This window comes from Ovis canadensis, chromosome 24 (assembly GCF_042477335.2).
Source record: "Ovis canadensis isolate MfBH-ARS-UI-01 breed Bighorn chromosome 24, ARS-UI_OviCan_v2, whole genome shotgun sequence".
Lineage (NCBI taxonomy): Eukaryota > Metazoa > Chordata > Mammalia > Artiodactyla > Bovidae > Ovis > Ovis canadensis.
Window position 1 is genome coordinate 23,102,891 of NC_091268.1, and position 143,858 is coordinate 23,246,748.

Consider the following 143,858-nt stretch of genomic DNA (forward strand, 5'->3'; position numbering starts at 1 on the left):
TGGATGATCCAAGACGCAAATAGAGCGAAATGATTTCTTCTGGGTCACTGATGACTCAATGTCTGGGAATAGAAACAGACTCCAAAACCTTTGCTCTAATTAGTCAAGGTAATTATTAGGCACGATAATTAGGCCCGAGCGTCACCAGCCAGGCTGTTTCGTGACCTCTTGAATGTAAAGCCTGCACTAATTCTGCTGTAACAAGAGGATCTGTTGTCGTTTGCCACCCCCAATCTAGTTTTGCTTTTTTCTGGGTGATCAAAATGTTTCTCTCAAAATACAATCTTCTCAATAATAGATGCTTTGACTCACTCACTGTCACATTCTGGGATCGTCCCTCTAATTATTTCCCTCTGATCCAGTTTTAGTTCTCTGGGTTTCTTTTTATTTTTGGTGTTGGGGTTTGAATTTTTTTCCTATGAAATTTTCAATCCTTTTAATTTATTTATGGCTGTGCTGGATCTTCGTTGCTGAGGGCTTTCTCTAGTTGTGGGGTAAGAGCTCATTTCGGTGGCTTCTTTTGTGGCAGAGCACGGGCTCTAGAGTGAGTACTCAGTAATTGTGGCTCTCGGGCTTAGTTGCCCCAAGACAAATGGAATCTTCCCAGACTAGGGATCGAACCTGTCTCCCCTTCAATGGGAAGGCAGATTCTTAACTGCTGGACCACCACAGAAGCCCTAAAAAATTTTTTTTTAATTAGAATATAGTTTATTTGTCATGTTTCAGGTGTACAGCAAAGTGATTCAATTAAACACACATATATTTTTCAGATTATTCTTCATTATAAGTTCTTACAAGATATTGAATATAGTGCTGTTTTGGGGGGGTTATTTTTAGAGGTCAATTCTGATCTCCTTACAAACTCTTCTCCTGGCTCATTTATTGATTGAATCAGTATTTATGGCGCCTACTACTAGGAGCTTCCCAGGTGGCGCTAATGGTAAAGGAACGGCCTGCCAATGTAGGAGACAAGAGACACAGGTTCCATCCCTGGCTGGGGAAGATCCCCTGGAGGAGGGCATAGCAACTCACTCCAGTATTCTAGCCTGGAGAATCCCATGGACAGAGGAGTCTGGCAGGCTACAGTTCATGGGGTCACAAAGAGTCGGACACGACTGAAACGACTTAGCATTACCAGGGGCAGGGCTCTGTGACCACACCTGGGACGATTGGGAAAGGAAACACAGTTCCCACCCCAAAAGAAAAGCCTTCATATTTTTGTCAGTGTGAGGAGGGATCACAGCATTTAACTTATTACTTTATCTTCCTGTTGACCTGTTCTCATAGCCAACATTTCCTGAGGTCTTATTCTCTGTGAAGTACAGCCTTGGCATTGCTCCATTAATCCTCAAAACAGACTTCTGAGGAAAGTACTATTAGTAGTACTATTTTCTATCATCCCATTTTACAGATACGGAAACTGAGGCACAGGGCTTCAGTAACTGGTCCCATATCACAGGGCTCCTGGGTAAATGATGGTTGCCAGATCTGAACCCAGAGAGTTGATATCAGAACCTGTGCTCTTAACCCACCACCAGACTCAGTGTACTAGAATCTTCCATTGTCCAGCAAAACTTTCAAGTTCTCTGACATTGCATGTTCTGCATAGTCACGCAATAAACATTTGCCAGTGACTCTTTGTTGGCAAGGTCCGACAGAGGTGATGAGCAGGGTGTCGAGATGAACTGGGGCAAATTCTTGCCCTAGAAGCAGGGTAGTCTGGGGGAAGGATCAGGATTTTGGAGCAAGATCCTGGACTCAAATCCTGGCTTGGTCAGTAATTAAGGCTGCCAGATTTAGCAAATAAAAATATAGGTCTCCCAGTTAAATTTCACATAAACAGTGAATAATTTTTTTAGTGTCACTATGTTACATGCCAGGTTTCGTTATATTTTATTTGGCAACCTTAGGGTGATTGCTGTGTGACCATGGGTACGTGACTCATCCTCTCTGATCTCAGATTGCCTGTGTTCAAAATGAAAATACTGATCCCCATTTCACACAGTGGCTTGGAGGAGTAAAAGCACGTTTATATAAAGTACACAGAATGCTTCAGCTTCTCATAACTGGTCCATTTTCACAGAGAGCCCACTCCAAACTGCTCCATGCAGTAGCTGGGGTCAAAGGACTTTTAAAATTGGCTCAAACCAAGGCCTATTAAAGACCCTTTGAGGTTCCCATGGTGCCTAGACTAAAGCTCACAGGCATCTGGATGTTTCTAAAGTCCTTCAGGCTGTATATAGTGTTCAGAGCAAAGACCCTTCTCAGGAACCCAGCCTAGAGACTAACCCCATCCATACTGTTTTTCTTGAAACCCATCTTCTCTTCCCAAAGTCTAGTGCCCAGGACAGTAAGATCTCGATGTGAAGGAGGAGGGGAAATGCATGGGGTTTAGGGTATGAGATGTTGCAGTAATCCAGTGCGATCCCGCCAGATATATTTTGAATCCAAATGCCTCTCTCCAGCCTCTTCCCTCCTCTCCATAATGACTCCCCTAGTCCAAGCACCACCACCTCTTCCCTACATAATCTAGATAAACTTCTTTAAAATTTTTAACTTAATTAAAAAGAATTTTTTTTGGCCGTGCCACACAGCATATGGGATCTTAGTTCCCAGACCAGGGATCGAACCCATGCCCTCTGCAGTGGCAGCTGCTGCTGCTGCTGCTAAGTCACTTCAGTCGTGTCCGACTCTGTGCGACCCCACCAGGCTCCCCTGTCCCTGGGATTCTCCAGGCAAGAACACTGGAGTGGGTTGCCATTGCCTTCTCCAATGCATGAAAGTGAAAAGTGAAAGTGAAGTCGCTCAGTCGTGGCCCACTGTTAGCGACCCCATGGACTACAGCCCACCAGGCTCCTCCGTCCATGGGATTTTCCAGGGAAGAGTACTGGAGTGGGTTGCCATTGCCTTCTCCATGCGGTGGAAGCACCCAGTCTTAACTGCTGGACTGCCAGGGAAGTCTTTCCTCTTTTTCATTTTTAATTAATTGATTTATTTTTTGTCTTAAAAATTCTTACATTTTATTTTGGATACAGTTGGTTGACACTGCTGTGTTAGATTCAAGTGTTTCAATAAACTTCTTACTGGTCTCCCTACTTCCATACTAAAAAGTCACAAGAGCAAAATTTGTACTACAAATTTTTTTTTTAATAGGCACAAGTAGAGGGGAAAAAATGAACGCAATTTCAACGACAATCAGCTCATCAGCTCATGACCAATCCAGTTTCATCCACTCCCCAGGCCTCTGGGATTTTTAATTTCTCCTCCCCAGGATTTTTTTTTTTTTAAATTTCAGCCTCGAGGAAAGGAAAATGTGACTTTTCATTAGTTTCCCTGCAAATGTATTGCTTATTATGGCAGCAGCTTTATTCCAAAATTTCTTCAGGGATTTGCTTTTGAATCCAAAGTTTTGATACTCAACACCAAAGTTTAGAGATCTTTTTCAAAAAAAGTCTCTCTCCTGCAAATCTTGCAAATCAAAATACTTGGCTTTCAAGATTATTGTCTCCACCATGAATTTCAAAAGCCTGCTTAGGAGCTCATAAAAGCCAAGAATTTGGCTCTTTGGAGCTTTCTTTTTAAAAAAATTGGTTTGGGTCAAGCTTCTTCTCTAAGGAATGTATCCGGAATGATTCAGGACTCAGCCTCAATACTTGGTTTTGTGGAGAGTCACAGGATTGCTTTTAAAAAGGGAACAAACATAGCATTGCTGTCTGTGCAGAAAATGTTACCCAGGGCTATTTTTATTGTCGTTAAAATAATGATTTCAGTGAATTTAAATGATTTCTCAGAATACTCACAGATGTGAGGCCCATTACCCTGTTTTTCCAAATAGTTAAGCTCTTCAAGTACTCTGTCTCCTACTAAAAACTTTCACAAGACCCTAACTTCCAAGCTTGGGGTGGTCCTTTTCTTTTTAATACATCAATATCCTGGGTGTTTCTACGAGACAAGCTTGCTTCTCAGGACTTGCTTCTCAAGACCCTAACTTCCAAGCTTGGGGTGGTCCTTTTCTTTTTAATACGTCAATATCCTGGGTGTTTCTACAAGACAAGCTTGCTTCTCAGGACTGCATCAATGCCCCCTCGAAAACCGGTGTCTGGATATCATATAGCACCCCTTGTCTTTTGAAAATTCTGCTCAGCTTTGTGTCATCTGATTTCCTTGTCATAAGCATTGGCATTAATGTTGAAGTTAGTCATATGTTTACACACACACACACAAAGTCATCAGAGTTTTCTTTTTAGGCAAATCTACTGAAGTCTCCCAATATTTTTCAAGCCAAAAATCGCCCAGAATCAGATCTTACCCCGAAAGGATAATTCAGGCCTGGACATGATACAGACAAACCAAAGGGGAAGGAAGGAGGGTTAGTGGTGAAAACCACTTACTGAGAATAGAATCGCGGGTGTTTATCCTGAGCTCAGCCAACAGCTTCCCTGGTGACCTGATGTGCCAATGCTAGGTTCAGTTACCAAGTGGGCAGTTTTCCTAAAGACAAACTCAGAATGCACTGAGTCCTTAAAGCCAGAGGCAAGAACACTTGTGTCTTCTTGCTGCTGCTACCGCTGCTAAGTCACTTCAGTCTTGTTCGACTCTGTGCGACCCCAGAGACAGCAGCCCACCAGGCTCCCCCATTCCTGGGACTCTCCAGTCAAGAACACTGGAGAGGGTTGCCATTTCTTTCTCCAATGCATGAAAGTGAAAAGTGAAAGTGAAGTCGCTCGGTTGTGTCTGACTCTTCAAGACCCCATGGACTGTAGCCCACCAGGCTCCTCCATCCATAGGATTTTCCAGGCAAGAGTACTGGAGTGGGGTGCCATTGCCTTCTCTTGTGTTTTCTTCAAGTGGCTCAAATTATCAAATTGGGTATGCCTTGATCGTTATGTTCTTAATAAATTTTTTTAAACGTTTTATTTTGTATTGGAGTATAGCCAGCTAACGATGTTGTGTAGTTTCAGGTGAACAGTGAAGGGATTCAGCCATATATGCATACATGTATCCATTCTCCCTTCTCATCCAGGCTGCCACATAACACTGAGCAGAGTCTCTCCTGCTATACAGCAGGTCTTTGTTGGTTACGCATTTTAAAAACAGCAGTGTGTACATGTCCCTTCCCAAACTCCCCGACTTTTAATTTTGCAACTCTTAGATTTACAGGAAAGTTGCAAAGACAGTACAGATTCCCCATCTGCCCCTCCACGTCCCCCCATGGTTCTCCTGCATTATAAACATCTCACAATGTCCCCATATGTATGTTACAATGAACAAACCAACAGTGACACATTTTTCACTAGCCGCTATACTGTGTTCAGATTTCCTTAGTTTTTACCAAATGCACTTTTCCTGGCCCAGAATCCCACCCAGGACACCAGATGATCACATGGACTCACCGTGACTCCCTAGACACCTCTTGGTTGTGACAGTGTCTCGGACTTTTTTTTTTTTTTTTCCAATTGAGTTGCAATTCACGTACTACCGTATCCGTTCTTTCAAAGGGTACACTTCAGTTTTAACATTCAAAAATTGGGCAGTCATCCCTACTAATTGCTGAATGTTTTCTTCACCTCTAGAAGAAACCACACACTCAGGGGACTTCCCTGATGACCCAGTGGTTAAGGCTCCACATTTCCAGCACAGAGGGTGCAGGTTGGATCCCTGGTCACAGAACTAAGACCCTAAAAGCTGCACTGCATGGCCAAAAAAAAAAAAGTAATGAGCAAATGAGGCTGTATTTGTGAAAAAAAAATTGTAAAGAGAAAAAGGTACTATATTTAAAAAAGAAACTACACACCCACGTAGCACTCACTCCCCACAACCACAACCCCCAGCTCCCAGCAACTGCTGATCTACTTTCCGTCTTTATGGTTTTGCCTATTCCGGAAATTTTGTATAAATGGAATCATAGAACAGGTGGCCTTTTGTGTCTAACTTCTTTCACTGAGCGCAGTGTCTCCAAGGTTTATCCATGTTGTAGCAGGCATCAGCCCTTGGTTCCTTTTTCATGACTGAATATTATTCCACTGAGTGGACATAGCTCATTTTGTTTATCCATTTATCAGTGATGGACATACTCATCTATGGCTACTATGACTTCCCTTAATTATTTTAAGGAGTACTGCTTAGGTATTTTGTAGAATGTCCATGTGTTTCTCATGAGGACGCTACAGTTATGAGGAGGAAAATCATGAAGGAAAAGTACCTTCTCAAGGCCCACATTAAAGATATATTCTACCAGTAGGATTTTTTACTCATTAAAAAAATTTTTTTTTAAATTTTTTGGTTGCCCAGCTCAGCACCTGGGGTGGTAGTTTCCTGACCAAGGATCAAACCCATGTCCCCTGCAGTGGCATCTCAGAGGCTTAACCACTAGACTGCCAGGGAAGTCCCTGTGATTTTTCACTCTTGATGTGAACTTGCTCACCTGGTGATGGTGCCTGTCAGGTTTCCACACTGTTAAGTGCTCTAATTTTAATTGACTGTTGCATTGATTTCCTCTTCACTCTGGCTGTGTGGTTGTAATTCTAACATTAACTTTTGCTGCATAGATCTATTCAGAGAAAGGCTAGCTTTAATTTATTTGATTTAAATTCATGCTTTAAAGACAGACGCTTTATTTTTCAGATTGAAGACACTGAATTACATTAAAACATTACACTGGAAAAATATAGATCACATTGAAGTGATTTGCAGCGATTTTCAAGCAAATATTTAATATCTAGTGTTGCAGGGGATGTAGAGAAGTAGACATTTCATAGGCTGTCCAGAGTAAGAGCAGAAATTGGGAAGAAATTTGGCATTTTATACACGAAGAATTAAAATGTGCCTCCTGAATACATCAGTTCTATGTTTAGAAATTTACATGAAGAAAGTAAACATGTATGCAAAGATTTGACCAGCATAAACAGAAAAAAAAAAAAAAAAGCTCAACTCAACTCAGTATGGTATTATTTGGAGGAACCAAAAATTGAAAACGACCTAAGTGCCCCAAATAGGAAAGTGAAAGTTGCTCTCTGCAACCGCTGGATAGTCCAGGGGATTCCCCAGGCCAGAACACTGGAGTGGGTAGCCCTTCCCTTCTCCAGGAGATCTTTCCAACCCAGGGATCAAACCCAGGTCTCTTGCATTGCAGGTGGATTCTTTACCAGCTGAGCCACCAGGGAAGCCCAAGAACATTGGAGTGGGTAGCCTATCCCTTCTCCAGGAGATCTTCCTGACCCAGGAATCGAACCAGGGTCTCCTGAATTGCAGGCAGATTCTGGAAATTAGCTTTAAAACCAATGATGTAATGCCACAACCCAACACCAAGCAAACACCAGTGGTTAAAACTCTAAGCTTCCACTGCAAGGGACACAAGTTCAATCCTTGGTCAGGAAACTAAGATCTCACACACCAAATAGTGTGGCTAAAATAAATTAATACATACGCACTTAAAATTTTTGAAAAGGGTGTAACAGTGTGAGAAGTTAATCACAATTTATGTTGAGTGGATGAAAATAGGAAAATTCTAATTTTGTAAAACCAATGTATATATGTTTATGCATACAAAAAATGATGGAAGGATATATATGAAGATGTTACGTTCGAGTTGTGGGCCAAGAGTATGATTTCTTTCCATTTATTTGTATTTTTATATCTCCCTACAATGAATATCTTTTATTTTTTGATAAGAAAATTTAGTTTAATTTTAAAAGTTATTTTTTATTTACTCCATTAAATGATGTAATTTCTGTGTATTTAGTCATTAAAGCATGGCTTCCTTCATAGCTCAGTGGTAAAGAATCTGCCTGCAATGCAGAAGTCACAGAAGACGTGAGTTCAGTCCCTGGGGCGGGAAGATCGCCTGGAGAAGGAAATAGCGACCTGCTCCAGTATTCTTGTGTGAGAAATCCTATGGACAGAAGGAACCTGGCAGGCTAGAATCTATAGGGTCGCAGAGAGTCAGACAAAACTGAGCAATTAAGCACGGGCAGAGAGAGCCATTCAAGTGAACTTTAGAAAGACATCTGATACATAATCGTATCATCACACCACCAGTCCCAGGCTACTGCTTCTTTTCTGTATCAGCCAGGGTCGCTGCACCAGACCGGTGACCTCTCAAGTTGGATAATTTGAGGAGAGAGCAGCACAGGGGATCATGTACTCTGGGGCCAAGGACAGCTAAGCTCTCTCTCCTGTGCTGGAAAAGGCGAGCAGAGGGAGTGGTTACCAGCAGTCAGACTGGGTAGCCCTAGGGAGAAAGCGTGGGTCCCGGCAGGACTGCAATCCCAGGCTGCTGCAACCCCGCAGGTAAGGAAATGGGAGACTAAGTGCCGGAGCTCGTGTCCCGCCCTCTGCTCTCTTTCTTGGGCTCCCGTTGGCTAAACTGTTGCAGATGCGCGGCACCCATCAATGTGTGCACACGCGCTCAACTCGTCAAACTTCCAGGGGCTAGGAGCTGAGAGAAGCGGCAGAGTGGACCAGGAGGGGTGGCCAGAGGACAGCCACATGAGCTTGGATGAGTTGTTTAACCTCTGCAGAATGAAAATATCTGGTCTTCTTCCCTGCTTCCAAGCACAAAGCTTCTAAAACCCTTGGAATTTCCTGAATGAAGGGGCGGAGGGGGCGGTCTTCTGCTATTCACAAGAAAATGTTAGTTGCTCAGTCGCGTCCAACTCTTTGTGACCCTATGCACTGTATAGCCCTTCAGGCTCCTCTGTCCATGGGACTTTTCCAGGCAAGGATACTGGAGTGGGTTGTCATCCCCTCCTCCAGGGGATCTTCTCCACCCAGGGATTGAACATGCCTCTCCTGTATTGCAGGCGGATTCTTTACCGTCTGAGCCAGGGAATTCACAAGAAGCCCCTTTCAGTCACACTTGAGTTTATGCTGATGAGCAGTATAAAGCGTTGCTTTAGTGTCGGGCCCCCTGGACAGCCTTGGTATAGGGCTGGTCACCAGATGATCATGTGACAGGAGGGTTAGCACTCAGCTTCAACCACTGACCTCTAAAAAGGGGTGGGGGGAGGGGACTGAAGACTTCAGCTCTATCAAAAGTTTTGAATGGTTTCCCTCCCTCTTTCCCTCCCTCCGCTGAAAGAAACCAGCTGCCAGGATGCAAGCCACCCCACGGGGTTGGGTGGGGGGAGTTAATTAACTTAATTATCACCCAAACTGCTTCCTTTCCCAAAGGGAATTACAATGGGATACTCTTGGTAATTCCTCCCTTCATATCTCTCCCCACCCTCCCCCACATTCCCAGCAACCTTTGATCTGTTTTCTATGACTATAGATTAGCTTGCATTTTTTTTTTTATAACTTTATGTCAAGGAAATGAATCATAAAACACGTACTCTTTGTGTCTGGTTTCTTTCACTCAACACAATTATTCTGAGATTCATCTGCGCCATATTGTGCAACAATAGTCCACCCTTATCGCAGGGGACCACTGGGTCCATGGTATGAATGTATCCCAGTCCGTGTATCTTTCACCTGTTGATGGACATTCAGGTTGCCTCCAGTTTTTGTCTGTTACACATAGACCTGGTATGAACTTGCGTGTATAAATGTGCATGCAGACTTTCTTTTCTGATAAATATCTGGGAGTACAGTGGCTGAGTCTTAATCCTAAGCGTATGCTGAGTTTTAGAGGAAACTCTTGAATTGTTTTTTAAAGGGATTGCACCGGTTTACATCCCCGTGCATGCCAAGTCGCTTCAGTCGTGTCAGACTCTGCGACCCCACGGACTGTAGCCCTCCCGGCTCCTCTGTTCATGGGATTTCCCGAGCAAGAATGCTGGACTGGGTCGCATGCCCTCCTCGGTTTACAGCCCCGTGAGCACTCTAACAGGATGGTTAACAACCAGCGCACATGAATACACTCAATGCCAAAGGTCCCTATCATTGTGATAACGCAGCCACCAGCCCCCTTTACAAATGCCCCCTGGGATGGGGCAGTACTGTCACCATTGAGACCCATTGGACGAGAGGCTCTTTGGTTCCAGGGGAAGGCAAGGATCTGCCACCATTTAGGAGCCGGGAAAGGAAAGTTGTGAACCCCCATACTTCTGAGCTGCACTCATGGTAGCTGAGGTCCAAGATGATAACAAGAGAGAGAGGTAATTGCCAGCAACACATCTTGGCTTGGCCTCACCTTCTGTGGTTCTTCAGTATCTGAAAAGACAAGAGATGCTCTTTGTTTAAACAACTAAGGTTGACACGCAGTGGAGAAGCCCAAGCGGTGGTTAGAGCCTAAAGTCAGCTGACCCACTTGTTTCCTGTTCATAATTTTTGTCTTTGGCCCTGGAGCCTCTCAGAGCCTCCCTGGAGTAAAAATAAATGGTGTTTGGTAATCCTGAGCTGAAAGGTGGTATTTAAGTCAAAAGCACACCAGAACTCAGCTAATTTGTACTAATCGCCTACACCAGCCACGAATCAGCCAGAGGGGAAAAACATCAGATGATGCAACCACAAACACGTATTGCTCCCATCTCAAACACTATTCTCATTTCTGAAACCTTCACCTCCAGCCCCCTACCACACTGGAGAGGGCCTCAGAATCCCCTGAAGGCTCTTTAAGGCATAGATTGGCCTGTTCCCACCCCTTGCAGGTCTGATTTCTTATGTCTGAAGTGGTGCCTGAGAGTTTTCATTTCTGACAAGTTCTCAGGTAGTGCTGCTGCTGCTGCAGGGCTCACGCTCCCGACTGAAACCCTTTTTTGGGGTCAATGGGAAGTCCAGCCATGGCAGTGATTTTCAACCAAAGTGATTTCCGTGTCCCGTCCCTCCCCCCGCCCCACGCCAGGAGACCAAAATCCAGAGAGATTCTTGGTTGTCATAACTAACTGGGGTGGGGATGGCATTGCTTGACATCCAGGGGTAGAAGCCAGGGAAGCTCAATATCCTATAATACATTGCACAGCCCTAAATTCTTAGAAATCAATTACAAATAATGATTTGAGCCCCAATGTTAATAGTGCCAAGGCTGAGAAACCCTGAACTGCATAGGAGAATGCTCAAATAAATTAGAAAAAACACACAAGGGATAAATATTATGCGGCCATTAAGAATCCTTCTACTAAGCCCCCGTGCGCTGCAACTACGGAATGTACTTGTGTGCTTGGTTGCTCAATCGTGTCCGACTCTGCAGCCCCATGGACTCCTCTGGACAGATTCTCCAGGTAAGAATACTGGAGTGAGTTGCCATGCCCTCATCCAGGGGAACTTACCAACCCAGCCATTGAACTTACTTAGAGCTGCTAAAAAAAAGTCATCTGAGGGCACCCCCAGCAGTCCAGTGGTTAAGACTCCACGCTTCCACTTCAAGGGGCGTGGGTCCACTCCCTAGGCAGGGAACTAAGATCCCACATGCCACGTGGTGGCTACACAGGCGCACCCTCCCCCTAAATAATTTAACATGAGACACTCAAAAGAATTGAGACATTCAGTAGAATTGAAATCATATGTTCACACAAAAACTTGTACGCAAATATTCATAGCAGCAGCCTTATTCATAATAACCAAAAAGTGGAAACAATCCAAATGTCCGCCAATGGATGAAGGGGTAAATAAAATGTGGGCTCTCCAGACAATGGAATATTATTCAGCCATAAAAGCTTGAAGGAGTGATACATTATATAACATGGATGAATCTTGGAAACATTGTGTGCTAAGTCGATTGTGTGACTCTTTGTGACCCCATGCACTGCAGCCTGCCAGGCTCCTCTGCCCAAGGGATTCTCCAGGCAAGAATACTGGAGTGAGTTGCCATGCCCTCCTCCAGGGCATCTTTCCGACCCAGGGATCAAACCCTAGTCTCTCGTGTCTCTTGCATTGGCAGGCGGGTTCTTTACCATGAGCGCAACCTGGGGAACCACTGGAAACATTAAGGTAAAGAAAGAAACCAGACACAAAAGGTCACATATTGTACGATGATCCTTTTTCTGTGAGATGTCCAGAATAGGCAAATCCAGAGACAGAAAGTAGATTGGTGGTGGTCGGGGGCTGGCGGGGGGTGTGTGTGGGGAGGGAGTGGATTGGAAGTGAGTGCTCATGAGCATTGTGTTTCTTATAAGGGTCATGAAAATGTTCTGGAATCAGATGGTGGTGATGGTTGTACAATATAGTGAATGTAGAACCACTGAACTGTACACTTTAAAATGGTAGATTTAATGGTCCATGAATTAGATCTCAATAAAAAATTAATTTTCAGAAGGTGCCTTTTGTCCTAGCCTGCCTATAGGCTGGAAATGTATGGGCTGGCCGAGGTCTGCAAAACAAGGCTTGTAGGGTTTCATCTTGGTGACCTGGAGTTGGGGTGGGAGGCAGGTGGTTCCTGGAAAAGACCAGAAGTTTCTATACAGGATACACCCTTGGAGTGGCAGACCCCACTGGCACCTGCCTCTATCTCCTTGACTTACACTTTGCCCATCATCTCTCTGCTAGGACACGTGATTCTCTGGTGAGCCCTTGTTCTTGTGGAAGTGGGCTTGACCCAGTGGATGATATGACTGCTACCCAATCAACCTCAACCAATGTCAGGGACTCCAGCTTCCTCACTCCCGGAGGTCCCCAAGGGACTCACAGCAGTAACCGATTCATTCAGTTCAGTTCAGTCACTCAGTCGTGTCCGACTCTTTGCAACCCCATGAATCGTAGCACGCCAGGCCTCCCTGTCCATCACCAACTCCTGGAGTTCACTCAAACTCATGTCCATCGAGTCGGTAATGCCATCCAGCCATCTCATCCTCTGTTGTCCCCTTTCCCTCCTGCCCCCAATCCCTCCAAGCATCAGAGTCTTTTCCAATGAGTCAACTCTTCGCATGAGGTGGCCAAGTACTGGTGTTTCAGCTTTAGCATCATTCCTTCCAAAGAACACCCAGGGCTGATCTCCTTCAGAATGGACTGGTTGGATCTCCTTGCAGTCCAAGGGATTCTCAAAGGTCTTCTCCAACACTACAGTTCAAAAGCATCAATTCTTCGGCGCTCAGCTTTCTTCACAGTCCAATTCTCACATCCATACATGACCACAGGAAAAACCATGGCCTTGACTAGACGTACCTTTGTTGGCAAAGTAATGTCTCTGCTTTTCAATATGCTATCTAGGTTGGTCTAACTTTTCTTCCAAGGAGTAAGTGTCTTTGAATTTCATAGCTGCAATCACCATCTGCAGTGATTTTGGAGCCCCCAGAAATAAAGTCTGACACTGTTTCCACTGTTTTGCCATCTATTTCCCATGAAGTGATGGGACCAGATGCCATGATCTTCATTTTCTGGATGTTGAACTTTAAGCCAACTTTCTCACTCTCCACTTTCACTTTCATCAAGAGGCTTTTTAGTTCCTCTTCACTTTCCGCCATAAGGGCGGTGTCATCTGTATATTTGAGGTTATTGATATTTCTCCCGGCAACCTTGATTCCAGCTTGTGCTTCTTCCAGCCCAGCGTTTCTCATGATGTACTCTGCACAGGAGTTAAATAAGCAGGGTGACAATATACAGCCTTGACTTACTCCTTTTCCTATTTGGAACCAGTCTGTTGTTCCATGTCCAGTTCTAACTGTTGCTTCCTGACCTGCATATAGGTTTCTCCAGAGGCAGGTCAGGTGGTCTGGTATTCCCATCTCTTTCAGAATTTTCCAGTTTATTGTGATCCACACAGTCAAAGGCTTTGGCATAGTCAATAAAGCAGAAATAGATGTTTTTCTGGAAGTCTCTTGCTTTTTTCATGATCCAGCAGATGTTGGCAATTTGATCTCTGGTTCCTCTGCCTTTTCTAAAACCAGCTTGAACATCTGGAAGTTCACGGTTTGTGTATTGCTGAAGCCTGGCTTGGAGAATTTTGAGCATTACTTTACTGATGAACTATGGACTGAGGTTCGTGACATTGTACAGGAGACAGGGATCAAGACCATCCCCATGGAAAAGAAATGCAAAAAAGCAAAATGGCTGTCTGGGGAGGCCTTACAAATAGCTGTGAAAAGAAGAGAAGTGAAAAGCAAAGAAGAAAAGGAAAGATATAAGCATCTGAATGCAGAGTTACAAAGAATAGCAAGAAGAGATAAGAAAGCCTTCCTCAGTGATCAATGCAAAGAAATAGAGGAAAACAACAGAATGGGAAAGACTAGAGATCTCTTCAAGAAAATTAGAGATACCAAGGGAACATTTCATGCAAAGATGGGCTCGATAAAGGACAGAAATGATATGGACCTAACAGAAGCAGAAGATATTAAGAAGAGGTGGCAAGAATACACAGAAGAACTGTACAAAAAAGATCTTCACAACCCAGATAATCACAATGGTGTGATCACTCACCTAGAGCCAGACATCCTAGAATGTGAAGTCAAGTGGGCCTTAGGAAGCATCACTACAAACAAAGCTAGTGGAGATGATGGAATTCCAGTTGAGCTATTTCAAATCCTGAAAGATGATGTTGTGAAAGTGCTGCACTCAATATGCCAGCGAATTTGTAAAACTCAGCAGTGGCCACAGGACTGGAAAAGGTCAGTTTTCATTCCAATCCCAAAGAAAGGCAATGCCAAAGAATGCTCAAACTACTGCACAATTGCACTCATCTCACATGCTAGTAAAGTAATGCTCAAAATTCTCCAAGCCAGGCTTCAGCAATATGCAAACCGTGAACCCATTCATTAATGCACCCCAAGTTGGCTCCTCTGTATCTCTGCTTTCCTTTCCCATTCTGGGTTCACCTCCCAGATCAACAGCTTGCTCTCTCAGCCTCATGACAGTTTCTGCTTCTGGGAGAGCTCAACGAAGTAATTCTCTTCTATTTGAAAAAATATTTTTCTAGAAGACAATATTTTCCTCACTAGAAAAGATAAATAAGCATTTTAAAATTAACGTTTAATAAGCAAAGCATATTTTAAAATCTGGTGAGACCCACATTGGCAAAGGGACCTAAGCCTTTGTTTCTGTTTTTAGAGAACAGTGTCACAGTTTTCAGGACAACCAAGGAATCATTCAGCAGGGTACTGCCTGCAAAGTTGTGGCTAGTTGGGAAGGCCACAGGCTGAAAATTCGTTTAATTGCCTGTGACGCTCCCATCGGATAGCAGTCAGAATGAGGGATCACATTCTTAACCTATTTACTATCTCATAACTGGCAGCAACTTGCAGCTACACATCCAGGCTGAAAAGTGAAGTTGCTCAGTTGTGTCCAACTCTTTGCGACCCCATGGACTGGAGCCCACCAGGCTCCTCCATCCATGGGATTTTCTAGGCAAGAGTACTGGAGTGGGTTGCCATTTCCTTCTCCAGGGGATCTCCCCAACCCAGAGATCGAACCTGGGTCTCCCGAATTTTGGGCAGATGATTTACCATCTGAGCCACCAGGGAATCTAGACTGAGGATTAGCCACGTTAGGGGAAGCACGCTGATTGAAACCGCCTACCCTGACCAGGCACCATACTAACCGTTTTCCTGAGTTGTTTTACAACAGGAGGTCCTGGTAAGGAACAGGGAACTAATAAGCCACCACCAACCGGAAGAGTTCAGGAAAGGTCAAAAGGAGACATCACATGTGCGACCACCTCCCAGAATCCTCCTCTCTGGCATCCATCTTGGCTGAACAAGGCATGCACCACCAGGAAGGACTCTGAGTCAGAATAATTCGCTAAAGACAACCCAGAAGCTAATCCCATCACCATAAAACCCGAGACTGTGAGCCACATGGCAGAGGAGTCCTCCTGGGTTCCCTGACCCTCCTGCTCTCCACCCAGGGAGCCCCATTCCCAGTAAAGTCTCTTGCTTTGTCAGCACATGTGTCTCCTCGGACAATTCATTTCTGAGTGTTCGACAAGAGCCTGGGTTCAGGCCCTGGAAGAGGTCCCCCTTCCTGCAACAGCCATAGAAGGAACATGCTCCTGTAATGGGGAAAAGTGGCATAAACAGTGGCTAAAAGGAAAGCAAAGCAAAAACATCCTCAAATATCATTTATTTAGCACTGTGCAAATTGCCATGAGCTTCAATACTGTAATGAATTATGGATTCTGTTTAGCTGTTAGCACAGAGATCCTGATTACAGTTGCTTATACCAACTACAGTGTTTTGTTTTTTGTTTGTTTTTTTTTTTTACTTAGATAAAAAGTCTAGTGATAGCTAGCCCAGGGACATCCAAAAATTAATCAGTGACTTCCTCCTTTCTGCTCTACCATCCTTGGCATATAGCTTCCTTCCTTAAGATTACCTCATGGTCAAAGATGGCTGCTGCTACTCTTGCAATCTTGTTTGTATTCCAGATAGAAGGAAGGAGGAAGTGGCAAGAGGGCAAGCTAAGTCAGTTCCCTCTAAATAGCTTTCCTGGAAGCCCTACCCAATGACTTCCTCTTATTTCATCAGCCTCTTAGTTGCAAGGGATGCTGGGAAATGTAGTTCTTAAGATGGGCACCTTGAGTTCCCAAAGGTGCCAACCTTTCTTTTCCTCAAGGCCAAGTGGGCACCTTCTGTTTCCCACTGGTATGATCATTTGGCTGCCATCTTTTTTCCCTCCATTGGCCTGGAGGACATGATAGTCCTTGCTAAATTCACCCAAAAAGGCTTCAGTGATGGCCAATAAAGCCTGTTCTTCTTGAACACAATATGTCTCTGATTAAAAAAGCTCTCCTGCAAAATGAACTGGCCTTCAACATTCTCGTGCCTCAAAAGAAGCTATTTGAGCCATTATCTCAATAAAATGTGTGCTCATATCTAAGGGAAAAAAAAAGGGCACCTCGCCCACTTGAATAAAATTTAGGCTCTGTTAGCAAAGAATAACTGTGAAATGGTAATTGGGCAGAGAGCTAGCAGACTGTGTTATGTATGCATTATCCCATTCTATATTCAGTTTTGAGAGATCCTTAGTAAAACCCATCAGTTCGCCCATGGGGTCTGACAATGGTCCTAAACTTTATTCTATATTAAAAGACACAAAATAATTGCCTTTATTTAAATGGCTTGCTGATTTGTATGCTGTTAAATGTTAAATAAAAGATACTTTATTTTATCTTGCTATTAGTATTCCCTTTTTGTGCTTAGAATATTATTTGACTTTTCTTATGTTTTTTTGACTCATGTCCTCGAGTCTAACTGTGACCTTTCTGGCAGTAATTAATCCATGAGACCACTTTTGCTGCTCACTGTGATGAATGCAGGCATTATATAGTGTAAGAAGCTATTAGTATCATATTCTCTTGACACTTCTGATTGTTCGGTAGTCAAAACACGTGAGGAAAAAGATGGATTGCTGCTGCAGTTTTAGTTTAACCATGTTAACAATCTTGGAATGTAGAAAGCCTTATGCAAAACACAGACGCTTTATTCTATTTTTAATATTTTTGGCCATGCAGTGAGGCTTTGGGATCTTAGTTTCCCAACCAGGGATTGAACCCAAGTCCTTAGCAGTGAAAGTACAGAGTTCTAACCACTGGACTGCCAGGGAATTCCCAAAACTCAGAAGATTTAAAAGATTTGCCTATTTAAAAATATTTGCAACACATGAAAAGTAGAAAAGCATAGACAAAATTAAAAAAAGCCACTAACAAACTGGGAAATTGGGCTAATCAAAGTACAACTACAAAGGGACACCCTTTTTTCACTTATTTGATAGAGTAAAACATTTTTTATAATGCTATAGATAGTACTATCTATAATCCTATAGATAGTACTATATAAACACAGCACACATATACTATGGAAGGCAGTGCCAACTACTCTACTTTTCCAAAGGGCATTTTTGAAGTTTCTTATAAAGTTTTTAATTCATATACCTTTGACCCCAAAATGATATTTCTGAAGATTTATATTTACATAGACATATGCATACACACATGGAAGGATGTTTCCTGCAGCATTGTTTACAATAGCTGAAGACCGTCACAATCTCCAATATTAGGAAACCTGTTAAAAATTGTAATGACAAAACCAGTGAACACAGAAAAATACACTGCTTTCACCAAGCGATTTTATTTTAGAAAATTTATACGAAGAAAGTCATTGAATGTGTGCTGAGTAAATGTTAGTTTGAAAACACCAAAAAGTATATGTCCTTTGCAGAGAACTGTTACATGTATTACCATGTGATGCTATGGGAATGTCAATAAGAGGAATGCGGTGGCTGTATTGAGAGAAGTCCAAGATACAAAATGGGAAACAAAAGACAGGTTTCACAAGTTGCAAAATATAACTTTTATATCAAAAAGTTTCTATACACATACTTCAAAATCTGGGTGTTAAAAATGAAAGTATACATTAATCCATATTTTCTTGAGCCATCCAGTTCTAAATATTACTTTTTTTTTGTCCTTGCCATGTGCTTTGGGTGGATCTTAGTTCCCCACGGAGGGATGGAATCCAGGGCCCTGGCAGTGAAAGGACCAAGTCTTAACTACTGAACCACCAGGGAATTTCTTGTAGGTATTAGTTCATTAAATGTATGTGAAGTTACCAGATCTTAGTTGAAAGATGTCACATTCTTTGTGGCTCACACAGTCTCCTAATACCAAGGATTGAGGCTAATCCAGGAGCATTCTTCCAGGCCCCTTGAGTGCTAGTTTTTGTTGAGTAATTTCGTGTGTTGGGATCATGGACTCAGTACTTTCTCCACTTATTATCCTTTAATCCTGAGACTTTCTTACCTAACCGTTTTTTCTTAACCCTACGACTTTCTGAGATCGTCGCCATTTATCACGCTCGGAGACACTTAATTTTCCCAAGGATACTCAGCTAGGAAGTGCCTGTACAATTATTTAGAAAGCCAAATGAGATGGCGCCATCTCACCATCATCAGACAAAGTGATTCAAGTTAAATTACATCATTCCCGGTTCCTGGAGCCCTTTCCACCTCTGCGCCTCTGAAGCTATGGGTCCCCGCCCCGCCCCCCCCCCCCAGGGGCCCCTCCTTTCCAAGCCTTGCCTGTGCTACATAGCTTAGCTAAAAATGCTCCACCCACCCCCCGCGCCCCCCCGCACCCCCTCGTCCCCCGCTACCCCCCCCCCGCCCCCGCCCCAACCCCAGGAAGCCCTCCATGATTCTCATCATTGGCAAACAGCATTTGGCACATGCTGTTTTTCACAGTGGTCGCTTCTGAGCCTCGCCCTACAGCTTTTGCAGATTGACTAGGAGCACCCACCAAGTTGTGTGAGCATGCTCAGTTGGGTCTGACTCTTCAACTCCATGGAACATGTAGCCTGCCAGACTCCTCTGTCCATGCGATTATCCAGGCAAGAATACTGGAAAAGTTAGTCACACAGTCTTGTCCAACTCTTTGGGATTCCATGGACTGGATAGCCCGCCAGGCTCCTCTGTCCAAGGAATTCTCCAGGCAAGAGTACTGGAGTGAGCTGCCATTTCCTTCACCAGTGTACTTCCCGACCCAGGGATTGAACCCTGCATTGCAGGCAGATTCTTGCCCAACCGAGCTACTCTTAAGTACAAGAATACTGGAATGGATTGCCATTTCCTGCTCCAGGGGATCTTCCCTACCCAGGGATCTTACCAAGTCTCCTGCATCCGCAGGCAGATTCTTTACCCCTGAGCCACCTGGGAAGCTTGTACGCCACCAGGTGTTGATGCATAATTATGTTGCTTAGGTTTTTAAAAAGACAGTTTAGACTGAAAAGAATCATTTGCCAGTATTCTGGTCTCCAGAGTTAAGAGAGATACACCTAAGATCTTGGTAGGTCCCAGAAAAATCTCAATTATCACAGAAAACACTACAATGCGTTCAGATGATAAAGACAATGATAACTTGCTGTAGATATAACGGAAAATTCTTCCTATTGCATTAAAAAAATTTAACACTATAGAATCAATAAATTGTTTTTGTAGTGCTTGTACAAAACAGACCCTAGGCTGTGTGCCTCTAATACTGAACGGACAAAGTGCCCTAGCTGCAGCTCCCTCCCCTTCTAGTTGACCTAAAGAAACCTGGGATTCCTCTATAATCCTTACTTTTGCAGGGCAGGTCTTTTCCGCCCTGACCTCCACCCCTCCCTCTTTCTGAACTCTACTTATCTTTTAAGATTCAATCAGGAACAAGACTGCCAAGATCCCTGCCCTCTAAGAACTTTCTTTTCAGTGAAAAGAGACACATACATAAGTCATTTCAGATACTGATTCAGGCTATGAAAAAACAAAACCAGGCAACAGGAGAGTGAAGGGGATGGTACTTTAACGAGGCCGGTCTATCGAGGGCTCTCTGCTTCCAAAGGCCATTTGAGAGAAGCCTTGAGAAATGACGAGGAAGGAGATTCCAGAAAGACAGAGAACTGAGAGGGCAAAAGCAGTTTCCGAGGAAACCGAAAGGTCAATGTGGCTGGGCGGCTCAAGCCAAGCGAAGAGCGCGGAGATGAACACAGAGGAGGCGGGGCCGGATCCTGCAGGGATTTGTAGCCCACAGTGAGGTCAGATTTTATTCCCAAGGTGATGGCTTTACAGCCAAATTTGCTTTGTAGAAGGGTGCTCTGGCAGCTCGCAGGACTTCTCCAAGCCCCAGTGGCTCATGCTCCCGCGCCGCCAGCGTGTGACGGCTACCTTTGCCTCTGTGCCGTCATCGCCCCTTGATAGCGTTGCTTCTCCCCTAAATCCTGAGTCCCCCGGGTATGCCCCCCACCCCCGGCCCGGTGACAGCAGCGCGCAGGTGGCGCGCGCAGCCTGGCTCGGCGGAGGGTGCCTAGGGCGATGGCACACGGCTGAACCAGAAGCCTGCGCATAACTTTCCCCCTGGAAGCGGGGCCTCCCACTCGGCGCGGCTACACGGATTCCGGCCGGGGGCGGCGGGGGAACTGGCGCGTGACGCAGGCGGCCGCATGTGGCCTAGGAGTGTGCCGCTCGGGACAGGTGCGGGGCCGCCACCTCGGCACCCAGGCTCCCGCCCCGGGTTCTTCTCGGCTTCCTGGCCGCTGCGGTCTGGTCTTGGGACAGTGTCCCCGGGGGTGGCATGGGGGCTGGCGCCTTCGTGGAGAGGGGCGCACTTTGGTTGGGGGCGGCCCGGAGGGTCCCCCAGGCGCTACGCAGAGCGAGCAGCAGGCCTCCGGGGCGCCCGGCAGGCTGGTGGGAGGGCCCGCGGGCCTCGCGACTCGGGAAGTTTTTTTTTTTCCTTAAGGACGCTGAGGCTCAGCTTGTCTATCTAAGAAATGGGTGTTTGAAATAAACAGCTGGCAAAGCACTTGCAAATCTGGCCTCGAGCTGGGCGTCTAATTCACCTTCATTTCTCTCCTCCGTCTGGAAGCCCAAAGGGCTGGAGTAGCGGGCCACCACCCCACCACACCCCTCCGTCCCCGCCGCGCGATCGCTAGAATTGACTTTGCATCCCCTGGGGCCTGGAAGCGCCGGAAAAGCCCCCGCGGGGTGCGGTCGTGGAGCCGGGTCACGTGACTCATGTCCGCTGGCTCCTGGCAGCGAGCCTGTGCGCATGCGCACTTATCCCCCCTTTTTTTTTTTTGGTAGGCTCGGACGCCACCACTCTTAGCTCCTCCTCCTCCATCCTTCCTGACATTCACTCCCTTCCCCCCGCCCTTTGGTTACGTCAGGCGGACAGGCCGACTAGCCAATCACGGCGCTGAAATCATAGGCTGGCACGCGGAACCGGTCGGATCGGACCAATGGAGGCCCTTGGAGCGGGCGCGCCCCAACCGGGGGGGGGAGCCGGGGCCAAGTGGGCGGTGCTTCCCCCAGTCAGCATGTGGGCGGGGGAGGGCGGAGACCAGAAGCCGCAGAGGCGTCGACAGCCGCGGCGACGACGACGTTCCTCAGTCTTCGGGGTGGGCTCGGCGGCGCAAGCCGGGCTGCGCGCAGGGCTAGGCGGTTTGCGGCGGCAGCGGCCCTAGGGAGGCCGCGGCGCCATGGCGGGGCGGTAGACGGGCTCGGGCCGGCGAGGCAAGGGGAATCGGCGTTGATCAGGCCCGCGGCGACCTTCGGCAGGGCCCGGGGGTGGGGAGGCCCGGGGAGGGGGTCGTCCCGGGCAGCGCGGGGCCGCGGGGCGGGGCTCGTAGGCCGTCGGGGTGCAGGAGGCCTGGGCCGCCGCGAGGAGCCGTCGCCGCCGCCGGTAGCTGGGCCACGCCGCCGGGCCGCTCGACGACGACGCTCCCGCGGGGGTCCCGCCTGAGGAGGACGCGGCCGCGGCGGCGGCGAGGCCGCGGGAGGCCGCGGAGGATGGAGGAGCGGAAGGAGGAGGGCGAGGCCGAGATCCAGGAGCACGGGCCCGAGCACTGGTTCTCCAAGTGGGAGCGGCAGTGCCTGGCCGAGGCCGAGCAGGACGAGCAGCTGCCCCCGGAGTTGCAGGAGGAGGCGGCGGCCGCCGCGCAGCCCGAACACAAGCAACAGAAGCTGTGGCACCTCTTCCAGAACTCGGCCACCGCCGTGGCCCAGCTCTACAAAGGTGAGGGCCGCCGCCGCCGCCATCTTGCGCCCCCGCGGGGCTGGCCGGCCGTCGGCGGGGGGACAGCCCCGGGGTCGGGGGCTTGGGCCGCCGTGCCGCGTCCCCGCCGCCCCCTCCCCGCAAGATGGCGCCGCGGGAGGCGGGCCCTCGGGAGGGGCTCGGGGTGGGGGGGCGGCCGGGGCCCGGCTCGGGGCGGGGTTGGGGGGCGCCTGGTTTGGGGGCCGCACCCCCGGCGGGGCTCAGGTTAGGGGGTCCCCTGCCCGCTTCTGAGGCCGGGTCGCCGGCGCCTCCCCGGGGCCGGGGAGGGCGAGGGAGGAGCCCCCGGTCACAAAATGGCGAAGGGAGGAGGCCCCGGGGCCCTATTGTGCCGCAGCCGGCCTCGGGGCGGGGACTGCGAGGGGCCGCCTCCCTCCGCCGCGCCTCGGCCCTTGGCTGTGCCCCCCTCGCCCTCCGCCCCGAGCTCCGGCGGCTCCCCGGGCCGCCCCGCCGCCGACCCCCTCTTCTCGTCGGGCCCACCACCCCGCGCGGGATCACGAAACTTGAACAAAATGGCGAAACCTAATATGGCCGTTGCCGAATGATCGACGCCCAAGTTTCATCGCTTGTTCTCTTTCTCTCTGTGTCTTTGTGTGTTTCTCTGTGTCTCTCTCTCTTTTTTTGTCTTCCCTATTCCTTTCGTCGTTTTTCAGACCGGGTGTGTCAGCAGCCAGGACTTTCTCTGTGGGTTCCCTTCCAAAACGCAGCCACCGCCGTCACGAATCTCTACAAAGGTAAAGAGAACCTGCAGCCTTGCCGCTGGCGGGGGCGGGAGGAGGGCAGCCTGCGTCCGGGTTTCGGTCGGGTGTTCTGAGTGCAAGGGCCGCCTCGATCTCGATCGCCGGAGTGTTTCCTGCCCCGGAATCCAGCCACTTAAGTCTCAGTAGCTTGCAACTGGAGGGTTCCGCTGCTGTGATGTCATCTCCAGATAACGGGAGTCTCATCTGGGGTCGTTTGGCCCCCTCGCCCGCATTTGGCTGTGTCTGGGGTACTCTAGGGGGCTTCCCCGATGGCTCAGTGGTTAGATGTAGGAGACGTAGGAGACTCGGCTTCAGTCCCTGGGTCAGGAAGATCTGGAGAAGGAAATGGCAAGCCACTCCAGTATTCTTGCCTGGAAAATCCTCATGCACAGAAGACCCTGGCAGGAGCCATAGAGCCGCAGAGAGTCGGACACGACTGAACACGCCTGCAAGGAGCACGCTAATGTCATCATTGATAGGCTTGCTGCGCGTGAGACCGCCTACCAGTCCCTACCCCAGGTCCCAGATGGTAGTAGTGCCCAAGTTGAGAGGCCCAGCACTCCAGCCGGCCAGACGTGCTCTTTGGGCATCTGGGGAAGAATTTGTCTCAAGGACAGAAGTGGGAGGGACACTTGTTTTTGGAAAAGGATCTCGTGGAAGGCAGTTTCCTGCAGGCCCTGCATTTAGGTGCATTGGAAACTAGCCAGTTGGAATAATCTGTGCTCACCTGAACATGCTGTTATTTCCTAGCAACTGCATCAGATATTTGCTTTCAGAGCTAGTTTCTATTTGACATCTCATTGTAGGTAGGAAATCTGATCGGTTTGAGTTGATTGGTGTTTTTTGGTAGTGCCTTTATGCAGTTAATCCCACCCCCGCCACCATATGTGCCTGAATATTCTTGCCCATTGCACTCTCAGTAACAGTGGGTTTAGATTTTTGTGTATTACTCGATTTTTGAAGATTTGGAAATTTGGGTTTGATTTTTGGCAAGGTTTCTGTGGAAAAAGGAATTGAATTTGAGTGTTAATCTTAGTAAAAATGTAATTAAATGCTTTTAAACGGCTAGAAATTGCTGATACTTGCAATAGAGCTTTGTGCATTTCAGAATTATCAAAATAGGTTGAAACAGGCTGTGGAGCAGACTTGATTCAGATTTTCATTCTTGTGTAAGAATGAGCAAATTAAAATAGTACTCTTTAGAGCAAATTAAAATAGTACTCTTTAGGGGAAAACGTCCTTTATTTTGGATTTCCTGGGTTGATCTTGCAGTTTTTTGGGATGATAATTTGAGAATGTAAGATTAAACTGGTGAATGGAATGTTAATTTCAGGGAATAATGAACTAATAGTGCAGGCTTACTGAAAAAAGGGAAATGATTAAATGGTGTCCCAGTGGTCAGCTTTGATTTTATGTAGCTGATTTGCTTAAAATTTGACTTTTAGCATCCATTACTACTTGAGGGTTTTGAACGTTGTCTGGAATTGCTCTAGGTTTCACCCAAACAGGAAATTTTGAAATAATTGTTGGAGCTCATTTTTTGGAAAATTCCAGTTTCTGGAAGTATAATTTACATACAGTAAAGATCATTCTTTTGAGATGTATAAGTTGAATTTGACAACTACTTTGTTAGTAAATAGGATATATCTATCCCCTCACCCTTGCCCCTGGCAAGTACTGATTTGATTGTTGTATGTATGGTTTTTGCGTTTCTTTAATTTAGCAAATAGAACTGTGTAGTGTGGAGTCTTCTGTGACTGGCTTCTTCCACTTTCCATGTTTCTGAGATGCTCCATTTAGTTCACATTGTTGATAATAACAAACAGTTCAGTAACCCCCCCTCCCCCCCACCTTCCTGACGGGCTTCTGTTGTGTGGAGGTGTCACAGTGTATCCACTCAGTTTTAGCAGTTATTTTTTAGTTTAAGTCCTTTTTATGTGCCAGGCTCTTTGACTAGGGAGGACATACACAGATAATGAATGTTCTACGATTTTGGTGCTGTTGGTGTGCTTCTGGAATGTATCTCCTTAGGACTATAGCTGGCAGTTTTCTTTAGTGTTAATTTTTCATGTTAAAAAAATGGATTCAGAAGCTGAACTCTGAAATAATCCCTAATTTACTTGATTTGAAAATGCTTCTTAACGGTGTTTTTCTTTGTTCAGAAAACTTGAAGAAAGACATTGAATTCCTTTTTAAACAAACATGAAATTCTTGCATTAATTGCATATGCTAGATTGTCAGTCCAGCCTTAGTTTTATTTTTTATCCTATTTCTGTAAAATGAAATACATCCCCTTTTACTATCCTCTTTTTACCTGAGGAGTGGTTAATTGTGGTTTGTGGAATTTGGTTGTGTAGCAGTATTTTTCTTTGTTTAGTTGATTCAAGGAAAGTGTGGATGAGCTCTGCAGGTCCTCACATTCTTCCTCCTTTTCAGGGTGTGGTCTTCAGAGAACAAGAATGCAGCTGTATTAATAATTGAGCACTTTAAATAGAATCAATAAAATTAGCAAGGTAGTGTCACAGTATATGCAGCTGTAAGTAGTGGTATATTTAGTCACAGTTCTGATTCAGTATCTAAATGTAATTTCCAGGAGGGGGGTGGGTGGGGAGATGGTTTTGAGGGATCCCTGTAAATGGACAGTGCTCTTGTACTTTGTATGATTAAGCACTTATCTTACAAGCTAAAAATGGCTCATTTTGCCTCACCCAGCCTGGAGAGAGGTTGGCACTTTTACTAGCTTCTTGATAACAGCTACAGTGAGTGCTTAGGAAAGTCAGAGTGAGGTAAAAGTCTAGCAGAGGGCCCCTTTTGATTGCCTGTGGGGTTTTGAAACATGGAACGTTCAGTTGGTTTGGTTACATGTGGCTGGAGACTTGGAGGAGAGTGAGTTGGGGCATCTCAGTGTGGATGGAACTCAGCGAAATGGAGTGCATGGTTTCCTCCCACTTCACATACTAAGTTGGGTCAGACATGGGCATCCTTGGAAGGATGAAAAGGGAAGAACGTTCTGATGACTGGTGGTGGTTTCTACTTTGACTTGGTAAATTTAAAGGAAGTGCTGTTTGTTAAATATTCAGTGGGGTTGTGTCCCTGGCTTAGTACATTTTTTTGATCCCTACAACTAAAAGAGAGTTAAGGTTTTTAATTTAGTCCAGCTTGATGCTTATCTGAGAACTGCTTGGTCAAGCCTGTCTGCCTCTTAAATCCACCTCCCGTTTCCTTGGCTGACTGGTTTCGATCTCTCTCCTGACTCATTAGTTCGAAATTGCTTCTACTGTCAGAGGCTTATGGTAGTGGCCATTTCCTGGAGGACAGAGCTGTCCTGTGGAGCCTCCTGGTCATCGGACATGGGCACTGTGCTCCGCTGGCTCTGCAGCAGTCACCTGCGAGCCAGTGCTTGCCTGCACCGCTTCTCACCCTTCTCTCTGTCTTATTGCTCTCAGCTTTGTCATGTCTTTCCTGATTTTTGTCTTATGTTAAGCTGTCTGCATTTTAAAACTGTGTCTGAAACTTGAGTTGCATACTGACTTCTACCTTATATGTTGATCTTATGATATAGTTTATATTAAAGAGGTTTGTGGTTTTCTCCTTGCACAGCTTTTGTCCTCAAGGTGTGAATCTAGCAGCGCTTGCAGAAGGCCAGGGCATCATTATCATGGAGTCTTCCCCATGATGCCTCCAGTTCAGAGTTGAGATTGTTCTTTCTACTTAGTTATATGACCCTGGAGACAGATAATGTAACAAAAACTATTTGACTATAATGTGCGTTCATTTTCTCAACTGGAAATAGGTTTAAGTACCCACAACTTAGCAACCAAGCTCTTAGTGTGGCATGTAGTGAGTCTTCAAGTGAGGACTGTGTTGGCGGTCACAGACTACGAGTTGGTCCTGTTTTTCAGATAATGTTTCTGGCTGTGGACTGTGCTTAACATGAAGGGAAGAAATTTCCTTCTGTTGGAATAACTTGTGGCGTGTCTTCATCTTTCCTTAAGAGGGCTAAATGTAAATAGAATTGACAGGGGAGAAAAACGGTAGGATGCCCTTTAATGTCCTTAGTTTTGAGACATCTTGATGCCAGATCCTCTGTGGTATGTTGTTCTCACTTCAGTGTGGCCCTCTTGGGTTTGTATGTGAACTAAAGTGAACAGCACGTACTAAAAATTTGTGGATGAGGGGTGTTTAAATAACTGGTCAGAGAAAGTATAATCTACCTGCAGGCAGATACTGAAGTTTGAGCTTATGTTTTGACCTTGGAGTTGGTTTGTAACTCTCCTGCTACAGAAAACCATTGAGTTTTGAGACTGTTGGGGCTTCCCTGTTGGCTCAGTTGCTAGAGTGCCTGCAATGCGGGAGACCTGGGTTTGATCCCTGGGTCAGGAAGATCCCCTAAAGAAGGAAATGGCAACCCACTCCAGTATTCTGGCCTGGAGGAGCCTGCCAGACTACAGTCCATGGGATTGCAAAGAATCTGACCAAACTGAGTGACTTCACTTTTACTTTGAGAGTGTTCAAAACATCTTAGTATGGATTAAGATTACCCAGAGTCTCACTAGGCAGCAGCCTCAGTCATTACCATTATTGTTTATCTGTGAAGAGTTACAGAAGAAAAATCGGTTTCTTATGTGTATCTTCTCTGTAAAAGGTTTTGGCTGCAGAGACCAGAAGATAAAAGTCAGGCTGGACATGGATTGGCTGCTCTCTAGCTTGAAGCCTGAGGGTGGGATTGACTGAACCCAGTGGCTCAGCCCTCCCTCCTCTGCAGCGCTTTTCCTCCCATGTGTGGATCTACCCCTCTGGGCTTTATCATTAGTCTAGTTTCAGTATATTAGCCCCTGGAGAAGGAAACGGTAACCCACTCCAGTATTCTGGCCTGAAAAATGACATGGGTTTGGGGTTGTACAGATTTGAGACTAAACCAAACTTTCATCATTTGAGCAAATGTGGAGGAAGGTTTCCCCAGAGCTAGCCAGAGACTTGGAATACCTTTAGGAGAGGGAGGACACAGACTGGATGGCAGGCAGGGGGCCGCTTGCATCCTCCCTGAGTCCTGCCATTCATGCTAGGTGAGGATTTAAGTCAGTGCATAAGTTACCTAGAAGTTGTTTATTTTGGATACTATGTTACAGAATGTATAGAAACTACTTCCTTAAAACAATTGAAAAACTTTTTTTGACAGGACTCAAATTATTTCTAATGAAACATTGTATATATATATATATATATATATATATATTTTTTTTTTTTTTTCCTAGAGCAGAGTAGTTGGTTAGTGCAGATTTAATTCTAAGTTCAAATGTTCTAAGTTGTTAGTATTCCTTGGAAATGCACTTTGGTCTATCTGGTTTTCTGGTTTGTAGGTCCCCTAAAGATATGGAAGATGGCTTCTCTGTTGTTGAGGAAGAAATCTATTGTAGAAAGAGCTTTCGCTGTCTAACTTTGGGCAAGGCCCTTTGAGCCTCAGTTCCAATTCCTTGTTTATGAAATTGGGATATCTGCTTTGGTTAACTCATACATGAAATCTGGTTATGTCTGTTTCATGTAACAAAGTTTTGCATTTGGTCTTCGTCTCAGAAATCACGGATCCTTTGCCTGCTATCCCTTGCCAGTGGTGGAAAAATGAGACTAATAAAAATTCTTTGAGTTCAGTGTCAGCTACTTGCGTTGTTGTTCAGTTGGTAAGTTGTGTCCGACTCTTTCCGACCCCATGGACGGTAGCATGCCAGGCTTCCCTCTCTTCCATTATTACTTTAGCTATTACTTCGGCTACTTAATATAAAAACTTTTTTTTTCAATACGAAGCAAAGATGTCTACTGTTTCTTGTATGAATCAGTTTGTTTTGACTAAGGAAATGAATGTGTTGTGATTAGAGGTTAGATTGACATTTTGATGCCCTTGGGCTTTTCCTAACCTTCACGCTTATGGCTGTTTGCTGCAGTGGCTTTGGCATCAGTAAAATAGTGTTGGACACAAGACTCTGTCCCACAGCTTTCTGTGCTCTGCCCTTCTAGAACTTGGTGGTCTAGTTGACACAGTTCAGATGCATTCAAAGCAGTCTTTGGCCGAGAGCTTTCTGGAGGCCATCTTTGAGTATTTATTATCCTACTAGATCCTAAAGTAACCTGTGATTAAAAATCTAGTCTAGTTATTCCTAAGATTCTCCAATGAGCATTTTATCTCTTCCGCTTAGTTCAGAATGTGATAGGAAGGTTTCATTTTCAACCAAATAACTCTTCAGAATTCTTCAACATTTGTTCAGTTGCTAAGTCCTGTCTGACTGTTCCATCCCATGGACTGCAAGAATCCAGGCTCCTCTCTCCTCCCACTATTCTTGGACTCTGTGCAGATTCATGTCCATTGAGTCAGTGATGCCATCCAACCCTCTCATCTCTGCTGTCCTCTTCTCACCTTTTGCCTTCACTGTTTCCCAGCATCAGGGTCTTTTCCAATGAGTTGGCTCTTTGCATTAGGTGACCAAAGTATTGTAGCTTCAACATCAGTCCTTCCAACGAATATTCAGGGTTGATTTCCTTTAGTATTGACTGGTTTGATCTCCTTGCAGTCCACGGGACTCTCAAGTGTCTTCTCCAGCACCACAGTTCGAATTCTTAACGCTCAGCCTTCTTTATGGTGTTAAAGAACTGTAAAGAACTACAGTGTCAGCATGATATTCTTGGTTTAAGGAAATGATGGAGATTGGGTTAATTTATGTGGTAGTGTTTGGCTTTGGCTTTCAGGATATTTTGTAATGGTATAAGAGCAAATTTATGCCCATGACAGTGCAAAAGCATGTACCTGAAGACATGAATGTTCAGTCTGCTTTTCTGCTCTTGTACCTCTTCGTCTGTTAAGAGTCTGCTTACAATGTGCTTAGTGTGTTCTTGGTTGGTTCTGATGTTGAGACTTGTGCAGAACTTTTGAAGATGAAACGATTGGTCAGTATTTTAAGAGGGTCACAGCTTGTTACATAACTGCTTTTAAAACTATGAATATTGAGTTTTTCAGCTTTGTTCAGCTCTGTGATTAAAGCATCAGCCCTTTGCAGATCTGACTTTCGGGATTTCCTCATGTGTTCAAATCAAAACAAATCACAGCTCTTTATTCCCAGGATTGTCAGGTTTTTGTTTTCTTTTTCTGAAGCCACCTCCCGTGGTTCCTTCTTTTGGCTCTTGAGTTCTGTATCAGGTTCAGCCTTGCTGTCTGTTTTGTCAGGTGTACATTTCCATGCCTGGTTCATCTTACTTTGTACTGCCCGTGCTTGCTTCAGACTTGTTTCTTGTACCCCTTTCATGCTTTCAACTTTTTCCCTATGTACTTCCAGTTCTGGGCTTACCCCCATTTGGTTCTCGAAAAATTAAAATTTCTCAGGTCATTCTTTGTGGAAACAGAAACTTCTCTGTTAAGAGCTTGATTACAACGATGCTCTCAGGTCGGGCAGGTTTGTAGAAACCTGCTTTCTTGTAGAAGCATCACACTGGACAGCTACCCTCATTTTTGTGGTCGCATGGGGGTGGGGTTAGTTTACTCCATAACTTAATTTCTCTTAAAAGTCACTTAGGGTCTACACCCTGCAGCCTTACAAGGTCATCTTAGAGATTATCCACCCTTTATCTAAGGTTGGCTTAATCTAAGTCTTTAAGAGATGGGAAGGCACTTATCCTCTTAAATGCTATTCACTTTTTAAATGGGGTTCATGCTTTGTTTTGTTGATGATAAAATGAGAAATCAGAATGCATTGATTCACACTGTAACTTGGGCATACTAGTAGTGAGACACTGGAGAAATCATTCAGGAGTAGCATTTATATCTGTAAAATTAGAAAGCTGTGATGGAATCTATTCTAGAGTACTCGCATGACCAACTTGTTCCGTTTTTCTTCTTAGCATCAAGAACTGATCATCTGCTAAAGAATAGGCCTTATTATAAAGTTCTGTTTGTGCTACCCTGTTGCTTTTTTAAAAAAATATTTGGCTGTGCAGGGTCTTAGTTGTGGCATGTGGGATCTATCTAGTTCTCCAACCAGGGATTGAACTCCAGGCCCCTTGCATTGGGAACCCAGAGGATTTAACCCCCTGGACCACCAGGGAAGTCCCCATGTTTTTTAATAATGCAAATTCAAGTAGCTTGGGAGCCTCTGTGATGTTTGGATTGTTACCTTTCTTGGGACACAGCTCTTTCTTTAGTCACTGGTTTGCTTATCCTTTCAGCATCTACTTTAGATGTAGCAGATAGAATTAAAATCAAAGCCAGGAAAAGTAATAGAGAAATGATTCTGTGTGTTAAATGAGAATTCGTACTTGGGGAAAGGAACCATCTTCTCTAATGTCGTTAAAGATGTATTAATGATTTTCCTGCTAAGATAACAGCTCAACTAAAAATTGCAGTAACTTAAATTCCCAGGTATTTTTCTTTCAACTGTAAAGCCGCTAAAGGGCAGGCATCATGGTTTTCCTCTGAAAATTTGGGTTCAGTGTGTACAGGGGGCAGTATCTACTGGGAGGTGAGGAGACCAGTCATAGGTTTTAGGACAGGGTCTTTTGGGAATGGTTAGAAGTTACAGAAAACTGTTGGGAACTGGAAGCAGAATGAAAACATTCCTAGGGAAATGAGTGTGGCTTTTTGTTTCCGCAGTGCTATTTGGTTTTGGTGACTAGTCAGTCAGTATTAGTTTTCCCTTAAATTTTTAAAATATTTGCTACAGTGTGTGTGTCTGTGTCTGTGTATGTGTGTTCAGTCATGTCCGGCTCTTTGTGACCCTTGTCTGTCACGTGGGATTTCCTCTGGCCAGAATGCTGGAGCGGGTTACCATTTCCTCCTCTAGGGGATCTTTTAACTCGGGGATTGAACCCATGTCTTCTGCATCTCCTGCATTGGCAGGTGGATTCTTGACCACTGCACCACCTGGAAGCCCTGCTCCTGCTTTTAGTGTCCAGTTCTTGATGCTGAACCTGTCAGTAGGAGTACCTGTCTGAAGCGACACGGTACTTGCAAGGAGAGCACAACCTGAGTGACTTGTGGCACTGTTCAGTCATCTGTTGAAGGATGTGAATGCTCCTGGGTAGAATTCCTGAGAGTTCGTTTTTCTGAGATGACAACATAGCTTAGTGGTTAAGGCCCACAGACTCTGGACCAAAAATTGTAGCTCTTGAATCCTGTGATGGTCACCCAGGGCCTGTTGCCTCAGTTGCACTGAGGGGACGGTAGTGCAAGGTATTCATGTACCTTTTTTCTCAGGTGAAGCTGGGCAAAGTAATAATAAACGTTTAGTGATTTACCCATTGTTAGCATTGTTAAATACTGGAGAAGGCAATGGCACCCCACTTCAGTACTCTTGCCTGGAAAATCCATGGACGGAGGAGCCTGGTGGGCTGCAGTCCATGGGGTCGCTAACAGTTGGACATGACTGAGTGACTTCACTTTCACTTTTTACTTTCATGCATTGGAGAAGGAAATGGCAACCCACTCCAGTGTTCTTGCCTGGAGAATCCCAGGGACGGGGGAGCCTGGTGGGCTGCCGTCCCTGGGGTTGCACAGACTGAAGCGACTTAGTAGCAGCAGCAGCAGCAGCAGCATTGTTAAATAAGCTAGGTTGCTTAGGTAGTTAGCTTTTTAAGAAACATTATTAAAATGCTAATAATTTGGCTAATAATTAGTCCTTTTTATCTGATTTTTTTTTTAAAAGAACAAGACAGAAGTTCCAGGATTGTGTGATGTGTTGACTGAATTTAGGCAGTTGTGATTAGATGTCATGTATAACATTATAAACATGAATGAAGTTCAGTGGAGCCCCCTACTTAATGATACTCATTTTGGTGAATTTGTAAAATGGTTTTCTGTAGGAGGGAAGGCGCCTTGGCTCTACTGATGATCATGTATCTTTTTCTTCTTTTTTTCTAACAGAAAGCGTGGATACTCATCAGAGAAGTTTTGATATTGGAATTCAGATTGGCTATCAGCGACGCAATAAGGATGTGTTGGCTTGGGTTAAAAAGCGCAGAAGAACTATTCGTAGAGAAGATTTGATCAGCTTCCTGTGTGGAAAGGTTCCTCCACCACGAAATTCTAGAGCTCCCCCAAGACTGACTGTAGTGTCCCCTAACCGAGCTACTTCAACGGAAACTAGCTCATCTGTAGAGACTGATTTGCAACCCTTCCGGGAAGCCATAGCTCTGCATGGTAAAGCCGTTTAAACATATTTCTTTGGAAAAATGGTTAAGAGTGTGTCTGTGGACCCAATTTCACATTTAGGTTTAGATCCAGATATACTGTTTTTTGTCTATAATAGAACCTACTTGCTCTAGAAATGTTTTAAATAGAATGTAAGCTAAGAACTTACATGGGCAGTTTTTGAATGTTAGCCAGCCTATCCTAAAAACTGTTTTTGGAAGTTAGTTTGAGCTGATTGGTGTTATAATAACTGCATCTTTTGCAACATTGATTAGAATTTATTGCTTTACACTTCTGTTGTACATACTCTCTCACTCTTCTGAGTCAAAGAGGAAGTTCTTGTGCCGTAAGAATTCTGTCGCCTATATAATTGCCTGGAGAGCCTAGTCAATGACAGGCAAGTAAGGCAGGTAACTGTCTGGGGAGTTCCCTTGGGAACTCCCTTTGTTAGCTTAGGTTATTGAGTGTGCCTGCAGAGGGTGAGTGTTGATGGGCCTGAGAAGGAGAGGACAGATGTGAGAATAGTTAGGTTAGCTTTCCTTATGTCTTGTCCGGAGGGCCTTGCTTGATAGTCAGGCCTGTCAGAGGCCAATTCCATCTCCATCTCCCCAGCGGCCAGACCTGCTGTCAGAGGGCCTTCTTGGCTGATGGGTTTAAGTCCTACTGGAGAAGCCTGGGGAATGTAGTCAGTAAGTCTGTTGTTGATTGTTCTCTAATGCAGGCTTCCAGATAGAAGTGGGAGAGGTATTCTATAGGTCATTCAATACTGCTGTAAAAATACAACCACAGAATAGCAAGACTTGGTGTTGAAGCCAAGATGAAAACATGGATTGTGCAAGTGACTACGCAGATAGCAGTCATTAGTGAGTTAGGTCATGAGCCTTGTTAAAAGTTAACATTTCTGGACCGCAGTGGAGGTCATCTAAAATAAAGGAACCTGGTAATAAGAAGTGGGATATATACAAAGAGCTTCTGTATCATCGAAGCTTTAATGCTTGCAGAGATTCTTTTTCTCTTTGGCAAGCATTGCTTCTTTATACCTGAAACCCCATTCAGAACATGGATTTGGGAAAAGTGTTGTTATTTTTCCCTGTCCTGATTGTGAGTTTATGATTAGTTAAAAACACAAAAACATTTTATTGCAAGAAAGTTCATGATGTATGGATGAAGTACTTAAGACTGCTTGCTGTTCCTAACATAGTGGAATTTTTGAAACTCAGGCAAAATAGAGATTGATCTGTTCTATTGAATTAAAAGTTTCACATCTTTTACCACTAAGTTTGGAAAAAATTACTAGGCATGTACAGTTTGTCAGATTAATTGTAGTGCATGTTAGTATTTGATGTAGTTGTGTTTCCTTAAACATTTTGATTTTCTTTGTCATCCAGTGGATATACGATTCATTCCATTTCTCTTTTAAGAGTGTCTTTTTTCCTGTATTATACGCTTAGAGAAAACAATTTTGAGAAACATACATAAATGCCACCCTTGCTATAAAACCTTTAGTGCAGTTGTGCACATTGTAAGGAGGACAAGCCAGGAGCCCACCCCCCACAACTACTATATTCTCCAGCTCCCATTCTGTTTTCTTAAATTGAGTTCGTTCAACTTTTGTGATTTATTATTTTACTGAACTTTGGGAGTTTTAGTGTTGGTGTAATTTTAGGAAGGTACTATTTAAAATTTTGATTTGTGTTTGAATGTGAGGGTTTTAAAAAGTTTAATTTTAAAGCTATCTAAAAAAATAACCTTCCACTTTGATAGATTTTTGAAGTAGTGCCAATACAGAATATATTGGATTCCTAGGGTTCATGCACTGAATTCACATAGTTAAAACGTATATTGGATTCCTAGGGTTCATGCACTGAATTCACATAGTTAAAACGTATATTGGATTCCTAGGGTTCATGCACTGAATTCACATAGTAAAAACGTGAAGTTGCAGTGCAGTAATAGAGGAACTTGTAAAGAGTATACAGAAATAAGTTATGGAGTTTTGTGCTCTTTTGGTTTTAAAGAACATCCATGAATTGAGAATGCTAGTCTGAATTGAGTATTTTGAGTAATTTAAATGATTTCTAATAATAGGACATTATTAACTAAATTGTAAATTAGATTAATGGCTAACTTTGTAACCTGGTGTCCTGATGATCTGATTTATTGAATAGTTTCTAAATTGAAGTCTAAACTATTCAGATATTTTGAAATATATTTGGAAATATCCTAATTAGGGTGCATGCTTGTCAGAATTTGGCTTTGCATATAATTTACATTGCCAGATCTACCAAATGTGAGGTCAGATTGAAGTTCTTGGGGTTCTTTGGAGGGAGAGGCTACATTTATGAAGTTTTGGGGTCCTGGGGGAAGTAGGAAAAGAATTTGAGTCCAACTTTAAGTTTCTAATCAAAGCAAACATTGTAGGAGGTCATGTTTGTTTATTCTTCTCTACAGATGACCTCATGTCCTCACAAAAGAGGACAGTTACTCTTGTATTTTTTTTTTAATCAGCTTCTAAATTCTCATTTCCACCAATGCTCCCATATATGCTTAAAATTATTTGAATAAAAATGGCCAAGACATAATTGTTGAGTATTTCATGTTAGACAGTGAGGGTCTAATGATAAGGTCCTTTGATAAATACCCCTCATGACCTTAGACTTAAATATGCAATTGCAACTAAAAGTATTGGGTCAGCCATAGGTTCTTTAAATGAACCTTTAAATGAACCCAATACATCAGTTAATAGTTACCAAACAATTTCAATCAAAACTGTCAGCTAATGGTTACTGAAATTTAAGGAATATAATCTAGTGCTTTATTTTGGCGCTTGTTTGCAGCATATGTTGTTCATTTTCTGTGTACATGATATGTCCTCATCTGGATGCTAAACTCATGGAAATCAGAGAAATGCGTATGTGTTTGCTGTGTTGATGACTCCTTTTCTTAATCATGCTTGTCTTAAAGAATATTATCTAAAATTTATTGGGAACTGGATTCATAGCTGGCATCTTGTTTTTATGTAAACAGATTGCAGATAGACCAAAGATCATCTGGATCATTTTGTGGTTCCCTGCCTGTCTTCTGATTAGCCTTCTCTTAGCCATCCTTTCTCTTCTAGAAATTTTCCTTTTCTGGTCTTCTCAGTAGGCTTCTTTGACCTCTGACCTTTCAGTGACTTAGGGGAATAGGTTACATTCCCCTGGATTTAGCTGTTAGCTACCTCCTGCAATCCCTTTAAGGGATTTTTAGTCTTAATTTCTAAAATTTGTCCTTACAGTTTAGATCCTCTCTCCAGACTGCTTAAACATGTATACCCTGTTGTGCCCTGGCCTACATCTCCACCAGGGTATCCCCAACTACAGCAAAAACATGTTTTTTCCCTCATTTCTGCACTCAGCAGATGTGTATGTGGCAGATACTGTGTAGTCTCTAGGGAATATATGATTGAATAGGGTGCTTCCTTTTCTGTTGAGGCCAGTGCACACTTGGATAATTGATTTTAATCTCATATGTAAGGGTGTTCTGGGGTCAGAAAAGAAAGTTCCACAGTGTGCCATAGCGATAAGTTCAGAGAAGGCTTTTCTGGAGGAGGGGAGCCCTGGGCTCTTGGAATCATCTCCTGCCTGTTCTTGCTTCCCAGTCCAAGTTGACCCATTCTCCAGTCCGTCTTCCTGGGACCACTGGAGTGATCTCTGATCTTGTTGCTTCACTGAAAAATAACGTTCATTTCCCTGTGGTCTGTAGGATGAAGTTAGAACTCAGCATGACATTGTAAGGCCCTTGTCAGTTGATCTGACCTTGGGTCAGGTTTCTTAGCCGTATTGTATCATCATCTGAATACCTTCATGGTTTTTTCTAAGCTATCTCTTCTGCCTGTTGATCCCTTCAGACTGATGGAACGTCTCCTCCGGGATGAAGCTTGCCTTCAGTCTCCCTGTTCTCTGGTCTTCCCTGAGCGGGGCATCTGTTCTCCTTGTCCGTAGAGTGGGGGTGTGGTGGGGCAGGGCTGTGTCTCAGAGCTGCTGGCTGTGACAGAACCTGGGATAGATATGTCCTGAGCCTGACACAGGGTTCAGAGGTCTGTTAAGTCAACAGAGCAGAGAACTTTTACAGAGAGTTGAGGCTCACAGATTTCCTGGGTGACTGCAGTATGAGGGTGAGGAGAATGGAGAACAGAGCAGGTGTATCTTAGGACTCTAGGACTCTTGCACAGTCAGCTCTTCACCCTGAACAGCTGAGGCTTGGAGTGGGGCCTGAGGGTGATGAGGCACCATTAAAGCAGTCCTTTCAGTGTTAGGTCATGTCAGCATCCTGCTGGGGGAGGGCTGTCCACATTTACCCAGGGTTATTGCTATCTTATTGAAGAAGAAAGGCTTATTTGACTAAAATTGACCAGGTCAGTAAACGTTTGAATAGATATTCCAGATCTATCTGGCTCCCAAATTCAGTTACCTCTATTTGTACATTTAGGGTTCCTTATACCTTGCCGTCCCCCGCCCCCCAGCAGGTCTCTAAGCTTATTTTTCTTCCCTAAACACATTAGAACATGCTTAAGTTTGGTATTTCTTCCTTGGGGTTTTCCCCATAAGTGAATCTGGGTACATAGGCTTGAAGATGAATGGCTTGTGACCTCTATTTCTGGTTTGTTTCAGCAGGAAGAGTATTCAGGCTTTGTACCTAGGCTGCGTTCCCAGTATGACCTTGGGCAGGGTGACCAACCTCTCCAGGGCAGTCACCTCTGAAAAGGTGACGTGTTTTGTTTGTAAGGCGATACATAGAGTGAGAAGCCAAGCGCAGCACCTAGCCTTTACACAGGTAAAGTGTTCTTTGCCTTGAGAGGAGAGGACTTCCGGTTAGTTCCAAGTCCTGTGAGCGCCCTGATACTCCAAAAACAGGCCTGGAGCTTAGGTGACCTTTGAGGGTCCTTTGCCTCTCCTTTTAGTAAGGGGGGCCTTTTAAATGTGCAGTTACTCAAAAGGAAGGGACAATTTAAAATTTAGTGTTAACTACCTATTTATATTATTACTTACTAAGATCTTGAGCTTGTTTCATGTTGGTATAAGCTGGGGAGGTTGGTGGTGGAAAGATTCTGAGCTGACTTGACTTGTGCTGGGTCTAGAAAGCCTTAGATTGAAGTATAGTCTCCTCAGAGGAGTTCTGTTGGTCATCATGGGGATTAGATGAGAAAGATCCAGAGTTAGAATGGGGCCCAGGTGTGGAAGAGACCTGGATGGGAGAGGATGCTGCAAGTCAGACCTCACTCATTTGCTAACTCCTTGCTAAACCTTGCTCTTGCTCAGATCATCTTAGAGGTGGTCTTTGTACGTTTTGAGCTCTGGTTCAGACTGTTCCATAGAAATCTGAGACACTTGGGTTTAGTTCCAAAAATCATTTTGATAACATTCTTAACTGCAGTACAGGGAACTAATCCCATTGGGCCTGGTTTGACTTTGTAAAGTTATTCAGTTCACACAGGGTGTGCTGTTAAAAGAGTGGGTAACTGGTGGGGGAACCATTGCTGTCACTGGCATTTGGCTTTAAGATGCCTCCTTGCTCAAGTTCAAGTTACTTCCATGTTGTTTAAACATCAGTGGACTACTATGTTTGTAAGTACTGAAAGGGTCTTAGGCAAGTGCAGGCAATCTGGCCTTTGATATGATACTGGAGAATTCCCTCCCTTGCCAAAAGGGAAAGTGTTTTTAAATTTGACGTTTTTTGTTTCGTTCTGAGATAATGTGTTGTTCGTTTAAGAAGAAGACATAGTATTTAGTGTGGGTTGAAGTCAAGCAGTTTTGGTTTGGAAACCCTTGTGCGTGTGTGCATGTGTCTTTGAGTGTGTTTGGCTGGCTAACTGTGGTATGCAATTAAAATCCTTTTGTGAAAGGTGTGGTCATTTAAAAATGTATATTGTCATTCTGTAGTCTTTCCTATTGCCCAGCATTTACTGAGCACAGTAAATAGCCAGGCATTCTGATTTTCAGAGGCTAGTGATAGGAGCAGATGATACAAAGATGAATCACATAATCTCTCAAGGAGTTTCTAGCCTAATAGAATTGTATTATTAGTCAATTTGAGGCATGTAATCCCAATCAGATTGAGGCACAGATCCGTCATTTTAGGAGTTAATAGCCTCCATATCTGGTTTCTCTCTTATGTCTAACAAAGTCTTTCTGGCATATGTGGTGATCCTTAGTCTCTTAGATCATTAAGGTGCTTGACAAGATTCTTGGATCTGGAGAGACTGAGTGTAGGGCCTTAGAAGAAAAAGGCATTCATTTGAAATCGTATTCAGGGATATAAGGTTAGGTAGACATCTTTACCTAGAAAAAAAATGTAAGGCAGATTCCTAATTTGTCATAAAATGGTTCCCTGCTTCCTCTGGTGTTTTGGAAAGCTGTGATTTTAGGCAGTATGGACCAGTAGGATTTTCTTTCTCCTTTGAGCACAGGTTCTGTTGCTTTTGTTATTTTTGTCACAACATTTGGCCTGTGTCTTCCTGGTAACCTTGAGATCTGTACATTTAAGAAGAAATTTGAGTATTGATGCTTGGTTCCTGTCTCTTTTTCTATCACTTTTTATTTCTTCCATTGATAAAGTTAAGTACATAGAAACAAATGTTGATAGTCACACAAATACTTAGGTTAAGTTCTTTTAAATTGATGGTACAATATGAAAGAAGCTTCTTGGCCGTTTCAGTTGCAGAGAATAGACTAGAACTGGCTTGTGGGGGGATTTATATCCAGTCTTTCAGAATCCCTTTTCCACATCTTGCCCTCACTCCTAGCACAATGTGTGGAACACAGTAGGTTCTTAATAAATGCTTGTTGAATGTTACATTCTGCATCTTCCTGAAATAACAGAGAACTGTCAGTAGTTATTTCACAGTAAGTGTTTGCAAAACTTATTTGGGAATTAAGATGTAAGAGATTAATGCACCAAAAGCAAATCTCATCTCTTAATTGCTTTAAATTGATTATTTAAAATAATCTTTAATTGAAACTCTTCTGAAGGCTGGAATTTTTAAATTATAGCCTTTGTTCAGACCAGCCTCTGAGAAGAAAAACAATCAAGGCAATTAAGATAGCATTAAATTTTTGATGAAAAGTTGGCATTTTCTGTTTATTAACATTTAGATATTAGCTACTGAAGTTTCTTGGAGATAGGGCTTAACTAAAGCTGCCAGCATTAATGATACAAAACTTGCAGTAAAATTTTCTTGGACACTTTTTTCATTGAGGTGAAAAAGGAGTCCATGTAGCCAGGCCTTAAAGCCAGTTTACTCACCTAGTACTTCCTTAATAATCCGTTGGTAGTTGTGAAACAGTTTTAATATTTAATTTTTTTCACTAGTTTTCTGATTTAATAATACTGATTTCTTGGAAGATTTGAAAATTTCCAAAAAGTGAAAAATTCAGTATCTTGCTGTCCCACTTTACAGAGATAACTGCAGTTAAATGTTTGGTGCATTTTCTTCCAGTCTTTTTTTTTTCAATGTATAAATATTAAAATTATTTCATAGCTGAGATCATACTGCATATATGGTACTGTATCTTGCTTTTTTCATTTTAACGTCGTGAGCATTTTTCCCATGGCATTAAAACTGTCTGAAAAATTGAAAGCATTTTGGGCTGTCAGCATAACTGAAAATGTTTTCTTGGTGTGACACATGTATCTTTGTAATTGGTTTGATTTAGTGTGCTTTACTTCAATAAAAGTTCAGAATTACAATTCACAGATTGGGGTGGGGAGTGGTATCTACTTCAAATTACCTAAGTCTTCCTAGTAGAATGCACTTTTCCCTGCTTGAACTTCTCCCCCCTGTGCACTTAAAACACGACATTCACTCACATTGCTTGCCTGAAACCTCAGAATACAACTGTGTGCAAAGGGAGTTGTTGCCATTTGAATAGTGCAAGTTATTTCAAATGCAAGAATGCCAGCTTCTTAGGGCTTCCAGTCAGGATGTTAATCAGTTGGTCCAAGTCGCGGGGATTTCACATCCCCCTTCTGCCCGAGATGAGAGAGCCCGAGGGTCCTGGAGCTGCGCTGAGTGGATCCGCAGTAAACAGTGAACGGTCGGCCTTGTCTCCTCCAGGGCGAGGCGTGCAGGTGCTGCAGGAGGCTGGGCGGCCAGCGGAAAGGGTAGAGGCCGCCTCGAGGCCACTTCCAGGGCTGCGGGTCGGAGGAAGGGAAGCTGGCTGGGTTCTGCGTTTGCTTTTTGTGCCTCTGTGTGACCTAACTATGTGCTGGTAAACTGGAATTACATGTAATTAATTCTGAAAACAGGATTTTCTTATGATCCTGAGCATGACCTTGGTATGAAAATTATAGTTATGTGCTTTTAACAATTTACCATGTAACCTAGATTCCTATAACCTGGACTGTAACTTTTGTTTTTGCTCCCGTGGGAGCTTTCAGAGTATGATTAAATCCTCCTAATTGTTTTTTTTTTTTTACCCCCACTCCTGCACTAATCATTTAAAAGGAATGCAGACACTTTTTAAAACGATTAAGTTTACCTTGTATTAAGCAATGGGGACTTTTCTGTCTAATGATACTGCTTGTTCTACTGCTTTTTGTCAATTGATATTCCCACAGCCCTTTCGAAAAAGTGTGTTTTGGTAGAAATTAAGTCGTATGCCCTTGGGCCATACAACTTAGTTTTTAGTTCTGAAGCATGTTTAGATTCTCTGTACTTGTATAGGCCTGTGATTGTTTATGTGGCTTAGCTAAGGTTTCCTAAAGCATCTCCTAGTAGCTGTCACTGGTTTATAAAATAAAATTTGGGTTGTTTAAAATACATATATTTTTGGTTGTTAATCTTAATTTTTTTGTTTGACCCTTGTGATGAAAAGTCTTCTTTTGGGGAAGATTAGTTAAGTTAAACCTTGAAAAGAAGTTTCACTGCTGAGAGTAGAAAATACAGTAGGTAATGTTGCACATTGTGACTTCTGCTTTAGCTGTCAAACTAAGCCCAGGGTCATACACCCAACAGAAAAAAGATTGTGGTTTTCTGGAAGTTACTGGGGGAATTTTCAAAAGGACCGAATTGATGTTTTAAAATCTCTCTTCTTTCTTCATGGAGGATAGCAGTTGAAGCATTTGTTTGAGGTGACTCTTCACTTCTGATGGAGCGTTTTATGAGCCTTGAATGTTAAACATACAGCCACGTGGCTCCTACATTAACAGGAAGGTCATTGGACCGGAGTTTGTTCTTTCTGGGGTCTCAAATGCTCAGGGGATCCCGAGTTTAATTACTGAAATAGCCCAGTTTATTGCCGAGGGCCTATATTTTGCAGCATAATTACCTTAGAACCTCCTGCGTTATGAAACAGGTATGAAAAGGTGGTCTCAAGTATGTGGACACTTTCAGTAATATGTTACAGGATGCGAGATTAGGAAAAAGGCACAGCTGTCCCCCTCAAGGGGTTTAGTCTTGATGGAGAACTTAAAGACAAAAGACCAAACCCAGCAAGCTGGGAATAATTGAGTGTTATCTTCATGACAAAGACATATAAGAGAGCCACGTGGGTGTGTTTCCTGACATTGGAGAGGTGAATAAACATCAACAGCTTTGGATTTCAGAGTGAGGGGTAAAGCCTTGAAGCATTCTGTTACGTGCCAGACACTGTTACGCTCACGAGAGACAGATGAACAGGTACTGTCTGGGGAGAGAGGAGCAGTGGTGCTGTGCTATGTGACATCAGCCCAGGGTGCTCCTTTCCTGTTTTACTTTTCTTTAATAAAGTTGTGTGAGCTAGGGAAGAAGCAGTGTGGGTTTTTTCCCCAAAGGTGTTAGGTTTGGAGGACCAACAGGCAGCTAGAAATTCGGATGGGCCCTTGAGCTCAGGAAAAAGGTCTGTTCCTGTGGCACTGATGTGGGAAATGACTCCTGTAGGTAAGCTTCAGGGGCCAAGGCGTGTAGCTGGCTGACGTCAGCCAGACGGACAGAAGAGAAGGCCACTGAGGAAGGAGTGGGCAGGCTGAGAACAGGAAAGAGTTTCAGAGAGATAGGAGAACCGGGCAAGTTGCCCAGGATGGGAGACGGAGGTGGGAGGGACTTGGGCTTCACGCAGTGGGGAGCAGATGTCGGAAGGCAGGTGCAGACCAGGCCGTTTTTAGGAAACGCAGATGAGTTGATGCTGGGAGTGAAGGATTGAGTGTTAGGATGGGATTGAAGAGAGCAGAAGGGAGAGGAGCCACAGAGACACTACGAGGTAGGCTGGAACCCTAAGTTCCTGAGGCTACTTCCGTGCTGAAAGAATTGAGATTTGAGGAGGTGGATAGAGTTAGGAATTTAGATTGTGCTTGCGTCTTGGGTCCCGGCTTTTGCTTGCTAGCTGTGTGACCTCGAGTGGCTTACTTATTAACCTTTTAACCTTGGTTTTTCATCTGCAAAAGCGAGAGGATACGGATCTCAGGGTTATTCCAAGGATGAAACAAAAAAGTGCCTGACCCAGGAAATACTCCAATATTAGTGCATTTGTTTATTTTTAATGGGCACTGGCCTTGGAAAGGCTTAGAGCCAATGAGAGATGAGGTCAGATTTCCCCTGGCCACTAGCGGAAGGGTGAGAAGGTGCTGCTGCTGCCAGAGGTCTGGTTGGTTCCTGCAGGATGGAGTTAAGAGCAGCTTAGAAAGGGAGGTATGGGCTTCATAGAGTACCTGGGAGGCGGTTGGGGCCTACCAAAGATGGGTGGATGTTCACGGGCTATTTGTAGAGTGACAACGGTGTCAAAGGGAATTTAAACGCTTTGGTATGGTAAGTGGAAAAAGGATTCTCTGTTCCCTAATGATCAAATTTAAAGTACATTTACAGAGTAAATTAGAATGGGTCCCTAGGAAATCAACCTTTAAGCTGACTTGTTGAGATAGGAGTCCTGTTCTTTGCGAATGTTGATTATACTAGATCGTATCAGTTCAGTCAAGCAAAGAAGAAATCCATTATGAGACTCAGCCCAAGGGGAAGTTCATGAGAAGGAAAATCCAGTGAAGTCAGGTTATTGAATTCAAGGCTGTGGCATGTCTCCTGGCCCCTCTCATGCCTTTCACAGGTGTATCCCGAGCATTTAGAAGCAGAACATCCATTTGCCTCCTTTAACTGTTCAGGGGTCTAAGGAATGAGTGTCCAACCATGTGTGCTGAAATGCTTTGGATTTAGTAACTCTTAACCTTGAATGCAAGGCAGCAGGAATTTTTATACCACCCTTGCTCTCCCCGCTTCTCTGAAGGATTAGAGATGATGTTGTTAGGCTGTCCCGAGTACAGTCCAGACCTTGGGGTGAGCATGTAGGTTGATTTGTCCAGGGCAGAACCACTTTGTATCCGATGTCCAAGGATCATTCTTAATAGTTAGGGACTGCTTTTAAGGCTCAATAGTGTATTGTTTTAGATGCTAAATTATAAAGTGACTTTATAGAGATGTCAGAGTTGAGTCCAGTCAGGGCTGGAAATGCCTGCAGGCTTCCCCTGTGCGCGTGAGCACAGCACAGGGATCTGTTGGCACAGAGAGAGGACAAGGAAGACATTCTGTTTAAAGCCAGCACCTCTTCCCTCAGCTCTTGTTACAGATTGTGCTTACCTCGTAGAGTAGATGGCAGGATTTCCTGATGGATTTGTACACCTAGGAGGGTACCTGCCATGTATCATAAGCTTCCAGTAATTGGTAGTTATTTGGATTGTAAAATATTGATTAGTATTACCCATGAACATCGCCTGTGTCAGAGCCAGATGATTCATTCCTTCAGGAGAAAAACCGCTCCCCCGGTGAACCCCTTTGTGAGGAAAATAGGCAGACCTCCTTTTTCGCGATGACGACGTTGAAAGTAAAAGTGGGTTGCTTTCGAGAGGGTGGAATAATCGAGCAACTCTTAAAACCTTTTTTCTTCTTCCTAGGTCTTAGTGGTGCAATGGCTAGTATAAGCGTGCGCTCGAGTACCCCAGGCTCTCCTACACATGTAAGCAGTGGATCGAATGCTAGTCGAAGGAGAAATGGACTCCATGATGTCGATTTGAACACTTTCATATCAGAAGAAATGGCACTCCACTTGGACAATGGTGGAACTAGAAAGCGTACCTCAGCCCAGTGTGGCGATGTCATTACAGACTCACCAACCCATAAACGCAACAGAATGATCTAAACTGCAAACATTTTTCACACCCACCATGCTGCTTGAAAGCCACTTGATCCTCAACATATTACTATTATTGCAAAGGAAACATATGAGGCCATCTTCCATTGTTCACTGTTTAAGACAAGTGAATCCTATAGTGGTTGCCATAAAAAGAAAGTTCTAGGTATTTATAGTAGATGCCTCTTGTAACTATGGCTTTCTTAAAACTATAATCCTAGCAGAGGACATCAGATACCGTGTAGTAGGATCCTCATAGGCAAACATATATCCGTTTCAAGGCTAAAAGTGACCTTAACTGTATTTATTCTCAAAGGGAAAGGAAATATCAGATGTTTATTTGGTTATAGAATGGTTTTTTTGGGGTGGGGGGGAGGGTCCATTTCCTGCTGTGTTGAGTATTTTGCTCCAACAGTATTGCCAGGTTTCTAAAATTGTCTAAAACACAAGATCTGGCTTCCTCGTCAGATCTCCAGGCTTCCATTTCTGCAGCAGCACTGTACCACGCACCTGATTTCTCTCTAGTAACAGCGTGCAACTTTGAATTATTATTGAACTGTGCCCTATTTTTTAGTTTTTGAAGCAGTCTATAATTCTGGTGATTGTGTGATGTAAAGAGGTGCTATGACGGTCATGCAATTAATACTCAATACTGAATCAATACACAGAAGTTTATTGGATTCACTTTGTGTGTGTTAGTGCTCTAAAAGTAGCAATATTAAATTGCCCCCCCCCATCAACCCTGTAGGCTTAAAATAATTCATCTTTAAGACAAGTACTACTTCCCAAGCAGGGTACTATCCTTATGGTAAATGTAAACACGATGACTGCATTGATGGAGACCTGAAGTAGAGAGGTCACAAATTCTTGAGAACGGGCTTCCTTTTTGGTTCAGTGTTAGTGAGAGGGAGATGGGTGGTGGGGGAGGCTAGGCATTGCAGTCTTTCACATTCTGTTTTATGGTTTTCATGAATGTTCTGCTTTGTGCAGTTTCCATTGGAATGGGTGAAAGAGAAAGGTCTTTTGTCTGCTAAAAATTAATGTGATCCCAATTTAAATAGCAAAACCCAACTCCACATCCCTCTCCTAGAAAGTGCAGTTTGGAATCTCATTCTGGGAAAAGATGGAATCGCATGGAAGTCCTCTAGATGTTAGGTTAGACCTAAATAAAAGTTCTCATAGATTCCTCTTTTGAGTAAATATAAGACCTCTTGTAGCTACAATGTTTTAGAGCATGTTTCATCTTCATTTTTAATATCTTGAACTGAATGGTAGTCTTTTTAGATGAAGAACTGATGTCAGCCTGCCAGGTACTGTAATTTATTCTACCATATCATTATATATATATCTCTCTCTCAAGTAGGACAGTGAAAACGTTTCCTTGCAAACTTATAGTTCAGTATCAGTTACTTCCTGTTTTTTATCCTTTAAAGACTATTGCAAATCAGTATAAGGGTTTTTCCAGTAATTACTCACAGCACTTTGTTAACGTTTGCAGTTTTCTCTGGCCATTTAATAATCTTTGAAGAAATTTTGCTAAGTTCACCATAATATTCATTGACAGGTGGGATGTGAATGGAAACGTGTGAGCTGGAGTTCTGTATTCACTATAGATACAGCCCTTATTTAAAGAAAGTCAATTCCATGCTAAACCTAGGAATGAAAGTGAGGCATTTCTAAATTTTTGCAAAAGTGGATTTTTTTTTTAATATGATAGGAAGAATTATAACAGTTTATCATTATACCAGAAATGGGCACGCTTATGTATTCTCAATACTTGACACTTCCTTTTGGAATATACCAAGAAATGCATTTGGAGTTATCTTTGTTTTTCTATCTTTGTAAATTTAGGTTCTGGAATTGGGTTTGACAGTGTGAAGCGTTGCTCACAAGAGGTCAGAACTCCTTCCTAAAGGTTTTTGAGGCTGAGGAACACATATTTAATCTCCTCTTTATGCCTTGGGTGTAGTTCCTCTCTCCAAGTTAGTGACAAAAATTTTTTTTGGTGGTTTTTGTTTTAGTTGGTGCTCTGAATCTCAGTACCCTTTACTCTGGATTGTCAAATTTTGATAAAACATGTGCCATTTTCTTTGGTAAGAGAAAGCAGGTCTTCACGTCTGCCAGAACACAATTTATATATTGGCTCCATTAAACTTTTGAAAAACTTTAACATTGTTATTCTTTTCCATTGCATTCAATTCTAAATGCGTTTTGTCACCAGACTGGTTAACTCCTTCCCCATCTCCACCCCATTGCCGGAGACCCAGGAGGTTGAAAGGGAGGTAATTTCTCTTAGGAAAATTTAGTTCTGACTGCTAGGTTTTTTGCAGCCTTTCTTTGTGCCATTTCAGATGCAAAACAAATCATGGAAGATTGCATATTTGTGTGATACTTTTTTAATAACGTTGAATTTTTTTCTTTTTTTCTTTTTTCCTCCAGTCTCTTTGAGAACAGTGTAGGCAGAATTTTAAAACTTAAACAGTTTATGTTGGGGGAACAGAACCTCTTTTCATCTTAAGCTAGATTCTCGAATTCTTTTAGACGTCACAGCTCATGAGTTCTGCTCCTGTCACGTTAACTTGGCGTGAGTGGGTTGGGTTCCCCTCCTTCTGCAGTCTTCCGAGCATGGCTGAGCATTAAAAACTTACATTGAATGTTTAGTATTTTATAGAGCAAAGTGAATGGAAAGCATTTGGCTGAACCTAAAGACCTGCAGTCAAATTCTTCAGTGTGGTTTACCCAACCGGAGTAGTGGTACACACCTTAAATCATTCAATGAATAAATTTTAAAAAAACAAAAAACCCTGGGGCTTGTCTGCAGTTTTGTTTTTGGTCATCACATGTAACTTTGACATAAAATGGAAGTTCAGGCTTATAAAATAACTAGCTGAGATATTTTTCCCTGGGCTCTCGGAACTCATTAAACTTGGGTCACTTTGGCTTTTGGCCTTAAAGATTGCCATGCAACGTTGAAAGCTGGGCTAAGTTCCTGATCTCGTTGAGTATTAAGGGGATCACCAAGACCCAGCTGAGAGGACGAGCCAGCCTCAGTGCGGTGAAGGTGTAAGGCACCGTTACTACTGGAATGTTCTGAGAGGTGTAGTGACTTAGCAGATGAATCTCATTGCACTTTATTTCGTATAGCCTGCCGCTTCATCCACTAGATTATATGGATGTATTTCAAAGTGAAAAGAAACTTAAGATTTCATATGTTTAGTTAAATTTAGGAGGTTATCCTGAGCAGATGTTTCTGTGGCCCCTGCACCCTCCTCAGAAGCCGCTACAACTTTGATCAGCTCAGGTGGCCTTACACTGCTTTTGTCTAGCTTCCAGACCCTGCCCTGGAGTTTTGGTGAGGTATGTGATGTTTTAGTGGGGTCTCTCTGTGTGTTGTAATAATGCATTTGACAGGGTTTTACTTCCTGTGACGGGACCTGCATGTTCTCTGTGGAGTCCAGCACACACCAGCCCATGATGCAAGAGGGTTTTGAGAGTCAAAACACAAATTTTGTGGCTCTCAGTAAAACGGGCTTTTTGCCGATTTAGTCCAAATTTCTGATGGTCTCTCATTTTATTTGTATTCAGTTAATGCTTAATTTTTAAAAAAAAAGCTGCAAAAATCCAGCCATACAGTAGCATATAGTGTATGCAGATCTTACTGCATAAGATTAGATATATGTGGTAATATTTTATGAATAAACAATTCCTTGCGCATTGGGACTTTACGGGGATCCCATGTTTTATCATGGTTAACAGTGAACCGTCTGTAGTTATTTTTTTTTTTTAGGTTCCTCTGGGATAAATTTCTGCAGGTAAAATTGCTGGTTGAAAGGAATTCATACTTAAAATGTTGATAGGTCCTACCGAAGTAGGAACGGTTAATAACTTCCATCAACGTGGTTGTAAGTGTGCCTTTTCCATCTTAGCTGCTGGATATTTGTACTACTTGCAGATGGAAATGATCTCACAATTTTCATTTGCCTTTTGCCCCCTTGTATGAAGGAAGAGCCTTTGCTTGAAACCACGTGGATTTGAAAGCCAACTTCGCCACTTACTAGGTGTGGGAGCCTGGGTAAGTTCACCCTGGGCTCTGTTTCATCGTTTGTGACATGGGATGAAAAAAAAAAAAACGATGCGAAACTTAGTGACTTGAATTCTGTGGATACCATTTACATCTACACTTAAAATTTGCTTCTTATCAGTGGAGTCCTTAACTCTGGATTGTGGCTTTTTTTTTTTTTTAATGTGCATTTTTATAAAGAAAATTAAAATGACAGACAACCTAAAGGCCCTTTCAACTTATCTTCTCTTTCATGCTTCAAAGTTAAAAACAACTGTTTTGGAGAGTAACCTGCCACATGATTTTCTGTAGGTTTCTGTGTCCCTTCATGTGTGTGGCGGTATAGCAGTAAGTATTGAGCCATGCACAAGTCATACACTTGGGGGATGTGAGAGGCTGGAACTTGGAAGCTCCAGGCTTGAAGATGGGTCTCACTATCCTGGGCTAGTCTAAAACCAGAGGCATAGGTACCCAGAACAGGGTGAAGCCTGCGGTCTGTAAAGTAATAGTTTTAGGGCAAAAGCTAATCCACATGTTTGTGAAGGTCTTACTTTCCAGACTGAAGTAGAATGCTTGCTGGGATGCCACAGTCCAGCAAGTCCAAGTGACCGACCTTTATGAGTTCTTAATGCTCGGGTTGGAGCCAGGCCTTCAGAGCCCGGGGGGGCGTGAGGTCTGTGCGTTCAGGTGCAGGCCCTGGTGCCAGTGCCGCTGAGAGTCCTGCTGCCGGTGTGGAGGGTGCGCTCAGCTGCTGTGGGAAACGAGCCCTGGGCTTTGTTCTCTGGGAGCTGCAAGGAGGGCTCAGCAGGTGTGCAGCCTGACTGGGAAGAGGGGTTTGGAGGCGCTGGGGCCGCTTGCCACCATTGCTTTGTCTGGGCTGCTCTCATCCCCTTTTGGGGCCTGGTGAACTTAGGATCCAGATATCCTCCGTAAGTCCACCAAGGTAGGTGCCTCCATGTCTTTGGCATTTGAGGAAAGAGTCTCGGACCATTGGTATTTATTTAGGGGTGGCAGTGGTGCTGGGCTATTTCTGGGGTGGGGTGGGGGAACAATTTCCAAGCCACGGAGGAGGTTGAAGGCTTTTCTCATCCGTCTCTCCTTTGGTGAGCCTCACGGCCACAAAAGCAGTGTTGGTTTCCAGGTGTATCTATAGACATTTGTAACAACCATGAAGTTCTGAGGGGCTATTGGGGCCGCTTCTCAAGTGTTTCTCAAGCATTTTGGACCGTGATCAGTGGTAAGAAATAACCTTTCCCATGAAGACCTAGCGTGGACACACACACCGGTATCTCCCTGAACAGGATGCTGTATGTGAACTACCACGATTTCACAGCCAGTTTGAAAACCCGGGCTGTCTGGATGTCAGTGCCTGACACAAAGTGTAGAACTTGGACATGTTCTTGAACGAATGAGTAAATAAAAGGTGACTTGAAGTTTTCCAGGTTTTCATGAAAAGTCCCTGTTTTTCATGATGGGCCTTCACAGTCTGACGGAAACCAGTGTGTGGTGGTTAAGAGGATGGCTTGGTCACGGAGTTGAGCCCTGCCTCAGGTGCAGGGTGAAGTGAAGAGGCCTGGACCACAGCTGGCACGTGGGAAGCAGCCCAAGTGCTGTTCAGTGTGAGTCCACGTGACTGGATAAAAACCCCCTTGCAGCGTGGGAGAAGGATCTCTTCCTGGCTTCTGCAGTGGCTCAGCTCCTCTCCCTGCCTCTCCCTCCAGTCCTGGGGTTCTCACCCAGCCTGCACATTTGTTATTTATTTTTTTAATTTTCACTTTATTTTGCTTTACAATGCTGTATTGGTTTTGCCATACATTGACATGAATCCGCCACTGGTGTACATGAGTTCCCAATGCTGAACCCCCCTCCCACCTCCCACCCCATATCATTGAAGCAACATGTTAGGGCGTACCCCATACAGACCAGATGGGACTCTTTGCGGTGGGACCCAGGCACGGCATCTTTGTAGCTCCTCTTGAGAAGCACCTCCGGTGCGTTCTGAGGAGAATGCAGAGGGGTGGTGCGTAGGCCCTTTCCAGATTGTTAATTGAGCCAGTGGCCCCGGGCTTCTCAGCCCTGAGGCTGAGGTCAGCTGGTGCTGTCAGAGGACCCTGCCCCTCCCCTTGGCTGCTTGCCTAGCCACCTTCGGTCCCTTGAGTTTTCAGGAAGTCTGGACGTGACCAGTGCCTTCCTCTGGGGCAGGCTGTTTCACTGGGCTTGGCAGGAGGAAATTTGTACCCACAAGGTCCCAGGGCCCTGTGAATCAGAGCTCACCAGAAGCCGTGCCCCGGGAGACAGCCCTCCTGGCAGGGCTGTGTCACTTTGGGAGAGGTTTAAAAATACAGATTCCTGGACTCCCCACCCATATACATTGATTCCAAAGGTGTGGGGGAGAGGACAGAGTTTCTACCTTAAAAAGGTAAAAAAAAAAAATCCTGAGCCCTACTATCTATTACTCCTGCTTATTTTTAAATTTTTTCATTGATAATACATGCATGTGGGAAAATGGTACAGAAAGGCTCAGGTGACAAGCCCTCGTGAGCTGTCTCCTCTTGGATGTCCTGTGTGGAGCTGAGCCCCGGGGTTCTGTGGCTTGCAAATGTGAGGGAAGATGGGCTGATGGACACGGCAGGAACCGAAGGACCTTGATCCTGGGGCACAGCGACCATTGGGATCACTCAGCTTGAAATCCTGTTAGAAGGAGCAGAAGGTAAGGCTGGGGTGGTACATTTGTTATTCAGTTGCTAAGTAGTGTATGCCTCTGTGACCCTGTCCTTGACTATATCCTGGAGTTTGTCCAGAACTCACGTTCATTGAGTCGGTGATGCCACCCAACCAACTCATCCTCTGTCACCCCTTCTCCTGCCTTCAGTCTTTGCCAGCATCAGAGTCTTTTCCAATGAGTCAACTCTTTGAATCAGGTGGCCAAAGGATTGGAGCTTCAGCATCACTCCTTCCAGTAAATATTCAGGGTTGATTTCCTCGAGAACTGAACTGGTTTGATCTTGATAAATGTATTCCTGAAAAACTATGCAAAAAGGGTTACTTAACACTCTTAACTGCACCATTTTCAGATAACATAAGGGAACTCTTCCCTTGCCAGCCTGTTCAGATGTGTACCTTGTATTGTATTGTTGAGAGGGTGAGAATACCTGCGGGCTCGTGGGGCAGGTCTGTCAGCTCCATTTTCTTGAAGAGAGTGAGGCTTGGGTGTCTGACTTTGTGACTGCGCTGCTGTGCTCAGAGGGTGTGGAGCCCAGTGGGGACAGTCAGCCACCCAGCGGGCAAGCGTTGGCCACCCTGCTTTGCTCTCCCCGTCTGTAAAGAAGGGTGTTCGTGAGGATGAGAGAGGTGATGTCTCTCGGAAGGGTACTCGCCTCCGGGTGAGCACCGAGTTCTTCATCCTGGCCCTGGGGCTACAGGAAAGACTGGATCCGTTTCTCCAGAGAGGAGGTGGCCGTCCTGAGGGTGTTAAGTGGTGAAGGGGGGCCACTGAGGCCCCCCCAGGCTGCAGGAGGGCTCTCTGGGGGAGCAGGTGGTCTCCGGTCAGCGGCGAGCGGCACCAGGACCAGGGGCCCGCCCGGAAGGGGAAGGGCCGGCTGTACCTGGGGCTCGTGCCCTCGGCTTCAGCCCACGAGGAGCAGAGCGCAGCTGGTGAGTCCAGCGGGGCCACCGGAGACACCCCTCATCGTGGGACCCAGACGTCAGAAGATGAAGCTGCTCAATGAAACCCTGTTTAAGTCGGCTTGCCTGGCGCCTGCCAGTAACCCCACACCAGAGCCTCTCTTCCAGATGTCCTGGCTCTGGTAGGTGGCCAGCGGGGGTCGGGGCGCTTGGAGGCCGTGGGAGTTACTTCCAGGCCGTGTGTGTGTGTGTGTGTGTGTGTGTGTGTGAGGCTGGTCCTAACAGCCTGGGGACCTGTCCACCGCCTGCCCGGCCCCCGCCCCCACCGTGCTTGGTTTTCGGCAGTTGCTGATGCTGAGGGGTTCACCCCCTGTTTGAGAAAGCTCTCCCGTTATTCTTTTTGGGGTTTGTCTTCCATGTCCTCTCATGGACCTCCCCCTTCCCCAGTCATGCTCTCTGCTCCTTGTTTCTCATCCTATTGTGATTTTATTTACGGCTTTACTTTTGCATGGGAAATTCCTGCGTTTCCTGGAGGCCACTTGTGTTCACGCTCCTTGGGCCTGTCACTGAGTGGACATCGGGTAAACACATCCTGATGGGCTGAAGGGATGCCCATTTTACAGATGAGAAGACAGACACCGAAAGGTTAAGGGGGTGCCCAAACCAGGATCTGAACAGGTATCTGTCTACCTCTGCCTTGTCTAGAAGATACTATGCTTGTGAGCATTCCCTGTCGAGCTAGAGCTTGGGTTCAAATTCGAGAGAATTGGGAGCTTGGATAGGTTTTTTGACTTGAGCCTCAGTTTCCTCATGCAAAGTAGGGGTGACACTGGTTAACTGCCTCCTGGGGTTGGGGGCCTGGTCGGGGATTGAAAGATGCCAGTGTGACCTGAATGACCTGGTCAGCTGGCTGAACTTGGATTGGGTTTGAGAACTGCCCTCAGGCGCGCAGCATTCGCTGATGCGAGCAGATGCTGAAACCGTGTTTCTGCGCAGGCAAAGCCAGGCACCCGCACGGGATGGGGGTGGGGTGGGGTGGGACCTCCGTTGCCTTGAGTATCCCGCTAAGGCTGGGCGCCCCTCATTCTCCTGTGGGGACTCACTTCCTGTCTGGGCCTGGTGTGGGGAAGACTTGAGAAACAGTCTAGACTCAGCTCCATGGAAACGGCTGGGCCCGCCCACCAGAGCCTTAAAGGGACAGTCCTCCTAGGGCAGGGCTTGTCCAGGTGATTCCCTGCGCTGAGTGGGTGCTTGATGAATGGGCCCAGGAACCCTGGCGTCAGGGTTTGAGTCCACAGAGTCTGTCGCCAGATGGCACAGTCCTTTTCTATTCCCCTAAGGACCTCTCTATGCCCTCCCACCCTGCACCACTTCCCAGTGCCCAACCCCATTGCTGGACCATTCTAGACCTCACCCCCTAAATAATTCTGTTGAATTTGCTGCTTGGTCTAGGCCTTCGTTGTCAAACTGGGTAACAGGAGCCTAGACATACTGCGAAAATTCCATGAAGCCGTTTGTTGGGGGTGGTCCATTCAGATCAGATCCGTGAGTGATGTTGCCATCCCCAGGGTGAAGGTGAATTGTAGAGGGCACAGCTGGTTAAGAAAGCTTAAGTTCAACACACACTGTTGGCCCAACTGAGCACCTTTTGTGGGTGGGGCTGGCTTTGGCCTCCCTTGAGTCAGGGCCTCTGGGAGAACGGTTGGATGTCTTTCCAGGCTCCTTCAGGAACTGCCGTCTAGCCTTCCGGGCCTCACCTCTCAGTTGTGTCTGACTCTTTGCAACCCCATGGACTGTACAGTCCATGGAATTCTCCAGGCCAGAATAGTGGAGTGGGTAGCATTTCCCTTCTCCAGGGGATCTTTCCAACCCAGGGATTGAACCCAGGTTTCCCACATTGCAGGCAGATTCTCTACCTGCTGAACCACAAGGGAAGCCCAAGAATACTGGAGTGGGTAGCCTATCTCTTCACCAGCAGATCTTCCCAACCCAGAAATCAAACCGGGGTCTTCTGCATTGCAGGCGGCTTCTTTACCAACTGAGCTATCAGGGAAGCCTGTGCCTCACGTTGCCTACCTCTAAAATGGGCCCTCTCACTGGCCCAGGATTTGAGGTCCTGGCTTGGGATACTCAGGAATCTATGAACCATAACTTGCAGTTAGTTATTCTCAGGGTTTAGTTCCTGTTCCTGGACACCCCGACACCCCCCAATTCCCTCCCATTCCCAGGCTGCACCAGGGTACTGAAGGTGCCTCGGGTCTGCCCTCCAGGGCTTTGCCTCTGAAGTCCTTCCAGACTCCAGTTGTGGCTGTAATACTTCCATTAGCCTTTGGCAGGAGACACCCGTGGCTGTGGGCAGAGCAGGCTTGGGCTTCTCGGCGTGGAGGAGGATGCGCCAAAACAAACAGGAAATCCGCCAATCGTGCAGGAATTTGTGCTATGCCCTCAGGGAGATGGACGGCCAGTGGTGCTGATAACCCTCTCAGTTCAGTTCAATTCAGTAGCTTAGTTGTGTCCGACTCTTTGTGATCCCATGGACTGCAGCATGCCAGGCTTCCCTGTCCATCACCAACTCCCGTAGCTTGCTCAAACTCATGTCCATGAGTCGGTGATGCCATCTTGGGTACTTTACATGCACATATTCCACTGTAAGTTTATTGTGACCCCCGAGGCATGCCTGTGTGCCTGTTGATCGGTGGAGAAGCTGCTGCTCAGAGCGGTTGAGTGCCTTGTCTGAGGATCCCCAGCTGGGACTCAAACTTGGAATTTCATCTCTCTCAAATCCAGACTCTCTTGCTGTGTGACTTTACTGGATCAAATCCTCCTTTTGCTGAAACTTGTGATCCAGTCGGGAGTGTGTCATTTGGTATCATTTTAAGTGTTTAATTTTGCTTTTTATTCACTCCAGTTAAATGATGATGTTTCATGGTCTCAGCATAAAGAGAGAGAATAGCTTCTTTCCCCCTCAATCATGCCTTTTCTTTAGCATAAATGGAATTCTTTATTAGAATGGCTGGCACACTATTTAAAGAAACAGAACAACACAGCAGGACTAAAAAAAGAAAAAAAATGCTGATGTGCAATCTCTGGACACAGGCTGCCTGAATTCAAATAACCTGGCTCCATCACTGATGAGCTGTGTGACCTTGAGCAAACCCACTTAACTGTTCTGTGCCTCAGTTTCCTCATCTACTGCATGGATGAGTTGCCTACTAAGCTTAAGTAAATTTAATGACTTAACACACTATTGACCAGAGGCGTATTAATATGTCTTTTGTCGTGTGTGTGTGTGTGTGTGTGTGCTTAGTCACTAAATTGTGTCCGACTCTTTGCAGCCTCATGGACGCAGCCCGCCAGGCTCTTCTACCCATGGGATTCTCCAGGCAAGAATACTGGAGTGGGTTGCCATTTCCTACTCCAGAGAATCTTCCCTCCTTCAGGGGATCTTCCAGGAATGGAACCCGAGTCTTCCGCATCGGCAGGTGGATATTTTATCGCTGAGCCACCTTTCCTTTGTTACCCAAATGTTATTTTCAATATCATTTACAGAACAAATCACCAGGCACAGGTGTTAGTTTCTGCAAAACTTAATACAGATATTAATGAGTTAACATCATAAAGTTCTTATAATAGCATTTGCCATTTAGTTTATTTAATATGGTAGAGTGGATAAATATAATATGGAAGGGTCCTCGCCCATAATAGGGCTAATAGCCCCCTTGGTCCCTCAAACCCCCAGGGCAGGATTTGTCCTGGGGATTCCTGATGCTGAGTAGGTGCTGATGAATGGGCCCCGCAACTTTGGAGTCAGGATTTGGGCCTGGGGAATCTGCTGTCAGATCTCACAATCCTCCTCTTTTCCCCTAAGAATTCCCTTCTACCTCCTCCCACTTTTACCACAGAAGCAATAATTTTTAACATCATTTTGGTACCTATCTTTCTGAACCATGAGTCAGCAAACCATAGCTTAGAATCTGAGGGTCAAATTCTGTCCCCTGCCTGGTTTTATGAATAAAGTTTTATTTGCACTTGTTTGTTTACATACTTCAGTCTAGGGCTACATTTGCAGAGTTGAATAGTTGTGACCTTGTGGTTCACAAAGCCCAAAATGTTTACTGTCTAGTGCTTGACAGAAGGTTGACCCCTGCTCTAGACTATTTCCTATCATTATGTATTTTTATATATTTATATTATTATAAAGAATAATAAATGGAATTCTGCTGTAGGCATTTGTTTAGCAGTTTGCTTTTCTTCACGTTAAATCAAGAACCTCCTCTGTGTATGCAGACCAGCCTGCTGCTAGTAGTATTTCAGAGTTTGGCCATCCCATAATTTATTAACCAGCCTCTATGATATATAGTTTATCTCCTGTAGTCTATTGCAGAAAGTGCTGCGGTGAACGTTTTGTGCGTATGTGTGAAATTTCTAGATACCAAGACATAGAAGGTCTGGGTCAAAGCGCAGATACTTTTAAGAGTTTGATAAAGAAAGTGAAGTTGCTCAGTCATGTCCGACTATTTGTGACCCGTGGACTGTAGCTCACCAGTCTCCTCTGTCCATGGGATTCTCCAGGCAAGAATACTGGAGTGGGGTGCCATTTGGGAGACACTCAAATCCTCTTTCTGAAAGACCAGTTTATACTGCCTCCAGCAGTGTCTACAAGCACCCATTTCCCCATATTGTCTTCACAGTTGAGTGTTGAATCTTTCCAAGTTAACTTTTTTTTGGGAGGGGCATGTGAGATCCCAGTTCCCAGGGATTGAACCTGGGCCAGAGCAGTGAATGCCTCAAATCCTAATCATTAGGCCATCAGGGAACGCCTTCCAAATTAATTTTGAATTTACCATTCAAAGTTGAATTTATGGTTTCATTAAAAGTCCCAAGGGATTTTTGGAAATGGATCAGAAGTATTTTAGTTCAGCTGAAAGAATTCCCAGCTGAGATTAGCTAAGGAAATTTGGAAATAAAAGACTTTAAAACATATATAAAATGGTAATAATTAAAAGCTAGGTGTTGGCAAGAACAATGAAACAGGATAGATACTCCAGAAAATATACATGATATTCTATCAGAAAATAGCACAAAAATGATGGAAGTCATTAATGATGGGTTAGTCAATAAGTGGTATGGGGAAAGCTGAATATTTGGGGGAAAATTTGTTAGCCCATCATTTCATGCTCCCAGGTATATTGAGACATTAACAAGTTAAATGTAGAAACTTCGCTGGTGGTCCAGTGGCTAAGACTCTGAGCTCCCAATGAAGGGGCCCAGGTTTGATCCCTGGTCAGGGTCTAGTAGCCCAGTAGTCATTTACGGATGTGAGAAAAGTGAAAGTCACTCAGTCGTGTCTGACTCTTTGTGACCCCATGGAGTATATTGTCCATGGAATTCTCCAGGCCAGAATACTAGAGTGCCTAGCCTTTCCCTTCTCCAGGGAATCTTCCCAACCCAGGGATCAAACCCAGGTCTCTGGCATCATAGGTGGATTCTTTACCAGCTGAGTCACAAGGGAAATCCGTGGATATGAGAGTTGGATCATAAAGCTGAGCACCAAAGAATTGACCCTTGTGGACTGGGGTGTTGGAGAGGACTCTTGAGAATGCCTTGGACTGCGAGGAGATCAAACCAGTCCCTCCTAAAGGAAGTCAACCCTAGATATTCATTGGAAGGACTGATGCTGAAACTGAAGCTCCAATACTTTGGCCAGCTGATGTGAAGAGCTGACTCATTAGAAAAGACCCTGATGCTGGGAAAGATTGAAGGCGGGAGGAGAAGTGGACAACAGAGGATGAGATGGTTGGATGTCATCACCGACTCAATGGATTTGAGTTTGAGCAAGCTCCAGGAGTTGGTGATGGACAGGAAGGCCTGGCGTGCTGCCGTCCATTCGTTGCAAAATGTCACACACGACTGAGCGACTGAACAACCACAACAGGGAACTAGAGCCACATGCCAGAACTAAAGGTCTCACACGCTGCAACTAAGACCCAGTGCAGCCAAATAAATAAAAATAAAAGTAACAATAAATATTAAAAACATTTGAGGGACTTCCTTGGTGCTCCAGTTGCTAAGACTTCATGTTCCCAATGTAGAGGGTCCACGTTCATTCCCTGGTCAGGAAACTACATGCTGCAACTAAGACCTGGTAGTCAAATAAATAAATATTAAAAAAAATATTTGAATAAGTAGCTAATATTTAATAAGTTTAGAAAGCTAAATGTAAAACATAAACAAGGAAAATATTCATGAATATTTAACCTTACAAGCATAAAAATGGGCAATATTTTTATTAAAAATAAAAGATTGATTATAGCGTAAATTTAAACTTTTGTTCATCACCAATATAAACAAAATTGAAAGGAAAATGGGACTGTGACGAGTAATACACTAGAAAGGAAAAATGAAAAGATATGAACAGAGAATTCAGAGGCAGAAATACAAACAACCGATCAATATATGAATAGGAAGTTCAACCCTACTTTGTGAAATTCACATTTTAGAAAGAGATGCTGTGCTTTGTGTACAGTTTTTTCCCCCTTGCCCCCGGCCATGCTGTTTGGCTTGTGGAATTTTAGTTCCCTGACCAGGGATCAAACCCAGACCCTTAGCAGCGAGACCACGGAATCCTAACCACTGGACTGCCAGGGAATTCCCTTGGATACAGTTTTGGAAAGATAAGTGGATACTACTCAGCGCTGGGAAATCCAGGCTGATGTACATTCATACATGCTGCTCCTGAGGGCAAACTTCCAATATTCCAAAAAATAAGTTTGCCATATATATCAAGATCTTTAAAAATGGCCCTAGATTTTGATCCTGTAATTCTACTTCTAAACATTTACCCCAAGAGGGAAATAGTCAGAATTGTGGCAACTCCTTCTTAGGCAACAGTATCTTACTTGGAATAGAAGACACCAAGAAATAACATAAAAGCCCAGTGATAGGGCATTGATTAAATGAATCTTATTAGTTAACTTAGGTAGGAAATTATGAAGCCTTTAGAAAGCATGCTCTTGAACACTATTTCAAGAAATGAGGAAATGCTCATAATATAGTAGGAAATACACACAGCATGATAATTTGGCTAGAACAGTGCCTGGCAGCTGATGTGAGCTACTATCATTATTGATAATGTCAAATGCCCAAATGAGCATTCATTCCTGCCTCAGTTGCATACGTGTGTGTTCCCAAGGCTCCTTGCCTGGCCCACCCTCTGTGAACCAGCTGGGGAAGGTTGTGGGGGGCGCCCTGGCGCCTTCCCCCTGGGCAGGGCCCCAGACCAACCGAGGGCTCTGTTTCTGGCTGAGCACTGCCATCTAGAGGCTCCTGGCCCACAGCGCAGCGGTCCGTGCAGCTCACCGCCACCCCCGCAGCCACCCAACAATGGGGCTCCAGTGTCTGGTGTTCTCTCTTGTCTGCTGGGGGCGCTGCTTGGTCAGAGCTGGAAAAGACCCTGCAAGACTCTTTATGTCAAGATCTTTACAGAGATCCTTTGGGCCCATGTTTCTTAAACTGTGGTTCTTGAACCTGCACCGCTGGCCGCTGCTGGGAGACTTAATAGTAAAGATTCAGGGTACACCCCAACTTCCCTGAATCAGACTTTGCTGGAGGTGGGGTGGGCAAGGCTGCTGAAAATCTCGAATTTTAACATGCTCGCTGGGTGATTCTGATACATGTTGGAGTTTGAGAGCCATTGATCCAGACTGCTAATATTTTATAATTTAATGGGAGTGGGGGGCTTGGCACAGAGCCTTTAGCCTTTTCCCTAGTAACATACATCTAGATCTATTTTAGGAGGTTCCTTGACTCCAATGTAAGATTTTTTTTTTAAAGAACAGTTTTAGGGACTTCCCTGGTGGTCCAGTGGGTAAGACTCCACACTCCCAATGCAGTGGGCCTGGGTTCGGTCCCTGGTTGAGAAACCAGATCCTGAATGCTGAACCTAGTTCACATGCCATAAGTGAACCTCCTGCATGCGACAGCTAAGATCCGTGCAGCAAAATAAATAAATAAGCTAAATAGGACAAAAAGGGCAGTTTCAGGTTCAAAGCAAGATTGAGAGGAGGTACAGGGGTTTCTCATATACCTTCCACCCCCACCTCCTTACCAGAGCCTTTCCCATGGTCAACATCCCCCCCGGAGTGGTACGTGTGATGAACTTATCCTGACACATCCTAAATCACCTGAAGTCTGTGTCAAGGCTCATCTGGTGGTGTACATGCTGCGGGTTTGGACATAGTATTAATATCATGACATGGCTCCGTCATTAGGTATCACACAGTGCTTCGCTGCGCCTCCCCCAAACCCCCTGTGCTCCTCCTATTGATTCTTAGCCCCCGACCACAACCCCAACCCCTGGAAACCACTGATCTTAGTGTGACTCTACTGTTGATTTTTCTAAAATGTCATACAGTTAGGCTCATCTCACCACATAGTGTGAAAAGTACATAGCTTTTCCACACTGGCTCTTTTCACCTAATAATGTGTGTTTAAGATGTCTCCATCCTTTTCATGGTTTGATAGCTCATTTCTTTTTAGTGTTGAATAATATTCTGTTGTCTGGATGTACCACGGCTTATGAATAAAGCTACTGTAAACATCCACGTGCAGGTATTTTGCGGGGACCAAAGTGTTCAACTCCTTTGGGTAAACACCAAGGAGTGAGCTTGCTGGATCCTATGGTAAGAATGTGTTTAGTTTTGTAAGAAACCGCCAGACTAGGACTTCCTGGTGGCCCAGCGGCTGACTCCACGCTCCCAATGCAGGGGGCCTGGGTTCCATCCTGGTTGGGGAACTAGATCCCACAGGCTGCAGCTAAGACCTGATGCAGACAAATAAGTACATAAATAAATAAAATATTAAAGAAAAGAAACCACCAGACTGTCTTCCAAAGTAGATAGACCATTTCGCATTCCCACCAACGGTGCATCGGAGTTCCTGTTGTTCCACGTCCTCACCGGCATTTGATGATGCTGTTTCACATCCTGGCCTTTTAAATAAGCATGTAATGCTATTCACTGTTGTTGTAATTGGCATTTCCCGGATAACATATGATGCAGAGCATGTTTCCATATGCTGATTTGCCATCTGTGTATCTTCTTGGGTGAGGTGTCTCTTAAGGTCTTTGACCCCTTTATTTATTTATTTTAATAGTTTTTAAAAATTTAAATTTATTTATTTTAATTGGAGGCTAATTACTTTACAGTATTGTATTGGTTTTGCCGTACATCAAAATGAATCCGCCACGGGTGTACATGTGTTCCCCATCCTGAACCCCCCTCCCTCCTCCCTGCCTGTACCATCCCTCTGGGTCGTCCCAGTGCACCAGCCCCGAGCATCCTGTATCCTGCATCGAACCTGGACTGGCGATTTGTTTCACATATGATATTATACATGTTTCAATGGCATTCTGCCTAATCATCCGACCCTCTCCCTCTCCCACAGGGTCCAAAAGACTATTCTATACATCTGTGTCTCTTTTGCTGTCTCGCATACAGGGTTATCATTACCATCTTTCTAAATTGCATATATATGTGTTAGTATACTGTATTGGTGTTTTTCTTTCTGACTTACTTCACTCTGTATAATCGGCTCCAGTTTCATCCACCTCATTAGAACTGATTCAAATGTATTCTTTTTGATGGCTGAGTAATACTCCATTGTGTATACGTACCACAGCTTTCTTATCCATTCATCTGCTGATGGACATCTAGGTTGCTTCCATGTCCTGGCTATTATAAACAGTGCTGTGATGAACATTGGGGTACATGTGTCTCTTTCCTTTCTGGTTTTCTCTGTGTGTATGCCCAGCAGTGGGATTGCTGAGTCGTATGGCAGTTCTTTATTTCCAGTTTTTTAAGGAATCGCCACACTGTTCTCCATAGTGGCTGTACTAGTTTGCATTCCCACCAACAGTGTAAGAGAGTTCCCTTTTCTCCACACCCTTTCCAGCACTTATTGCTTGTAGACTTTTGGATCTCAGCCATTCTGACTGGCGTGAAATGGTACCTCACTGTGGTTTTGATTTGCATTTCTCTGATAATGAGTGATGTTGAGCATCTTTTCATGTGTTTGTTAGCCATCTGTCTTCTTTGGAGAAATGTCTGTTTAGTTCTTTTGCCCATTTTTTGATTGGGTCATTTATTTTTCTGGAATTGAGCTGCAGGAGTTGCTTGTCCATTTTTGAGATTAGTTCTTTGTCAGTTGCTTCATTTGCTATAATTTTCTCCCATTCTGAAGGCTGTCTTTTCACCTTGCTTATAGTTTCCTTTGTTGTGCAGAAGCTTTTAATTAGGCCCCATTTGTTTATTTTTGCTTTTATTTCCAATATTCTGGGAGGTGTTGACCCATTTTTAAATCAGATTGTTTATATCCTTTTCATTGAGTTTTAAGAGTTCTTGGTATGTTTTGGGTAGCGGACCTTCATCACATGTATCGTTTGCCAATCTTCAGATTCTATTGACATTGTCTTTCATAGAGCAGAAGTTTTTTTTTTTTTTTTTTAAATTTAAACGAAGTCCAGCTCATCAAATATTTCTTAAATGGATTGTGCCTTGGGTGTTATATCTAAAAAGTCATTACTATGCCCAACATCATGGACTTGGGTTTTCTCCTGTGTTATTTTCTAGGGGTTTTATAGTTTCACATTTTACATTTAGGGGTGTAATCCATTTTGGGTTAATTTCTGTGAAGGGTGTAAGATGCTGCAACCATAGCCACAGTGAGTCCTGGAGAGGGAGAAGGCTGATCTGCTGCTCAAAGCCATCTGGGACATGAGTGGGGCTGGCTCATTTGCCCACATTCCCTGGCGAAGGGGAAACCCTATTTTCTGTTCATCTACTCAGTATTCTCTGTCACAGGGATAGCTGCACTCTGAAATATTTCTGGTTGATAAAAATAGCAATTTGAGTGTGCTGCTGCTAAGTCGCTTCAGTCGTGTCCGACTCTGTGCGACCCCAGAGACGGCAGCCCACCAGGCTCCCCCGTCCCTGGGATTCTCCAGGCAAGAACACTGGAGTGGGTTGCCATTTCCTTCTCCAATGCATGAAAGTGAAAAGTGAAAGTGAAGTCGTGTCTGACACTCAGTGACCCCATGAACTGCAGCCTTCCAGGTCCTCTGTCCATGGGATTTTCCAGGCAAGAGTACTGGAGTGGGGTGCCATTGCCTTCTCCGGTTTGAGTATAATAGAGTAAAATTTTAAATATATTGTTTTTGTATAATTTTTCTCTTCTGAGCAACATAGTAGAATTAGTAGCCAATACCTTACCATTGCCAGGTACATGAGAAAAAGTGTCACAAAATAGCATTTTGCAAATTCTAGCTCCTCACCTATTAAGGCTGTGACCTTGGTCAAGATACTAACTTCTAAGCTTTCTCCTTTGTGAAAGAGGATTAACAGTAGTATCTTAGCTGTGGCAAAGACTCCTCATTTCCCCCCAAGATCCTATCTCCCCTGAATTTTAGCTGGGGCTGTGCCAAATGAGGGGCTTCCTTGGCAGCTCAGTGATAAAGAATCCGCCTGCCAATGCAGGAGACAAGGGTTTGATCCCTGGGTTGGGAAGATCCCCTGGAGAAGGGAATGGTTACCCACGCCAATATTCTTGCCTGGAAAATCCCAAGGATGCAACCTGGTGGGCTACAGTCCGCAGGGTCGAAAAGAGTCAGACACTAATCGACTAAACAAACAATAGCAATGCCAAATGAAGACTACTTTCCCCAGCTTCCTTTGCAGCTATGTGTATTCATGTGACCGAGTTCTGGCCAATAGGGCATAGATAAAAATGATGCGGGGAACTTCTGGGAGGGGCTGTTGCCCTTCTCCGCCCCTTTCTCCTTACCCTGAGCAGGTGTAATGGCTGGAGATGGAGCAGCCTTCTGGAACATGAGATCATTTTAGGAATGGAGAATGGAAGACATGCTCAGCAGATGGACAAGACGGAAGAAAATTGTTTCTCTGACAGTGTGGAATTGCCACCTCAGCCCCGGACCACTTCATCACAGATTTTTACGTCACGGAAAAGTAAGTGTTAGTGATAGTTGCTCAGTTATAGTGTCAGACTTTTTGTTACCTCATGAAGTGTAGCCTGCCAGGCTCCTCTGTCCATGGGATTTTTCGGGCAAGAATACTGGAGTGGATTGCCGTTTCCTTCTCCAGGGGATCTTCTCGACTCAGGGATCAAACCCGGGGCTCCTGCACTGCAGGCGGATTCTAACTTCTATCTTATTTAGGTCATTGACATTTTGGATCTGTTACTTGTAACTGAACTTAGCCCTAAGAAATGCATGACCACGTAGAGTTCTTGGAGAGACTGAATGAGTTATTATGCACAACTTGCCTGTTGCAAGAGCTAGCACATTACAACACTCAGTAAATGGCTGCCGCTTATTGTAGGCTCTCTACTTCTAACTGTAATAGCAGTCCCTTAGTCCCAGCAAGAGCTCTAGAGTCCTGGAAAGAAACATGATCAAGATTGTGTTAGTTCCAAACAATAAACAGTATCTGGGAATTCCCTGGTGGTCCAGGGGTTAGGACACTGTACTTTCACTATTGTTCTCGATCCTGGCTCAGGGAATTAAGATCCACCAAAAAAACCAAAAACCAAAACAACAGTATCATCGTAAAAAAACAAATTCAACTAGAAAGGATTTCAGTTGAGCTCTTTTGTTTAACTGTTCTAGCTGACAAAGCTCAGCTTGACCATTTTGCATGGCATTTCAGTTGGAAGATAAGTCATACATTCTTTGAAATAGCTGTTTACAAGCATATAGCTCAGTTGTTCCCACATTTGAAACCCAGCCTTTCAAAATAATTTAGATGCATTCTTCTTGTTGGCTTTCTCTGTTTTAGACAACATGTTGGAATGCTTTCCCAGAGTCAGTGACCCTATTTCAACTTTGTCCTTTGTAACCTATGGGTGGCCTATGTATCAAATATTCAGTGATAGCTACTTCTGTGTCCAATGAGCATTTGTTTGACTTAGTTGCTTCTGAGATCCCGTTTGGCTTTCACATTCTTTGATTCTGCAAAATAGTGATTCCTAAGGAATCCCAAGGGAAAAAGCACAAGGACAGTAAAATTTTTATTTATTTATTTATTTTTGACTGCACTGTGTCTTTCTTGTAGTGAGTGGGCTTTCTCTGGTTGCAGTGAGAGGGGGCTTTCTCCGGTTGTGGCGAGCGGACTTTCTCCAGTTGCTGCGCCTGGGCTTCCCATTGCGGTGGCCTCTCTTGTTGCAGAGCGTGGGCTCTGGAGCACGTGGACTCAGTGGTTTTGGCCCACAGGCTTAGTTGTCCAAAGCATACAGGATCTTCTCAGACCAGGGACCGAACACGTGTCCCCAATATTGGCAGGCGGATTCTTAACCACTGAATCACAGAGTTCAAGGAGAGTAAAATTGAAGAAAGAAAATTGTTACAAGGTTTGTTATCAATGGATGAAAGGAGAGAAAAGATAAATATCAAGATGGTTGCTCTTTAATGTAAAAAAACCCTCAAAATTAACAATATTGACTTATTAAATATAAATAAATATAAAATTTAATATAACATTTAGGGGTGAGATAAAGCCTGTTACTACTCTGTTGTTCCATCCCTCAGTCATGTGTGACTCTTTGCAGCCCCATGGACTGCAACACGACAGGCTTCCCTGTCCTTCAGTGTCTCCTGGAGTTTGCTCAAACTCATGTCCGTTGAGTTGGTGATGCTGCTAACTATCTGCTCTACAGTATCACTCTTCTCTACTTTACTACAGTTACTACTTTACACTGATATAATAAAAAAAAAGTACTAAATATTTTTATAATGGCATAAAGCAGTATTTTATATATTAACTGAATTTTACAGAAAGAGAAAATATTTCATATAGAACTTTAATGAAACTGCTGTGTAGTTTCATTTCATTTCAATTTAAAAAAGGGTTGGTTGTACTTTAACAGCTCATCAGTTGTTTGGTAGGCAAATTTGAAGCTATTTTCTCTGTAGAAAATAGTAAAATGTTAACATTTCCCAAGCTCGCCTAACAGGTCCATTTAACCTAAAGGATAGCTGATACGTATAAACATGGATTGAGTTCTGGGGTCCAGAAGAAAATTTACCTTCATTTATTGAGCTAACCATTCTTTTCTTAAAATTAAGTTGCGTGAAGGTACATTCCTATTTGTCATCTCTCTTATTCTTGTTAAATTATGTCTGATTATTTTTCTTTAGGCCAATCTATGGATTTAGTGGCCCTTCCCTGAAGGACAGGTACCAAATCCTTTTAATGTGCTTGATGAGGCAAGAATAAAATCTAATAAGTTATGATCTACAGGGCGCTTGTGATCAGACACCTTGGCTTGCATCTTTTTTAAAAAACATTTATGTACATTTATTCATCTATTTGGCTGCTCCAGGTCTTAGTTGAGGCACTTGGGATCTTTATTTGTGGCATGCAAACTCTCAGTTGTGACGTGTGGGACCTAGTTCCCTGACCAGGGATAGAACTCAGGCCCCCTGCATTGGGAGTGTGGAGTCTTAGCCACGGGACCACAAGGGAAGTCCCGTCAAAGGATTTTTGAAGAGTCCAGACGGCCCTCTTTCCAGGTGAGCAGGCCCATGGCAAGGAACCTGCCCAGGTCCAGGGACAGAGCAAGATCCTGGCTTTGCCTGGGAGGCCCCACGGCCACCTTGTTGCAAAGGAAAACCTTCGGCCACCTGCATGAACTGAAATCCGGCTGCTGCGGACCTCTATAGCTTTGTGTCTTTGAGCAAGTCGCTTGACCTCTCTGAGCCGCTGTTTCCTCTTGTATAAAATAGCAATAGCACCACCTAGTGGCGAATCTAGCTTACATGATGGCTGTGCGTGTGTGCGTGGTAAGTCGCTTCAGTGGTGTCCAACTCTTTGTGACCCCTTGGACTGTAGCCTCCCAGACTTCTCTATCCATAGGATTCTCCAGGCAAGAATACTGGAGTGGGTTGCCACGCCCTCCGCCAGTAGATGATGCCTAGAGCAGGTCATTAAAAAACCAAACACTCCTTCCCCCTACCTTTTTAGAGATACCTTTATTTGGATGTAATTCACATCCCATGTAACTCACCTGCTGAAAGGACAATTCAATGTTTTTTGGCATATTAATTTCAAAAATTGTGGTAAAATATATATTGCACAAAATGCACCGTTTTCATCATTTTTAACTGGCCTTAATGACATTAGCACCTCCTCTTTATGACAGAATGATGATTTTCTATGATGTTGTTAACAATCATCGTCTTCAGGGTCAAGTTTTCATTTTAAAACAAGCTATTAATGACTAAAAGAGAACCATGTTTCATTTTTAAATATGTTATCTGAATTCAGGAAGAGGTTTCATGTGTGAACAGAATTTGCACTTACTCGAACAAAAATAGGACATCGTGAGGATTTCTCTGTTACACTGTCCTAAAGTGTCTGCACAGGGACTGCCCTGGTTGCCCAATGGTTAAGGCTCTGAGCTCCCAATGTGGGGGCCTGGGTTCCATCGCTGGAACCCACATTGCTGCGCCACGCGGCCGAAAACAAAGACAAAACACAGCAGTCTACACGGATCAAAATGGTAGAATTGTAGGTGGTAACTCCAGCTCGTTGTCCTCGTCACAGTCCCCCTTGATGCATGGACTCTGTGCACCCAGGGGTGCTAAGCACCAGAGGGCGTGGGCAACTCAGCTTGCACCTGGCAAGGGTGATGCCCAGCATCTAGGAATTTGCTCCCAAAACAAACTCGGGGAGCTGAGTCTGTTAGGCTCTGTGGCCAGGTGTTCTCAGAACGAACTGTTGTCTAGAACACAATGTTTATTAAGGGATGAGGAATAAAGAAAACGTGCTGATTTGAAGTTGATGTGTATATTATGAAAGTGTGTGTGTGCTCAATTGTGTCCAACTCCTTGTGACCCCCAGGCTCCTCTGTCCATGGGATTCTCCAGGGAAGAATACTGGAATGGGTTGCCATTTCCTCCTCCAGGGGATCTTCCTGACCCAGAAATCGAACCTGGGTCTCCTGCAATGGCAGGCAGATTCTTCTCCGCTGTACTATCTGAGAAGCCCATATATTATGAAAACTCAATGGTAATTTTTTTTTTTTTTTTGGCCGTCCTGTACAACTTGTGGAATCTCAGTTCCCTGACCAGGGAGTGAACTCATGTCTCCTGAAGTGGATGTATGGAGTCCAAACCCCTGGACCACCAGGAAAGTTCCTGCAGCAACTGTTCAGAACTTAGACCAATGGAATATACTTTTGGGGGGAGAGTATTTTGATGGTGAGGATGAAAAACAGCCCAACTTGTGGTCGATTTCATTCCTGGCTTCAGTTCTGTATTGATGAGATGGAGCCTCTTACTGACGGCTCCAGGGCGGCCGCTCCTACCCCCCCTCCCGGGCTGTGGATGAGGATCAGAGTTCAGATATGGGAAGAACCCAGCATGCTCTCCAGCTCACCTTGCGTCACAGGCTCTGATACACAACTGATGCCCCAGCTGATGATTGATCTGGGCCGATGCTCTCTTTCTGCTGACAGGTCTCCTCCTCCCACTTAGGAATTTTTTTTAATCTTGGGCTTTGACCTCATTCAGGCATAAATCACTGTGTCTTCTCTGAAACTCTTCTCCAAAGGGCCAAGGAATATGGAATTGTCAGCAATCAAACTTCAATTCTAAAGGAAATCAGTCCTGAATATTCATTGGAAGGACTGATGCTAAAGCTGAAACTCCAATACTTGCAAAGAACTGACTCATTTGAAAAGACCCTGATGCTGGGAAAGATTGAAGGCGGGAGGAAAAGGGGTCAACAGAAGATGAGATGGTTGGATGGCATCACCGACTCGATGGACAGTGAAGGACAGGGAAGCCTGGCGTGCTGCAGTCCACTGGGTCACAAAGAGTCAGACATGACTGAGTGACTGAAGGACAAAACTTGATACTCTTTTTCTATGCAATTTTCCGAGTAATCCATGTTGCTCTGAGCCTTCTGCTTTGGGGATATCAGTGGAAGCTCATGTAAGATCCCCTTTTTATTAAAATCCTCAAAGTAAATTCCACCTCTGCCTGCTACAGACAGTAATGGAACCGTTGGGTATTTAAAGATGGGCTGGGGTGACGCTCTGGGTGCACAGGGCTCCTGTGTCCTGGAGTAATTTAATACTGAATGAAATTCTGACACTGTCCTCTCAGCTCCTCCTCCCTGGTCCCAGAGCTGCATCTAACATCATGCTCGGGGTGCCAGGCGTCAGATTTGTGCTCAACTGCCTGCCGTCCTCGCCAGAGCCTGGGGGGCCGATGCCCACGCCCCGATTCAGGGAGGAACACCTGAGGCTGAGTGAGCATCTGAATCTCATGCAACAACCCCCCCCCCCCCCCCCCCCCCCCCCGCCCCGCGACCACAGCAGCTGCCACGTCCTTCTGGGCCCCACGTTTGGACCTCAGGACTCCCCTGAATTATGTCTTCGAATGGGTGGGGGGCCCTAGTACCTCCCACTTGGTACCGCGCAGGCAGTTTGTCCCGGCCTCTTCCCTACCCCTCGGTTGTCAAAGACTGAGGTCGGCTTTGTTTGAGGTCTTGAGCCCTGTATTGGTTTCCTGGGGCTGCCGTGAAAAGTAGACCACACAGCTCAGGGCTTAACACAACAGGAATTCATTCTCTCACAGTTCTAGAGGCCAGAAAACCCGGATCGGGGTGCGCACAGGGTGGGTTCTTTTCGGAGTCTCCGATGGACCATCAGACCTTCGCCTGGCTCGCAGTGCCTGGCGTCCGGGGGTGCCGTCCCCGGGGTGCTCCTGGGCTGGTAGCGGTCTCGCTCCATTTCTGCCTCTGTCTTCACGTGGTTCTCTCCCTGGGTTCCGTGTCCACGTTTTCTTCTTCTTTTAAAAAACCCAATCCTTGGATTGAGGGCCACCCCCCTTCCCCAACCTGATACGACTCCACCTTTAGCTAACGCATCGGTAAAGATGCTGTTTCCAAATAAGGTCAGATTCTGAGGTTCCAGGTGGACGTGAGGGCCCCCCTCCCTTCCTGATCCCCGCCTCACGACTCGGTGGCTAAGGGCTAAGGGCCCGGATGAAGTAGCTTCTCAGAGGAGCCGTCCGAGTCCAGTGATGCCCGGGACCCGGGGCTGCAAACCGGAGGCCTGAGGGGGTGGGCTCTCCCCTGGGGAGGGAGAGGATGGAAAATGGAGAGGTCAGAGGAGGGGGGTGGGGAGGGGGTTCGGGGTGGAGGGGAGCCTAGCAGGGGAGATGGAGAGTTTTGCCAGGACTTGGGCGGTGCTTTGCACAGATCTGGAGCTGGGGTCCTGGGAAAAGCTGTGTCACCCTCAGCCCCACCCCCAAATCCTTTCAAGCAGATCTGCTGGGGGTGTGGGTGAGCCGCAGGCCCCAGCGGCAGCAGCGTCCCCCGGAGAGAGTGACTAGGGCAGGCTGCTCAGACATGTGACCTTGAAATACCCTTCATAAAAATGAACACCCACCTCTGCACGACCTCAGATGGAGGGTGGGGGCCGGGGTGAGGGGCAATAACTCATGGAGTGTGGAGGACTTGGGCAGGGGAGTTGCGGCTGAAATACTGTCCTGGGGACCTGCCTCTGACAGCCTGCTTCTCTCCAATTACCTTGCTGACTGTGGTGATAAATCCCGTTCACCTAAGTCTGGGCCCCCGGCAAGCTGAGCATCAGGGCATCCACGCTGGACCTGGCTCTGGGCATTCGCAGCCCTGGCTGCTGCGTGGACACTCTGGGCCTTTTCCTCACTTTGCAATCCCATCTGTCCCTTTTTTTTTTAATTTAAAAAATATTTATCATTTATTTGGCTGACCCGGGTCTCAGTTGCGGCACTCGGGAGCTTTAGCTGTGGCGTGTGAACTCTTAGTTGCAGCATGTGGGACCTCGTTCCCTGACCAGGGATCGGACCCAGGCCCCCTACATTGGGAGCGTGGAGTCTTAGCCACTGGGCCGCCAGGGAAGTCCTTTGGTAAACTACTCATATGTTTCAAGGTTTCATTATTACAGAGACTTGGCCTCTTGCACGGATTCCCAATCATATGTTTGGAGACGCAGTCTAGGATGGAACTCTGGATTGTAGTCAGATGTCGGGGTTCAAGGTCCTCCTCCACCAGGAGCTGAATGTCCTGTGAGCATGTTCCCTGACCTCTGTGAGCCACAGAAATCTCATCTGCAATGTGGGAATCGATGTTAAGATTTGTGAGCTGGGAGGCGGCTTAGCAGAGTAGAATAAATGTGAGTTCAGGGGTCAGACAGACCTGTGTATGCACCCGCCTCTTAGCTGTGTGGCCCTGGGTACCTGGAGCAGCCTCTCTGAGCTTCATTCAGTTTCCTTACCTGTAACATGTGGGGGAAATCAAGGCAGCCTCCTTGGGCTGTCCTGGTGTGGCTGAAATTCAGCCTCTGTACGGTGCCGGATTAAATCTCAGAGACAGAATTCTGAGGGAGGTAGAAATAGCTTTATTGCTTTGCCAGGCAAAGGGGGCTGCAGAGGGCTCATGCCTTCAAGGCTGCTTGTCCCGCTCTGGAGGGGGTAGTGAGGAGTCTTATATGTTCAGGCTGTGATCAGCTGGTGGACATGCTTCTGATTGGTTGGTGGCGAGGTCATCAGGAGTCAGCATCATCAACCTTCTGGTTTCAATGGTCTGGGGTCTACGTGCTTGTGGGCAGTATGCAACTTCTCCCACCTGGTGGGGGTTTCAGTATCTGCAAGGCCGCTCAAGGATATGGCTCCGAATATTATCTGCAGTCCTTGAGGAGGAACTGAAGACTTTGACTTGACTTTGTTTAATGGCTGAAGTATTATTATTTTGTCTTGCTTGACTGTTCTCCTTTCTATGTTTTCTTACTTCTCCGATTAAATTTATTCTTTAAGTAAAGTTTTGCTACAGACGAAAAAGCAAGCAGAGGGCTTGGGTGGAGTTCTATTCTTGGAGGGCCTCTCAGAGTCCTGCTTGGTTATACTGGGGATTCAGAAGATCATGTCTGTAGAGAGCCTTGTCCAGAAATTGACATACAGCAGGTGTTCACCTAAACCTGGTTCTCTCTTAACGCTCCTTTCCTTCTAGTGTGCTAGGGATCAGCACACTTTTTCTGGAAAGGGACGGAGAATAAATATTGTAAGCTCTGCAGGCCATACAGTCTCTTTCATAACTGTCCAGCTCTGCCCCTGCAGCAGGCAGGCAGCCACAGACAGTGTGCAAACAAATGACTGTGCTGTGTTCATCCGATTCAACAGTGTGCACTTTGAGAGTTGAATTTCTGATCACTTTCTTATTTTGCTTTTGGCTGGGCTGGGCCTTCGTTGCGTGCACAGGCTTTCTCTAGTTGCAGCGAGCGGTGGCTACTCTCTAGTTGCGGTGCATGGACTTACTCTAAGGCACTTGGAATCTTCCCGGACCAGGGATCGAACCCATGTCCCATGCGTTGGTAGGTGGGTTCTTAACCTCTGGACCACCGGGGAAATCTGAGTTTCCAATCATTTTCACGTCACAAAATATTCTTTTGATTTTTTTAAAAAACAAATTTAAGATATAAAAACCTTTGTTTCTTGTGGATTGCACAAAAACACAACAGGCTGGATGTGGGCAGTTGGCTGTGGTTTGTCGACCCCTGTGTTAGACAGTGAGTGTCTCCAAAGGGTGTGTAGTTTCCTTTATCTTCTCTGTGCTTTACTCAAGGCTGGACCTGTGCAGCCCCCAGTGAGATACAATTGTGGGAAATGGCTGTGAATAGGTATGTGATCAGGCATGCATATTGCAGGTACTCAAGTCACGTTTGGAAAGAATGAAGCCCCTTCAGTGGGAATTTGCATCCTACCAGAGGATGCACTGGGGAAGGAAATGGCAACCCACTCCAGTGTTCTTGCCTGGAGAATCCCAGGGATGGTGGAGCCTCGTGGGCTGCCGTCTGTGGGGTCGCACAGAGTCGGACACGACTGAAGTGACTTAGCAGCAGAGGAGGCGCGAGGAAGTGGGAGCCGGAGTGTGGGTAACCGAGACCCTTGGAAGTTTCTGTTGAATTCGGCTGGGCAGCCATTCCCAGCTCAGCCAGCAGGGGGCGCAAGGGGACCGCTTTCCTCTGGGTGTCTGGGCGGCGGGAAGCGGTACCGTGGAGGCCTGCAGGAGATGGACCAGAGATGGACAAGAGATGGACCGAATGACCTCCGAACATCTTTTCTGCCCAGCGAATCTCAAGCTCTTTTTTTTTTCAGAGGGAGACATTTAAAGATGAGCTGCCTGGAACTAGCTGGCAGCAGCCCCCTTTCCCTGGAGATAGAATAAAAGGAAAATCTTCCTCTTGTTGCGGGTGGCTGTCATCCTGGAGTCTCAGCGTGCTCACTTTATCATTCCTTTCGGTTAGAACGTATGCGCTTATAGAGGAGTTAATGGCAAAGAAGAAGTCAGGGCTCTCTTTAATTAAAAGTGGGCTCATTAAGCACAAGACAAACACTAGGCAGAAGGAAAATGGTTAAGATAGAGCCGGGACTGGGCACCAAGGACCTACAAATGACACTCTCTTCGCCTTTAAAACCACAAAGAAAGCTTCGAGGTGAGACTGTATCACAGCCTCCAGTGGCTACCTGTGGTGTCCTGGTCGGTGGTGATTCCATCTGTGAAGCTGGGATGGAGAAACATCACAGATTGGTCCATGGTGGAGGGCAGTGTTTCCATCCATGGACCTCAGACTAGCAGCATCGCCTGAGGGCTTCTAAGAAATGCATATTCTGGGGCCCGACCCCTGAATCATTCACTGGGGTTGGAGGTTGCAATTGGCCTCTAACCAGCACTCCAGATGGGTGTGATGCACGCCCCACCAGTGTGCGAACCATTGGTGTCCTGTAGCTGTTTTCAGCCTTGGCCGCAAGTTGGAATCAATCACCTGACTTTTTAAAGCCTTCAAGTGGGACCCCGGAGAAGACAATGGCAACCCACTCCGTTACTCTTGCCTGGAAAATCCCATGGACGGAGGAGCCTTGTAGGCTGCAGTCCATGGGGTCGCTGAGGGTCGGACACGACTGAGTGACTTCACTTTCACTTTTCACTTTCATGTATTGGAGAAGGAAATGGCAACCCACTCCAGTGTTCTTTCCAGGAGAATCTCAGGGACGGGGGAGCCTGGTGGGCTGCCATCTATGGGGTCGCACAGAGTCAGACACGACTGAAGCGACTTAGCAGCAGCAGCAGTAGCAGCAATTGGGAACCACAGTCAAGACCCATGACATCAGGCCCCCTAGGGCTGAAACCAGCACCTGCGGGTTTTTTAAAAACAATTTTGTTGAAGTGTAAACTGATGCACAGGCTTCCCAGGTGGCGCTAGAACCTGCCTCCTGGTGCAGGAGACATAAGAGACGTGGGTTCGATCCCTGGGTTGGGAAGATTCCTGGGAGGAGAGCATGGCAACCCGCTCCAGTATTCTTGCCTGGAGAATCCCATGGACAGAGGAGTCCGGCGGCCTACAGTCCACGGGGTCACAAAGAGTGGGACACGCCTGAGCAACTAAACAACAAACAGCGACAACAGGGCATTATCAGTGCCTCACACATGCCTCAGCCCTGAGCGAGAGCTGAGGAAGAGAACATCCAAGAGGTTTACTTACTGGGTTTCCTATCTCACAGTCTTGCTGGGGCCAGACTGGGGTGACCTTTCTCTGCTTTGTCTTAAGCTAGGTCAGCCCTGATGTCTGTTTAAATTTAAAGGTCCCCTTGACCTGTAGGAATCTATCATGATACCAAAAAAATAAATAAATATTGCCAGCATGTTAAGGCTTCCCTGGTGGCTCAGCTGGTAAAGAATCTGCCTGCAATGTGGGAGACCTGGGTTCAATCCCTGGGTCGGGAAAATCCCCTGGAGAAGGGAAAAGCTACCCACTCCAGTATTCTGGCCTGGAGAATTCCATGGACTACAGTCCGAGGGATTGCAAAGAGTCGGACACCACTGAGAGACTTGCAGTTTCACGTAAGACGTGTGTGCGCTGTGTGCGTGTGTGTTCAGTCATGTCTGACTCTGCGACCCCATGGACTGCTGCCCACCAGGCTCCTCTGTCCATAGGATTTTTCCAGGCAAGAACACTGGATGTGGGATTTTCCCGGCCCGGAACTCGAACCCGAGTCCCCTGCGTCTCCTGCATTGTTAAGCAGATTCTTTATACCACTGAGCCACCTGGGAAACCAGGATATATGCACAAAGGTATTTACTGATGCATTGCTTGCCTGCAAAAAATTGGAAACATAACTTTTCCAATAATTGAATAATAGAATAAATTACGGCACATTCAATATTACAGAACATGACAAACCATTGAAAAGAAGTAGGTGTATATGTATTGATCTGGAGAGAGAGGTACTATATATTATTAAGTGAAAAAGCAAACTGTTGATTTGTGCCTGTGATGTGATTCTTTTTTTTTTTTTGAGGACCCCTGCCGGGGGCTAACACTCAGAAATGAACTGTCCAAGGAGACACACGTTAGAGCAAGAGACTTTACTGGGAAGGGGCACCTGGGCAGAGGGCAGGAGGGTAAGGAAACCCAGAGCTGCTCTGCCTCGTGGCTCACAGACTCAGGGTTTATGGAGATGGAGTTAGTTTCCGGGTTGTCTCTGGCCAATCACCTTGCTTGGCCCGTAGTCTGACCCAGGGTCCTTCCTGGTGGCGCATCTCTCAGCCAAGATCAGTTCCGGTGAGAAGGCCTCTGGGAGGTTGGTTGTCTCCTCCCTCTTTTGGCCGCTCTTGACTTCTGGTTAGTTTTTGGCTGCAACACCATGTTCTTTATTGAGACAACTCAGGCAAGCGGGCCTGATGGTTTCAATCAACAGTTCCTTAATACTACCGTTATTAATGTATGTGTGCTCATATGTGTGTGTCTGCATAAAGGGAAAACCAAGCATGAAACCATATGTTCCAGGCTCTTGCATTGCTTTCTTTGTGGGATTAGAGCTCGGGAGGAACTCATTCATTCATCATCTCATTCATTCCTGTGCCCATTCGTGTTTTCAGTTAATACTGATTCAGGGTCTGCTGTGTGTCGGCCGCGGCAGCCCTGGGGATACGGCCGTGAACACAGCGGACCAGCTCGCTGCTTTCCCGCAGCTGGACGGCCGCCTGTCTCATGTGTGCCGTGCACCACCCTGCTTTGGTGCTGCGGTTCTGTCCTCGCAGGAACGAGGTCCTGAGCACGGTAGACTGAGTGGTCACCCTCTGGAGCACACATTTTGCATTTATTAACATTTGCTTATTTGATTTTTGGCAGGGCTGGGCCTTTGTTGCTGTGCACAGGCTTTTCCTAGTTGCCTCGAGTGGCGGTTCCCCCCTAGTTTCTGGGTACAGGTTTCTCTTGTCATGAAGCATGGGCCCCAGAGCACAGGCTAAGTTGTTGTGGCTCATGGCTTAGTTGCTCCGTGGCACGTGGAATCTTCCCGGACTAGGGATCGAACCCATATCCCCTGCATTGGCAGGCGGATTCTTTTTTTGTTTTAAACTTTCTATTTGTATTCACAATGTTGTGATAGTTTCAGATGGAGAGCAAAGAGACTCGGCCATCCATAAACATGTATCCAATGTCTCCCAAACTCCCCTCCCATCTAGGCTGCCCCATAGTTCTCTGTGCTATACAGTAGGTCCTTGTTGGTTATCCATTTTTTTATTTTTTTAAAGCCTTCTTTTTTTAGCCTTCCAGTTAAATCTTATAAAAACAAAATCTTATTAAACACCAGGATAAAGAGTCAATGAAAAAAAAAAAGAGCTCAAAAAGGATTAACTTGTACATTTCTCAAGAGATAACTCTTGCAAAACGTCAGGTTCCAATGTGGGTGTTCACTGGCTCATGAGATGGTGGCTCCCTTGTTGTTTGGTTGCTAAGCTGTGTTTTACCCCTTTGCAACCCCACGCACTGTAGCCCACCAGGCTCCTCTCTCCATGGGATTTCCCAGGCAAGAATACTGGAGTGGGTTGCCATTTCCTTCTCTAAAATCTTTTTTGTTTTTAAAGACTTTATTAAATTTGTTACCATAGTCCTTTGTTTTATGTTTTTTGGATATTTGGCCCTGAGGTATATGGGAGCCTGGCTTCCCGATCAGGGATTGAACCAGCACCCCCTGCATTGGAAGTGAAGTGAAAGTCGCTTAGTCATGTCTGACACTTTGTGACCCCATGGACTATACAGTCCAGGGAATTCTATGGGCCAGAATACTGGAGTGGGTAGCCATTCCCTTCTCTGGGGGAATCTTCCCAACCCAGGGATTGAACCCAGGTCTCCCGCACTGCAGGCAGATTCTTTACCAGCTGAGCCACAAGGGAAGCCCAGAATTGGAAGGTGAAGTTCTAACCCCTGGACCACTAGGGAAGGCCCTGGTTATCCATCTTAAATACAGCAGTGTGTCCATGTGGCAGGCGGATTCTTTACCACAGGACTGCCAGGGAAGACCTAGAGCGCGCATGTGAGCTTGGGGAAGACAGATGAAGAGATATTACAGAATGATAGATATTTGGTGATAAAAAGACCTGTCTTGGAGGTCCTCCAACTTGCATGCAGTGAGAATTATCCTCCTGCCCAGGCCCCGAGGTCCCCCTTTACGTTCTGCCCAGCTGTCAGGGGTGGAAGGATGCTCTGAGCACCTCGACTGCCCCAGAGGGTTGTGGGCCAGCTCTCCGTTTTGCTGAGTTGGCAGTGGGACCTCGTTTGTTAATTAAGAGTAGATGGTGAGCTGTCCTCATATTTTAATTAACCTAATGGCCTTCCCAGCACGACTCAGGTTCAGCTGTAGACATCACTGCAACTTTTAATGACATAATGTGAAGAGCCGTTAGGGAGGCACTTCCTGTCACTTGGCAGATAACAGGTTGGCAGTTGAGTCGAGGGAACACTTGGCTTTTAGTTTTAAGGCACGGCGCTTAATCTTTTAGTCATGCTTGAGGGCTTGATGGCCTTTTCGGCCCCAAACCAATTTGCTTGGCTTTGAAAGCGTGGCCAGAAGATGTCTCACAAGCTTGGAGGCTCACATGCCCACATCCCCTCGGTCCCAGGGCCTCTGATCTTTGAGTGTCTGTGACACCTGGGACCCTGCCTGGGGCTTCCCTCGCTGGCCTGTGCTTTGGCTGGACGAGCCGGGGTGGGTATCTCACCCGTACCTGTGGCTGTGACCTTGTTAGGAAGCAGGGACTCTGCAGGGGATCAAGTTAAGACGAGGTCATTAGGGTGGGCCCTCATCCGATATACTGACTTTTACTGATTGATGTCTGGCGGCGCTGGGTCTTCTTCGCTGCACGGGGCTTCTTGTTGCAGTGGCCTCTCTTGCTGCGGAACACGGGCTCTAGGGCACGTGGGCTTCAGTAGTCGTGGCGCACGGGCTTAGTTGCTCTGAGGCATGTGGGATCTTCCTGGACCAGGGATCGAACCCATGTTCCCTGTCCTGGCAGGCGGATTCTTCACTACTGGACCGCAAGGGAAGTCCCCAGGGTCTGCTTCTGAGACGGGGCCTGGCAAGTCCTGACTGCTGGCATGTGCACGTGACTATGAGTGTGTGTGTGTGTGCGTGTGTACGTGCGTGCGTGCGTGTGTGTGCGTGTGCGCGCGCGTGTGCGTGTGTGCACATGTGTGCGTGAGCACGTGTGTGCGTGTACGTGCATGTGTGCGTGTGTGTGCATGCGTGTGTGTGCACACTGTGTACTCTAAAGGCCTCGGCTCACAGTTTCCACTCTGAAGGGAAAGTAACTTCCTGTCTGAGTTGAGCCCTCAGACCCTGGCCCCGTGGACCAGCCATCACCTTCGTCTGCAGGGTCCTCTCCTTCTCCTGCCGATGAGGTCATAGCTGAGCGCCACCACCTCTCCGGGCTGAGAGGATGCTCTTGCCCTGTGGTCTTGCTCGTGCAGGTCAAGGTGGCCCCATCTTTCAGGTTCAGCTCTGGCTCGGCCACTGGAGAGGTCAACCTCAACTGCTCCACCAATGTGCAGAGAGGCCACCCGCCCTCTGAAGGGATTCCCCCACTTCTGAACTCCTTCCAGGAGTGGGAGCAAACCCAACACATGCCCTGAGACCCTGGTGGGTGTCTTCCTTCAGGACGGAGCTGCGGGTGGCTGGCCTTGGGTCAGTGTGCGCCCAGAAGGATCCCTCCACGGGCCACTGTGTGGCCCCGTGTCTCTCTCCAGTGACACGTTCCTGGCATTCCTGGAATGGCAGGAGCACCACGGGGACTGGCATTCCTGGTGCGATCACGGCTCCTGGGGAACCCTGGAGCCCGAAGAAAGACCTTCTCCCTGGGATACCGGGCTTGACTCAGGGCCATGTGAATCTGAGAATTACATCATGCATACACATGTTTATGCATACGTAAAACACGCAAATAGATGCAAACACTCTGACAGCCTGGGAGATACTGCGTGCTAAGTCACTTGAGTCGTGTCCAACTCTGCGACCCCATGTTCTGCAGCCCGCCAAGCTCCTCTCTCCATGGGATTCTCCAAGCAAGAACACTGGAGCGGTTGCCCTTTCCTCCTCCAGGGGATCTTCCCCATCCAGGGATGGAAGCCGCGTCTCTTATGTCTCCTGTGTTGGCAGGTGGGTTCTTTACTACTAGTGCCACCATGGGGTTGGCCAAAAAGCTCGTTCAGGCTTTTCTGCAAGATCTTACAAACTTTTTGGCCAACCCTGAATTTGGAGTGATCCGTGAACTGTTTCCTTGTTTCCTTTCTCCTTGTCCCTCGATGATAATTTCTTTCTCAGACTATTATATAAATATGAATATAGATCTAGGCACGGATAGACATAAACAGATGCAGATATAGATAGATGGCTACGGCTCAGATGTGGGCACCTCTCTCTCTATATAGATACAGATTTGGATCAAGACACAGACATAAAGGTACAGCCATATCTATAGGTATAAATAGATACGGTGAGTGTATTTTTGAATGCCATTGTGTTGTCTGGGTGGTTTCGTGACTTTCTCTTACCCCTCAAAGATTGTCTAGAAAGTTTTCCACACCGAGAACATGTCTACCCACCTCATTCTTTTCAGCCAAGTCGCTCCCGCTTCTCCCCTGGACAATGCTGCCACAAACACATTTTAACAAACTCTTAGATCTTTCTGTAGGAGGGATTCCTGGAGGGAGAATTCTTGAGTTCAAACGGAAGCACGTTTCAAATTTGGGGAGCTGCTTTCCCCAATTGCCCTCCAAAAAGGTTGAACCAATTTCTGCTCCCAGAGTAATTGGATTTGAATATGAAAAAGGACGCCGACCTCCTTTTGTACTTAAGCTGGTGAAGTGGGCCAGATGCGTGACATGTAAATAGGTTAGGAGTAAGCAGGTCTGAACCGGCTTCCACTCAGCGATGCTTCGTTTTTTCTTTTTTAGTGCCTGTATTTGAAAGTAAAAACAAACTGTATTACTTTCATGTGCTTTCTATTTTAGCATTTCCCTGGTAGATACAAGACTTGCCTTTCTACCACGGCCATTTTGGAATCAGGGGGGTTTTCCTATATCAATCACAGGTGATCATAATGGAAGATGGGTCAAAGCTTTACTTACTGATAATTCACAGTCAAGATATTTGGGCTTTTGATTTTGTTTTACCTGTAGGTTCAGCCCCCATTGAAATGATCAACAATTGACACTTATGCCTGGAGTTGTGAAAATGCGATGTGACCTTGAACTTCGGGGTTTACATTGTGCAACGCCACTTCCTTCCTCACTTTCATTCCTTCCAGGTTTTCCTAATGGAGGAAAATGGTGGCTGTATTGGGTGGGGGTCACCTGGGTGTGAGAGGGTGTCTCTTCGGCTGTATCCTGGTTTCTGTCCTGTGCTGTGGTACTTGCAGATAACAGAACTGGTTGCTCTAAGTTGCGTGTGTGTGCCCACCATCAGAAGAGATGTCTAGGGCTCTTCAGAAATGGGTCAGACTTGGGGATGTTTAGGGGTGGATGGGAGAAGTCCTGACTCCAAGCACATTGTTTCAGAGATTGTCTGTTTATTATTATTATTTCTGGAGGATGGTAGACTTGCAGGAAATTCTGCCAGAGGAGCTCAGAGGAGAAAGATGAGGCGCAGAACAGAACAGACAAGTTCTGTGCTGAGGACTCGTGTGTTGTAAGGATTCAGGGGGCTTCATGCAGACTCGAGTGCCCCACCTGGAGAGGTGGCCTCTGTCACCTGGGATCGGGTCTCGGAATCTGAAACTTACTTGGCTTTGGGCATTGCATTGGCCAAAGGCTTGTCAGCCAACATGGCTTGAGTGAAGGTTTGCACTGGGTTTGCTCTCTTGCACTTCCAGCATGGCTGTGAGAAACATGCCTTGGGTCACTGCTGGTCCTTGAGGAAGGAGGGACATGGAACAGAGTCACCTTAGGCCCTGGGGTCCTTGCAGGCCTGCACCTAGAAGCAGAGCTGCTTCAGCAGAGTATGTGAATCATCACTTACTGTTGTGTGCCTCTTGGGATGGTTTGTTACACAGCCATAGCTTACGGATACCAAGTTTTTTTTTTTTTTTTCTGTGTGCATTTCACCTATGTTTTTCCCCACCATCACAATTACTAAGAAAGATGTGATGTGTGGGACTTCCTTGCTAGTCCAGTGGTTAAGAATCTGCCGTGCAATGCAAGGGACGCAGGTTCGACCTCTGGTTGGGAGCTAAGATCCAACATGCTGTGGAGAAACTAAGCCCATGAGCTGAAACTACTGAGCCCATGAGCCTCAACTAGAGAGTCTGTGCACTGCAGTGAGATATCCAGTATGATGCAGTCAGATCCTGCGTGCCCCGACACAGCCAAATGAACAAATATTTAAGCAGAAATTGAACTGATTCTTGAAAAAAAAAGACATGTACCTCTGCAAAATCTTCAATAGGCTGTACACAGTAGGCAGCAATCATATTTATCTTGTTCCCATAACCTAAAATTCTACCTGGCACATGGCAGGACCTCATAAAGCATGTATTGAATAATGAAAGATGAACAAATGAAGCAAGGATAAATGCGCTTAGGTTGCCCCAGTTCCTTGGCTGCCCTTGGATCCTTCCAGTTACATTTCCTTTCCTTCTTTTTGAAAAATTACTCTAATTTTAGTAGGAGTTAATTTTTATGATCTGCCCGAATCAAGCATGTAATAAAAAAACCCAAAAGCCCAAAGCTTAATGAATATATACAACTTCAGTGCTCAGTTGACTAAGCTCTCCTCCTTCACCTTTGACTTATTTCTTGTTTGTAACAGTCCTGGGATGCAGAATTTCTTTCCCTTCCTCGGGAGGACTTGAGGACCAGATGTGCCCATGACACGTGGCCTGTCTACCAGCAGGGGGCGTGAAGGAGCCACGTCTGTTATCTCCAGCTTATGGTCCAGGGTCTTCCTGCAGCTGCCTCCATTCTCAGTGGGTCCTGGCCTTCGCTGACCTGATGCTGGGGCCCCATCTCTGAGAACCTGTGTGAAGTGTTCGAGTCTGGTCCTCTCTCCAAGAATATGCCTTCGTTCCCTGGGGTTCAGGAAGAATAAAGTTCCTTTTTTTTTTATGTTCAGGAAAACGTTAATGAAAAATGAACCATCAGTGAAATTAATTTCAAAGATTCATGCATTCCCCGTGACTAACAAGCCTGCACCTGTTCATTTGACATCCTTTATCCGCTTCTCCTCCCGCCCTCCTTCCCACCTTCTTAAAATTTTCATCTTTTCCTGAAGGCATCTGGAGGGTGCGTTGAGCAGTTAAATACACATACGACGGAATAGGGACACGGCTTGTTAATTAAAAGGGTGCTCTGCTACTTCAGTTTGGAAGAGATGAACCAGGCGAAGCAGAGTTACTATCCAGGAAGTGCCGGTGGGGTTTTTACGCGCTATGTGGAAGGCCCTGGTTTAATGGGAGGGAAGCGGCGTTCATTAGCTCCTCCTGGAGCTCCTCTGCCTCCGGCCTGGTCCGCGGGAGTCATCCTCTCTCCCGTCCTCCCCTTTCTCGGCATCATGACGGACACCCTCGTTGGATAAACCCACAGAGAGAATCACCTGTCTCCCCGGTTCCCCTCCCACATTCGTCCAACTGTCCTCAGCTCCAGCATTCTTCTATTCATGCCACCGACCCCCAATCCTGGCATTATTTCCTTGCGGCTTGGATGGTCGGAGACCCGACGGGCCCTTTCTGATTGGCAGCTCTCAGAGGTGAGGAGCTTGCAGTTTGTGAAAAGCCCTCGAGAAATCCCAAATTGTGACAACTGGGGCTTCTTCGGCCATGGCCCCCGTTTGCTGTCCACCCTCGTGTCTGCCCCCTTCATTCTTGGTTACCTCCTTTCTGCACCATGCAAGTGGGTCTGTAATAGCTCTGAGAATGTCCTGGAGTCATTCTCATCCTCTAGCCTTTTATGAACTTTCCCTGAGGCATATTACTCATCTTCCTTTTTAAAAACTTTGCGTTAAATAGAATGTAAAGATAATTGAGGTGTAACATCCATGCAGTGTGTACAAAAGGTATACGTCTTAGTATGTAGCCTGCTGAGTGTTTATATATGTGTACACCTGTGTAGGGGCTTCCCAGGTAGCACTGGTAAAGAGCCAGCCTGCACGCATCCTTGGGTAACTGCAGCCCCAATCAGAATGGGGAGTGTCCAGTCACTCTGCCTTTTTGTAAGCCCTTGGTGTCGTTAATCTTTCTTTTTCTTTTTAAAGAGTATTGTATTAAAAAAAAATAATTTGCCTGCACCAGGTCTTAGTTGCGGCATGCAAGCTCTTAGTTCCCTGACCTGGGATCGAACCTGGGTCCCCTGCATTGGGAGTGCAGAGTCTTAGCCGCTGGACCACCAGGGAAGTCCGTTGTGTTTTTTTTTTAAATTCCAGCCATTCTGCAGGGGGTGTAGTGGTTCTCCATCTCCCCCTCCCCCATTTTATTTATTTATTCTAAAATTTATTTATTTATTTTTGGCTGTGCTGGGCCTTCGTTGCTGCTTTTCTCTAGCTGTGGCAAGTGGGACTGCTCTCTCCTTGTGGTGTGAGGGCTTGTCATTGCCCTGGCTTCTCTTGTTCCCGAGCTTGGGCTCTAGGCATGCGGACTTCTGTAGTTGTGGTGCACGGACTCTGTTGCTCTGTGGTGTGTGGGAACCTCCTGGACCAGGGATTGGCCGGCGGACTCTCATCCGCTGTACCACTATGGAAGTCCCAGGCTCCTATCACTTTAACACGTTTTCAGCCTTTGGACATGGTGGGACGTGAAACCCAGCCCCGTGCTCACTATGAGGTTTGTGAAAAGAAGGCTGGTAGGAAGGCAAGCAGGAAGGTGAGAAAGATCCTTGGAGAGTCTCCCCCTTTTTTTCCTTTATTTTTTGGAAGTCTGATAGTTCTTTATCAGGTGGTTTTGCTCTATAAACGTTCCCCCTGCCTAGCCCATCTATCCCCCTGCCCCCCATCCAGACCTGCTCTCGGCCTGTTCCTCTTGGGTTTGGAGGCAGAACCATGACCTCCAGAGCTCTCCAGGAGTGTGAGGATGTCATCTCTGGTGTTGGGGGTCTTTCTTGGAGGAAGCAACCTGTTCTTCCATGGTGGGAGAGACCCCAGGGAGAAAGAGTACAGCCACGGGACTAGGCATACGGGCGCCTGGCACGAGACAGCGCAAGTTCAATCCTGGCTCCAGGACTGGAAATGCCACCAGGAACTGCCACAACCCTCTGTCCTCATATTTCTCATCCGTAAAAATGGGATGACAATATTAACAGGCTTTGTCTCAAGGTTGTTCTTTTTTGTTTTAAAATTTTTTATGATTTTTAAAGGCTACACTCTGTTAACAGTTATTGCAAACTATTGGCTGTGTTCCCTGTGTTGTACAATATATTCTTATAGCCTATTTCATACCCAATAATTTGTACCTTCCATTGTCCCACCCCCAACTGGTTCTCCTCCCCAGTGATAACCACTAGTTTGTTCTCTGTATCTGTGAGTCCGCTTCTTCTTCTTTTTTTTTTTGGTTATATTCGCAAGTTGTGTTTTTTTAGATTCCACATATAAGTGATGTTGTTGTGTTGTTCAGTCTCCAAGCTGTGTCCGACTCTTTGCAGCCCCATGGACTGCAGCACGCCAGGCTTTCCTGTCCTTCACTATCTCCCAGAGTTTGCCCAAGTTTGTGTCCATTGAATCTGTGATGCCATCCAACTGTCTCATCTTCTGTCGCCCCCTTCTCCTTCTGCTTTCAATCTTTCCAAGCATCAGGGTCTTTTCCAACGAGTCGGCTGTATGCATACAAGTGATATCATATAGTATTTGTTTATCTTTTTTTTTTCACTTAACAGAATACCCTCCAAGTCCGTCCATGATGCTGCAGATGGCATTATTTTGTTCTTTTTATGGCCGAGTAATATTTCCATCGTATGTTTACACCACATCTTCTTTATCCATTTATCTGAGGTAGACACTTAGGTTGCTTCCATATCTTGGCTGTTGTAAATAGTGCTGCTGTGAACATTGAGATGCAAATGTATCTATTTGAGTTATTGTTTGAGTTTTTTTTTTTTTCATTCCCAAGACTGGAATTGTTGAGTCATATGGTAGTTCTATTTTTAGTTTTCTGAGAGAACCTCCATACTGGTTACCATAGAGGCTGCACCAGTTTTTACAGTCCCACTGAGAGTGTACAGGGGTTCTCACAGGGTTGTTCTGAGGCTGAAATAAGCTAATATGTCCCAGTACAGAGCTGCTGCTGCTAAGTCGCTTCAGTCATGTCCGACTCTGTGCAACCCCATAGATGGCAGCCCACCAGGCTCCCCCATCCCTGGGATTCTCCAGGCAAGAACACTGGAGCGGGTTAAGGTTGTGTAAATTACTGCTTCTCTGGTGGTTCAGTGGTAAAGAATTCACCTGCCAATGCAGGAGAAGCAGGTGGGATCCCTGGGTCTGGAAGATCCCCTGGAGAAAGAAATGCCAACCCACTCCAGCATTCTTCCCTGGAAAAATCCCATGGACAGAGGAGCCTGGCTGGTTAGAGTTAATGAGGTTGCAAAGGAGTTAGACATAACTTCAAAACTAAACAATGACAAAATTACTGCTACTGTTACATAGCTTTGGAACAACATCAACTTGGTTTCAATCCTAGATCCAAAGTGTATTAGCTGTGCAACCTTGGGCAAATCCCAGAAGTTCCCTCTTCTGAAAAGAAATAATCACATAATCCCCTAGGACTTTGGTAAAGATGAAAACAAGACTAGCGTAATTAACGGAGCTCGTGGTGGGTCCTTAAGACGTTTTACTCTGCCCCAGACAGAGTTCTAAAAATTGTGTTCAAACGACGTGCTTGGAACTAGAACTGCCTTTCCCAGCGTAAACCATATTCCAATGGACCGGTCGGGTCCCAAGACAGCCTGTTAGCTCCGGCTTTTCAGGTCGAAAACCTTTTTGTTACGAACTATTTTGAATCTTCGGAAAAGTACTGGAAATAACCTGACACCCGTGTGCTCACCCTCTAGAGCTGACAGATGTTAACATTTTGTCATACTCGCTCCACATCCTTCTTTACAGGTGGGGAAAATATTAGAGTTACAGCTGAGATGAAGCTATTTAATCACAGATGCAGCTGAATTCTGCTTCTGATGGGTATATCTGTGCTAGGTTTTTTGTGGGTAGTGGGGATGCTGATAGGAATGAGAGAGCTCCCTGGCTTCCGTGGGCTCATGGACCCGTGGGGAAGGCACACCCCGTGAACAGACGAGCATCCTGCGTGGAAGACGCAAGAGTGGTGGTGGTGTTGGGGAGCGCGGGTGTCAGAGGTCAGACATCTGAGCTACGCCTTGAAAACTTTAGTAGGATTTCGTTGCCATGGATTTGGAGAAACAGGCTTTCCAGGTGGAGGGAAGAGCATGCGCAAAGGCGGGGAGGTGGGAAAGGGTGTGTGAACTGGGTGTATGCTATTCAGATTCTGTGCAACTTCCGCCTGACCTTTTGGACGGTGGCACGTTGCATCTGTTTCCTAAGGCGTCTGTAACAAAGCACCACAAAGCCAGTAGCTTAAAGCGACAGAAATTTATAGTCTCAGTTCTGGAAGCTACAAGTCCAAAGGGAAGGTGTCAGCAGGCCTTGCGCCCTCTGCTAGGAGGACCCCTCGTTGCTCTTCCCCACCAGGGATCCTCGGTGCTCCTTGGCTGGCAGCTGCTTCGCTCCAGTCTCTGCCTCTGTCATCACCTTGCCACCCTGTCCCTGTGTGTCTCTATATCCCTTCTCCTCTTCTTATGAGGACCCCAGTCATATTGGATTAAGGGCCCACCCTCCTCCAGAATGACCTCATCTTAATATAACTTCACAGAAAGTGAAGAACTAAAGAGCCTCTTAATGAAAGTGTAAGAGAAGAGAGAAAAAGTTGGCTTAAAATTCAACATTCAAAAACTAAGATCATGGCATCTAGTCCCATCACTTCATGGCAAATAGATGGGGAAACAATGGAAACAGTCAGAAACTTTTTTGGGGAGAGGGGGTCTCCGGGTCTCCAAAATCACTGCAGATGGTGGAATTAAAAGACCGCAGCCATGAACTTAAAAGACACTTGCTCCTTGGAAGAAAAGTTATGACCAACCTAGACAGCATATTAAAAAGCAGATATTACTTTGCCAACAAAGACCTTTCTAGTCAAAGCTATGGTTTTTCCAGTAGTCATGTATGGATGTGAGAGTTGGACTATAAAGAAAGCTGAGTGCCAAAGAATTGATGCTTTTGAACTGTGGTGTTGGAGAAGACTCTTGAGAGTCCCTTGGACTGCAAGGAGATCCACCCAGTCCATCCTAAAGGAAATCAGTCCTGAATATTCATTGGAAGAACTGATGTTGAAACTGAAACTCCAATACTTTGGCCACCTGATGCAAAGAACCTGACTCATTGGAAAAGACCTTGATACTGGGATATATTAAAGGCAGGAGGAGAAGGGGACGACAGAGGATGAGATGGTTGGATGGCATCACCAACTTGATGGACAGGGAGGCCTGCTGTGCTGCAGTCCATGGGGTTGCAAAGAGTCAGACACGACTGAGTGACTGAACTGAACTGAACCGAATATAACTAATGATATCAGCAGTGACTCTTAAGAGTGCAAGGATTTTTTTCCCAGGATGCCCTTATCCATCCCCTGGGTATGTATGTTTGTGTGTATAAGCATAATCCCATGGACAGAGGAGCCTGCTGCACTACAGTCCATGGAGTTGAAAGAGTCGGATACGACAGAGCACACACACGCACATATGTATGGATGTATGTTAACATGCAGGCATGTATTTTATAAATTGTGTTTCTATTCTGCTATAAATGTCGCCACTCTGGGAATTTCTTGATGGTCCAGTGGTTAGGGCCAAGGCATGGGTTTGAACTAAGATCCCACGAGGCATTGCCAAAACTAAAAGTCACCATTCTAGTTTGTAGACACAAGGAGACATTTGCTGTTCTCCTGAGTTTCAAGTGCGTGAGTTCTTGTTTCGGTTTTCCTTTTTTTAAATTGAAGTCTAGTTGTTGTTGTAGTGATTTTTTTAAAAAAGAAAGTGGAAGTATAGTTGATTATAATGCTGTGTTAGTTTCAGGTCTATAGCAAAGTGACTCAGTTATACACTTTTGTACCTTTTTTTTCGTCATAGGTTTTTACAAGAGACAATGAGTTTTTAAAAAAGCGTATTTATTTACTTTGGCTTCACTCAGTCTTAGCTCCAGCCTGTGGGATCTAGTTACACGACCAGGGATTGAACCTGGGCCCCTGCAATGGGGCTGTGGTCATAACACTGGACCACCAGGGAAGCCCCAAGATGCAATGATTTTTTTTTTTTTTTTAAGAAATCCTCCCGGTGGATTTTGCCAGTCAAGGAATCTAATGGATTTTGATGGGTGTTTGAGAACCAGTCCAGCTAATCCAATATTTCCTGGGCATCTTCTGAGTGCTGCATAGTTAAGCTGTGGCTAACTCCTTTATGCCATTTTTAGGTGGCTGGTTGATAAATATTCCAGGGGTCAGAAAGACCTAATTCATAAAAGTGGACTTGAGAGGTGGCATGAAAGTAAAAGTACCGATAGTGGGCAGATGGTTTCTGGGGCATTTACAGGTCTGAGACAGTACCCAGGAAAGACAGTTGCATTTGAAAGGTTGAGTCAAGCATCTGGAAATTTCCAAACCTGAGGAAAAGTCTGCGGAAAGCAGAGTGCTTGACAACAAGGCCCTGACGTTTGGCCCCATTTGTAAGGCACTTTGAGAATGACAAAGACATTGGTTTTGCACATTCCCCCCTTGAGCCCTGCAGCATGTCTGCTATACAGGCAGTTGCATATTTTATGATTCACTCCAGGCAAAAGAAAACCGAGACCCAGAAAGGCGATGTCTGGGAATGTTAGGACTCGAAAAACTATGACAAACCTGGACAGTGAACTAAAAAGCAGAGACATCACTTTGCTGACAAAGGTCCATATAGTCAAAGCTGTGATTTTCCAGTAGTCATGTACAGATGTGAGAGTTGGACCATAAAGAAGGCTGAGCACCAAAGAATTGGTGCTTTTGAACTGTGGTGTTTGAGCAGACTCTTGAGAGTCCCTTGGACAGTAAGGAGATCAAACCAATCAATCCTAAAGGAAATCAGTCTTGAATATTCACCAGGAGGACTGATGCTGGAGCCTAAGCTCCAATAAATACTTTGGCCACTTTTGATGCGAAGAGCTGATTCATTGGAAAAGACCCTGATGCTGGGAAAGATTGAGCGCAAGAGGAGAAGGGGTCGATAGAGGGTAAGATGGTTGGATAGCATCACTGACACAAAGAACATGAGTTTGCACAAAGTCCAGAAGATATTGAAGGATAGGAAAGCCTGGTGTGCTGCCGTCCATGAGATTGCAAAGATTTGGACATGATCTAGGGACTAAGCAATGACAACCAAGGAATCTACAGGGCATTTGCACCTGAGCCAAGAGTTGAGCCCAGGGCCCCTCCTTCTCATACCCTAACTGTGGGCCTGGGGCTCCTTCTCCCAGAATGCTAGGAGGTGTCAGCTGTAGATCTCAGGATGGGCTCCCAGGGATGGGCTCCCCTCTGTCGCCAGTTCAGGACTGCCTTGGCATGAGGACCACTTCCTGTGGTCACATCGCATCTCAGATGCCTCTTTCTGGCCAGTCAGTGCCCCCTGTCTACGTAGCTCTTCAAGGACTTCCCTGGTGGTCCAGGAGCTAAGAATCTGTCTGCCAGTGCAGGGGATATGGGCTCCATCCCAGTCTGGGGAGAATCCCACATGCCGTGGGGCAACTAAACCCACATGCTGCAACTCCTGAAGCCTGAGCACCTGGAGCCCATGCTCCGCAACAAGAGAAGCCACCGCAGTGAGAAGCTCGAGCTCCACAGTGAAGAGTAGCCCCGCTCACCGCGACTACAGAAAGCGCGCAACGACAAAGGCCCAGCGCAGCCAAAGATTAATGAACAAACAAATAAGATCTTTATATTTATTTCACCACCTTTTTTTTTTTTTTTACTTCCATACTTCCTCATGTCCTCCGTGGGGCTCTGCGGAATCACCCACCCAATTCCCCATATGCCAGAGCCAGTGAGTAACACTTCATTTCCATGTTAACCTTCAGCTCATCAGCAACAGAAAGGAGCTGTTATTTCTAATTTGTAGATACGGAGATTGAGGCAGCCAGAGAAGAGGGTGCTTGTGCAATCATTTAACTGGATCAGAACCGGTTTCAAGGGCACCTGGGAGGGACTTCCCCCTGGCGGTCCAGTGGTTAGCTTTCCACATTTCTACTGCAGGGGGCCTGGGTTTTTGGTCAGAAAACTGAAATTCTGCGTGCCACTTGGCATGGCCAAAGAGAGAAAAAAAGAGTAACTGGGATTTATTTCAATTGGGGAAGGTAAGATACACAGACAAAGCATGACTTTCACAAAGGAAGAAGTTTATGTCCCCTAGAAATGGGAGACAGGGCCCGAACTGCAGGGCCACACAGGGCGGCACCTGGGTCAGTCGGGGCAGAGGGAGTAGGGTTACATGTGGGCGTGAGCTTTTGCTGCTGGTTTGAGGCCAGGTAAGCAGGCTTCCCGGGGGGCTCAGATGGTAAGGAATCTGCCTGCCATTCAGGAGACCCAGGTTTGATCCTTGGATTGGGAAGATCCCCTGGAGAAGGGATCCAGTATTCTTGCCTGGAGAATCCCATGGACAGAGGAGCCTGGCGGGACACAGTTCATGGGCTCGCAAAGAGTCGGATGTGACTAAGCGAGTAACACAAGTAGGCCCAACGTTGGCTAGCTGGAATAATTTCAGTGGGTTCCGCAGCCGCTAGCTGAACAGTGCCTGACCCTGGGGCAATTCAGGCTAGGGGAGAGTGGCCCAGAGGGCAGGTCAAGCCCTGATTCAGAAGGTGGTTGGAGTGTAGGCTCTGGATTGGCTGATTTGCATCTGAAACGTGTGTTTTCCAGGGAACTGTTTGCTTGCTTTAGGTGTCAGTTAACCCTGGGAGGGGCAGTCCTTCCTGGATCATCCAGGCTCCAAGATGTGCAAGCATCAAGCTTATAGAATAAAAAAGACATGATTAATACAGAGCCTAGTTCTTCTGAGACAAAACCACATGCGTTCTGCTACACCCATTCATCCTTGTCAAAGACCAGTAGACAGTTCCTTGAGACCCAAAGAAGGAGGCACCATTTTTTTCTTTTTCTGCCTAAGAACAATCATTCCCTCATTCCAGAGTGTGTGCCTTCATTCCCCTTCTGCATCTATCTCTTCTTGCAATCATTTGCTGTGTGATTTCCATGATGACGACTGTCTTGGCTGGGTCCAGGCTGGGTCCAGCCTAGGTAAGTGTCAGTGTCTGACTAAAGACACAGTGGACTGGCCAGGGACACCAAAAGAATAATAAGCAGACAGAAGGATATGAAAACCCCTTGAATTCTTTGCTGCGCCTCTCTCTTTCCTATGGCCAGAGCTGAGGCTGGACGTACTGTAGTATTATTAACCCTTTCAGGCTGGCAGTCAGCAGGAATTCAGATCAGGGGTCTTCTTTGCCAGGACTCGGAGGCAAGCCCCAGAGGATCCTGTCTGCAGTCCCTTGAAAACTTTTTCATTCCCACCAAGGTTTGGGTGAGTGGTTGAGAAAGGACCCAGAGAAAAGTTTTGAGCTTTCAAGTTAAAGTGACCTGAGTTTGAATCCTGGCTCTGCTAAGGGCACCAAAGAGCCCTTACCCTCTCTGGCCCTCCGTCTTCTCATCTGTAGGGTAGGGAGGAGACCACCCACCTGGTGGGGCATGGGAAGGCTCATGAGTCCCAGCGTGAAGTGACCACTGATGTACAAGGTGTGGGAATATGGTGGTGAGATGAAGCTCTGCACCAAGTCTAACATGGGAGACAGACAGACAAAAAAAAAAAAAAAAAAAAAAGAAGCAAATAAACACAGAAAAACAAAAAATTGTAACAAGTGCTCTCTGGGACATAATATGCGCTGTTAGAGTCTAGGGGGTGCACCTTTTTGCAAAGGTGGTTAGGAAAGGTCTGTTTCATGAGGGGAGATTTAGACTGAAACCTGCAGGTGAGAAGTAGTCAGTCATGAGAGAGTGGGTGGGGGAGAAAGGAGGCAGTGTGCAAAGGCTCTGGGGCCGGGAAGGTGTGCTTGCTGTAGGGATCGCTGAAAAGCAGTGAGTGAGGAAGACGGGGATGAAGCAGGAAAAGAAGGCAGGGAATAGCCATGCGGTCCCTTGTTGACTTTCAGATCTTATCCTAAGTAGGGCAGGAACTGTTGAAGGGTTTTCAGCAGGGGGAGTGCCATGACTGGATATATACTTAAAAAAAAAAAGTGTATTTATTTATTTTTTTGGCTGTGCCAAATCTTAGTTGCGGCACGCGGGATCTTCAGTTGTGACATGTGAGCTCTTAGTTGCGGCATGTGGAACCTAGTTCCCTGACCAGGGATTGAACCCTGGCTCCCTGCACTGGGAGCTTGGAGTCTTAGCCGCTGGACCACCTGGGCAGTCCCTGGATATGTTTTTGTTGCTATGTGTGGGCTTTTTCTTGTTGTGGTGCGCAGGCTTTCTGTAGTTGTAGGCTTCTCGTCGCGGTGACTGGCTTGTTGCGGAGCACAGGCTCTGGGGCGCTCGGGCTTCAGTAGCTGCCCCAGGCGGACTCGGTGTGGCACGCGGCTTAGTTCCTTTGAGGCGTGTGGAATCTTCCTGGACCAGGAATCCAACCTGCATCCCCTGCATTGGCAGGCAGGTTCTTATCCACTGGACTGCTAGGAAAGCCCTGGATATGTTTTTTTAATGGCCCCTCTGGCTGCTGAGTGTTGCACAGATTGGAGGAATCAGCCAGTCATGTCCTCCGGCTCAGGTGAGGGGTGAGGGTGTCTGGGGTTAAGTTCGAGGTAGCAGAGACAGACAGGAAGGTTTAGGTTCAAAATGCAGGTAGTTTAAAAAAATTTTTTGTTTTTTATTTTATTATTACTTTTTAAAATTAGAGATTTCCCTGGTGGTCCAGTAATTAAGATGTCATGCTTCAAATGCAGAGGGCATGGGTTCAATCCCTGGTCAGGGAACTAAGATCCCACGTACCATGTGGTGTGGTCAAAGAATAAAAAAATTTTAAATTAATTTTTTTGGAGTTTAATTGATTTACAGTGTCGTATTAGTTCCAGGTACACAAAGAAGTGAACCAGTTATATATATATATATGCTGCTGCTAAGTCACTTCAGTCATGTCCGACTCTGCGACCCCGTAGACGGCAGCCCACCAGGCTCCCCCGTCCCTGGGATTCTCCAGGCAAGAACACTGGAGTGGGTTGCCATTTCCTTCTCCAATGCATGAAAGTGAAAAGTGAAAGTAAAGTCGCTCAGTCGTATCCGGCTGTTCGAGCCAATGGACTGCAGCCTACCAGGCTCCTCCGTCCATGGGATTTTCCAGGCAAGAGTACTGGAGTGGGGTGCCATTGCCTTCTCCAATATATATATATGTATACACACACACACACACACGCACACTCACACACTCTTTTTTTATACAAACACACTCTTTTTAGGTTCTTTTCCCACATAGGCCATGGCAGAGTATTGAGTAAAGTCCCCTGTGCTATATAAAGGGTCCTTATTAATTATCTGTCTTGTACATAGTAGCGTGTATATGTCAATCTCAGTCTCCCAATTTATCCCTCCCCTGCCCACATTCCTTCTTGGTAATCATAAGTTTGTTTTCTATGTCTGCAACTATTTCTGTGTAAATAAGTTCATTTGTACTATTTTTTAAGATTCCACTTATAAGCGATCTCATATGATGTTTGTATTTCTCTGTCTGACTTCACTCAGCAGGTTGCTGCAAATGGCATCATTTCATTCTTTTTTTCTGGCTGAGAGATAGTCCACTGTATATATGTATAGCACCTTCTTATCCATTCATCCAAATGTGTTTTAGAGGAAATCAGTAGGAATCAATGACTATGTACTGACTTCTCTCTTTTCAATAACAAGTTGGTCTTAATTTTATCACATACGGTCTTAAAAATGTACACGTCACTATTAAAAAAATGCATCTTCAGACCCACGTTCTCCATGCTGAAGGCTCACCAGCACTTCTTGTTTTTTTTCATCACAGTGTTAATATATGACCTTTGGGGCTACATCCTCCTCTATTGTCTGGTGGCTCAGAGGGTAAAGAATCTGCGACGACACAGGAGACGTTCGGGCAACTCGCTTCTCCCCTGGGTGGTTGTAGCTGCTTCCTACAGACCAGGATTCCACATCAGTTTTGCCAGCTTCGATCTCTGGGTGGGGAAGATCCCCTGGAGGAGGGCGTGGTGCCCCACTCCAGTATTCTTGCCTGGAGAATCCCGTGGGCAGAGGAGCCTGGTGGGCTGCAGTCCTTGGGGTGGCAGAGTCGGGCACAACTGAGTGACTGGCGCGCAGCACTCATTCTCTGTTGGAAGGGTGTCCTGTGCACTGCGGGTGGCGTAGCTTGTACCCGCTGGATGCCAGGAACTACTTTCCACTCCCTACAGTTGTGGCAACCAAAAATATCTTCAGATATGGCCAGTCGTTCGCTGGTGGGGGGTGAGGGGGTGACATTACCCCTGGTGGGGAACCACTGACTCACATCACTGAAATCAAAGACCATGACCTCAGCCTTGGCCCTGGGATTACATAGGCAGCTTTGAGTTTAGGCCGGGCTTTGTTCTGTGTGGCCCTGATAATGGCAATGATAATGATGATGGTGATATATAATAATCATCCTTAGAGCTGACACTGACTGTGGTTACCGTGCCAGACTCAGTTCTAAGCCTTGTGCATGATTACCTCATTTGTCTTCTCAATAGCCTCACCACAGGTTTCATTATTACCCCATTTTACAGAAGAAGAAACAGGCACAGCAAGGTTAGAAGTTCAGCTGGGTTCACAGATGCTAAATTGTAAACAAGACCCAAACCCTACCGTGCTAAAGTGCTGGTTCTAACCCCAAAGGCAGTGGGTCGCCACTGAGGGGTGTTAAGAGGGAAGCCACGGGCCAGATTTGCATGTTGGAAAAGTGGTGTTAGAGGCCAGGGTGGAAGATGAATCCGCGGTGGACCAGTGAGGCTGGAGGCAAAACTGATGTGGAATCCTGGTCTGTAGGAAGCAGCTACAACCACCCAGGGGAGAAGCGAGTTGCCCGGAAGAATGGGGCTGTTCATTGAACTTATTCACTCATTCAGGTCACGAGTATTTACTGAGGATTTCTGTTGTGCCCGTTGCTGTTCTAGGCACCAGGCCTGATACTCTAACTCCCCTGGTAGAGTTTAGAATCCAGTGGGAGGAGATGGACGCACAGAGCAAAATACAAAACAGCAATTATGCCATCACGCAAACCAACCACAGGGATGCTTAGATACGATGACGAGTTCTAGGTAGGAAATGGGGTGGAACCAAGGCAGATGGAGTGAGGGGTCCCTGTTCTAGGTGGGCTGGCTTTAACTATTTATTTATTTTATTACTTTTGGCTGCGTCAGGTCTTTGTCGCTGCACAGGCTCTCTCTGGTTGTGGCAAGCAGGGGCTGTTCTTCCTTCTTCAGACTTCTCATTTCTGTGGCTTCTTCTGTTTCAGAGCTTGAGCTCTAGGGTGCGAGGGCTTCAGTAGTTGGGGTGCAGGGGTTTAGTTGCCCTGAGGCATGTGGAGTCTTCCCGGAGCAGGGATTGAACCCGTGACTCCTGCATTGGCCAGTGGGTTCTTAACCGCTGGACCACCAGGGAAGTCTGGAGTTGGCTTTTTAAAAATGAAGTTTACTGGAGTATAGTTTCTGCTATACAGCAAAGTGAATCATCTGTGTGTATACATATATCCCCTCTTGTTTGGATTTCCTCCTTTAGGTTACCCTAGAGCAGTAAGTAGAGTTCTCGGTGCTGCACAGCAGGTTCTCAATAGTTTTCTATTTTATCTGTAGCGAATATATGTCAATCCCAATCTCCCTGTTCATTCTCCCTCCCTTATCCCCTTGGTAGCCACACGTTTGTTCTCTACATCTGTGTAGGTGGAGTGGCTTTTAAGTTGAGCTTCTAGGAAGGGAAAGAGCCCACCTTGGGAAGCCTGGGATGGGGGGCATATTCTTCAGTGAGAAATCTTTCTAGTAGGAAAGTCTTGGGGTGTTCTAGAAGGGGCAGTGAGGCCAGAGTTGGGGGGTAAAATGAGAGAGGGGGAGGAGTGCCTCGTGGATTAAGGCCAGGATTTCGTTTTCAGTCTGAGTGCAAAGAGAACCATTTGGAGATTTTTAAGCAGAGGAGTGCTTCATCTGTTTTAGGAATGAAAATGTCTCTCTGGTGGCACTGGGGGAGAATGGAGCATTCGTGTCAGGGGCTGGTGGAAGATGCCGTTGGACCCTAGGAAGATTCAGTCGGAGCAGGGAGGAGGGGGTTTGGTCTTCGGGCAGGAGTGGATGGACCGCTGCAGCTTCGAGGAGGAATGAGAGCATCACCTTCATACCCCAGAGATGCTGGGAGAGCAACCCCTTCCCACTCACAGGAAGTCAAGAGCTGGGGCCCAGATCCAGCCAGGACACCTGGAGACACCCCCATGACCCCGCCCCCTACCCTGACTGCCCCAGAAGCAAAGTCACGTGGCCTCATCCACCACCGACACATGTGTCTGCTGGAACCTTCCTCGCCAGTTCTATTTTTGCTTCCCTTGGCAGCTCCGTGGAAATTAAAAGGCTATTTGCAGTGACTAATGTTGCTAATTCTGATCAAACAATTTAAAATTCATCCTTCACCATATCGGAGACCCACTAGGGAACAGAATTAACACATCATTTGTGGCAATTTCTATGATGGTTGGTAGAAAACAAAAAAGACGTTAAAATTGGTCTCAATTCAAACCGATACTCATTAAACTGCCTCCTTTAAAATATCCCATCTTGATCTATACAATAGCTCTTGTCTGTTCCGGCTTATTAGCCAAGGGGAGGGACCTTGACAAGCTGGCTGCTGACTCCCAGGTGCTAGGAACTTCCTTGGGAGTCTGGTGGGAATGCACTCTGCTGTCCTCACTCACCCAGCACCCGTTCCAACTTCATGTCCAGCTCCAGCTACCTGCCTTGGGTCCTCCTGTCCAGAGAGGGCAGTGTGGTTCCTGTCTCTAAAAGTTAAAATTCAAGAAGCTAAGTGTTAAAAAGAAAATCAAGCTTCCCAGTCTTGCCTAAAATTGAGCCATTTGCATACCACCTGTGTGGTCTTTGCTGTATCCAAATCCATACTCTGTGATTTCCTTAATATGAAGCCAACTCTTTAAAAAATGTAATTAATTTAATTTATGCAGGAACCTTTATAACCTATCTAATATATCCATTAAATGAACACATCAATTTGACTTTAAACAGGAAACTTTATAACACTGTTAGAAATGTTTGAAAGTCAGCATCACATGCAATAAACATTAAGTGTAAACATAAAATCTAAAAGCTCTGTGGCTCAGTGGTAAAAAATGCACCTGTCGATGTAGGAGAGGTAAGAGGCGTGGTTCAATCCCTTTCTCAGAAGATCCCCTGGAGAAGGGAATGACAACCCACTGCAGCATTCTTGCCTGGAGAATCCCATAGAGAGAGGGCTACAGTCCATGGGGTCGCAGAGCTCCCAGAGAAGGAGACCTGTCATCCCAGTAGCTGTCTCTTTTGTATCCCACAAGACCAGATTCAGACTACAGAATCTTAAAAAATTTGATTTTTTTTTTTTTTTTGATTACACATCCTGGGTCCCTGTAATTACCCAGTTCCACTTGCTTCAGACAGGGGTGTGTGTGTGTGTGTGTGTGTGTGTGTGTGTGTGTGTGAACCTTGACATTGATTTTCTTAGCTCCAAGGTTATGATAATGTCTCTCGTTTGCTTTCCATTGTGCCCTTCCCATCACTATGGCAACCCACAAAACAAAGAGGGCAGAAGTCAGGCCTTTGATATTATCTTTCCTGGGGGCTCTGCCACATCCTTTGATCTTCCTGCAGACACAACCCCATCAGGAAGTTCAGCACTGGGTGTTGAACAGCCTGGGTTACCTGAAATTTATTCATTTGTGGCCCAGATTCCTACCAGAGAGGTGTGGGAAATAACTAACAATTCTAAAGCAATTAACTGGAAATCACAGAAAAGTCATTATGCAAATCTGTGGCAGGCTGAATTCTCTGCAGATGGGTCAACAGTAGCTCTAGCGCTACATGCTGTTCTGGAATCTTCCCAGCCTCTCAAGAGTTGTAGCCTCTGTCCCCTCCTCGTGAAACTGATGGGCCTTGGTGACTGTCTTGACCAACTGAATATGGCAGAAGTAATGGTATAGGACTTCTGAGCCTAGGCCATAAGAATGCTTTCCCTAAAAAGCTTAAAACAGAGTCACCATGTGATCCAACAATTCTACTCCTGGGCATATATCCAGAAAAGACAAACATTCTTAATTTGAAAAGAAACACACACCCCTATGTTCATAGCCACACTATTTATAGTAACCAAGACACGGAAGCAACCCGTGTCCATCGACAGAGAAATGGACAAAGAAAATGTGGTATATGTGTTTACACACACAGACACACACAATAGAACGCTACTCAGCCACAGAAAAGAACGACATTTTGCCATTCGCAGCAATGTGGATGGACCTAGAGATTATCATATGAAGTGAAGTAAGTCAGACAAAGAAAGACAAATATTATATGATATCACTTGTATGTGGGGCTTCCCAGATGGCACCAGTGGTAAAGAACCTGCCATCAATGCAGGAGATGTAAGAGACATGGGTTCAGTCCCTGAATTGGGAAGATCCCCTGGAGGAGGGCATGGCAACCCATGCCAGTGTTCTTGCCTGGAGAATCCCCATGGACAGAGGAGCTTGGTGGGCTACAGTCCATAGGGTCACAAAGAGTCAGACATGACTGAGGTGACTTAGCACATATCACTTATATGTGGAATCAATCAAAATGATATAAATGAACTTATTTACAAAACAGAAACAGACATGGAAAATAAACTTCTGGTTACCAATGAGAAAGTGGCCAGAGGGAGGGTAGAGTGGGAGGGAGGGATAAACTAGGAGTTTGGGAATAATAAATACACAGCTCTTTGTATAAAACAGATAAACAGCAAGGATTTACTGTACAGCACAGGGAACTATATTTCAGTTCAGTTCAGTTCAGTCGCTCAGTCAAGTCTGACTCTTTGCGACCCCAAGAATTGCAGCACGCCAAACCTCCTTGTCCATCACCAACTCCTGGAGTTCACTCAAAATCATGTCCATCGAGTCGGTGATGCCATCCAGCCATCTCATCCTCTGTCGTCCCCTTCTCCTGTCCCCAATCTCTCCCAGTATCAGGGTCTTTTCCAATGAGTCAACTCTTCGCATGAGGTGGCCAAAGTACTGGAGTTTCAGCTTTAGTATCAGTCCTTCCAATGAACACCCAGGACTGATCTCCTTTAGGATGGACTGGTTGGATCTCCTTGCAGTCCAAGGGACTCGCAAGAGTCTTCTCCAACACCACAGTTCAAAAGCATCAGTTCTTCAGCACTCAGCTTTCTTCACAGTCCAACTCTCACATCCATACATGACCACTGGAAAAACCATAGCCTTGACTAGAGGGACCTTTGTTGGCAAAGTAATGTCTCTGCTTTTCAATATGCTATCTAGATTGGTCATCACTTTCCTTCCAAGGAGTAAGCGTCTTTTAATTTCATGGCTGCAGTCAACATCTGCAGTGATTTTGGAGCCCAAAAAACCAAAGTCTGACACTGTTTCCACTGTTTCCCCATCTATTTCCCATGAAGTGATGGGACCAGATGCCATGATCTTCGTTTTCTGAATGTTGAGCTTTAAGCCAACTTTTTCCCTCTCCTCTTTCACTTTCATCAAGAGGCTTTTTAGTTCCTCTTCACTTTCTGCCATAAGGGTGGTGTCATCTGCATATCTGAGGTTATTGATATTTCTCCCAGCAATCTTGATTCTAGCTTATGCTTCTTCCAGCCCAGTGTTTTCATGATGTTCTCTGCATAGAAGTTAAATAAGCAGGGTGACAGTATACAGCCTTGACGTACTCCTTTTCCTTTTTGGAACCAGTCTGTTGTTCCATGTCCAGTTCTAACTGTTATTTCCTGACCTGCATATGGGTTTCTCAAGAGGCAGATCAGGTGGTCGGGTATTCCCATCTCTTTCAGAATTTTCCACAGTTTATTGTGATCCACACAGTCAAAGGCTTTGGCATAGTCAATAAAGCAGAAATAGATGTTTTTCTGGAACTCTCTTGCTTTTTCCATGATCCAGAGGATGTTGGCAATTTGATCTGTGGTTCCTCTGCCTTTTCTAAAACCAGCTTGAACATCTGGAAGTTCACGGTTCACATACTGCTGAAGCCTGGCTTGGAGAATTTTGAGCATTACCCTACTAGCGTGTGAGATGAGTGCAATTGTGCCGTAATCTGAGCATTCTTTGGCATTGCCTTTCTTTGGGATTGGAATGAAAACTGACCTTTTCCAGTCCTGTGGCCACTGCTGAGTTTTCCAAATTTGCTGGCAAATTGAGTGCAGCATTTTCACAGCATCATCTTTCAGGATTTGAAATAGCTCAACTGGAATTCCATCACCTCCACTAGCTTTGTTCATAGTGATGCTTTCTAAGGCCCACTTGACTTCACATTCCAGGATGTCTGGCTCTAGATGAGTGATCACACCATCGGGGTTATCTGGGTCATGAAGCTCTTTTTCGTCAGTTCTTCTGTGTGTTCTTGCCACCTCTTCTTAATATCTTCTGCTTCTTTAGGTCCATACCATTTCTGTCCTGTATTGAGCCCATCTTTGCATGAAATGTTCTCTAATTTTCTTGAAGAGATCTCTAGTCTTTCCCATTCTGTTGTTTTCCTCTATTTCTTTGCATTGATCGCTGAGGAAGTTTTTCTTATCTCTTCTTGCTATTCTTTGGAACTCTGCAGTCAGATGCTTATATCTTTCCTTTTCTCCTTTGCTTTTCACTTCTTTTTGCAGCTATTTGCAAGGCCTCTTCAGGCAGCTATTTTGCTTTTTTGCATTTCTTTTCCATGGGGATGGTCTTGATCCCTGTCTCCTCTACAATGTCGCAAACCATCCATAGTTCATCAGGCACTCTATCAGATCTAGTCCCGTAAATCTATTTCTCACTTCCACTGAATAATCATAAGGGATTTGATTTAGGTCATACCTGAATGGTCTAGTGGTTTTCCCCACTTTCTTCAATTTAATTCTGAATTTGGAAATAAGGAGTTCATGATCTGAGCCACAGTCAGCTCCTGGTCTTGGTTTTGAAGACTGTATAAAACCTCTCCATCTTTGGCTGCAAAAAATATAATCAATCTGATTTTGGTGTTGACCATCTGGTGATGTCTATGTGTAGAGTCTTCTCTGTGTTGTTGGAAGAGGGTGTTTTCTATGACCAGTGTGTTCTCTTGGCAAAACTCTATTAGCCTTTGCCCTGCTTCATTCCCTACTCCAAGGCCGAATTTGCCTGTTACTCCAGGTGTTTCTTGACTTCCTACTTTTGCATTCCAGTCCCCTATAATGAAAAGGACATCTTTGTTGGGTGTTAGTTCTGAAAGGTCCTGTCTGAGGTCCCACGTCCCATGAGGCCCCACATTCGAGGTTGGGGCGGCGGCCGAGAGGAGCTATCACATGTCTGAGGTCGGGGGCGGCGGCTGAGAGGAGCAACCCCACCTCCAAGGAGCAGCGGCTGCACAGGGGCAGGAGGGCGGAGAGGAGCTACTCCACGTTCAAGGTCAGGAGGGGTGGCCTTGAGGAGATACCCCTCCTCCAAGGTAAAGAGCAGCGGCTGTGCTTTGCTGGAGCAGCTGTGAAGAGATACCCCACGTCCAAGGTAAGAGAAACCCAAGTAAGAGGGTAGGTTTTGCGAGAGGGCATCAGGGGGCAGACACACTGAAACCATAATCACAGAAAACTAGCCAATCTGATCACAGGAACCACAGCCTTGTCTAACTCAATCATGCCGTGTGGGGGCCCCCAAGACGGGAGGGTCATGGTAGAGAGGTCTGACAGAATGTGGTCCACTGGAGAAGGGAATGGCAAACCACTTCCTTATTCTTGCCTTGAGAACCCCATGAACAGTATGAAAAGGAAAAATGAGAGGATACTGAAAGAGGAACTCCCCAGGTTGGTAGGTGCCCAATATGCTACTGGAGATCAGTGGAGAAATAACTCCAGAAAGAATGAAGGGATGGAGCCAAAGCAGAAACAATACCCAGTTGTGGATGTGACTGGTGATAGAAGCAAGGTCTGATGCTGTAAAGAGCAATATTGCATAGGAACCTGGAATGTCAGGTCCATGAATCAAGGCAAATTGGAAGTGGTCAAACAGGAGATGGCAGAGTGAACGTTGACATTCTAGGAATCAGCAAACTAAAATGGACTGGAATGGGTGAATTTAACTCAAATGACCATTATGCCTACTACTGCGGGCAGGAATCCCTCAGAAGAAATGGAGTAGCCATCATGGTCAATAAAAGAGTCCAAAATGGAATACTTGGATGCAATTTCAAAAACGACAGGATGATCTCTGTTTGTTTCCAAGGCAAACCATTCAATATCATGGTAATCCAAGCCTATGCCCCAGCCAGCAATGCTGAAGAAGCTAAAATTGAACTATTTAATATCTTGTAATAGTTTATAATGGAAAAGAATCTGAAAAAAATGTATAGCTGAATCACTTTGCTGCATAACTGAAACTTAACACAATATTGTAAATCAACTACACTTCAATAAAAAGATAAAACAAAAAAAGAGAAAAAGTTTGGTCATCTTTCTTTAGTATAGAAGAGAAGCTGGCTATTCAGAATTTCATTTTTTCTCTAAGCTTCAATTATTTCTGAATATTTTGCCCTTTCCAGCTAACCTGTGTATGTATGATGGGTACAATTATTCCTTGAATATTTTTCTTTAAATAGACTTGACTCACTTTCTCTTTGTTGTATCCTTGGTTGGCATAATATCCATGAACTAAGTTTGTGCTATAGCTGTAAAATGCAAGTTAGTTCGCCCTGTAGACTTCTTGCTTAATGCGCTTGGGGAAGATTGATTCTATGGTCTTTTGTTCCAAGTTAATTGCTTTGTATTTTCAAGTAAATGAACTTCACAATGATTCCTCTCCTTGCTTTAGGTTAAAAAGAAAATTGCTCTGCACATCCACCTGGTGCTCACTCTTGGAAACCAGCCGCCATGCTGTGAAGAAGCCCAAGCGTCCTGTGGAGAGACCCAGGAGGGGAGGATGAGTGTCTCCAGCCCATAGCCCTCTGCTAGTCCCAGCTGATAGACAGCCCCACCTTGCCAGTCCTGGGAGTTATGTGCAACCTTTAAACTAGCAACCCCAATGGGAGCTGCCCGGACTAGTGATGAGCCACGCCCATTGAGCCTTTTGTTATTTAGTTGCTCAGTCCTGTCTTACTGTTTGCGAGTCCCCCAGGCTTCCCTGTCCTTTACCGTCTCCTGGAGTTTGCTCAAACTCGTGTCCATTGAGTCAGTGACGCCATCCAACCATCTCATCCTCTGCCCTCCCCTTCTCCTCCTGCCTTCAGTCTTTCCCTGCATCAGGATCTTTTCCAGTAAGTCAGCTCTTCGCGTCAGGTGGCCAATGTATTGGAGCTTCAGCATCATCCTTCCAATGAATATTCAGAGTTGATTTCCTTTAAGATTGACTGGTTTGATCTCCTTGCTGTCCAAGGCACTCTCAAGAGCCTTCTCTATCACCGTAGTTCAAAGGCATCAGTTCTTTGGCACTCAACTTTTTTTTTTTTTTTTAATTGTCCAGCTCACATTTGTACATGACTACTGGAAAACCATAGCCTTGACTATATGGGTCTTTGTAGGCAAAGCATGGAGAAGGCAATGACACCCCACTCCAGTACTCTTGCCTGGAAAATCCCATGGACAGAGGAGCCTCATAGGCTGCAGTCCATGGGGTTGTGAAGAGTCAGACACAACTGAGCGACTTCACTTTCGCTTTTCACTTTCATGCATTGGAGAAGGAAATGGCAACCCACTACAGTGTTCTTGCCTGGAGAATCCCAAGGACGGTGGAGCCTGATTGGCTGCTGTCTATGGGGTCGCACAGAGTCGGACACGACTGAAGTGACTTAGCAGCAGCAGCAGCAGCAGCAGGCAAAGTAAGTCTCTGCTTTTTAATATGCTGTCTAGGTTTGTCATTGCTTTTCATTGCAAGCATCTTTTAGTTTCATGGCTGCAGTCACTGTCCACAGTGATTTTGGAGCCCAAGGTAAAAATGATCATTGTTGTTTTAAGTTACTAGATTTTGGAGTGGTTGGTTAGGTTGCAGTAGATAGTGCAAACAAATACATGTCCTAACTAGAGCTTTCTGCTTTTTGGAGATAAAGTATTTTATATCCTGTTTTAACGCTGTTTTCTACCTCTGGACTTCCCTGGTGACTCAGTGCTAAAGAGTCTGCCTGCCAATTCAGGAGAGGTGGGTTTGATCCCTGGGTCAGGAAGATCCCCTGCAGGAGGAAATGGCAACCCATTCCAGTATTCTTGCCTGGGAAATCCCATGGATAGAAGAGCCTGGCAGTCTACAGTCCATGGGGTTGTAAAATAGTCAGACATGACTTAGCAACTAAACACAACAACAACCAACAACAGTTTTCTACCTCTCCATGCACTTCCAATTCTCTTTGAAAATTAATGCCCCTTATGATACTTGATAGTTCTCAACATGATGTCTAAGTAGAGACTTGAAGAATGAATTCAGATGAAGAAAGGTGGGAAAGGCATTGCAGGCAACAGGAACTGCTAGAACAAAGGCATCAGAGCACAAGGAGTTATATGAGCACCGGAAACTAGAGGCAGTGGGTCCATTCTGAAATGTGAGGAAGGCAAAGAGCAGTAGGGGGTGAGAAGGGACGGGTCAGTTGGGGCCACATCCTGAGAACCCGCTGGGGAGCAGAAGAATGGAATTGGTGACTCACCTCTAATTATATAATAAACTCAAGTGGAACTGGTTCCTAAAGCTGGGTTCCCCGACTCCCAGCACTGAACCTCATCTACTGTTTTCAGCTCCAGTGTAAACCACCCTTGGTGGTTGTTTCTTTTAAGGCTCTGAAAACTGAATGAAAAAGTAGGGTGGTTATACAAGGAAATGGTTAAGACCTTAAGCTCCAAGTTCAAATGCCAGTTTCGTGCTATGTTGGCCCAATGCCATACTCTGGTCTCAGTTTTCTCATTCCAAAGATGTGGTGACAATAATAGCACATACCTCGTGAGGCTGTTTTACAGATCCAATGAGTGAATTAATAAATATTTAGCGCCTGTTTCCCTGATGCCTCGGAGGGGCTTCTCTGGTGGCACAGACAGTAAAGAGGTCTGAGTTCAATCCTTGGATCAGAAAGATCCCCTGGAGAAGAGAATGGTAACGCACTCCAATATTCTTGCCTGGAGCATCCCATGGACAGAGGAGGCTGGTGGGATACGGTCCATGGGGTCACAAAGAGTCAGAGATGACTGAAGCGACTTGGCACGTACAGACACATGCAGGAGCTCCATAAATGTAGCTCTTACAACATTGGATGTGGAAGGGATGGGAGAAGTTAGCGAGGGCGGACACAATGAACAGATTAACTGAGTGACTTCTCTCAAATCTCTGAACTGAGAAACAGTACGGTTTTCTGATCCCTCCAAGATGTCTCTTCAGATTTTTGAGACATTTCTGAGTTGAGATGAGGTGAACAATATGCTTTCAAGGAGGAAATGCACTCACATAAGAAATAGCTGGCCCTCCAGAAGGAGGCTGATGAGAGAATGGTTGTGCTTGATTATTTAATTGAGGTTGGTCACGCTATGCAGGGGCTAACGCATTTCTCCAAACCCATGGATCTCCCCAGGAGGGTGACCCCTGGGGAAATCTGTGCTTTTAGGTTACTCTTGCACCTGCTCCTTAATGGACTGCTTAATGGAGTGCCATTGTCTTGGGAGTGAAATGGAATTCTTTCTGCATAAAAATGGAGGTGTGATGTCTAGTTCGCACCCCATACAGAAGGGAACTTGTTCTCAGAGATAAGAATAGAAACCAAGACAGGAAAGTTTCCTTTCAGCCTTCCATGGGTTCTGTTGTCACTGAAGGAATGAAGGCAGGGATCAGGGAGGGAGTGAATGAATGAATGAGTGATCAGGTGAGCCAGTGAATGGACGAGCTGGCGTGTGAGTGAGCCAGTAGGCAACGTGGGTGCACCCCACCCTCACTTTACCCCAAGTCACCCTTGGTTTGCCCCTGTTCCACCACAGCAGCCTGACTCAGTTTGGGTATTCCTGAAAGTGGGTCCTGATACAGGTGGGTTGCGGGTAGATTATTTGGGAGAGGGAGAAGCAGAAGGGAGAAGAGAGCAGGGAGTGTGTGTTTTGAGCTCGCTTAGAGGATATTAAAAAGCAGAGAACATCACTTTATTGACAAAGGTCTGTATAGTCAAAGATATGGTTTTCCCAGTAGTCATGTATGGATGTGAGTTGGATCATGAAGATGGCCAAATGCCAAAGAATCGATGCTTTTGAACTGTGGTGCCCGAGAAGACTCTCAAGAGTTTGTAGAGCAAACCAGCCAATCCTAAAGGAAATCAACCCGAATATTCACTGGAAGGACTGATGCTGAAGCTGAAGCTCCAGTCCTTTGGCCACCTGATGCAAAGAGCTGGCTCATTGGAAAAGACCCTGATGCTGGGAAAGATCGAAGGCAAAAGAAGGGTGCGGCAGAGGATGAGATGGTTGGATGGCATCACTGACCCAATGGACATGAATTTGAGCAAACTCTTGTGATAACGAAGGATAGGGGAGCCTGAAGTGCTGCAGTCCGTGGGGTTGCAAAGAGTTGGACCTGACTTAGTGACTGGACAACAGCTGGCTTTCTGGGCCTCTAGTTTGATGGCAGATTGTGGGACTTGTCAGTCTCCACAATTCCAGGACACTGGGGTGCAGGTTGGGGTGCTGGGTGTTGGTGAGCCTCCGGTTGCCTGTGCTATGTCATTCCATCTCCCCTCGGCCAGAACTTGCTGGCAACTAAGAAATAGCTGTGAAATGAAAACTTGGAAGGAATTCATTCATTCAACAAATACTGATTGAGTTCCGGCTCTAAAAGGGAGGGTCAGGTGCGAAACACGTGTGGTTTGGATCCTGGGTTATTCCTGCTCTACTGAGTACCTATTGTGTTCCTAGTATGGGCCCAGGCATTCAGTAGGTGCCTACTTAACAGGTGCTGAATGACAGAAGGCATTGTGCAGTGACTGGCAAGACACATCACTTTGCCTTACCTCAGTTCTTCATCTCTGAAATGCGCATAATAAAGACCTCGTCCTGGGACTGTCTTGGTTGTCCAGTGGCTAAGACTCCAACCTCCCAGTGCAGGAGGTCCAGGTTTGATTGCTGGTCAGGAAGATCCCTTGGAGAAGGAGATGGCAACCCACTCCAGTATTCTTCCCTGGAAAATCTCATGAACAGAAGAGCCTGGCGGGCCACAGTCCATAGGGTCACAAAAAGGTGGACAGGACTTAGTGACTGAGCATGCACAGGGAACTAGATCCCACATGCTGTAACTAAGCGATTCCGTGTCCACGGTGTCTGCGGAGGGAACGTCAGCTGTCATGGGACCCCAGCCACGACCTTTGAGTGCTCAAAAGCCAATTGATGTATTGTGTGTACCGTATATAACATAGATAGCTGGTGAGAAGTTGCTGTATAACACAGGGAGCCAGCCTGGCACTCTGAGAGGACCTAAAGGGGTGGGTGAGAGGTCAAGAGTATTAGTCGCTTAGCTGTATCTGACTCTTTGTGACCCCATGAGTTTACGTGATGCGACTAAAGATACCATATGGCACCAGTAAAAGATGCTGCAACTAGGACCCTGCACAGACAAAAAAAAAAAAAAAAAAAAAACCAAAAAACCACACATAAAAAAACCAACAAAAAAATAGCCTGTCCTCATGTGGGTATGAAGAGATGGTGCAGATGGTGTGCAGAGCTGGTGTCTCATAGATCCCCTACCAGCACTACCTTTGGCCATGATGGGGTTTTTAATTTATTATTGGTGGGAGGATAATTGCTCCGCAATATTGCAATCTTCCACCATACGTCAACATGAATCAGCCATAGGCACATATATGTCCTCTGCCCCTGAACTGCCTGCCCAGCTCCTTCCTACCCTTCTAGGTGGTAACAGACCAGGTTTGAGTTCCTGAGACACACAGCCAATTCCCATCAGCTAACCGTCTTACACGTGGCAGTGCATGTTTCCGTGCTACTCTCTCCATCCCCACGATGGAGGAAAGAGAATCCAGCCACCTAGCAGGGCCCAGGGGAGTTTCGATGTCCTAGCTCTGTGGCTCTTCACCTCCGACTCCGTGTCCATGGTGTCTGCGGAGGTAACGTCAGCTGTCATGGGACCCCAGCCACGACCTTCTGAGTGCTCAAAAGCCAATTGATGTATTGTGTGTGCCGTATGTAACATAGATAGCTGGTGAGAAGTTGCTGTGTAACAGAGGGAGCCAGCCTGGCACTCTGAGAGGACCTAAAGGGGTGGGGTGAGAGGTCAAGAGTATTAGTCGCTCAGCTGTATCCGACTCTTTGTGACCCCATGAATTTTAGCCTGCCAGGCTTCTCTGTCCATGGAGATTCTCCAGGCAAGACTACTGGAGTGAGTTGCCATTTCCTTCTCCAGGGGAATCTTCTCAACCCAGGGATCGAACTGGTGTCCCTTACATTGCAAGGCAGATTCTCAACCACTGGACCACCAGGGAAGCCTGTGTGTGTCTGTTTCTCAGGGCATGCGTGTATGCTTAGTTGCTTCATTCATGTCCGACTCTTTGTGACTGAGCTCCTCTGTCCATGGGATTCTCCAGGCAAGAATACTGGAGCAGGTTGCCACGCCCTCCTCCAGGGGATCTTCCCAACTCAGGGATCGAACTGGCATCTCTTTTACGTCTCCTGCATTGGCAGGCAGGTTCTTTGCTGCTATCGCCTCCTGGCAGGGAGTGGATAATCCCCAGAGAGGAATAAGATAATGAAGAGGAGAAGAAATGAGGGTGGAAAGAAAGGGCAGAGGAGAAGGGTGAAGGAAAGGGAGAGAGGAGACCGAGCTCTCTTTATGATGTTCTTTCCCTGCTTCTTTCAGAGAGAGGGTGGCTCACCCTTAGTCCCGCAGCTGGGCAGAGGCAGCTAGACTGTGGACTATGTGTGGGCTCCACGTTTGGCCTTCTAACTTCCAGCAACAGGAGTGTGGCCGATGGGACCTGGCCATTGTTATTCAGTTCAGGGAGCTGGCTGCTGCCGGCTCACATGGAAATGAGTCTTCCAGTCCACTGAGCCCATTGCTGGCAGCTGGGTAGCCCAGCAACCTTGGCTATGCTGCTGGCGCTGGAACAGGAGGAGCCCTTGGGCTGGGTTCTTGGGTCACAGCCCCTGGGGAGGTGGGGAGGCAGGGCTGACCTTTCTTGAGACGGCCTGGGAGAAGAAACTAGAATCTAATGATGCCAGAGTCTTGGGCGGCTGGAGGATGAGGGAGTGTGAACTATTTACAGTCTGTTCATGGGCTGCAGAAGCCTGTGCCAGACACGGACATAGCCTTGCACTGGCCTGGCAGCCTGGCAGCAGCTGCCGTGGAAGAAATTGCTGCTCCCCTTCATTTCCAGCTGGCTTCGGGGGTCAGGAGCCAGCCCAGAGCCGTGGGAAGAGCAGGAAGTGGCCCGAGTCAGGCACAGCTGGAGCATACATCCCCACTCTGCATGGCCCGTCACTGCCCAGAGTCCCAGGTTCCCCATTTGTCAAATGCAGACGATCACAGTAAAAGTGCATTTGCTGACGTTTATGGAACACTTAACAGTTCCAAAATGCCTTAGGGCCCGAACTCTAATGCATCCTCATAACAGATGGTTACGGTTATTTATTTCTAAAACGTAGCGGCTTAAAATGTCAATTGATCATTCTGTCTCTCACTCCTGTGGGCTGGTTGGGCTCAGCTGGTTGCTTCTGGCTGGGGTTGCTGCTGCCGTGGTGGATCAGGTGCAACTGGGACTGGAGTTATCTGAAAGCTCGACTGGGCTGGGTGTTTAAGGGGCTTCTTCCCTCCCAAGGTGGTCTTAGCCTCACTCTCTGCAGGGCTCTAAGCCTCCAGGACTTTTTCCTTTGACCCCATCACAGCACGGGAAGTATATTTGTTTTCTGTTGCTGTTACAATGAGCGTGCTCAGTCACTTCAGTCGTGTCCAGCTCTTTGTGACTCCAAGGACTGTAGCCCACCAGGCTCCTCTGTCCATGGCAAGAATACTGGTGTGGGTTGCCATGCCCTCCTCCAGAGGATCTTCCTGACCCAGGATGGGACCCACGTTTCCCATGTCTCCTGCATTGGCAGGCGGATTCTTTACCTATGAGCCACTAGGGAAGTCCCCTCATTTTAGTTTTGATTTGCCTTGAATGAATTAATGAATCTTTACATCCACTTCCTGCCTGAGAGTGGCCACTCCTTGGCAAACGAGAGGAGAAATTCGATGGCTATTTTGGCTGCAAGTGTCTCTGCTTTGGTTACCTAGGTTGCTGATTCATTAGCAGAGATTTACAATGTGTAATTTTTTTTCCTAGTCTGAGATAGACTACTCCTTTAGGCTGGGAAAACATTGGCAATGTATTTTCTAAATGCATTTTAGTTCCTTGGATGTGCTTTTTAAAACATTGGCTGTTTCATTAAGGTCCCAGTGGAGAAATCGTCATCGTAAACAGAGATGTCATTTACTGAGCTTCTACTATGTACTAAGTGCTTTAGACTGATTGCATCATTTAATCTCAACAGTCCTATGTGGTAGCACAGTGATCCCTATGGCAATAATAATATTAGTAATAATAATAGCAACAGCAGTACTGGCACTAACAAGCAATAATAGAAATAACAGCAAATATTTATTGAGCACTAGTTGCTGAAGGCCAGGCACTGTGCCCTGGGTTGTACACAACATCCTAATTCCTTTGCTCACATGCTATTAAGGACATTTGGGCTGAATCTCGGGTATTGCCCAGGGTTCTTGCCCTCCCTCTCAAATACAACTTTTTTTTTAGCAGAAAGAGACAAGCCCATCTGGATGGCGCTAGTGGTCGGGAAGATTCCCTGGGTCGGGAAGATTCCCTGGAGGAGGGCAAGGCTCAGGGCTGTGGTCTTGGGGAGAGGAGAACTGGGTTCAAATCTTGGCTTTTCCATTTCCCAGCTGTGTGACCTTGGACAGGTGACTTTATCTCTCTGAGCCTCATCTTACTCATCCTTAAAATGGGAACAAGAACATTGTGGCGGGGTGCCATCAAGATATTTATTCTCTTTGTTCCCACCTTGTAGGGTCAGTTAGGGTTGCTGGATCTCTCTCTCTCTTGCTTTTTCCTACTGCATCTGTGGATGGAAGGTCTGCCGATAGCAGACAGCCCCTGCTTGATAGCCCTCTCCTCACAAATTTCTGTCTCCAGATTCTGGGAACTGCTTCCTCCTCACCCCAGGATTATCTCTCAACAAACTTAGCTCATCTTTCCCATCCTTTTGCCCTCTAACCCCTTAAGCTCTGTTTCTTCCAGCTCTCTAATTCTCCTTAGCAGCATCTTTTCTTGCTGGGTTCCATTCCTGCCACTGTGTGATAATCCAGTCCTCTCAACCCACTTCCTAAGGTATCAGCAAATAACTAATTTAAGCAGGGATTCTCACTGGGTGACCTGAGGGTTTTGTAGGATTTTCCATCTGTCTGCATTTTTTCTAGGAAGATGGTCTATAGCCTTCCTTCCTCCCCTTGCCCCCCACATTCTTCAAACATAAAAAGATTAAGAACCACTGGGTATTTGTCACTTCTCCCAGGATCATCTGATTTTACAGATGACTTTAGAATAGTCAAAGGAATGAATCTTTAATGGTGGAATTATTACAGAAGGTTGCACAGATCCTAGGGCTTGGCACAGCCTGCAGCATCTTCAGTTGGTCATTGCAGACAGTGCTTGCTTGACATCAGAGCTTAATACATAGTTACAGATTTTATTATCCCAAAGTGGAAACACAAAGTCTGAGAGATTCATGTCGGATTATAAAAAGTCCAGACTTACAATTCTCTAAAACTTTTTCAGAGTGAAGGAGAAAGGAAAATATTAATAAAAGACGACATGCTGAAATAAATGGACCCGAGAGCAGATAACAAAATAAATTTTGCAGCCAAGGAGTTTGGCTCCAAGATGGAGGTGGGAGGATATTTAAGAGGGGGGAAGAAATGGATAAAAGAAAGGAAAAGGAAAGTTTCTCCCTCTTTTTTTTTTGAATATCTATTTATTTGGCTGTGTCAAATCAGTTGCAATACCGATTGGACAACCGGTTGCAGCACCGAGTGGAATCTTCATTGCATCATGTGGGATCTTTTGTTGAGGAACATGGACTCTCTAATTGTGGTACCTGGTCTCCAGAGTGCTCAGGCTTCAGTAGTTGCATTGCGTGAGCTCAATTACTCCATGGCATGTGGGATCTTAGTTCCCCGACCAGGGATTGAACCTATGTCCCCTGCATTGCAAAGTGGATTCTTAACTGCTGGACTACTGGGGAAGCCCCTCTCCCTTTTTTTTCCTGGAGTGACCCAATCTCTGCCTTCGGGAGTCAGATAATAAAGTGTGTGTGCCCTTATCTCTTAGCAAGGTCAGGTGGGCCAACATCAGGGGGAAGGTTGATCTTTTAGGGATGGAATCCTCCCTTTTTAAAAGGTATTGATTTATTTGGCTGTGCTGGGTCTTAGCTGCAGCATGTGGGATCTAGTTCCCTGACCAGGGGTCAAACCCAGGTCACCTGCATTGGGAGCATGGAGTCTTAGCCACTGGACCGCCAGTGAAGTCCCCTCCCCTTTTTCCTTTCTCCTTCCCCTACCTTTTCTGTCCATCCCTGCCTTTTGTCTGTCTTAATTAAGTCTTGATTAGATGCTTGGTAGGCAATTTACCAGCATTATCTCAGATTTGCACCTTGCCAGCTATGTGACCTTGGGTGAGTGACAACCTCACTGAGATTAAGTTTCTTTTGTTCGTGGAGGGGTTATAGGGCTTGCATGATATAGTACATCTGAAGCCATGGGTACAGCGTCTATGAGCAGCAGTCCATTAATAAATGTTCTGCTTCTTCTCCTTGTAACACAATTAGCCAGCCCCTAATGCATCTAATTAATAAACGTGCATTTGAAAGAGACCGACACAGTGAACAAGGAACAGTGCTTCCTTTTATTGCCTGCAGGAGGGTACCTGGACACAATGGACTGAAGCTGCCAATCTTAAAATAAGGTGGGATCTTGATTCTTGTTTTAAGGTGTGGAGTAGGCAGGGGTAGTTTCTGAAATGCAAATGTGCATTGTGTTGCCATGACAAAGATGTTGCAAGGAAATAGAAAACCGCAGAACTTCAGAGCCAGAACAGATTTCAAACCAAATTACTCTATTTTCCAAGCCCAAACTGGGACAGAGGGTCAGAAGGGTACAAGCTATCTTCTGGGGACAGCGGGACAGAGTCATATTGTCTAGAGTTTGAGATGCTATCTTTTAGATGCTTTAACATATCTGAAAATAGAATGCCTTTTGTGTGCATTTAATGTACTTTTTAAAAAAAAAAGTCTGAAAAAGCTATTATACCCAATGTGCATCTATAGGCAATGGTGTTTTAAGATGGAGCAAACATGGTTTTGAAATCTGAGCTGACACTGATCAATGATCAGTCCAAAATGGGGCTTATTCTCTTCTGTACTATGAGGAGGTAGACCAGTTGACCATTCGATGTCCTTCTAGCACAAGTGTGCCCTACTACCCCTCAGCATCTATTTCCACGTGGCTCCATCTTCTTATGCTTCTATCTCAAGGGCCTTTGGGGCTGACAGTATGATCTGCTTGTGCATGGGGGAGGCTGGAAGCATAAGAGAGTTAATGGCTCTGGAAGCAACCCTTGGCTAACACAGCCTGGGATTTGGTGGAAAATACCCTCAGATTGCTTGCCCTTTAGATGGGAAACTCTGAGATGTGCCCAGCATTCCCCAGTGGTACCCAGCTCCAGTTTGCACCCAGGGCATCTTGCTCCATAATGCATCCCTGGCTGCCTTCCCCTCCTCCCCCGCCTCATTTCCCTCCTCCTCCTGCTCGTGCATCTTGGGTCCCCTCCCAGATAAATTACTTGTGCTGCAATCCTTGTGAGATGGCTCCCTAAAAATTGTTTTTATCAAAGTATAGTTGATTTACAATTTGTGTTAATCTCTGCTGTACAGCAGAGTGATTCAGTTATGCATACCTATATTCTTTTCCTTTATGGTTTGCAACAGGATATTGACTAGCACCTGTGCTATATAGTGAGGCTTTGATGTTTATTCATCCTATCTATACTAGTTTGCATCTGTTAATCCCAGACTCCCATTCCATCACCCCTCACCCCTTGGCAACTACAAGTCTGTTCTTTATGTCTGTGAGTCTGTTTTTCTTTGCAGATAGGTGATTTGTGTCCTATTTGAGAGTCAACATATTGTTGTTCTTCAGTTGCCAAGTCGTATCTGGCTCTTTGGGGCCCCATGTACTGCAGCCCACCAGGCTTCCTTGTCCTTCACTATCTCTTGGAGTTTGCTTAAACCCATGTCCACTGAGTCAGTGATGTCATCCATTCACCTCATCCTCTATTGCCCTCTTCTCCTCCTGCCCTCAACTTTTCCCAGCATCAGGGTCTTTTCCAATGAATCAGCTGTTCACATCTGGTGGCCAAAGGATTGGAGCTTCAGTATCAGCATCAGTCCTTCTAGTGAATATTCAGGGTTGATTTCCTTTAAGATTGACTGATTTGATCTCCTTGATGTCCAAGGGACTCTTAGGAGTCTTCTCCAGCACCACAGTTTGAAAGCAACAGTTCTTTGATGCTCAGCCTTCTTTATGGTCCAACCAATGTCATAGAAAAGCTATGTCAAAGCTAGACAGCATATTAAAAAGCAGATACATTATTTTACCAACAAAGGTCTGTATAGTCAAAACTGTGGTTTTTCCAGTCGTCATGTAGAAATGTGGGAGTTGGACCACAAAGAGTCCATATATACACAATATCATATATGTGTCGCTCTCTTTCTGACTTCTCTTAGTGTGTGTGTGTTGGTTTATTTTGGTGTCAACTTGACTGGGTCACTGGTTGCACAGCTAGCTGGTAAAACATTATTTCTGAGAGTGTCTGTGAGGGTGATTCTGGAAGAGATTAGCATTTAAACCAGTGGAGTCTGTAAAGCGGATGGCCCTCCCCAGTGTGGGTGACTCCATTGAGAGCCTGACTAGAGCAAAAGGCAGAGGAAGGGTGAATTCACTCTCCCTGACTGTTGAGCTGGGGCACTGCTCGATTCCTGTCCTGGTTCTTGGGCCTTCAGACCTGGACTGGAATCTACAGCATCAGCCCTCTGGCTCTCAGGCCTTTCCATTCCACCACTGTGGTGCTGGAGAAGACTTTTGAGAGTCCCTTGGACTGCAAGGAGATCAAACCAGTCAATCTTAAACAAAATCAAGCCTGAATATTCATTGGAAGGACTGATGCTAATCCTGAAGCTCCAATACTTTGGTCACCTGATGTGGAGAGCTGACTCATTGGAAAAGACCCTGATGCTGGGAAAGATTGAGGGAAGGAGGAGAAGTGGGCAACAGAGGTTGGATGGCACCATTAACTAAATGGACATGAGTTTGAGCAAGCTCTGAGAGATGGTAGAGGACAGGGAAGCCTGGTGTGCTTCAGTCTATGGGATCGCAAAGAGTCAGACATGATTGAGACTGAAGAACAACTGGCTTTCTGGGCTTCCAGCTCGATGGCAGATTGTGGGACTTCTCCGTCTCCGTAATTCTATGCCTCCATCCCTTGTGATATCTGTGTCCTATTGGTTCTGGTCTCTGGAGAATCCTTATTGTCTCAAGAACTGCTCCTCGGGAACCCAGCCTGGGACAGCTGGCTGCCTGTGACTTTACGGGAGCTTCTTGACTGCAGAGACAGGTATTGTGAAGTCTTTCCTTAGGGGATCTTTTTAATATTGAAATAGCTGAGCAGCTGTGAGAGCAGTGGAAAGAGAATTGCCTTTACTTAAAAAAAATATTTATTTATTTGGCTGCATTGGGTCTTAGTCATGGCATGCGGGATCTTAATCACGTGGGATCTTTTGCTGTGGTGCTTGGGCTCAGTGGTTGTGGACCATGGGCTTAGATGCCCTACGGCATGTAGGATCTTAGGATTCCCAGGTGGTGCTTGCAATAAAGAACCTGCCTGCCAATGCAGGTGATGTAAGAGATGAGGGTTCAAACCCTGGGTCAGGAAGATCCCCTGGTGGAGGGCATGGTAATCCACTCCAGTATTCTTGCCTGGAGAATCCCGTGGACAGAGGCCCCTGGTGGGCTACAGTCCGCAAAGAGTCAGACACGACTGAAACGACTTGGCTCCCCAACCAGGGATTGAACCAACATTCCCTGCATTGCAAGACGGATTCTTAACCACTGGACCACCAGGGAAGTCCCCCAAGAGGCAGTTTCTGCAATAGGGATAATTTCTACCTCCCTGGCTTGTTATGAAGCTTAAATGAGATCCTGTCTTTCAAGAGCTCATTGAGTGGCTACATCCTTCATCAGTGAATGGATCTTTGACTCTGTTGTTTTAGCAACAGTGAGGAAGTTCTGGATCCTGAGGCTACATTGAGATGGGAGCATCTGGTGAGGAACTAGGGTCCCTTCAGAGGCTCCTTGGCAGAGCATCCTCACTTCCCAGTGAGGTTGACGATGTGCCCTGAGCTACTGCTCCGTGAGCATCCCAGCCCTGGATTCCTGAACATCACCTGAGTGAGTGAATCTATTTTTGAGTTGTGGTGGAGCAGGGCATAACTGGAAGAAGTCAACAGTGGCTGAGTCCACCACAGAGAAGAAGACACAGAGCTCATTAAATCCAGGCTCACCTTTTCAGATCAGCAGGGGCCCCTAGCTCAGGGAAATTCTACCTGTAGCACGCATTTGTCTGTGGGGTAGCTGAGAGAAGAAAGGAGAAAGGAAAAAATACAGAAAGGAGAGGAAGATAGTGATTAGGCGATGAGCCCAGGTAAACATACTGAATTCTGCTTCTTCCTTTGCTTTGAACTTGCTGTGTGACTTCAAACATATCTTTGTTCCTCTCTGGTTCCAGCAACTGAAGTGTTATTTTATTTTATTTTATTTTTTTTTTACTTCTAAGGCTGACCATTCAATAGGTTCATCTCACCTGACCTGACTTTTCCTGGGTTTATTCCAGAGGAAAAAGTTCATATTCAGGTTCAGTTTAGCTTGTGACTCAGGAAAGATGTCTAGGTAGTCGTTCATTCTAGCAGTGTTTAATTGAGCACCTACTGTGTACCAGGCTATGCCACCCTCGGCTCCAGGAGCTCATGGTTAGAGGGTGGTGGAGAAGCAAACAGGCACACAAGCAGGTCAGTGCAGCCCAGTGAATGCTGGAGGGTGGGCGGGGGCTCTCAGGGCTGACTCTGCCTGAAGATTTCAGAAAAGAGCCAGCAGTTTTTTAAAAAAATTATTTTAAATTGAAGGATAATTGCTTTACGATATTGTGTTGGTTTCTGCCAAACATCAACATGAATCAGCTATAGGGATACATTTGTCCCCTCCCTCTTGAGCCTCCCTTCCACCTCTCACCACATCCCACCCCTCTAGGTTATTACAGATCCCTGGTTTGAGTTCCCTGAGTCACACAGCAAATTCCCACTGGCTATCTATTTTACATATGTTAAAATATATACACACGTTATACATATGTTAGAGTATATATTACTCTCTCCATTCATCCCACTCTCTCCTTCCTCCCTTCTCCATGTCCATAAGTCTGTTCTCATTGTCTCTCTCTCCATTGCTGCCCTGCAAATACGTTCATCACTACTATCTTTCTAGATTCCACATATATGCATTAATATATGATATTTGTTTTTCTCTTTCTGACTTACTTCACTCTGTATAAGAGGCTCTAGGTTCATCCACCTCATTAGAACTGACTCAAATGCATCCCTTTTTATTACTGAGTAATATTGCATTGTATATGTGTACCACAGCTTCTTTGTCCATTCATCTGTTGATGGACATCTAGGTTGCTTCCATATCCTAGCTATATAAATAGTGTGAGGCAGCAGTTTTTACTAGTAATAACAGCTGCTGATCTTTGCTAAGTCTTTCCCATGTGCTAGCTTCTGTGCTACGTGATTTGCAAACAGTGTTCTGCTAAGCTTCCTTTTAGCCCTAGCAGGTAGGTTCTGCTATTCATTCTAGTTTACAGATGAGGAAGTCAAGGATCAGAGAAGTGAAGTAACTTGCATCAGGTCACAGAGCTAGTAAGAGGTGAGCAAACTGTGAGCAAACTGTGGGTCCATAACCCAAATCCTGGCCCCTGGCCTGTTTTTATAAATAAAGCTTTATTGGAACATAGGCACATCCCTGCATTTACATATTATCTGCAACTGCTTTCACACTATGGTGGTGATTGATTGATTAGCTGTGATAGACACCTAACAGCCTGCATAACTGAACATAGTTATATGGCCTTTAGCAAAAGGTTGCTGAGCTCTGCTTTATTACATCAAGTCATTTCATTCCCACAACAACACAATAATTGCCCCATTATATCATGTAAGGAAACCAGGCACAGAGAGGCAAAGTTGCTTATCCGAGGTCACAAAGCAGGGCTGGGGTTAACACTCTGGCCAGAGTTTGGTCCAGACGCTGTGCTCTAACCATTTTACCCCACTACCTTTGCAGTCAAACCAGCAAGATCTGCTCTTTATGCTTGATTTTAGTGTAGAGCAGGAGGAAGAAAAAAAAGGTACTCGTTAGAACCGGCTACCAGAAGATGTCAAAATATTTTCGGTGGCACCAGAGATGCATGTTGGGAAGGAAAATCTTGGGGAACCAAAACTTTCAATATTTATCTTTGTGGTGACCACATAGTGGGAACTTTGGCAGCTCGCCCAAAATGGTCTGTTGGCGGGAGGCTGTGGGGAGGGGCTGGAAAAAATGGTTTGTAGTAGAACTGAGCCCGTGGGGATGCTGCAAGGATTAAATCAAGTGATAGACACAAGGTGCCCAGCACTGTGCCTGCTGAGGTTCCTGCGGGTATTTGCTATCATGTATCTTCAAGAGCTGTTTCCAAGCAGTGTTCTTAGTTCCCAGCAGCCTCTGGTTCACTCGCTGGCTTCTCTCTCAGTTCTGGGTCTTGGCGTGCTCAGTTCTCCCCTTTATTTGCTCACCTGGGAGCTGAGACCCGTGTCTGCCCAGCTCTCCAAGGCTGTGCAGCCTCAAATTGGATGTCAGGTGGGCAGGGGCACTCCTTGACCGCTCCACCCCTGGACTGTGTGTGCATATCCCCCGTTCTGTTACAGCTCACAGCCTCCCCCAATTGTATGAGGCCGGGTCGGGGTGGTGAGAGTGCAAGATCCTAGCCCCTAGACCAGCAGTCAGTGACAAGGGCCCTGGGCCTTCGGCTTTGCAGAAAAGAATTTTCACGAAGACGGAAAGTAGTGAAACATATTTATTAAGAGAAAAAAAAAGAGTACAAGTACATGTTGGATAGATATATGGGCAGACTTAGAGAGTCGTTGAGTCACACCCTCGTGGTAGTTTGAATTACCTTTATGGGACATTCCTTCCGGTTTCCTTTGGCCGATCATTTTGATTTGTCTGGTTCACAGTCCATATTTGGTAGGGCTCAGGATCCTCCCACATGTGTGCACACATCTCTTAACCAAGATGGATTCTACCGCAATGGCCTGTGAGTAGAGCATCCCTTGACATCATTCCCCCTTTGACCTCCAAGGAGCCTTTCTGTGCACGTGTGGTTGGGGAGTTCTCTTGACTTTGGGAATGAGAAATACATGGTCTGGGCAGGGCCCAGCTTGCTGTTTTAATTGTCCTGTTATTCTCATCTTGGAATTTCGGTCCACAGGGAATGAATCTCCGATAGGTTTACCATGGGGGTGGAGGTGGGTGTCTGCCTCTGGCCTCAGGGTCATCCTGCACTGTTGGATGCTGAGCAGTATCCCTGCTGTCTTCCCACTTGATGCCAGTGACATCTCCCCTCACCCTCCAATAGTGATAACCGAAACTGTTCTTCAGACATTGCCAACTGTCCCCGGGGGCGGGGACACAAAATCATGGTTTATCTTAAACTTCAGAAATGCCTCTTTATGGTTGTGTTCACAAAACCACTGCTTTATAGACTATATATGGGCTTTTCAAGAGTAATTTTTGACTTTTGGTGACTTCTTCCTAGCTTAACTGCTCAGAACTTCCCTGGTACCCTGCTGTGGAACCACCCAGTGGGGCAGATGAGTTCCTGCAGCCAGAATTCTTGGGTTTAAACCCAAATTCTGCTCTTTGCTAGGTATAAACCTCTAGGAAGTTACTTATTCTCACAGCCTCAGCTTCCTCATCTGTAAAATGCGGAGTAATTTTAGTATCTACCCTACGAGGTTGTCACAGTATTGAATTGAACAAGTGCTCTTGTTCAGGCACTGGGTAATGTCCGACTCTTTGCAACCCCATGAACTGCAGCACGCCAGAATTCCCTGTCCCACGCCATCTCCCTGAGTTTTCCCAAGTTCATGTCCATTGAATCGGTGATGCTATCCAACCACTTCATCCTGAGTGACCGCATAAAGAGCTGATGAGAGAACTTCACGGGGACTTCTGGTGATCCAGTGGCTAAGACTTCACCCTCTCAATGCAGGGGGCCCAGGCTGGATCCTTCGTCGGGGAGCTAGATCCCACATCCTGCAACTAACAGTTCACATGCTGGAAGTATACAATCTGGCCTGCCACAGGGAATACTGATGACCCTTGGTGATGCAACTGAGATCAGGTGCAGCCAAACAAATACAAATAAAATAAATCTTTAAAAAAGAGAATACTCTTCAAGGAATACTACTGTTATTTCCACATGGCTCCAAGAGTTGTTGAAAATTCCCAAGCTTGGAATTAAAAAAAAAATTTGTTGTTCTCGTCTCCTGGCCTGCCATGGGCAAACTCCACGAATTCTGAAACCTCTTCCCCAGGAGAATGAAAGCCTTGGAGAAGATATAAAAGAGATGGCTCTTTTTCTATTGCTTACCTTGTTTAAAGTGGTCAAATTACGGATCATCAAGGGAGAATGGATCGCGGAGGAGCAGGGGCAGCGTCCCCTTTCGGATGGCTCCCCTTATTAACTCCCATGTCATTGTTTGGCGGCACTTACGTGCTGGGGAAATGATGGCCACATTTTTCTAGGCTGAAGTGGAACACACTAAGAGGGGGATAAGTGAGCTAATGGGTGGCAGTCATTCTGCACAGTGCCTGCCATGTGGTAAACACTTTGTAAATGTCAGCTCTTGTCCCTCGTGTGGGATGCGAGTTGCTCCTGCCTGGGGGTAATGGTATTGGAAACCTGCTATGTGCTGATTGACAGCTCCCCCCACCCACACCCCTAAGATGTGGACCACTGAGCCGGACCTTATTTGGAAAAAGGTTCTTTGCGGGTGCAATTGAATTAAGATCTCAAGATGAGATCACCCTGGATGATCTGGTTGGCCCCAATCCAACAACTGGTGGATTTAAAAGAAGGGAAGATAACAGGTGAGAATACCATATGAGGATGGAGGAAAAGAGTGTAACAGGGAGGAACAGAATCTGACTCCACGTTGCGTCTTATTCCTTTTACGTTAACCTTTGCTCGCCATTGCTTTTGTTACTATAATCGCGGAAAGGATGCTGTTTATAGCCTTAAGCATACCTAATGGCCTGTCTCGGGGAACCCTGTGTCCTCTGCCTGAAAGTTAAAGTGTCTTTGTTTAGCTCACAGGAAGACCTCTGACCCTGTCCACCTGTGAATGATGGGAAGGAATGAACACATAACCTCCCTAAGGCTGGCCAAGCCAGAAGAGAGTTTGATAGACTTAAGTCCGTTTTTTTACTTTACTTTACTTTACTTTCTCGCCTCCTCTACCTCTCTGTTTTATAAAAGACACTGGCCTCCAGACCCCAATAAGATGATGCTCTAGAACTCTAGTCCTCCATCTCTCTGTGGATGCCCAGCTTTCTGAATAAAGACGCTAATCCTTGGCTCAACACTTCATCTCCTGATTTCCTGGCTTGTTGTGCCTTGAGCAGAGTGAGCTTGGACTCGGTAACTATTGGAGTGATACATCTACACCCTCCAGCCGAGGACCGCTGAGACTGTGGCTGTCCCCAGATGTGGAGGGACAAGCATGGTGCAGATTCCTCCTTACTGCCCTTGGAGGTGACCAGCCCGGTGACACCGTGACCTTGGGCTTCTGGCCTCCAGAACGGTGAGAGAATACCTGTCTGTGGTATTAAGCTGCCCACTTTCTGGTACTTTGTTACAGCAGCTGCAGAAACTAATAAAACACCCTATTTGGATGGTATACTTTTCCTTTTTTTTTTTTAATATTTTATTCAAGTACAGTTGATTGACAATGTTATGTTAATTTCTGCTGTACAACCCAGTGATTCAGTTTACATATATATGGATATTGTTTTTCACACTCTTTTCCATCATGATTTATCACAGGATATTAAATATAGTTCCCTGTGCTATGCAGTAGGACCCTGTTATTTGTCCATCCTATATATAATAGCTTGCATCTGCTAATCCCAAACTCCCAATCTATCTCTCCACCACCTCCCTCCTCCTAGGCAACCACAAAGTCTGTTCTCTATGTCTGTGGGTTTATTTCATAGCTAAATTCATTTGTGTCTTTATACACACAAACACACACACATGCATATATGTATGTATATGTATACATGTACATATATTTTTTGGCTGTGCCCCATGGCCTGTGGGATCTTGGTTCCCCAACCAGGGATTGAACCTGTGCCCTTGGCAATGAAAGCCCTGAATCCTAACACTGGACTGCCAGTGAATTATGTCATACTTGATTCCACATAGAAGTTACATGCTATTTGTCTTTCTCTAACTTAGCTTCACTCAGTCTGATAATCTCTAGGTCCACCTATATTGCGGCAAATGGCATTATTTCATTCTTTTTTATGGCTGAGTAGCATTCCATCACATATATTAGTATAATGCCTGTCAACACTGAGGCTGCTTGTATGTCTTGGCTATTGTAAATAATGTTGCTATGAGGAGTGTGTGCCATTCTTTGGGCATGAAAGGTCATTCTAAGTGGTCTCTAGACTTGACATTTTATAACTTCAAATCTTGTTGTGGAAAATTACTTCTCTTCAAATTTCCTCTCATTCCTCTCATTATTCAAAGCCAGACGTCTTGGTCTGGCATCATCTGTCTTTGTTACTGATCTTCCATTTTTTTTAAATTTGAAAAATTATTTGGTTCTTCATTTTTGGCTGCATTGGGTCTTCCTTGCTCTGTGTGGGCTCTTCTCCAGCTGTGGCGCGCGGGGACCACTCCTCCTTGAGCTGCGCGGGTTTCTCACCGTGGCGGCTTCCCTTGTTGCAGAGCACAGGCTCTAGGTGCTTGGGCTTCAGTATTTGTGGCCCTCGGGCTCAGTTGCTGCAGCGTGTGTGCCCTGGAACTTGCAGGCTTCAGTAGTTGTGATGTGCAGCCTCAGTAGTTGCGACCTGAAGGTTCTAGAGTGCAGGCTCGGCAGTTGTGGTGCAGCGGCCTAGCTGCTCTGCGGCATGCAGAGTTGTCCTGGACCAGGGATCAAACCCATGTTCTCTGAACTGGCAGGTGGATTCCTATCCACTGCACCACCAGGGAAGTCCCTGATCTTCCATTTAAACAACACAGAACAGTCCTCTGGTGCAGAGCCTTCTGTGGACCCCAGGAGCTAGATTTTCATGGTATTTATTTTTTATGGCTGGTTATGGTAATTATTACACCAGTTTTTCATTAATAGTGATAAAAGGTCTTGTTGGAAAAGTTATTTATTTACTGAGGTAAGAAAACAGTTGGTTTAAGGAAAAATATGAAGTAAGTGATTACAGATTTTGCCTGACATGGTGAAGGTGGTATGAACTGTCTGATGTCAGGGATACTGCTTTAATTAGAGGTGTGTGTGTGTCTGTGTGTGTTTGTGTGTGTGTATCACACAGCTCATGAATTTACTTTTCTAACCGTACAGGAAGTCCCTGAGATACAAGTGTTTATGAACCAAGGTAAATCATTTTGAACAGCAAACAGCAGTGCAAAATTAAGATCTCTCAACAATTAAAGGGCAAAGCTGTCACCTGTTATGAAACATCACTGGAATTAATAAAGTAGCAAGAAGGTTATTTTAGAAAGGCATCAAAATGGTATCAAGAGCCCCAAACCTAGGTGTACCTTCTCTCCTCTTTGGGTAGGTGGTAGCCAGCCAGATGACCTTGACTTGACTTTGAATGGAACTTGCCTTGTGGTTGGTAACCATGTTTAATGAGGGGAGCCTGTAGAGAAAAGATAGATGCCTCGAATCCACCCTTTACTGAAGAATCAGAATGAACTTAGCCATGCATAGGATGCTTACTGAAATTTCATAATCGCAGACAGAGGGTGAGGAGGAATTGTTTACATGACAGAGAATTGGAAATGCTAAAGCTCTTCTGAAGGGCTGTGCCTCTCTCAAAACATGAGGTCCTGCAAGATGACTAGCCCCTAGGGGCTGGTGTGCTGGGATGACCCAGAGAGACGATATGGGGAGGGAGGTGGGAGGGGGGTTCAGGATGGGGAACACGTGTACACCTGTGGCAGATTCATGTTGATGTATGGCAAAACCAATACAATATTGTAAAGTAAAAGAGTAAAATAAAATCTGAAAAAAAAGATGACTAGCCTGGACTCTGAAAAAGTGTCAGTGACATGAACAACACAGGCAATGGGGCTGTTCTAGGTTAAAAGAAACTAAAGGGATACGACATCTAAGTGAAATACATGACCTTTGATTGAGTTCTGGATTAAACAAAGAAAAGTGGTATCACTGAGATATTACTAAAAATATATCACTGGGGTTGCTAGGAGGATGTTAATATGGGCCACATATAAGGTAACATTATTGTATAATGTTGAAGCTCTTGGCTGTGTTAATGGTGTTATTACACATGGAATATGTTGGAGAATGTACTTGTTATTAGGAAATGTATGCTGAAGTATTCAGGAATGAAATGCTTCAAATTGTTTTCACATAGTTCAGCAAAAAACAAAACACAGGTAAGCAAATGTGGCAAAGTGTTAATGACCGATAAATCTAGATGAACCTAGGTGCCCATTATCCTATTATTTTAAATTTTCTATAGGATGATAAATTTTCAAAATAAAGAGTTGGGAAATGGGGCTAGAATTATTGCTTTGTAGTTTTGCTTGCTTTTATGGAAATAAGAATTTGGCAATTTAACTGTGTCAATAGAGCTCCTAAAGTTCTGGTTTTAGTGAATCACTTGCTTTTAAAGCACTTCCTGGGCCTTCCTTGGTGGTCTGGTGGTTGCAAATCCACCTTCCAAGGCAGGGGACACAGGTTTGATCTCTGGTTGGGGAACTAAGATCCCATATACCACAGGCCAACTAAGCCTGTGTGCCACCAACTACTGAGCCCACGAGTTATGGAACCAGCGCATCACAGCTAGAGAGGAGCCCACAAGCTGCAACTAAGCCAGACTGAAGATCCCATGTGCTGCATCTGAGACCTGATGCAGCCAAAAATGAAAAGTAAATTAAATAAATATAAAAAAATAAAGCACTTCCTTTGTGTGAGCAAAGCTCTAAGGGAAAAAGATTCCCTTCTAGGCTTCAGAGGCATTAATAAATAGACAACAGATGCTCCCTTTGTATCATGGATTTTCTGCTCTGTTGGCTCCAGGACAGGATGCTGCTGCTATCCTCATCCCCCAGGCATCTCAGGCTTATGCCACCTCTCTCTTGTACCAGGCCAGTGATTCTGATTGTCTCAGCAGGGTTGGCAAATGAATAGCATACATAGTGCCGCTCCTACTCTTGTATCCGTGGAAGACATCACTAATCAATTTCAACACAATGCTCCAGCCAGTCACCACTAATCAATCTCAGAGAAATGGTCCCTTGATATCCTAGGCAATTGTTTACCCCTCGCAGTTTTCAAGCACAAGAAGCATGAGTCTGAGTTACTCTAAACCTGGTACAAATGGTATCCAGGTTGTCGTGGTGACTCAGCCCTCTCCACTTGCCTTCTCCCACCAACATAAGAAAACAGGATGTTATCTTGCCCCAGATCTCTTTTAAACACTTAGTGGGACCTCAGGGTACTCCTGGGTACTCACCAGGAGATTGGCTTCCACATTTGGGGCTGCCGCTGCTCCCGGGGGTGCTGTCACCGAGTTGATGGGTGCTGTTCTCTCTGCCAGGGGCATCTCTTTTCTATTCTTCTGAATTTCTTCTAGCTTATCCACTGGGGCTCTTGGCACCAACACTTAAAAAAAAAACTTGGGACAAATGGATAAGGAAGTTGTGGTTCATATACTCAATGGGATATTAGTCAGCTATAAAAAAGAATGCATTTGAGTCACTTCTAATGAGGTGGATGAAACTGGAGCCTATTATATGGAATGAAGTAAGTCAGAAAGAGAAACTCCAATACAGTACATTTAATGCCTATATATGGAATTTAGGAGGATGGTAATGATGATCCTATATGCAAGGCAGCAACCGAGACACAGATGTAAAGAGAAGACTTTTGGACTATGTGGGAGATGGCGAGGGTGGGATGATTTGAGAGAAGAGCACTGAAACGTGTATATCACCATATGTAAACTAGATGACCAGTGCAAGTTCGATGCGTGAAGCAGGGCACTCAAAGCTGGTGCTCTGGGACAACCCAGAGGGATGGGGTTCAGGATGGGGGACACATGTACACCCATGGCTGATTCATGTCAGTGTATGGCCAAAACCACCACAATATTGTAAAGTAATTAGCCTCCAAGTAAAATAAATTAATAATTAAAAAAGTAACTCGGGAATGCCCTGGTGGTCCAGTGGTTAGGGCTGAGCGCTTCCGCTGCCGTAGCTGGGGCTCAGTTTCCGGTGGGGGAAATAAGACCCTGCAAGCTGCCTGGCACTGATGACAACGACAGCAACAGCAAATTAATCGAGGTGTATTTTACATATCATATATTTTATCCATTTTAAGTGTACAATTGGACAGTTTTTTCTTTAGTAAATTCACCGAGTTGTGCAACTGTTGCCACCCCGCAATGAGATCCGTCACCGCCATTAACCAAGGCCTTTAGGCTCAGACCAGAACTTTACTCCACGGACGCCTGGTTCTTAGGTCTACGGGAACTATGCCTCCGACTTTCCTGGGCCCCCGGCTTGCAAACAGTAGATCGTGGGACTTCTCAGCCTCCACAATTGAGCCAATCCCTCATAATAAATCTTCCTGTATGTTTAGATACATCCTATTAGTTTTGTTTCCCTGGAGAATCCTGGCTAATTCAGAGGCTTCCCTGAGAGCTGGGCATTTTCCCTTTCCGTCTCCGAGGGTAAACAGGAGAAGGAAGCAGAGATGTGTTCTGGGCTTGCTTTGCAACCTGCGAGGCCGGAGTCTGTGCCTGGGTCCGGGGCTGCCGCGTGCAGCTGCTGGTGTCAGCAAAAGGCCTCTCTCTGCTTGTTTTTCCAGTGGTTCATCCTGGCAGCGGAATGTGCAGAGGACGCTGGCAGATGGAGCGGAGGGGAAGCCAGTGGAGAGAAATACCTGGAGAGGCGCTCCGTGGACGGGAATCCAAATAGAGAGTCTTTTTACCCAAAGCAGACACCATGGACCTTGATTTTGGAGCTGGTGGAGATGGGAGGCACACTGGGGAAGCACCAGAGGTCTGCCCGGAACACTTATTAAGCTCCTGTTGTTTGTTAGGCTATAATCTCTGGAGAGTCCGCAGTACACAGAGCCCTAGTTCAAAACCTGAGGCTGGATTACCTCTCGAGCATCCCTCGAGGGTGATCTTCCTTCTTTCCTTTTTTTTCCCTTCATTTCTGCCATGCTGTGTGGTCTTCGTTCCCTGAGCAGGGAGCGAACCCGTATTGCCTACAGTGGAAGCATGAAGTCTTAACCATTGGACCACCAGGGCAGTCCCTGACCTTTCTTCCTTAACTCGATCACTTTCAGAGGTGGGGCGCCTCTGATCACCTTCACTGGCTCAGCTGGGTCAGGGCAGCCAGGATAATGCTCCTGTGCTTAAATCTCTCCACATGCAGAAATGAGGCCTGCACTTTGATGAAGAGCATAAGGAAAAGTACTCGTCTTTCCCACTCACCTTTTCTAAATGCCAGGTTCCTATTAGAGGTGAGCATGCAGATGGCAGGATTTGGATCTCTTTCTTTGGCTGTGTAACTACTACTTTTAAAAAACTTCATCAGACGTTTCCGGAACAATCTTTTAATTTTGCTGGTGTTCTTGACACTTAGGCCTCGGTTCCTCTCCTCCCCACTCAGGCTTCTGCTGCTGCGTTCACGCTGCTCTTGCCAAGGCCGCTGGTGGTCTCCAGATCGCGGTCAGTGTTGCTATCATGTTATTTTTCATCCCAGTAGCTTTCAGCACTCTCACCTTCTTAGAACACTTTCTTCTCTTGGCTTCGGTGTCACTTCCTTGGTTTTCCACACATTCACTGGATGCTATTTATAATCTTTTCTTACTTCTCTGCCTCTGGTCTTTGCTGTCTTATGCCCCCACCATGGAATCAGCCGTTTGTGCGTTGATCTCTGGCTTCTCGTGAAGGGGAAGGGTACTTAGAGACCACAGTTTGGATGCTAGAGGTGTCTTCTTTTTTTTTTTTAATAAAATAAACATTTTGAGTTTATACTGAGACTTCACATTCAAACTCAGGACCATCAAGTTTTTACTTAACTTGTTCAATCTTATATCAAAGTCTTTCTTCCATATCCAAATTCCTGATTCTCCAAGAAACTGACATAATTACTCATTTGCTTTGTTGTGTAACACATGCAGAATTATCTCAGGAAAACAACAGCAAGACTGCCATCAATGATTTAATTAATAAAAACAGTTTGAGGTGCTTTTGTTGGCCTTAATATATATCTTACTAGAGGTGTTTCAAAATCACTATGTTTGAAAGTCACTTGCATAGTTTCTTTCCATGTGTTTATGCCACTAACTCAATGTACAAGGAAGGTCATTTGTTTCTTTTCGCTTTCTTTCAATTTTTAGGAATTTAAAAAAAATTCAATTTTATCTATTTATTTTTAATTTTCACAGTTTGGGCTATGTGTGTCTTTGTTGTGGCACATGAGCTTTCTCTAGCTGCCCCTTGGCACGTGGAATCTTAGTTCCCCAACCAGGGATCAAACCTTAACCACTGGACCACCAGGAAAGCCCTAAAAAATTAACTTTAGAATTAGAATCAAAAAATGTAGCTTGAAAAATGTTTATAATGTTATAAAGTCAAATTTACACAATTTATTCCTTGAAATCTAGCTTCTATCTTTCTCCTTTTTAACTGTGTCCTACCTTTCCTGGTAGCAAACCATTTGTATTTTTGATTTATTTTCTCATTAAAAAATATGTTCATATTCCACCTCTTTAAGAAAGAGGTAGCACAATATGGGAACATAATATACACGGTTTTCTCCATCTTGATTGTTTTTCATTTAATCATACATCATGAGGACTCTTCCGTAGCAGACTATAACACATTCCACCTTCCTCTGGCAGCTGAGTAGTGGGTGGTGTTGTGTCCATGTTCAATATTAATTCACCCAGCTCCTGCTCCCCAATACACATGGTTCCCAGTTTTCTGCCGTCACAAGTGACGCTGCAGTGATTCACCTCATGCACACTTCTTTGTCTTTTTTGCCAGTGTAAAAAACTGTAAAAACTTTTTTTGGGGGTAGATTTATTTATTTATATTTTAAATGTTTGTTTATCTTTGGCTGCGAGAGCTTTCTCTGATGGCTGAGCCTGGGCTTCTCTTGTTGCAGAGCGTGGGCTCTAGGGCACGCGGGCTCGGCAGTTGTGGTGCACGGGCTTAGTTGCCCTGAGGCATGTGAAATCTTCCTGGGCCAAGTCTTGAACCTGTGTCCCCTGCATTGGCAGGCGGATTCTTAACCACTGGACCACCAGGGAAGTCCTGGGGCAGGTTTTTAGATGTGGGATTGCCAGTCAATGGATAAATACACATGTAACTTTGCTGGAGGTTGTCAAGCCGCCTCCACTGGAGTTGTGTCCTTTTGCATTCTGGCCAACAACATCTGGAGAGCCTGTTTCCCCACCACTTACAAAATGGCAGGTTGTAAAACATTGAGGATGCTTGCTAACTGGTTAGAAGCTCCTGAACTGGTCTTTGCTCTCACTCAGCAATCGGCTCTATCCACAGCAGCCAGAGAGCTCTTTTTGTAAATGTTAGTGATATCACATCACTCCCTTGCCTGAAACCCTGATGGCTTCTACTTTCAACATCTGCAACCCCATGGACTGTAGTCCGCCAGGCTCCTCTGGCCTTGGGATTTCCCAGGCAAGAATACTGGAATTGATCGCTATTTCCTTTTCCAGGGGATCTTCCCGACCCAGGGATTGAACCCGGGTCTCCTGCATTGCAGGCAGACTCTACCGTCGGAGCTACCAGGGAAGTCCTCAGCCAACCCCCTCACCTGGCTGCAAAGTCCTACATAATCTAGTCTCTTCCTACCGCTTTGATCCCATCTTGTTAGTTCCCCCATTGGCTCACTTTGCGCCGACTGTCTTGGCCTTTTCTTGTCCCTTCAGTTACTAAGGTCATTCCTTCCTCAGGGCCTTGACATTTGCTTTTCCTTCTGCTTGGAACTGTCCCCTCTTCTTTGCACAGTTGCCGCATCTCCGTATTTACATACCAGCTTCTGCCTTCAAAGAAACCTCTTCCGACCAATGACCTAAAGTACCCCTCCACTCATTCTTCCTTATCCTTTTTATTCTAAAATACTATTTTTCTTTTTTGGTGTTCACTGATTGATTATAAGCTCCTTAAGAGCAGAGTCTTTTCCTGCCATCTCATCCTGGAATGCTCAGTACGTTCGGTTCACTGGGTGAATGTGCTGTGCTAAGTAGCTTAGGTTGTGTCCGATCCTTTGTGACCCCATGGACTGCAGCCTGCCAGGCTTCTCTGTCCATGGGATTCTCCAGGCAAGAGTACTGGAGTGGGTTGATATGCCCTCCTCCAGGGTTGGTTGAATGCTGCTGCTGCTGCTAAGTCACTTCAGTCGTGTCTGACTCTGTGCAGCCCCATAGACCGCAGCCCACCAGGCTCCTCCGTCCCTGGGATTCTCCAGGCAAGAACACTGGAGTGGGTTGCCATTTCCTACACCAATGCATGAAAGTGAAAAGTGAAAGTGAAGTCGCTCAGTCGTGTCCGACTCTTTGCGACCCCATGGACTGCAGCCTACTAGGCTCCTCCGTCCATGGGATTCTCCAGGAAAGAGTACTGGAGTGGGTGCCATGCCTTCCTCCAGGGTTGGATGAATGAATACCCAGCACATGCTTTGCCTGGGAGGGAAATCATCTTTGGGCTCATTCTCAGTCTCTGTCAGTAGAGGGCGCTCCATGAAGGCAGAATCATTTATTCATTTCCGTGCCTGTAGTTGGGGGCTTCCCAGGTGGCTCACTGGTTAAAAAAAAATTCCTCCTGCCAATGTAGGAGATGCTGGAGACTCGGGTTTAATCCCTGGATGAGGAAGATCCCCTGGAGGAGGAAATGGAAACCCACTCCAGTTTTCTTGCCGGGACAGTCCCATGGACAGAGGAGCCTGGCGGGCTACACCACACAGAGTAGCACTGAGTCCAGCATGACTGAGAACACAGCATGTATGCATAGTTGCTGTTGTTCAGCTGCTAAGTAGCATCTGACTTTTCACAACCCGATGGACTGTAATCTGCCAGACTCCCCTGTCCATGGAAAGTGGGTTGCCATTTCCTTCTCCAGGGCATCTTCCCAGACCAGGACTGAACCCGTGTCTCCTGCATTGGCAGGCGGATTCTTTACCACTGGACCACCAGAGAAGCTCCTTTACCTGTGGTACCTGCCACTTAATAGGAGCTCAGGAGGGACAAATTCAGATTTTGTGGAACCCGAAGCTCATACAGTTGAGGAGGCTTCTTTAGGTAACAGCATATAGAATTACAAATGTCACATTAGGTAGGAGGCCTTGCAAGGGACCCATGTAAGTAAGAGAGGGCCCCTGATGCTTAAGCCTTGTTAGTTTCAGGGGAACCCTTCTCCAGGGCTCATTAAATGTCTGTTGAATGAGTGACTGAGTCCAAGGTAGATTTTAAATGCCTGATTTTTACGGGTTTCATTTCCAGTGGGCAGAAACGCAAAGACAGCTGTAACAGCAGGACAGAACGACCTGCTCCATTTTACTCTTGCACGTAATTAGGATATTTTTTATCTTTCCAATTTAAGGTGGTTTCGACCTCAGGTTTGTACCCAACAGGAAAGAAATCGGATGTTTCACTGGGGCCACGCTATTAGGCAGCTGCTCTCTGGGCCTTTCTGCCCTCCATTTCTCTTTCTTGTGCTAACAGCACATTCATTTCCTCTCGGAGAGTCGTCCTCTGCCTCTTTTAATCCTTGTGGCTCTGGTGGGGCAGATCCCAGTTCTAACTAAGGGTGTGCACCTGTCAAGTTAGCACATTCCAATCCCCCCTCCAGTAATTTAATTATTATTATTAGTATTGTTTTGTCGTGACACGCAGCTTGTGGGATCTTAGTTCCCTGACCAGGGACTGAACCTGGGTCCTTGGCAGTCAAAGTGCAGGGTCCTAACCACCGGACTGCCAGAGAATTCCCTCCAGTAATTTAATTAACAGTCACTTCCATATCTTTTGTACTATGTGCTAGTCACTTATCTAAGCATTTTGTACGTGTGTGTTTATCCATTTAATCCCCACCATGAGCCTTTGAGGGAAGTACAATTATTGTCTGTATTTTACAGATGGAAAAAGTGGAGACACAGAGGGGTTAAGGCTTTGTCCAAGGTCCCCAGCAGGTAAGTGATGGAGCCGGAATTTGAACCCAGCCAGTATGGCTCTTTCTTGACCACCATTATCGAGTTGCACCTTCATTAGCTCAGGCAAGAGAGAAGAGAGCCATGCCAGTGAGTCAGAATCCCAAGGCTCAGAACTAGAGGGGGGGATTTCTGTGACTGTAGGAGCTGCTGACAGTTCAGGTGATGAATGCTAGAAGCTTCCAGGGCCACAGTGTAGAGCAGGAAAAGGTTGCCTCCTGGAGGAGCCGTGGGAACCCTATCTGTGGTTGCCGTTGGCACACTTGTTCTCAGCCAGTGTGTGAAAGTCTACTTCTGGGCTTCCCTCACAGGAGCCAAGATGTCCCCTTTATTTATTTATTGTTTTAAAAATGCATTTATTTAGTTATTTAACTCTCCTGGCTCTCAGTTGAGGCACACGAGATTTTCGTCACAGCATATGTGCTAAGTCGTGTCTGACTCTTTGTGATCCTGTGGACTGAAGTCCACCAGGCTCCTCTGTCCATGGGATTCTTCAGGGAAGAATACTGGAGTGGGTTGCCATGCCATTCTGCAGGAGATCTTCCCGGCCTGGGGACTGAACTTGTGTCTCTTATGTCTCCTGCACTGACAGGCGGGTTATTTACCACTAGTGCCACCTGGGAAGCCCCTTGTTGCGGCACGTGGGTTCTTTTATTTGTGGCATGCAGGGTCTTCAGTTGCAACATGCAAGCTCTTAGTTGGGGCATGCGGGATCCAGTTCCCTGACTAAGTAATCGAACCTGGGTCCCGCTGCATTGGGAGATTGGAGTCCCAGCCACTGGACCAAGGAAATCCCAAGATGTTCTCTTTATTGTTCAAGAAAGCTTGAGTTGGGTTTTCTAGATTTTGCAGCTTAAGAAAAGCTCAACGTTTTTCTGACCTCAATCACTTTTTGTAGGAGAATTTGAGGAAGAATTCCTCTTGGCATCCTGGACAGGAATAATGTGCCCAGACTCTCAGGTACCCTCCTCCTGCTGACAGTGAAGTGTGTGGAGAGTATGAATGATGGAGGCAGAGGGCACAGGTTTGATTCTCAGCCAGGGACCCTAGGGAAGTCACCTGGGCCCCCTGAATCTGGAGAAATGGTGCAGACTGCCTTTCTGGGTGATGGGTAAAGCTTTAACAAGATCTCACGGGCAAGAGCTTCTGGTGCATAAAACATGCTTCATGCACATAGACTCTCCTATCCTCTCTACTCTCTTAGGCTTTGTCTGTCTTTACCTGCTAAAAGGGTCTTCCAGAGAAACAGAACCAATTGTATATATGTATAAAATATATTTTATATACGAGCAAACTCTGGGAGATGGCAGAGGACAGGGAAACCTGGCGTGCTGCAGTCCATGGGGTCGCAAAGGGTCAGACATGATTGAGTGACTAAATCTTATATTTTTATATATTTAAATATATAAATAAATTTAAATACACACTTTATGTTGTTGTTGTTCAGTAGCTAAGTCGTGTCTGACTCTTTGCAACCCATGGACTGTAGCCCACCAGGCTCCTCTGTGCATGAGATTCTCCGGGCAAGAATACAGGAGTGGGTTGTCATTTCCTTCACCAGGAGATCTTCCTGACCCAGAGCCTGAACCTGGGTCTCTTGCATTGCAGGCGGACTCTTCCCCATGTGAGCCACCAGAGAAGCCCCTAAGATACAAACCTTTATTTAAATACATATGTGTATTAAGTATGTCTATTTTTTATTTTAAGAAATGAGTTCACACAATGGTGGGAGCTGGCAAGTGCAAAAATCCAACAAGCTGAACACTCAGGCCAAAATCTTTGTGCTGAATTCTTGAAGCAGAATTCCCTTTTCTCCAGAAAACCTCAGTTTTTGCTCTTGAAGTCTTCAGCTGATTGGATGAAGTCCTTGCATTACGGAGGGCAAGCTCCTTCACCCAGTGTCAACTGGTTTTACATGTTCATCACATTTACACTATCCCTTCGTGGCAACATCTGGGCTAATGTTTAGCCCAGACAATCGGCACTATAGCCTGGCCTAAGCTGACACCCCAACATTCACCTCCATGTTTGCTGATGCAGTTTCTGTGGACCTCAGTTTCCCCATCTGTTCACTGGGGAGCGGGCCTTGCTGTGCACTGCAGGCTTCTTCTCTATGAAGTGGGAACAGTGGACCAGGCCGGGGCTGAGGGCTGAGAGGGGGCGAGCCCTGGTGAAGGTTGACGATGATTTCTGGACTCAGCATCCACACCAACATGGGACAGACGCTTCTGCAGTTTGAGGCCTTTTGTTCCCCGAGTCCCTGAGTCATCTCAGGGGAGGAGAAGGTAACATCAGAGCCTGGCGGCGGCTGATGGCATGTACCGGAGCTATTTATATGATTCCCAGCTCTTTTCACGGAGACAGTTTTAGCCCAGAAGGGAGCACACACAGCCCTCCTGGGTAGCGGCTCTGAGCACATAGACATGCACAGTCAATCTGTCATCGTCCTAAGGAGAGGCCCCCTTCCTTGCGTTCAGCACACATGCTGGGAGGAGAAAGGAGGCAGGAAAGCAGGGGGAAGGGAGGGCATGACACAGATGAGTACCTATTTTGTGGGAAGGGACACACACAGCCACCCACATGTATAAAGTGGAGAGCAGGGTCTGGATCCTGGTTTTGACACTGCCTCGTGGTTCCGGCTCAGCTGGGCAAGTCAAGGGACCTCTCTGACCCTCGGTCTCTTAATCTGTGGATGGGGGAATCCTGGTAATAGTGCACAGTTTGCAAGGATGTGGTGAGGATGACGGCAGATAAAATACGTGGGAGCCTTTCATTCTTGGATGTCGCTTCATGGCCTGGTGGGTGAGGGCTCCTGGATCAAGAGGATCATAGAGGTAACCCCAGGCTGGATATGGTCATGTCCACTGTGCTGCTGCTGGCCACTCCGAGGTCAGGTTCAGCACTCAGCCATCCTGGGTCTCGGTGTTTATGTTTATTTTTTAGCATGGGAATGGTACCGGGAAGGAAGAGGGAGAGCTATTACCGAGCATATTATTCAATAATGGGAGATAATAAGTAGCTGCCCTGATTGTATTATGAGCCTGTAACTTGAGGTTCATACTGTGATTGAAGCTCAACATTTGAAGTATTTATAAGTGGGAGCCCAGGTTTTCAAGTACCAAAAATAAAAAATTACAAACACATACACACACACACAAAGAACAATTACTTAAAAGTGGTAAAATTAACATCCCTTCATTCTCGGCCTCTAACTAGCTCTCTGATTATACATGGACCTTTGTGGTTCCTCCAGACAAATGAGGTAAGGGGCATGAGATAGCTTCCACCCAAGTGATGAAAAGCTGCCACGGGGTGATTCTTGGTGTTTGAAAAGGCCAGGCGGTCAACATAAACGTTTTGGGAATGGTTTGATGGTCATCAGTCGCTCAGTCGTGTCTGACCCTTTATGACCCCATGGACTGCAGCACGCCAGGCTTCCTTGTCCATCACCAACTCCCGGAGCTTGCTCTAACTCATGTGCATCACGTCGGTGATGCCATCCAACAGTCTCACCCTTTGATAGTCATAGATGGTATTTATCTCACCGGATCCTCTTAGGGGCCCTGAGAGGCTGGTGTCATGATGCCCATTTTGCAGATGGTGATCACTGAGACTCAGAGAAGTGATGGACCTTGTCCTCAGGGGCAGAGCCAGTGCAGGAAGGATGCTAACAGAAACCCTGACCTGTCTGTTGAGAACCAGCTTAGGTGAGAACAGACTAGAGGCATTTTCTTTACTTTTAATTTTTAAAAATTGAAAAAAAAATTTTTTGCTTGCTTGGGTCTTCGTTGCTGCATGTGGGCTTTCTCTCTCTCTCTTTTTAATATAAATTTATTTACTTTAATTGGAAGCTAATTACTTTACAATATTGCAGTGGTTTTGCCATACATTGACGTGAGCCTGCCACCTGAAGCCCCTCCCACCTCCCAGTAGCAGCGATCGGGGGCTGCTCTCTAGTTGCGATGCACAGGCTTCTCATTGCAGGAGCGTCTCTTGCTGCAGAGCCCGGGCTCTAGGGCACCTGGGCCCAGTAGTGGTGGTGTCCAGGCCCCCGTGGAGTGTGGGATGTTAGTTCCCGGACTCAGGATCGAATCCGTGTCCCCTTCACTGGCAGGCGGATTCTTAACCACTGGACCACCAGAGAAGTCCAAACTAGAGGTATTTTAGATACCTGCTTTGTGAAAGGCCAAGTACTTCCTCAGGGATCTTTTCTTGTTTTTAAATTAGAGGATAATTACTTAACAATATTGTGATGATTTTTGTCATACATCAACACGGATCAGCCATAGGTATACATACGTCCCCTCTGTCTTGAAACCCCTCCCCCACCCCACCCCTCTATTATGGATTTGGCTGCACCGGGGCTTACTTGCTGCACGCAGGATCTTTGATCACGGCTGTGGCACGTGGGATTTTTAGCTGCAGTATGTGGGATCTAGTTCCATGACCCGGGATTGAACCCAGGCCCCCTGTACTGGGAGCGCGGTGTCTTAGCCACAGGACCACCAGAGAAGTCTCCTTGTGGGCTCTTTCTTGGTGGCCCGGGGACGCCGTGCGATGTGTTTGGATCTGGACTGGCATCCACAGACCTGTCACAAATCCAGCCTCAGGCTTCCTCGACCTCATCTTGTCCCTCCTTGCCTCCAAGCCCATCTCCACTTGTCCAGAACATCTGGGTTTCCATCAGGGGAGCCTGAGCTGCTGCTGCTCGCTAAACGGTTCCGCGTGTGCGTTTCTAACTACCTTCTATTTATGGTAAGAGCTCCGGCTTTCCAATTTGGGCATATGGTTTCCTCTTACAATAAATACACTTTATACCTTTTAAGAGTGTGTAGGTATAAAGAAATATTTAAATAGGTAATAGATATACTGGCAGATATAACCATAATAATAAGCACCAAGGTTTATTGAGTGGTTTACTATGGGCTTGGCACGATTCTTAGTGCTTTCTATTTATTAACTCATTTAGTTTTCACGACCATTGAGGTTGGCTCCCTTATTAGCTTCAGCTTAGGACTGAGCAGCTGGCCTTGCTGAAGTTCCATGACCAGGAAGGGGTGGAGATGAGATTTAAACTTGGATCACCTGACTCCACAGTCCATGCTCCTACGTGGTCACTTGTGTGGGGGTACGCATGGGTGGTGCTTGGGGAGCCCTGGCCCTGGTTGTATCTGACCAACATTGCTCTGGTTTGCCTGGGACATTCTTGGTATTCAACCCACCTGTCCTGTATCCAGGGAACCCCCTCATCACTCTTGTTGAATCTCAAGTCTTTCCCAGTCTCTTCTGAGATTGCATCACTGTATATGCCAGCAATGTAAGCCAAGCATATGTAACCAACCCAAACCTGCCAGGTCTGTGTGGAGTAAATAGACACATCTCCTTCACTGTGTACATAACATCCAGAAACCCTTCCTAAAATAGCTGTAATGTGCCTGATCGCTGTCTGTGTAACCGACAGTGCCACTTGCCTTATCGGTATAAATAACAGTCAAGACATCCCATATCCCTATCTACAGCAAAGTAAGGAGTGTCATATCTGGATGTACTGAAACACCACATTCTGGCATCCTGACACATATCCTGCAGAATAAAGAGAGCCCGCTGGCACATCTGAAATAACAGTAATGATGATGGTGGTGGTGACGGCAATAATAGCACTAATAATAGTGGTGCTGATAGCCCCCCTGGATTTAGTCCCCCTTCTGGTCCAACATTGTACTGAGCACTTTACATGCACTATCTTAACGAATCCAGACAGTCCCTGTGGGATAGTACGGTTATTAGCATCTCCATCTTACAGAAGAGGATACAGAGGCACAGAAAGGTTTCATCCCAAGATTCCTGTTCACAGGGTATTCAGACACTCATCTAGGTGTTGCTGGAAAGGATGCTGTTCAGTTCAGTTCAGTTGCTCAGTCATGTCCGACTCCTTGTGACCCCATGGACTGCAGCACGCCAGGCCTCCCTGTTGATCATCAACTCCCAGAATTTACTCAAACTCATGTCCATTGAGTCGATGATGCCATCCAACCATCTCATCCTCTGTCATCCCCTTCTCCTCTCGCCTTCAATCTTTCCCAGCATCAGGGTCTTTCAAATGAGTCAGCTCTTCGCATCAGGGGGCCAAAGGATTGGAGTTTCAGCTTCAACATCAGTCCCTCCAATGAACATTCAGGACTGATTTCCTTTAGGATGGACTGGTTCAATCTCTTTGCAGTCCAAGGGACTCTCAAGAGTCTTCTCCAACACCACAGTTCAAAAGCACCAATTCTTCGGAGCTCAGGGTGCTGTAGATGTAACTAAAGTCCCAAGTCAGTTAATTTCAGGCATGAAGATTATCCAGGTGGGCATCATCTGACCACATGAGTCCTTTTGTGTGTGTGTGTGTGTGTGTGTGTGTGTTTTTCTGCACCACATGGCATATGGGATCTCAGTTCCCCAGTCAGGGATCAAACCCCCCTTGGAAGACTGGAGTCTTAACACTGGATCCTCAGGGAAGTCCCACCTGAGCTCTTGAAAGCATAAGATTGAAAGCAGAAAGAGCTTCTGGGATCTGAAGCCTGAGATAATATGGCATGCTGCGTCCTCCTGAAGATAGAAAGTCTATGTGGAGAGGAATTCGAGTGGCCTCCGGAAGCTGGGAGAACCCTAAGATTGACAACCAGCAAGGAATCAGGGATGTCAGTCCGACAACAGCAAGCAACTGGATCCTGCCGGTAACAGGAGTTAGCGTGAAAAGGGTTCTATGCTCCAGAGAAGAATACAGCACCCAGGGAGGTGATTTCAGTCTAAGCAGAGCCTCCCGCCATGCCTGGCTGAGCTTGACCCATAGAACGGGGAGCGGACATGTGGGTGTCCAGTTGATAATTAGTTGTGCGGCAACAGGAGAGGAATACAGATGGTTTCTTAAAAGTGGAATCAAAGGTTATCAGCATTTGAAATCTGAATTCTTTCAACAAATATACATTACCCATCTAGCTTGGCTTACTCCAAGCTTTGGAGACACAGTAAGGAACAATGAAATCACAAAATCTCTGCCCCACCCACCTTGGAACTGATATTCTTTGTGGGAATGTGTTGGGAGGAGGCAGATGATAACAAAGATACGTAAAGCAGGCATTATCTGGTAACTTGTGAATGCTACGGAAAAAGAGAAGGCAGGGAGGAGGGTTAGAGAGAAAGTGGAAAGCGGGAAGAAGAGGAAGAGAAAATGTGTGTACATGTATGGGAGTGAACGTGCGGCTAGGGACGCATCTGGCATGCCACCAAAGACTTAAATACAGAAAGCTGGGGGGAAGAGCGCTGCAGGCAGCAGGAACTGCACGTGTAAAGGGCCCGAGGCAGGGCCATACCTGGTGAGTTCAAGAAGTCTTAGGGCAGAAAGAGCAAGCGGGGGAAGAAGTAGGAGTTGAGGTCAGAAAGACGGTGGCATCTAGATCCCAGAAAACCTCCAAAAATGGGTCTGTCAAGTACACCCCTCTCCACCATGTTTGAAGGAGTCCCTCTCTCTAACGGTCCACCCTTGCCAGTAGCGGTGAGGGTCAAAGGCAACATTGTTTGTCAGTTGGATGGTGAATAATGGTGCTTCCTCTTTCCAACTTGCATTTCAGGGTCACTGGTGAGGTTGGGAATCTTCCCGGATCTCTGTTGGCCAGGAGCACCTCCTTTCCTCCTCCAAGGCCATCCCTAGTTTAGGCATCTATGTCTGTCATGAAGAAGGCAGCTTGGTATTTCTGTATGTATCTCATAGGGCTTGGGGTCCAGAGAGGCTGTCCCAGAACTTGGGGTCCAGAGAGGCTTTCCTAGGCTTTCTAGTCCATCATGTGTGGACACACCCCTACTCACGCTCCCATCAAAAATTCCCTCCTTTCCTCTCCCATGGAAAGAGCCTAATCAGAATGCAGTGAGTGAATCCGATGTTTCATAGGAATAACCTTGAATCTACTTGTACATACATTTGCAACATTTGGGATTCATTATTAGCAATAGATGGTAATAAACCTCACTACTGCTTTGAATGCAGCATCTTGGTTGTGAAATGCTGGCAGAGCACGGGCAGAGGAGGTGTGTGTGTGTGTGTGTTTAGGTATACATGTGTGTATGTGAGTGTGTGCATGTGTTTATACGCACAGATGTGCAGGTATATATGTGTGCACACAAGCCTGTGTGTATGCATGTTAGTTGTGTGTGTGTGGATGTAGATTTGTGTATGTTCTCTTTGAGTGCATTTGTGTGTGTCTATGTGTAGGTGTGTGTATGTGTGTTTGTATATATGTATGTGTGTGTGTGTATGTGTGTTAGTGTCTATGTATGTGAGTGTCTATATGTTTGCATGTGTGTGTGTGCGCATGTGCATGTAAGTCTGTAAGTCTATGTATGTGAGTGTGTGTATGTGTGTGAGTGTGTGAATGAGCCTGAGACCCAGTGGACAGTCACTGCTCTCCTCGAGCCCTGGTGTCCCTCTCGGGCACCAGCGAGGGGAGGAGGTGGCTTGCTCCCTCAGCTCACCCGCCTGCAGGCCGAGACCTTTCAGCCTTGGGAGCGAACCCCTGGGACCCCGGTTCAGTGTCCCCAGGTCTCCCTCTGCCGCCGGCTGGGCCCCTTCCTGGTGGCTCTTTCCAAAGGTATCTCTTGGACTGAGACCCTCCAAAAGGCCTTGGGCAGCCACCAAGCCCCTTGGGGCCGCAGTCACGGCCATGTGAGGACAGGGCCCAGCCGGGAGAGGCTTCTATAGTCAAGGACCAGCATGGTGGCCAGTGAACGGGAGGTGCTGTAGGAGACAGGACAGATGCCTCTTGGCAGCCCCGGAAGGAACCCACCCTGCCGACCCCTTGGTCTTGGACTTCTGGCCTCCAGAACTGCGAGACAGTGCATGCCTGTTGTTTAAACCACCCAGCTGGAGGCACTTTGCTCACACAGCCCTAGGAAATGAACGTGCAGAGAGACACAGAGCAGTCTGGATGAGTGGAGCCTACAGTTTGGGGTGAGGCCTCTCAAGGATGTGAAGGAAGAGCTAAGGATCCTACGTGAGATTGAAAAGGCTAACCACCCAATTGTGGGAAGGAAGAGTTACGCAGCGGGGGCCTCGGGGTCAGACTTGTGTTCAAATCCTGGCTCTCCTGTGTGATCTCAGGCTGGTGACTTAACGTCTCTGAACCTCCGAGCACCCATATTTCTTACAAGGACCATGTTAACAATCAAGAATTTATTCCTGAGGCTCATTTTTATGATGTAAAATGTTATAACTGATGGGGGACATCACATAAAGCAGACCTCGATTATACGCTTTTACAGGCAGTGGTTGGGGAGGTAAACCAGGCATTTGTC

At 45.9% G+C, this 143,858-nt stretch overlaps 1 protein-coding gene, 1 long non-coding RNA gene and 1 other non-coding gene across 3 annotated transcripts; 2 read left to right on the top strand and 1 right to left on the bottom strand.

Annotated features, from left to right (window-relative positions):
* The first annotated feature begins 21,668 nt into the window (after nt 1-21,668).
* Nucleotides 21,669-48,225, top strand: HAPSTR1 (HUWE1 associated protein modifying stress responses). The gene is made up of 4 exons (XM_069570679.1): nt 21,669-22,348; nt 23,038-23,118; nt 33,026-33,301; nt 45,188-48,225. The coding sequence occupies exons 1-4, from the start codon at nt 22,123-22,125 to the stop codon at nt 45,430-45,432; spliced, it is 828 nt and encodes a 275-aa protein (XP_069426780.1). The 5' UTR covers nt 21,669-22,122; the 3' UTR covers nt 45,433-48,225.
* Nucleotides 48,226-51,747: 3,522 nt separating this feature from the next.
* Nucleotides 51,748-57,135, top strand: LOC138429317 (uncharacterized). The gene is made up of 3 exons (XR_011252772.1): nt 51,748-53,289; nt 53,642-53,785; nt 56,443-57,135. It is a non-coding gene; the product is annotated as an uncharacterized lncRNA (long non-coding RNA).
* A 27,676-nt stretch (nt 57,136-84,811) lies between these two features.
* Nucleotides 84,812-84,884, bottom strand: TRNAG-CCC (transfer RNA glycine (anticodon CCC)). The gene has a single exon. It is a non-coding gene; the product is annotated as a tRNA-Gly (tRNA).
* Nucleotides 84,885-143,858: the final 58,974 nt, after the last annotated feature.

What these genes read in the sequence shown, in the direction of transcription:
- HAPSTR1 (XM_069570679.1), top strand. Translation starts at nt 22,123, where the DNA reads ATGGAGGAGCGGAAGGAGGAGGGCGAGGCCGAGATCCAGGAGCACGGG. An exon ending in CGTGGCCCAGCTCTACAAAG is followed by an intron (nt 22,349 to 23,037) that starts GTGAGGGCCGCC and finishes GTCGTTTTTCAG; the next exon opens with ACCGGGTGTGTCAGCAGCCA. An exon ending in CGTCACGAATCTCTACAAAG is followed by an intron (nt 23,119 to 33,025) that starts GTAAAGAGAACC and finishes TTTTTCTAACAG; the next exon opens with AAAGCGTGGATACTCATCAG.